The sequence below is a fragment of the Canis aureus genome, chromosome 19 (genome assembly GCF_053574225.1).
Source record: "Canis aureus isolate CA01 chromosome 19, VMU_Caureus_v.1.0, whole genome shotgun sequence".
NCBI classification, from domain to species: domain Eukaryota; kingdom Metazoa; phylum Chordata; class Mammalia; order Carnivora; family Canidae; genus Canis; species Canis aureus.
Genome location: NC_135629.1, coordinates 50419850 through 50554277, shown reverse-complemented (window position 1 = coordinate 50554277; position 134428 = coordinate 50419850). Strand labels below are relative to the sequence as shown.

Sequence of the window (134428 nt, the reverse complement as noted above, 5' to 3'; positions counted from 1 at the left end):
TACTGAGAGGCAGAGGCCGCAGCACTACCCCGCACCCTCCCGGGTACCGGGCTGCGCGGCCTGGACACTGCAAGAGACCCGCCCCCCTGACCAGCACTAGCGGCCGGGCCGCAGGCGCCGGGGCCCCCCATTAGCGTCTCGGCTTGAGCTCCCTGGCACCAGCCCACCGCTCCGGGAGGAGCCCCCGCGAGCCGGGGGTGGGGAGCTCGCCGATGCGGCCTGTGTTGCAAGGCCGAGGCCTCGGTTTCCCCTGCAAGGACAAAGGCGGCCACTCCGGCGGGCGGAAACAAAGGCTGCAGCGCTAAGGTCTGGACCCGGCCGGAGCCGCTCCGGGGCGGGGGCGGGGGCTTCCCAGAGCCCGGTGCCCTCTAGGTGTCCATACCTGCGTGGGCAAGGGCGGCGCGCACGGGCTGGCAGACGCGCGAACACACGTTCTCAGCGCCGAGCGCGCCCTGGGCCTGGGTGTCTTTTATGCGCGGCCCGAACCATGACGCAGAGGGCGAGGGGGGGTGGGCGGACGAGCGGAGCGGTCGGGTCCACTGCAACCGCGGGGGGGTGGGGAACCAGGCCGGCCGGGTCCACGCGCCCGAAAGCGGCGGGAGGAGTCGGGGAACGCGGGCCCCGACCACTACCACCGCTGGCGGGGGGTGACGCGGCCACCGCATCCCCCGCGAGGAGCTCCTCCTCGGAGCGCGCCCGGGTCGGTTGGAGTCCGGCATGGCCCGGAGCCCGGCGGACTTACTGCTGCCGCCTCTGATTCTCCTGCTTCTGGGGACCCCTGCTAGGGTCTCCCCCAACTACAATTACTTCGGCGAGAAGAGCGAAGGCGACCTCTGGGAGGAGCTGCGGCTGCAGCATCAGGAGAAAGGTAACCGCACGCTGCGGGGGTGATGGTGCGGAAAGGTGCCCTATTGCCCCACTTTGCCAGCTGGCTGCAAACAGACCCTCCTCCAGGGACTTCAGATCTCTCCCCGTCTGCACACTGGCTGGCCCCCTTGGGCTGGTTACTTTTCTCCGAGGCTCAGTTTTCTTACCTGTAAGTTGAAATAGAGACTGACTTTACACCGCTTACAGGGGCAGAGGGGGATATGGGTAGTCAATAAATCCAGAACCAGACACATCCATAAACTCATGGATGAGCGCTAGGAAGTATAGGGATAGAGGAAGAAAGGGGCGGGTAAATGTCTCAAGTCGGAAAAGGCCTGACGGAGCAGATCGGTAACCAATGCAGCAGGAATCCAGCAAAAGCGAAAAATACAAAGATTGAGGGAGAAGAGTGTGCCAGGGAATGGGAACAGCAAGTGCCAAAGCCAAGAGGCCAGGCGGAGGGAAAGAAAGAGGCCAGTGTTGTCTTGGGAAGGCATGAAGTGTTAGGACTTTGTGAGCTGCAGAGTTGGGATAAGACCAGTTTCCTAGGGGCATAGGGAGGAGTCCATAAAAGAACATTGTAAAAGAGCCTCTGATAAGCACTCAGAAGGTTGGAGCTGCTTGAAAAGTGGTCATTATAGTTGTTTTTGTATTACCTGCTAGCACATCACCAGAGACTTTCAGTACCTTCATTATATTATGCCAATTATGTCACTTAATTTACCACCTGGCATCCCTGCTGGTTAGGTGGCACTATGCCTACTGAACAGGCCCATTATCACCACCCCCCCAAGACAGGAGTCAGCTTCAGATGGTGGGCACCAAAGGTGTTGTATCACACTCCCAACTGGACAGGCTGGCACAGGTGGGAAGTGTCAGTTTGCAATTCCTCTGGGCAACACACCAGATGTATCAGCTCAAGGGGTGGCTTGCTTTCTATAGGTCTCAGTTTCCCCACCTGGGAATAATGGGAAAATTAAATTAGATCATCTATGGTGGAGTGCTTGGCACAGACGCAGAGCCCAGCAAACAGGAGATGTTGTTGTTAGTGTATTTATCTGCCTCTCTTCCTAGAGGAGGGCATGGCGGGGGTAGGTTCCCCCCTACCTGGCCCTCTATCCCTAGACTTGGAGGACTCGATCCTTGGCCCCTGGGGGAAGTGGCGCTGTTTCTGCGACCTGGGCAAGCAGGAGCGCAGCCGCGAGGTCCTGGGCACGGCGCCGGGTCCGGTGTTCATGGACCGCGAGAATCTGGTGCAGGTGCGGCCCTGCAGGCAACGGGATTGTTCATCCTGCAAACCAACGGATTGCGACTGGAGGCCCTGAACCCGGGTGAGAGACTAACGCAGAGGAGGCGGGGCCAGGGCAGGTGGTCTAGTCCGGGGTTGGGAGTCCTCAGGGCCTGCGATGAGGCGAGAGAAAAGGCGGGGGGTGGGGGGGGCAGGAGAGCCTTTAGGGATGAGGCTTAAAGATGGTGGGGAAAGGTGAGCTGAGTCAGGAGCCGTGAGCCCCACTGATACCTGGGGAGAAAGGAAGAAAGCTAGTCATGGGCCGGGAGGGGGGAATCAGAGATGGAGGAACTGTGACCCTGAGGAAGGGACATGAGCCTGAGGAGGGTCAAGGACCTATAGGGTGACGATGTGAGCCCCTTTGAGACTCGAGAACTGGGGGACATGAACCCTCAACTGGGGGTAATGGCCCTGCCTTGTGGGCTCAGACTCTCAGCAGAAGCCTATTGAGATCTGGGATCACAGTTGGGAGGGGGTGGGTGGAGGAGGCCTAGCCCCAGTTAGAGAGAGGTTAGGAAGCCGGGAAAGGGAGGGCGAGAGTCTGGGTGAGGTACCGAGAGAGAGGGAGCTGGACAGCAAATCTGAAGGCCTGAGCCCAGTGGAAGTAGGAATACCTGGTCCGGAGGGCTTAGCCTGTGTGGAATGGCAGGGACAGGGACCAGAGCCAGCATCCAGATCGGGGACCGGGACCCAGTGATGTGGGCACTGGCGGTAGTCTGGCAGTATAGTGATATTTGACCTTCTAGGCCCTGGCTGGGCCTCGGCCTCCGAGGCCTGCGTCAGTTTCCCACTTTTATTTCCCTATCTCCTAGCAGCCCCGACGGGCGGGGCGTCAGGGACTCCGGGGCGGAGCCTGGAAGGCGACCCCGCCCACCCCGTTCCCCCGAAGGAGCTCGGCGGTCGGCCTTGGGAACTACAATTCCCAGGAAGCCGCGCGGCAGGAGTTTCGGTGGCGGCTGCGGAAACGTCAACGGTGGCCGGAGCGTCGGGGGCGTGTCCCGGGCACCGATTGGTCGGGAGCCAGAGCCGCTTCGGGGCCCGCGGAAAACGCGCGCCTAGAACCGCTCCTGTAGACCTGGTTCTTGCGGTCGGTGGCGGCGGCAGAGACGGCATGGATTTCAGCGAGCTGGACAGAGACAACACGGGCCGCTGTCGCCTGAGCTCGCCTGTGCCCGCGGTGTGCCGCCAGGAGCCCTGCGTCCTGGGCGTCGATGAAGCGGGCCGGGGCCCGGTGCTGGGTGCGCCCCCAGGGCTGGGCTGGGGGAGGGGCGTGATTAGGGGAATGCACGTTGCACTGGAACGCAAGCCGGGATTGTACCCTACCCGGGGAGGGGGGTGATGGTGGTAATGGCACCGAAAAAAGCGGTGATGATGGAATAAGGATAGCGGTTTTCACGGGCTCACTGGTTGGACACTCGCTTCTCCAGGCCCCATGGTCTACGCCATCTGTTATTGCCCCCTGTCCCGCCTGGGAGATCTGGAAGCCCTGAAAGTGGCAGGTGAGCCCGAGGTGTGACCCTGGGGAGGTGGTTCCTGGGTGTGTGCAGGAGCGGGTGCAAACTGGAGGGGGAGAACAGCTGGGAGAACCAGTCGCACCCCTTCTCTCCCAACCCTCCTCCCAGACTCAAAGACCCTATCGGAGAGCGAGCGGGACAGGCTCTTTGTGAAAATGGAGAAGGACAGGGACTTTGTGGGCTGGGCATTGGACGTGCTGTCTCCAAACCTCATCTCTACGAGCATGCTTGGGCGGTGAGGGGCCTCTGGGAGGGGCCGGGTGGAGGGGCAGCCAGCGTGGCCTGGAAGGGATCGGTGTAGGGACCGGAACTGACTAGGTTTTGTCTCCCATTGCAGGGTCAAGTACAACCTGAACTCCCTATCCCATGATACAGCCACTGGGCTGGTGCAGTATGCCTTGGACCAGGGTGTGAAAGTTGCACAGGTGAGCTGTTGGATTGTCCACATTTGATCACTTCAGGATAAAATGGGAGTATATAAGTACAGTGGGTGATTCAGAGTCAGACATAACTGAGTTATCTCAGGAATATATATTGCTGTCTTTTGACTTTCTACTATTTTTCCTACCCAAAATGTGTGCCCCATATAGGATCAAGGAGGAGCCCCCAGCTCCACTCTCTTTTAATTTACCTCTGTATCTTTTTTTTTTTTTTTTTTTTTTAGGATTTCATTTATTTATTCATGAGAGACACAGAGAGAGAGAGGGAGAAACATAGGCAGAGGGAGAAGCAGGCTTCCTGTGAGAAGCCTGATGTAGGACTCGATCCCAGGACCCTTGGATCACAACCTGAGCCAAAGGCAGACACTCAACCACTGAGCCACCCAGGTGACCTGATTTATCTCTCTGTATCTTAAAGGCTCGGAATCCAGAACAAATCTATATCTGTTCCCTGTCTGCAGCCTCTGTCCTAGCCCAGGGTACTCTTCTCTCCTGGATTCCCCCCCATCCTCCTCCCACTTTGAGGCCTGTCCTTTATAGTCTGCTCCTGTGAAGCAGATAGTCACGTTTTGAAACATAGATCTCAACATTTAATTTTTTGATCCCAGTAACAAATCTGGAAAGTTCAGTGTCAAGTGGAAGAGAGTGAGATTGAATTACCAGAAGGAAATAAAAGTTGGCATTGTATCCAGTACTCTGCGGCAAAGAACAGGCCGTTTTGAGAGAATAACAAGGATAAATACGCTTGAGATAGGGAACATAACAAGGGAGACCTTGTTGAGGAGATGGCTGAAGTCCAGGACTGGAATATGGAGCCCACAATGCAGTATTAGGACAGACAGACAAGGGCCCTGCCCTCTAGGGTTTGGTGACCAAGTCAGGAGGCACAGATGGTAGCTGGTAAGCAGATAATAAAGGTGATTTCTGAGGGTAACAGCAATGGAGATCACTGACTTGATCTCTCTATTCCAGCTATGAGGCCTCCCTGTTACTGTCTAGCATACTTGACATGGTCCCACCTCAGGGCCTTTGCACTAGCTGTTCTTTCTGGCTAGAATCCTCTTCACATGGCATCTTCACATGGCTCCTTCTCTTACCTTTTTCAGGCCTTTATTCAAATGTTACCACCTTGAAGTGACCATCCCCGAATCTCTCCTACCACTATATAAAATGATACCCCCCCAGCATGCCTGGCTGGCTCAGTCGTTAGAGCATGGTACTCTTGATCTCAGGGTCAAGAGTTTAAGCACCACATTGGACATAGAGCATACTTAAAAAAATAAGTAGGGCAGCCTGCGTGGCTCAGCGGTTTAGTGCCACCTTTGGCCCAGGTTGTGATCCTGGAGTCCCGGGATCGAGTCCCACATCAGGCTCCCTGCCTGGAGCCTGCTTCTCCCTCTGCCTGTGTCTCTCATGAATAAATAAATAAAATCTTAAAAAAAAAAAGTAGATAAGAAATAAAATGATAATCCCTCCCAACTCTCCCCTGTCCTTTATTATTTATCCTGTTTCTTGTCTGTGGCACTTACCAGGGTATCCACTCCATGAAGACAGAGGTTTTTTTGTCTTGCATTTGCTTCTATAATTCCTGGCATCTGCTGTAGCTGTGGTATGCAGTAGGTGCTCAGTAAGTGTGGAATAGCTTCAGCTTGATCAGGGACAGCCTCTTTTGGAGGGGACTTTTCTTTTCCTTTTTTTTAAGTAATCTCTGCACCCAGTGTGGGGCTCAAATTCATGACGTGAAGATCAAGAGTTGCACACTCTGCCGACTGAGCCAGCCAGGTGCCCCTGGAGGGGACTTTTAAACTGAGATTGCCCGGGATGCCTGAGTGGCTTAGCAGTTGAGCGTCTGCCTTTGGCTCCAGGTGTGATCCCGGGATCCAGGATCGAGTCCTGAGTCCCACATTGGGCTCCCTATGGGGAGCCTGCTTCTCCCTCTGCCTATGTCTCTGTCTCTCTGTGTCTCTCATAAATAAATAAATAAGTCTTTAAAAAAATAATAAAATAAACTGAGATGCCTGGGAAAGGTTCAGTCTGGCCTTGAGCTGAGAAGAGTATTCCAGACACAGGAGCAGCAGGTGTAAATGCGGTAAGGCTGGATCACTGACAGTTATTTTCCCAGACATTTGTTGAATGAATACCTTTCTGTCACCACGGCAGGTATTTGTGGACACTGTGGGGCTGCCAGAGACCTACCAAGAGCGGTTGCAGCAGCGCTTTCCTGGCATTGAGGTGACGGTCAAGGCCAAGGCGGATGCCCTCTACCCTGTGGTCAGCGCTGCCAGTATCTGTGCCAAGGTTAGGCTCCTTCTGGCCATGGCCAGCTCCTCGCATCCCCCTGCACATGTGGCAGGCGTGCCTGCTTCAGGAGAGGGAGATCCTAAGTTTTTATCTTGCCCACAGGTGGCCCGTGACCAGGCTGTAAAGAGCTGGCACTTTGTGGAAAAGCTGCAGGACCTGGATGCCGATTATGGCTCCGGTTACCCCAATGGTGAGCAGACTGGAGCCTCCTTGAGACAGTGATATTGGCAATAACGCCAACAAGGGAGGCCTGAGTGCACTTCTACAGTTTTCTTCATTGTGCTCATCCTGCTCCGCGATGGAAGAGCCTGAGGCTCAGACGGGGGAGCCACTTGTTTATGGTCAGCATGTGGCAAAGCTGGATTCCAGTGGGCAGGCTCTCTCCTCCCTTCTCTCTCCATCTCTGCTGTGCCCCATTGAGGGCCTGACATCCTTGGTGGGCATCTGTCTATTAAGGGGAAAGGGGTGGTGGTGAGGGGTGTCCGCTCATGTCCAGTAGCCCCAGCTTAAATCTGTTGTTTTTCTTTTTCTTTTTCTTTTTCTTTTTTTTTTTTTTTTTTTTTTAAGATTTTATCATTTATTTGACAGACAGGAAGAGAGAGAGCACAAGCCGGGGGTGGGGGGTAGCAGAGGGAGAGGGAGAAGTAGGCTACCATGTGGGGCTCGATCCTAGGAACCTGAGATCATGACCTGAGTTGAAGGCAGTTGCTTAACCAACTGAGCCACCCAGGCGCCCCGAATCTATTGTTTTCTTCCCATTTATGAGGCTCACTCTCTTTGTCTGTGTGGTAGATGATCGTGTGCCCGCCCCCTGCCATGAGTCTATTTCAAAATTCAGTGGCTGGGTTCAAGGAGCCCTGTAGTCCTTCTGAGGCCCAAGGGAGGGATGGGCAGTTGGGTAGGGAGACACAGCAAGTCTGTGATTGGAACTTAGGTGAGGCCAAAGTAAGGAAACCAGGTCCAAGCCAAAGACAGTTTGGGTCGCATTCCGTGCTTATTGGGGGCCTGGTATGTGCCATGCAAGTCTGTGCCCTGGGGATATAGCCATGAGCAAGACAAAGAAGGACCTCCTTGTCCCTGCTGAGCTCCTAGTTTTGTGGAGATGGCGGGTATTACCACCATGATTCACAGATGCTCATTTAATGACTGTTGTCCTTGAGGGGGTGAAAGGATGTCTCAGGGACAGTCTCCCCAAACTACCTTGAGCACATCAGGTGGAGTTGGGAAGCTGCCTGCACAAGGGTTCTGAGGCAGGAATGGGTCCCAGACAGTGGGAGGTGCCTCAGGGGTACTCTGGAGGCCAAGATGAGGTAGTGGTGCCTCCGATGCCAGGCCAAGGAACTTGGACCGTGTGGCAGGGCTCAGGGGCCATCACCACTGCCCACCCCACCTTTCCTGTCCCTCAGATCCCAAGACAAAAGCGTGGTTGAGGAAGCACGTGGAGCCTGTGTTTGGCTTCCCCCAGTTTGTCCGTTTCAGCTGGCGCACGGCCCAGAGCATCCTGGAGAAGGAGGCAGAAGGTGTTATATGGTGGGTGTCCTGGGGGTGCCATGAAGAATGAGAGACGGAGGCCGGGGCTCAGTCCTCCCTGGGACTCCCCCCAGCCCCTGGCCTCCTCCCGACACTCCGAAGTGATCAGTATCCCCACCTCTCTCTCTCCCACAGGGAGGACTCGCTGACAGGGGATCAGGAGGGACCTGGGAGGATCATGTCCTATTTCAGCAAAGGCCCTCGAACCCACCCCCGCCTCCCCCACCGGTACTTCCAAGAGCGAGGCCTGGAGTCAGCCACCATTCTCTAGGAGCCAGCCTGTTCTCCCTTTATGTGCCTCCCTCACCCTGCACTGCTTCTCCCCCACCCCCCAATTTGTGATTAAAATTGTTTAAGGAAAGCTAAGCATTTGGTTGTACTTTGGGGTGGAAGCTCGTTGGGAGTGTGCTCTGTAGCTCTACCCAGCTACAGACTTTTGGAACCTAAACAAGATGGGCCCTCCCTGGCTGATTTATTTTATTTTTAAATTTTTATTTATTTATTTTTTAAAGATTTTATGTATTCATGAGAGACAGGCAGAGACCTAGATAGATGGAGCAGGCACCCCCATGGGGAACCTGCTACAGGACTCTATCCCAGGACCCCAGGATCATAACCTGAGCCAAAGGCAGATGCTCAACCACTGAGCCACTCAGGTGTCCTTTTTTATTTTTATTTTCATTTTATTTAATTTATTCTTTAAAGATTTGTTGGGCAGCCCCAGTAGCCCAGTGGTTTGGTGCTGCCTTTGGGGGGGTGTGATCCTGGAGACCTGGGATCGGGTCCCGCATCAGGCTCCCTGCGTGGAGCCTGCTTCTCCCTCTGCCTGTGTCTCTGCCTCTCTCTCTCTCTCTCTCTCTCTCTCTCTCTGTCTCTCTCTGTGCCTCACGAATAAATAGATAATCTTTTAACAAATAAAGATTTGTTTGTTTTAGAGAGAGAGAGAGAGCACACATGCAGGTTCAAAATAAGGGCAGAGAGAATCTGAAGGAGACTTCTGCTCTGAGCATGGAGCCCAACCGGGGCTCGAGGTCACAACTCTGAGATCCCAACCTGAGCCAAAAACCAAGAATCAGACGTTTAGCCAACTGTGACACCCAGGTGCCCCTATTTTATTTTATTTTTTTCAATGCATAATATACTTGTAGGATGCAGAATTAGGAGGGAGCACCCTGCCTCCAGATTGCTGGTGGGCTTACCAAGGTGTCTCAGTCTGTTCAGGCTGCCCTAACAAAATACCACAGACAGGGTGGTTTATAAACAACAGACATTTATTACCATTCTGGAGGCCAGAAGTCCAAGATCACGGTGGTCAGATTCTGGTGAGGACCGTTTTCCAGGTTGTGGACTGCCAACTTCTCACTGTGTCCTCCCACGGCATAAGGGGCAAGGAACCTGTGTGAGGTCGCTTTTATAAGAGCACTAATCCCCTTCTTGACCTAATCACCCCTTAACACCATTATCTGTGGGAATTAGGATATCAACATGAATTTTGGGGGAACACAGACATTCAGGCCACAGCAGGTACCTTTTAGATCCTTCTGGGAATTGCCTGGCATGTTACAAATATACATGTGGATGCTTTCCTGAGGTTTGTTTTTGTTTTACAAATGGAAACAAAAAAAAACAAATGGAAACAGACTACCCTAGACAGTGCACATTCTTACTCTTCACCACATCTTGGAGGTAATTCCCAATGAATGCCTAAAGACCTTCCTCATTCCCATTCTAGCTTCAGAGTCCTCAGTGCAAATGTCCTGTGGTTTATTTAATGCTGCTTTTTTTTTTTTTTTTAAGATTTTTATTTATTCATGAGAGACACACAGAGAGAGGCAGAGACATAGGCAGAGGAAGAAGCAGGCTTTCTGCGGGGAGCCCAATGCAGGACTCGATCCTAGGACTCTGGGATCACGACCTGAGCCGAAGGCAGATGCTCAACCACTGAGCCACCCAGATGCCCCTACTTAATGCTTCTTAAGAGGCATTGAGTTATTGCCCGGCTTGCCATTAAATATTAAACGTGTAGGATGCCTGGGTACCTCAGTGGTTGAGCATCTGCCTTTGGATCAGGACATGATCCTGGAGACCCGGGATCGAGTCCCACATTGGGCTCCCTGCATGGAGCCTGTTTCTCCCTCTACCCGTGTCTCTGCCCCTCTCTCTCTGTGTCTCTCATGAATAAATAAAATGTTTTTAAAAATAAATATTAAACGTGTACAGCGGAAAATGACCGGGGTATGCCATCATTTCTCATGCAGTTTTGTCTGTAGGATAAATCCCCAGAGGTAAGCTTGCTGGGTGAGAGGATCTATGTGGCTTGTAATTTGGAGAGATATTTTCAAAATCCTCTCTGTGAAGACATGAACTCGTCCCACCAGCGGTGTAAGTAAGCACTTATTTCCCGCACAGCCTTGCCAGTAGCAGGACAGGTTTATTTCAGTCCGTGAGAAGTTTGGAAGCTTACACTCAACCTACACTGTGGCTCAACAACATCAAGGACACTCTTTTTTTTTTTTTCCTAAGATTTTTCTTGTTTTATTTGAGAGAGATCACACGTGGAGGGGAGGGACAGAAAGACAAGAGAAAGAATCTCAAGCAGATGCCTCACTGAGCACAGTGCCTGACTTACGTGGGGCTTGATCCCATGACCCTGAGATCATCACCTGAGCCAAAATAGAGTTGGATGCTTAACCACCCGAGCCTCCCAGGTGCCCCAAAGACACCATTTTAAAAATTCATCTATTTTGCCATTTTGGTGGGGTTTTTCTGCCTCTCATGGTCCTACTATGGCTGCCACAGTTACAGATATCACATCTCAATCTCCAAAGGCCTCATCCCCCAGCAGCTGCCCTGTCACTTCCTGGCTGAAAGTAGGACAAGTCTATGCCCAAAGCAATTCCTTAGTAGGGGAATGGAATATCTGGGATAAAAAGTTAAGAACTGGTACCTGGGGGTAGGAAGACATCCAGTACCCAGCCCTCCCACCTCATTCCCTCACCCTGACTCTTCCTTGACTTGAGCAGTGGCAATTTCATGGAAAGAAGAAAGGGGATGGTTTTTAACTTCTTAGTAAATGTTCTGATGGGAAAAGCCCAGGACATTATGGGAATATTATTTATGGAGCATGTATTGGTTAGGGCTACATAACAAAGTACCACAGACTGGGTGGCTTAGACAACAAGTTTATTTTCTCAGTTCTGGAAGCTAGAAGTCCAAAATGAAGGTGTTGGCAGTGTTGATTTCTCCTTAGTTTGCAGATGGCCATCTTCTTCTTGTGTTTTACCAGGTAGTCCCTTTGTGTGTGTCTGTCCTAATCTCTCTCTTTTTATTTTTTTTTATTTTATTTTTTTTTAATTTTTATTTATTCATGATAGGCACACAGTGAGAGAGAGAGAGAGGCAGAGACACAAGCAGAGGGAGAAGCAGGCTCCATGCACCGGGAGCCTGACGTGGGATTCGATCCCGGATCTCCAGGATCGCGCCCTGGGCCAAAGGCAGGCGCCAAACCGCTGCGCCACCCAGGGATCCCAATCTCTCTCATTTTAAAATTTATTAAAGAGAAAGAGCATCCATGAGCAGTGGGGAGGGGTAAAGGGACAGGGAGAAGCAAGCTCCCCACCAAGCAGGGAGCCCCGCGCAGGGCTCGATCCCAGGGCTCCGGGATCATGACGTGAGCCGAAGGCAGATGCTTAACTGACTGAGCCACACAGGCACCCCTAATCTCTTAAGGATTCCAGTCATTGGATTATGACTCACCCATATGACCTTAGTTTACTTTAATTACCTCTTGGAAGACCCTATCCAAATGTAGTCACAGCCTGGGGCACTGGGGTTAGGACTTCAACATGTATTTGGGGGGATCCCTGGGTGGCGCAGCGGTTTAGCGCCTGCCTTTGGCCCAGGGCGCGATCCTGGAGACCCGGAATCGAATCCCACGTCGGGCTCCCGGTGCATGGAGCCTGCTTCTCCCTCTGCCTGTGTCTCTGCCCCTCTCTCTCTCTCTGTGTGACTATCATAAATAAATGAAAAAAAAATTAAAAAAAAAAACATGTATTTGGGGAGTGGAATACAATTTAGTGCATAACCGAATACCTCCACATAGGTTCTGTGCTGGGGACCAGGAAGCCAGTGCTGACCCAGCTACAAAAGGTCTCTGAGTACCCACTGAGGTCCAGGGGACCTCAGGAGTGCACCATGGGGATCCCAGCTCTGCTCTGGGGCTCACAGAGCCTGAGAAGCTCAATGGCTGAGATCTGAGGGGTGGGACAGAACAGGAGGGAGAAGAGGGTTCCTGGCAGTGGGAGCATTTAGTGCGGATACCCAGAGATGAGAATATCTGCTTTGGTGTTTGGTTTTTTAAAGATTTTATTTATTTATTCATGAGAGACACAGAGAGAGGCAGAGACACAGGCAGAGGGAGAAGCAGGCTCCATATAGGGAGCTCGATGTGGGACTCGATCCTGGGATTCCGGAATCAGGTCCTGAGCTGAAGACAAATGCTCAACCGCTGAGCCACCAGGCGTCCCGGAAGATCTGCTTTGAGAAGGCTGGAGAGTAGGGATGGTGAAGGCAGACCTTGGGGAGGAGCTGGGGCCTCCCCATTTTTCCACCCTTGGGGTACCTTCTTTTCAAGCCTCAGCCTCTGGTTATCATTGTAGTTACGAAACGTTTACACATCCAGATTCCATTAGTAATCTTGCCCTGTCCTTTTCTCTGCTATAAATTTGTAAATTTATGTTATAAATTTTGGATTTATTTTTTTCTCTCGAACTAGAATTATAGTTTATCTTGAATGTATAGGCCCCCTTGACTGCTCATGGAATTTGCCTGGACAAGATAAAGAGAAACTATCCCCCGTAAGTAGAAGTTAGTGGGCACCCTAAGGGTGTAATTTGCAAATGTTACTTTTTTTTTTAAGATTTTTTTTTTTTTTTTTTTTTATTGGGACATCTGAGTGGCTCAGCAGTTAAGCTTCGGTCTGCCTTTGGCCAAGGGCGTGATCCTGGAGTCCTGGGATCGAGTCCCATATCGGGCTCCCTGCGTGGAGCCTGCTTCTCCCTCTGCCTGTGTGTGTGTGTCTCTCTCTATGTCTCTCATGAATAAAGAAATAACATCTTTAAAAAATAGATCTTTGAATCCCCAGTTTTTCAAATAGAGATCCCCAGATCAGCAGCATCAAGCTCATCTGTTAGAAATGTAGGGTCTGGGGGCACCTGAGCGGCTCAGTTGTTAAGTGTCTGACTCTTCATTTCTTTTCTTTCTTTCTTTCTTCTTTCTTTCTTTCTTTCTTTCTTTCTTTTTTTAAAATTTTTATTTATTTATGATAGTCACACACACAGAGAGAGAGAGAGAGAGAGGCAGAGACACAGACAGAGGGAGAAGCAGGCTCCATGCACCAGGAGCCTGACGTGGGACTTGATCCCAGGATTCCAGGATCATGCCCTGGGCCAAAGGTAGGCGCCAAACCGCTGAGCCACCCAGGGATATTTCTTTCTTTCTTTCTTTCTTTCTTTCTTTCTTTCTTTCTTTCTTTCTTTCTTTCTTTCTTTCTTTCTTTCTTTCTTTTTTTCTTTTCTTTCTTTCTTTCTTTCTTTCTTCCTTCCTTCCTTCCTTCCTTCCTTCCTTCCTTCCTTCCTTCCTTCCTTTTCTTTCTTTTCTTTCTCTTTCAAGACAGAGAGGCAGAGACATAGGCAGAGGGAGAAGCAGGCTCTCTGCAGGAGCCCAATGTGAGACTCTATCCCGGACCCTGGGATCAGGCCCTGAGTCAAAGGCAGACACTCAACCGCTGAGCCACCCAGGGATTCCTGACTCTTGATTTCGACTCAGGTCATTATGTAAGGATAGTGAGATTGAGTCCTGCCTGCGTTGGGCTCCACCCTGAGCATGGAGTCTGTTTGGGATTCTTTCTCTCCCTCTCCTTCTGCTCCTCCCTGTTCACGCTCTCTCTCTAAATAGATCTTTTTTAAAGACTTAAAAATAAATAAAATGAAATTAACAATAACCCGTTTCTGGAAGATTACCATGTGGGTTATTCTTCTGGTTCTCTTTCACCCATCTCTGCCCACCTTCTGCTTCCTGTCCTGATGTCCTCACTGGTCTTCCTTATCTCCAGTCTCACCCTCTCCCTGTCCTACTGGCAGCGTCAGACAAGAGTCTTAGTCTGATGGGTCTTCTTGTGTGTAAACCTTCCGTGGCTTTCACCTTATCATCAGGGCCTTGTGTTCAAGGCCTTATGTGTAACAGTATATATAACTGTGACAATGATAATGGATAATGTCTATGTTTATTGAGGGTTAATTATGTCCCAGGCATTTTCTAAGTATTTTATTTGGCATCCCTCTCATTAGGAGTTGGAGTCTAATGCTTCTCCTTGAATATGAGCTGGCTCTAGTGACACAACATCAGTGAATAGAGAGTGGAGGCAACACTGCTTTCTAACACCAGAGAGAAAGAGAGGAGACTGCTTTAACCTGACTGTCTTGGAACACTTGCCCTTGGAGCCCAGATGCCATCCTGTGAGGAAGCCCAAGCCAGAGGGACATGCCATGTGTAGCAATTCTGTCAGCAGCCAGGCAAGAGTCAGTGCCAACCACCAGATGTATGAATGAAGAAGACTTTAGGGTGATTCCAGACCCAGCCAGTGTTTGTAACCGAACCCAGAAAGAATAATGATTGTTGTTTTATAGCATTAAGTTTGGAGTTGCTACAAGCTATGTATAATCAGAACAACTTGCATTCGCTCATTTAATTCTCCCAACAATCCTAGGAGAGGAACACTTATCCCCATTTTTTTTTTAAAGATTTTATTTATTTATTCATGATAGTCACAGAGAGAGAGAGAGAGGCTCAGAGACACAGGCAGAGGGAGAAGCAGGCTCCGTGCACCGGGAGCCCGACGTGGGATTCGATCCCGGGTCTCCAGGATCGCGCCCTGGGCCAAAGGCAGGCGCCAAACCGCTGCGCCACCCAGGGATCCCTTATCCCCATTTTATAGATAAAGAGACTCAGAATGACTGGGAAACAGGGATCCCTGGGTGGCGCAGTGGTTTAGCGCCTGCCTTTGGCCCAGGGCACGATCCTGGAGACCCGGGATCGAATCCCACGTCGGGTTCCCGGTGCATGGAGCCTGCTTCTCCCTCTGCCTGTGTCTCTGCCTCTCTCCGTCTCTCTCTGACTATCATAAATAAATAAAAATTAAAAAAAAATAAAATAAATGCCATCATCTTTAAAAAAAAAAAAAAAAAAAAGAATGACTGGGAAACATCCCCAGTCCTTGTGGTTCGGATGGAACTGACCCCATCCTGAGCCTTCAGGCACAAGCCCATAACCCATGTCAGGCCATTGAGAGTGTAGCATCCCTCTGGGCACAGTGATTGGTTTGGTGATGGGCTTTCATGAGGAGACAGGATCATTGAGTGCCAGCACTGGAAAACTTTGACAGAGAAATAGGACCATTTTAACTACTGGAATCATGTAGTTGCTGGTCCATCTTTCCTGTTGTGAGGAGATCCTGGCTGAAAATAGCCAAGAAAAAGATACAGATAGATTCCTAACATCACTTAAGGAACTAGATATAGCCATTCCTGAAGCTTATCACTGTTGGCTAAACATACTTTGAACTGAGTTTGTCTCGGGGATCCCTGGGTGGTTCAGTGGTTTAGCACCTGCCTTCAGCCCAGGGCATGATCTTGGAATCCTGGGATCGAGTCCCACATCAGGCTCCCTGCATGGAGCCTGCTTCTCCCTCTGCCTGTGTCTCTGCCCCTCTCTGTCTCTGTGTCTCATGAATAAATAAAATCTTAAAAAAAAAAGAACCGAGTTTGTCTCTTGAAGCTGAAAGAGGTCTATCTGCCACTTCCCCAGAGAGGCACCTCTCATACTATTCCATCTTCCCTGAGGGCAGAGAATGGGCCTGATCTATCTCAGCAGTCTGGGCACAGGACACATCCATCAATCTTGTTCTATTGAACAAAACTAAAAGGCATATTGCTCTTTGTTATTGGTGAGGAAACAGGCTGTCCTAAGGCTTTTGGATAGGAGGAGGATCAGGAGTAGCACTTAACATCCCAAATTTTAAATCTGAGTCAAGTCCTTTGTCTTAGGTGGAGGACTGGGATTTGGAAGAAAGGGAGGAAGGAATGAAGTGTGAGTTATGCCAGCCACTGTTGGGTGCTTAATCAGAGGGGAGGGCCATGAAGGTTGTCTTGAAGTCTGTACAAGTGAAGGGGCTTCCTGGTGGGCCTGGTGGACATAGTAGGGGGGGCATACCTCTTCCCTTTGTCAACCCCTCTTCTGGACCCCTTTTCAGTTCTGACACCTGGATACTCCAAGTTGTGAAAGTGCTCAGAATATAGGCTGTCATTTACATGCTAGTGTGCATCATTTGCTAACTCTGGGACCTGACGATTTGAAGTGACACACTGATCTCTTTCTGGCAGCTATCTTTGCCCCCTATTGCCCCAAGAAGCAGGTACATCACAGTGCTCTAGTTGGCGACTTTATTCAGAGGGGGAGAGGGAGAGATGAGCTAGAGTTGGATTATTTCTCTAATCACCTGGAGAAGAGCTAGTCCCTGGGACTCCAGGGAGGAGGGACAGGACTCTGGAAACTAGAAGGCAGAGCGGGAGAATGGTGAAGCTCCGGGTGTCTAGAGGGACGGGGTCTGGGGAAGGGATGAATCTCGCACTCAAGACCTGGCGCCCCCTAAGGGCCGCTGCCGCTTCCACTGCCGCTCCCGCTGCCGGGAGCATCCAGGATCCAGGTGCGTGAGCGGCGGGAACGCGGGAAGGTGACTTCCTGGGCCTTCAGTTCCTGTCTGGACCCCGGCAGTACCGAGATGGAAATGTTGAGGCAGTGATCGGCGCCAGGAGCGGCCACTGGTAGGGCGTAGCCCAGAACCGAGCGGCAAAGGTCCGCCCCGTCAGCGAAGGTCTGGGAGAGGGAGTGGAGTTAGGGCCGGAGTGGATAGAGTCCTGATGGGGGGCGGGGGGGAGGGCGTGGCCTTCGGGCGGTGTAGGCGGGGGAGTGTTCAGGGGCGTGGCCTTGGAAAAGGAAAATCTTGGCTTGGTTTGCAAGTAGAGCCGCTGTCGAGGGGTGGGCAGTGACCCTCTTTGGGTCCTCCTGGGAGTGTGAGGGCGAGGGCATAACAGAAGAGTCCTGAGAGGGCGAGTTTTTTTACTAGGTCCCAAGGTTGGGATGGGGGAGGGCTAGATTAAGGCTGGGGTTTTAGGTGAGGTGATTCGGGCTTCTGGGTCTTCCGGGGTGGGGGTGTGGGACTGTGGACGAGCCTAGAGCAGAGACGGTCCCTTGGGGAGGACAAATCCAGCCTCAATGGGCCCTAGGGAGTGTCCACACGTATCCCATTACGGAGTTTGGGCTGCGGAAGGGGGAAGGGTGGGAGCAGGGGCCTTGGGAGTGCCAGTCCGGACTCTGGGGCCTAGGCGGGTTAAGGCAGGACATAATAAGGGGAGGTCCCAGTCTCTGACCTGCACCTTCTTGTCTCAAGCTCACCTGCTCGTAGGTAGTGCAGCGAGGCTCACAGCCCCTCTTTTCTAGGAGTGGGAGCCAAGTCGGACCGCAGGTAATATCACTTTCACACGTGGCAAACCTGCGGATGGTGTGTAGAGAGGAGGGGGTAAAGTCTCCGCGGTCGCATTCTAGTGGGTTTCCTGCCTTCCAGTCTTCCCTCCGTGTACGTCCCGCCCCCTGATCCAGGTCTCGCCTCTTAGGACCACGCCCCCCACGGACGCCATCCTCCAGATCTCACCCTGCCCTATATTCTCCACACATATCCAGGGCCCTGTCACAGCTGGCCTCATCCCTGCAGACTTCAGACCATCTAATTCAGGCCAGCCCCTTACATTCCCCATCCTTTTAGCTTCTCTTTTCAAACAGGAGGCCCCGCCCCTTAAAAGCCTGGTCCACTACAGGCCCCGCCCCTTCCCACCTGGCCTCCAAACACTGGGCCTCATCTTCAGATTTTGGCCTTGTTGGAGGCAGGCCTGGCCCCTTCACACACCAAGACGAGCGAGCTGCCCATCTCGCTTTTGGTCCCGCGCAAACCATAGGACACACCCCCTTTTGCCCCGCCTTCCCTACCAGATGTCGCAGAGCTCTGAACAGAGCGGCTGCGCCTGGCGTATCCCCAGTAACAACAGGCGGAAGCGATTGTGGAGGGCGACTTGGAGGTGTCCCAGAAAGGATTCGCACCTGAACATTGGGAAAAATAACTCGTTTGAGTCAGGATGCGCCGGGGCTGTGGCCCCTGGCAGGGGCAACTGGAGCAAAGGACACAAGGAAACCCTGGCGGGTACTGTACTCACCCGGGGCTCGGCTTCCCACAGTGTTCTGAGACCATCCCAGGGCCCGATGCCTCTGGTGTGTCCATCTCTGGGGGACAACAGGACCATGGGGAAGGGGACTCCTGTGAGTTGGGGGTCTTGGATCCTCAGGTAGGATTGGGGAACCAAGGCCTGAGCCCCCTAAACAGGGGAGTCCCCGGCTACATCAGTGCCACCCAAACATAAAACTTAAATAAAAATACTTCTCTTGGGACACAAATGCAATTTCTAGTAATAATAATAATAATAAATCATAATCAGCTTATTGTTTATGTCCCTAATAATGGTATAAGTTTTCATATGCTTACATACACCCCTCTACAATACCCCTATGAGGTAGGTCTATTATTTTTCTCCCTTTTTAATGGTCTACATGAAGCCCAGAGAGGTTAAGTGACTTGCTCAGAGTCACACAGCTATGAAGTGGCAGAGTTGGAATTTGAACCCAGGTAGTCTGACTCCAGACTCTGCGCACTCTACCATTCTTTAGCACTAGTCCTGCCTGCTCACCTTCCCCGCCTGTGCCTCACCCTAAGCCGCTCTCATAAGGAAATCCTAGTATTGCTATGATGAAGTGGAGTTTCTTGGGTGTTGGGGGTTAGGTAGGGTCTGGAGTGCTCACCTGCAAGGTGCAGCTGGCCTGTGCCAAGATCTGCCGCCAGCCTATGGTGTCTTCGGGACAAAGCTGGGAGTGGGCGGCTCCCTCCACAGGCACCCAGCAGGATCCATACCAGGGTCAGTCCCAGGGCCCAGGCCAGGGCCCTGGGTTGAGTGTGGCCCCTGTTGGCCATGTCCACCTGAGACAAGAGTTAGATTGGGAATGGGGTGAGTTTTGGCTGTCCCTTTCTGAGAGCTAAGGGTAGTACCCTCCTAATGCCTACCCAGGAGACAGTGCCAGGGAGAGCAGAGATCAAGCAGTTGATGGGGGAGGCAATGACCAAGGATCTTCAAATTGCAGGGAACCATCAAGTCCTGCCTCTGACCCAGGGGCCCCTTCTCCCCCATCAGACTCATGTCCCCTCCATCTCTTTAGGCCCAAGGGCCCCCTCCTCTAGCTGGACCATGGTTCCCCTCCCCCTCATGCCCAGGAGGATCTCCCACCTGGTTGGCTCAGGTGATCCCCTCTGTCTTCAGAACTAAAGGGACTCCCCAGCTCTCTCAATCTCCGTCTTCTGTCCAGTAATTCCTCCCTCTCTTCTGCCCAGTCTCCTCCCTCCTTCTTGATCCCTGCTGGCCCCTCTCATGGTCACCTTCTCTCGGCCCACAATCGGCTTAGGGGCTGCCACCAGGGCTGGGCCTTTGGAGCCAAGCTTGGCGGTGGCAGGACTCCAGTTTTGCCGCTGTGGTCCAAAAACCACAGGCTAGGAGAAGCTGAGGGTCTGTGGAGACAAGACAATTCCCTCCCCTCCTCTGCCCCCTCTGATCACTTCTCACCTTTAACTGGACCGGGGTCTAGGGAGCTGCTGAGACACCTCAGAGTCAAGTCCAGGAAAGAGCGGCAGCCAAAGGGGGTGTGGTTTGATGCAGAGGAGGAGTTTCCTTCCGTCACACGCCCTGCTCCAGCTGACCAAAGGCCAATGGACCTGGGACTGCTGTGTATATATATACTTGTTTGGCCTTTATGTTGAGATTATGGCTTAAACTCTCTGTGTGTGTGTTAGTTGAGAGTGTGTATGGCTGTGTGTGTGTGTGTAGTGTATGTTTGTTGTGTGAAGGTATAGTATGTGTGTCTCTTGGTCGAGTGTGTGTGTGTGTGTGTGTGTTCAAAATCTGGGTGTATATGTCCCAATCCCCATGTATCCAATTGATTAAGATATAATAAATTTGAAGGAGGGGGATGTAGAATCAGGATGCTGTCCTGTGAGAATGCTGTGGATAAAGTCAGGGGATATAGGCTGTTGACCATGATAGGCGACCATTAATGAACAAGAGGGTGTTCACATGTGTGGGGAGGGTGCATGTCTGCATCTGAAATGTGTGTGTGTTCTTCTGCAGTTTCCGTGAATGTGAGTTTCTTGCAAGCATTTCCTCAATTCGTCCATTCATTCAACAAACATTTATGGGGCACCTATAGTGCTCTAGGTTCTGGGGATGCAGTAGTGATCAAAAAATGAAAATCTCAACCACACAGAGTGGACATTCTAGTGGGAGAGTCTGGTGAGAAGAACAGTGCTGCAGTAGGTATGTGAGTGTATGTGTGTGTCCACGTGTTGTGTTGGGAGAATATTGTGTTTGTATGTTGGGTAAGAGTTTGTATGTAGGGATGCCTGGGTGGTTCAGCAGTTGAGCATCTACCTTTGGCTCAGGGCGGGATTCTGGGGTCCTGGGATCCCACATCAGGCTTCCTGCATGGAGCCTGCTTCTCCCTCTACCTGTGTCTCTGCCTCTCTCTCTCTCTCTCTCTGTGTCTCTCATTAATAAATAAATAAAATCTTAAAAAAAGAGTTTGTATGTAGCTGAATTTCCCTTGGTTTTGGTATTATGTGTGTGTGTGATTATGTCTGTTGAGTGTTTGTACATGTTGTTTTGTGTGTGTCTTCATTTGCTGAGTGTATGTCTATGTTTTCTAATTTTGTGTTTGCATATGTATGTGTTTGCAGAATGTGAGTTTATGTGTATATGTGTGTGTGTGTCTGTGTTTGCTGATTTCGTGTTTGTATTATGTGTTTTTATAGGATTCAGTGTGTGTTTGCTAAGTGTATATTTGCAAACGTGTATATGTGTTTGTGTGTGAGTCTGTTTGCTGAGGATGTGTATTTGTGTGTATTTTAGAGGAGTACATATTTGCAGAATGCGTGACTATGTGTATGTGAGTTTGTTTCCTTTTTTAAAGATTTTATTTATTCATTCATGAGAGACACACAGAGAGAGAGGCAGAGACACAGGCAGAGGGAGAAGCAGGCTCCATGCAGAGAGCCCGAAGTGGAACTCAATCCCGTGACTCCAGGTCCACGCCCTGGGCCGAAGGCAGGCGCCAAATCGCTGAGCCACACAGGGATCCCCTGTGAGTCCGTTTCCTGAGGATGTATTGGTATGTTGTGTTTGTATATTTGCAGTGTGTGTGCCTGTGCTTGTAGTGTGTGCATATGTGTTTTTGTGAGCAGTGGCAACTACCACAAATATCCCTCCCTACTCAGACTGATGAAGAGTTTTTGTCTGCCATTTTCACTACGGAACTCCCAGATCTCAAAACACAACTTAGTACACAGCAGGTGCTCTGTGCGTGTTGAGTAAATTAACAAAATCAGGAGGCCCTGTGTCCTGGCCCCTTGGGGGACACCCACTGATGTCCTATTGGCTTCAACAACCAAGACTTAGTGTACCTAGCCTTCCCCTAGTCCATTTCGAGGTAGTCCAGGGTGCTCGTGTGTCAGATCTGTCCGGTTTTTGGGCTGTGCCTTCCGCCAACCCTTCCCCTCCCCTGACCTCACCCCCCAACCCTGCCCTCGGAATTCAGCACCGCGGACAGGAGCGCGTAAGATCAGCACCACGGAGAGCTCCCGCGACCGCCGGTTTTAGAAGGGGCGACAAGAGCGGAGTCCGGGCCTTTGGCAGAGAAGTTGGAAGAACAGACTCAGAGGGATGGCAAACAAACATGCCGATAAACAGAGACAGAGAGAAACAGTGAGATAGCGCAGGCAAAGCCGCGGAGACGAGGAAACAAGTGTCTGGGGAACACCTGGACCTAGACCTCGCCGTCGCCCTCATTGGCCAGCAGGGGTCGCTCCAGCCCAGTGACCGCGCCCTCCAGGGCTTTCCTGGCCAGCTGGAGGCAGAGACCCTTGGGAAGCCCTCTCCCCACCCTGTCCTCCGTCGCCTAGACTTGGAGTAGGGAGGTCGCCGATGCTTTCCACACCAACTCTGGGAAGCATGGTCGGCTTGGTCTCAGCTGTAGGAACACTGCAGGGGGGTATGTGTGAAAATCGCTTCAGCTGCCCCCCTCCCAAACTACCAGCTAATCTCTCCTATAAATACAGTCTGGCCTGGCCTGGCTACTTAATCCTGATGGGGGGGGGGTCGTTAGAGGGGTTGCAGGGTTCTCCGAAGAGGCTCTGGTTGGGAAGGGGGGCGGTATATGCATGGAAAATGTTTTTCTGTGGGAGCATCTCCCGTGAGGATGGGTGTCCGTAATGCAAATGTCAGTATGTAAGAATGCATCTCCTTAGGATGTGGGGGTCTCATGGGTGGAAACAATTTCCCACAGAGAATATTTTAGGGGGATCTTCCACTGGGGGCATCTTCACCAGGCTTCCCACGTGAAATGTCACCCGTGGAGGTTTTTCTCTTCGGAAGTGTCTCTTCTTGGGGGTGGCAGGGGGCTTTTGAGAGGAAGCGTTACCTCTCAGAGATCATCTGTTTTAGGAATGATTTACAGGGTGAAGGGGGAGTTTCTGATTGCAGAGGGCCTCCCGGTGGAGACTATCCAACCCGTGGGAATGTGTCTCCCTGAGGGGTGTCGCTGCAGGAAGGGGGGGGATATCCGCATAAGGAATTTATCTTAGCAAGAATGTCTCCCTTGGGTGTTTCTGGGGTTGGAGGTCTACCCATGGGCATGTCTCTTCTCCCCTGGGGTGTCTCTCCTTACAGGGGTCTCTCCGTAGCGTGGCTCCCACGGGGGCAGAGGGAAGCTCCTCCCCGGCTTGCCCCCTCCCACCCCGCGGCTAGGGCAGCCTTGGCCGAGGCAGGGCTTGGGCGCCCCGACGCAGTGACGGCGCCGGGTCCGCCCCACTTTGCTCCGCCCCCGCCACCCCCCACCCCCCCACCCGCCGCCGCCGCCGCCGCCGCCGCCGCCGCCGCCGCCGCGGTCCCCGCGGCTTCTCACTCCCTCCCTCTTCCCTCCTCCCGCCGCCGCCGCCGCCGCCACCTCCCTCCTCCCTCCCCGGGGCCGAAGCCGCCGCCGCCATGGACGATTCGGGCCTGATCCGCCGCCGGAGGCTGCAGGTACGCGGCGGCCCCGGTCCCGGGTGGCGGGGAAGGGGTCGGCGCCCTGAGGAGGGGCCCGGCAGGGGGCGGGAGAACTTGCGCCCGGGCCGGCCAGGGCGCCCCCTCCCACGGCCTCGGGACGCTACCGGAGGGGAACGCGGTAGCCGCGCGTCCCGCCGCGCTGGCGACCCCGCCCCTCAGGCGCCGCCCGGGGATCCAGGGAGCTGACGGAGGGGGTGCCGCCTAGCGCTCTCCCTCGAGGATCGCCGAGGGGCACCTGGCCCGCCGGAGGGGGAGGGGGCTGGGACCGAAGTCATCGCCCTGGCGCGGAGCCAGGCTGGGGGTGAGGGGGCGCAGAGCAAAGTTATTGCCCCAGGGCTCGCGCCCCTCGGGGCCGCCGGCGCCGCAGAGGCCGTAAACATGTTTATGCTGCAGCCTCGCCCCTCACCACCCCAGGAACCCCTTTCTGAGGCGTGAGCAGCCCCTGCGACCTCCAGGCTTCTGCCCGGCCACCAGGATTCTTCCTACTGCCCTAATTGGACAGACACCCTAGACAGCCTCCCTCCTCACTCTTCGTTCCCCCTCCTTTCACTACCCGCCCCCCCCCCCCCCCCCCCCGCCAGATCCTCAAGTCCAGCCCAGCTTGTGGGTGGGCGGGAGCGATTTTTAGCTCCTTGCAGCCTTAGAAGATACTGGTCTCCAGGCTGCGCAGGCGCGGGAGTGAGTCCACTGCACAGAGTGGGACACTGAGGATTGTGGAGTGTGGGGAAATCCAGGCATCAGGAACTCCCGCTTTCAATATGGGTGGGGATTCTGAAGCTGAGAAGGGTCCTCTTCTACTATCTTCCTCGTGCGCTTCTAAGGGTTAAGGTGAAGGTCCCATGTTGCTCCTAAACTGGTCCCAGGAAACTAGTCAAAGCTTCACCCCAAGGCCTGCCTGGGGTCTGGTCTTTGTGAGGCTACTTGGAGCCCAGGCCCACCATACACAATCTGGAGGAGTTTAGATAAAGCCTAGATGGCCCCAGACTCAGGCTACATGCCTAGCCTGGTATTTGGAAAAAGAAGGGGAGGATTCAAGCCCTCACTCAGGGCCTCGTTCATTTCAGGACTCCTCTAACCCACACTATCCCTGAGGTTGGAGACCAAGGTGAGCTGATCAGTCATTGCAGCAGGAAATATTGGAGTCAGATGATAGGAAGGACTTCCCAGGTAATCTGGATGATGTTGGAGCCAGACCTGGGCTGGAAAGCTAATTTGCTTTCAGACACAACACAGATGGCTCCATCTAAGTGCCTTGGGCTCTCGAAATCTTCCCCAAAGTTCCACCCCATCTTAGTGCTGGGGTGGGACAAGGGGTTCTGAGAAAAGGGAAGGAGCAGCGGCAAAGCCTGAGCAGGTGCTGAAGCAGCCAGACTGGGTCCGCGCCGTCGGGTCCCCGAGAAAAGGGTGGGAAGGGGCGGGGCCTACAAGGGGGTGTGTTCCCGCCCTCCGGGACGGCGCCGATTCCCATTGGCTCAGCGCCACGCGGGCCTTCAGTCTCTTGCTCAAGACCCCGCCCCAGCCTGGGATCCTCCCACTCACCCACCCTTCCTTCCTGAGGCGTCCTCTGGGCCAGGCTACCCCGCCGGAGTCCTGCCCCCTACCTCTTCCCTTCTGGCAGAGTTAACCACTTCGCTGCCTTGGATGTAGTCACACACTGATGCAACCCCTTAGGGAGCTATCCCACAGCCGTGGAGCGCCCGAGGGCCCCCAACTGTGTGGCAGCTGGGATCGTATATATGAACAGCATCCCGAGTCCGAAAGCTCTGTCCACAGCGCCGTCCATCAATCCTGGAGCCGCTCTGCAGTTAGTGACGGAGGTGGTGTCTGTTTACTCTGACGCCGAGGATCCAAGTCCTCTACTGCTCCAGTCTGTCCTTTTCTTAGACTCTAGAATGTTTAGGGGCGCTAGCGAATGGGGCTAGGTTTGAAGACTTCTCCGGGAGGTGTTTAAAGGTCTCCAAAGGGCTCACCCTCGAAGGCTGAGTATACCCGGATCTGGAATCCTGGGCTCCGTGGGCGGGAAATCCAGGTCTGGATTTCGCTTGGGCCGTTGCGGTCGTCCAGCCCAGTCGGCTGGTTCCCGCTGATGCTCATTCAAACTGATCCTGCAAAAACAGTGAGAAAACCTGGAATGGATTCCCGGTCACCTGCGGCTCAGGAGGGCAGGGCTGCGGTCTGGACTGTGTTCTCTTTCACCCCAACCATAGTGTACATGGGAGTGGGAGTTCCCTTTGGCCCATCCTCTGTCATGCAGCGTGTCCATTTACAACAACTCCTGTTCCTATGGCCTAATATTTATTGAGTGTTGACTATGTACCAGGCATCATGCTAAGGTGCTAGGCACCTGAATCATCTCACAGAATCCTTTAGGAATAATGGACTGTTGTAAGGTTATTGGCCAAGGTTATAAGAGGCAACGCTGGGATTTGAACCGAGGGCTTTCTGCTTTCAGAGATCCTAGAAAGGATCTTAAACGCTCCGCATTTTCCCCTGGTTGGAGTCCCCACCAAAAGGCTTTTGAAACCCTCACTAGAATCTTTCCGTCTGCAGCCCCACCCAAACTCCTTTATTCACTTTGGTCTGTGGACACAGAACTGACTGGGAGGTGGTACTTCCTCTCCCCACTGTTCTCACGACTTCCATAACTTCTGATCCCCTTAGTGGCTTCCTGAATGCTTGACAAACAGAACATAACCTTCTTCTGGTGTGGACATATAATGTTGATATTTATCAATTATTATCATCACCATGGTCAAAAAGACCACTTGGCCATCGTCTAATTCCCATTTCCAATTTTGGTTTTGAGCCACCCTAACTACCCTGCCCCCAACACCGAATCTGGTTGGGGTTTGGGTAGAATCCTTGCGATGTGGAGTCATTCATTCATTCATTCATTCAGCCTCTCATGCTTGAGCATAGCACGTTGATTCCTGTCTCCAGACCTTTGCAGTTCCCTCTACAGATCCTTCCATGGTGGGCTCTTATTTTTTCAACGACTGTCTTAAAAGTCACCTTCCCGGGAGCAGTCCTCTGAGCATCCTGTCCTTCTCTTACCCATTTTCCATCACATCACCTTAATTTTATTAATGACACTTATGAATGCCTAAAATTATCTCGTTCACTTCTATATTAATCTTGTTTATTGTCTGCTTCCCTTCTCTAAATGTTAGTCCCAAAAGGGAAGGAATTTTTCTCTCATTCACTGCTGTATCCCCAGTGCCTAGCACAGGGCCTGGCATACAAGAGGTGCTCAAGAAACATTGTTTCAAAGAGGCTCTTGTTTCATTTGTACAAATGCACATTGAAATGTCAACTCAGGAGTCCTATAGGGGACTCTGTACGGGTCTGGGGTTGGGAGAGAAATCACCCTGGTACCCTCTCTCTCAAAGATCCCAGCCCTCCCGGCATAACGAGAAGGGTGCAGCTGAGGATGCTTATGACGGGTTTGTCCCACCCAACTTTTGCTCCTCCAGGGGTGAGAGGGCTTGCAGACAGCAGCTGTTGGTCCACGCTGACCTCTATCCTTTCGCCCCTTTGCCTTCCAGAAGGATTTGCCTCTGCCCCGGAAAAGCAGCAGGTGAGCCTTGGGGGAGAGATGAGCAGGGCTGGCCGTCCCTTCTCGAGCCAGGGTAGGGGCGCCAGGGGCACGCGCGGGCGGGGCCTGGCGCGCTGGTGCACAGCAGCGCCCCCTCCCGGCGGGCGGCAGTGGCACGGCCCTCCCTTCCCCCGCCCTCCCCTGCCCGCTGCGGCTCCAGCCTCCGCCCCGCGCGCTCGCTCCCCGCGCTGCCGCCGCCACTGCCGCACCTGCCACCATGTCGCCGCCGCCGGGTCATGTCTGACTCTCTCTGGACCGCGCTTTCCAATTTCTCGATGCCCTCCTTCCCTGGCGGCAGTATGTTCCGCCGCACCAAGAGGTAGAACCCCATCCCTGAGACCCTGACCCGGCCCTCCCCACTTAAGCCGCCCCTCTGGCCGCTGCCGCAGGGCGGGGCCCGGGATGCTGCACCCGGTCCAGCTGCGCCAGAGGTGTCCGTGCTGAGCCCTTCTGCGGGGGATGGGGTTGCACTGGGGACCGTGTGGGCCGAGACTGGGGGCACTGGACGCCGGAGAGGACCGCCACAGGGAGGGGGGGAGGAGGCTGCGCCGGGTGGGGGGTTGCGGCGTCTTTGTCTGCTGGCGCTGCGGGCTCCGGCAACCCAGTGGGGGTAGGGGAAGAAGGGGAGGGTGGGGGACTTTGCACCCTCGGAACAATAGCCGCAGCCTGGCCTCCCCCCGCCCCCATGCCGCGTGTTTCTGGCCTCGCTAATATGCTCAGTCACTGTGGTGGGGGGTGAGGGGAATGGAGGGGCTGGGGGCTCCCTCTTCAGAAGCTGGGATCCTGAGGGGCAGAAGGATAGGGGGGCTTTATCATAGCACAAACTACCCCCACCAAGCACACAGCCTCATACGGAAAATAGTGACACACAGCGTCACGTAGGACATGATGTCACACACATACACACACTACAGCCCCAGTGGCCCAGATACACCCTGAAGCCATCACGCATACAGTGGCCATAGGTCCGAGTCATGCCCAGACACACAGGGGCACCCCCAGCGACACACACAGACAGGTACAGTGTTGTGTGCCTCCAGTAAGATGTCACATGCATGGTGATACACACACACACACACACACACACACACACACGATTCTGGCATCCAAGATGCACACAGACACATGTATGGCAATGACATCCATCTACCTAACAATGTCACAGCACATGATAGCATCTAAGCGTTTCACATGCGGTGTTACATGGATGACAGAATAAATGACACAGGAAATCTTGCAGAGATGGAGAGACACACTATCCCACGTTATCACATGGAAGACTCATCTAGGGAATGTCACACATGGTGGCAGGTTCAAACATGCTCAGTATCACAGGGTGTGAAACTCATACACAGTAGATGACACACGTGGATACACATGGTGAATGTCACACACACACACGCACAAGGGCAGTATATCGCATAGACTTAGAATGCCGCACAAAGACATGGACACCTGTAGCAGAAATCATGCACGCACATGGTACAGCACACAGTGGCATATCTAGTCATGGACAAGTGACATTACACACTGTGTCACACAGACACACAGAAGTAAAGGTTGTATCATAAGATAAATCCAACTCAGGGCTGAGCTCACACACATCCCAGTGTGTGCCACATGTGGATACACACAGAATGTCATGCAGAGCCCCCCAAACACACACATACATTCAGTATCTCAGTAGTGTCACATAGACAGCATGTCTATTATTTTATGACTGAAACTGTGCCCACATGGTCACACATGCTGAGATCTCTATCACCTCCTCCTCCGAGCAATCCTCTGGGGGCACCTCCAAGCACACACAGATAGGAGACAGGTGGAGATCTGAGACGGGAAGGTGGCTGGTTGGGTTCACAAACTCACTGGACTGTGGCCTGGCCTGGTCCCCTTGCCTCGCCTTCCCCGCAGCTGCCGCACCAGTAACCGGAAAAGCCTCATCCTGACCAGCACTTCGCCCACGCTGCCGCGACCCCACTCCCCACTGCCTGGACACCTGGGTGAGACAGGTGGTGGGTGTGGCCCAGACTAGAGGAGGTGTGGCCACGGGTCGGGGGCGTGACCACAGGTGAGGGGCGGGGCCAAGGCGAGGGGTGTGTCCATGCCGCAGGAGCCTGGACAGAGGAGGACCTGGATTGGGCAAAGGGCTGGACCATCCTTGTGTGGCGGTGGTCAGTCGGCTGAGGGACTGGCATCGGTGGGCGGAGGCCCAGGGGAGCTAGATTGAAAAGAGGATAAGGCCGAAGGGAGGAACCATACCTGAGAAGCGGGGCCATCTCTGATGAGGACAGAATCGGCCTGGATGGGGGCTGGGCTGACGCGGTAACCAAAACATCTTGGGGGAGGGGCGGTGTGCACAGCTACGGGGGCGTGGTCCACTCCTACGTGGGTGTGACTAGACTAAAGAGGGGAGGAGTTGCTGTTCGCCACCTGCTTTGAGGATTGGAAGGCCAGGTGGGATTGCCCCCACCCCAAGCCTTAAGATGCCCCTCTTTCTGCCACAGGTAGCAGTCCCCTGGACAGCCCCCGCAACTTCTCCCCCAACACCCCCGCCCACTTCTCGTTTGCCTCCTCCCGAAGGTGAGTCCCTCTCCCCAGGGCCCTAGAACCCTGGCTGGCCGGTGCCCACCCGCCGTCTTGGCCGCCATCTGCTCCCCTCCTAATTGCACCTGAGCCGGGCCGGAGGGACCCGCAGAGTGCCCCGACGCCGCAGCGGGAATAAGCGCCGGGCCTCGGGGGCGGGTCTGTGGGAAGGCGCGGCCACCGCCCGTCCGGAATCGGAGGAGTGGGACTTCCTTTGCGGTGGAGCGAAAGCGCCTGCGCGCTGAGCCCAGGGTCTCAGTCTCCCTAGCCTCTAGTTCCAGGCCGGGCGTTTCCATAGCAACAGTTCTGGGAGCGGAGATGGGGTGCGCAAGCGCAGCCTGCACGATGCCCACCGAGGGACTCTTGGTCTCCAAGGGGAAGGGCACCTAGGGCTGTTTCTCGAGGGCCCAAGTGGAGGAATCTCAGGTTTACCTACGGGGGTCTTTGGGGGTGTCTGGAGGTGTCTTTAATGAATTTTCTTGGGGCCTTTGGCGAAATTGGGGGAGACAGAGAGATTCCTCCAGTGTGTTTTGGAGAAACTTCTGGGAGTCACCAAGATGTTTGGGCGGGTTTCTTTTTCTTTGAACTTTACTCATTCTAAAAACGTTGCCTGAACACGTGCTTTGATCTGGGAGCTGAGTATAAGGGGGTGAATGACACTGTCTCTGTCTTCGGAGTTGAATTGGGGTGGCACGCCAAAAAAAAAAAAAAAAAAAAACCCTGGATCACCGCAAAGGCTGGTGAAGGCTGTCGTGTGGGACTCACACAGGACTGTGGGGACAGAGGATGACTCCCTGGAGTGGGTGGGGAAAGACCCCCCTTTGGCTGTGGAATTCAGCTGAGGACAATAGAGAGCTAGAAAATGGCTCTGAGATGGGACCTGATGCGGTCACCTGGGGTGGGAGGCACTGCCTGGAGGGAGGGATGAGGGACGAGTCTAGTGCACGGAAGTGTGTATCCCTGTGATGTGCAACCCGTGTGCTAATGTGGATGTGTGAGTTTGTGAGACTGTGAAAAGATGAGGCAGCCTGTGCCTACACTCGTGTCCATGGGGGTGTGCATCAGTGTGCAAGTGTGACCGTGTGTGTGTACCTGCACATTTGTAAATGTGTGTGAGTATGTGAGGGAGCGTGCCCTCCCACAAATGTCTCCATGTGAGTGTGCAATCTGGTGGGAGTGTGAATGAATGTGTGGCTGTGTGGGAGTTCGAATGTGTGACTGCATGCATGAGGGTTCTTGAATGTGTCTGTGTGAATGCAGAAGTGTAGAATGTGTGTGAGGGAGTGTGTGTCTTTGTGTCAGAGTGTGAGTACTGAGTCTCTAAGTGTATGTTTATACGTGAGTGCACATCTGGTTTTGCATGTGTGATTGGGTGTTAGTGTAGGGAAGTGTGATATTTAGGTCCATGTATGTGACAGTGAATGTGTGTTTGTGTTGAGGAGTCGTGTGTGAATGTGTGTGACTGCCAGTTTGTGAACTTGACTATACTAGTCTCAATAACACTAGTGGGTGTGGCCTTGAGAGTGATCATGTCTATGTGAGTGTGAATGTGCCAACCTGGAATGTGTGTCAGCATGTGTGTATGTGTGTGTTTGAGGGAGGGGCCTTTCTCCTCTGAGAAGACTCAAGTAGTATCACTCAGAGCTTTCTCATGGGGGGCAACTATTGGGATTCCTCTGGACTGACTTCCCTGAGTGGGCTTTCTCTGGTCCACCTTGGGGTTCACTTTGGAGGCTTGTTTGGTGTGGGGATGACAGGAGAGGAGGATCATCACAAGGAGCAGAGGAGACTGATCTTTGCTCTAGGTCCCTGGTGCCTGGCTGGAAGACTTCCTTTTTACCCCCTTGGCTCTGAGAGCCTTTTGGAATCTAAGAGCACAGATATATCCCCCATCCCCTACCCTTGTGGTGGCCAGTGGGTTGTATCACACCCTGAGGAGTGGGAGGACCAGTGGGGCCTAGCAGCCTCTGAGCATCTTGGCTGGGTTCCAGGGCGGATGGACGCCGTTGGTCTCTGGCTTCGCTTCCTTCATCTGGCTATGGCACGAACACACCCAGCTCCACCGTCTCGGTGAGTTGGCAGGTGGGCGAGTGGGTGGGAGCTGCAGGGGGACCCTCCCACCTGAAGGCCCACAACCCAGGCCAGTAGTTGAGCTGGCCTTAAGGAGAGTTTGGGGTTTCTCTTGTTTTCCAAGGTGTCACTCATCCATCTATTGGCATTACAGGTCCCCTCAAAAGCCCTGTTCTCCACCCTCAACATATCTTCTTGGGGGTGCTTCTCATCAGTGACTTATTTTACAGATAAAGATATGAAGGCTCATGTGTTGAGCTACTTGCCCAAGGGTCTCAGCTGGCCAAGGTCAGCATGCCCTTCATCCAGGGCACATTTACTCCACCACTGCAATACCCAAAGTCTCTCTCTCTCCACCTGCCCTTTTTCTACCTGTGTCTCTGGTTCACTCATCACCCATCCATTGGTATGCTCAGCAGATATTTATGTGACTGTCATATGGTGGGTGGGCTCTATCAGCTGGGCCAGAATCCAAGGATTGATGAGGCTCTCATGAGGGGATACAGACCAGTAAGAATACATTTATAACATAGGGCAGGTGGAGCTGTTATGGGAATAGCACCAGGTGAGGTGATAGTAGTATAGGCAGGACCTGATTCAGTTTGGGGGTGGGTGGTCAAGGAAGGCTACCTGGAAGAGGTGGAATTGAAGCCATGACAAAAGATCAGCAGGAGTTTGGTGAAAGAAGGAAAAGAAGGGTGTTTTAGAAAGGGGATGAGGGAACAGCATGTGCAAACTCCCAGAGGCAATAGAGAACTTGTTGAATTTGGGAAGTTGAAAATAGCTCTGTCTCTCTCTCTTTTTTAAATAGCTTTGAGTGGCTGGAGCTTTGAGTTGGAAGTGGAGGAACGAGGGTGAGGCAGGCAGTGCCTTTGCTCATACTGGGGCTTCTCAGCCAGGACAGGAAAGTGGATCTTATTCTAAATGTGGTGGGAAGCCATACAGAAGCTTTTTTGCTTTATATCAAATTAAGTTAAAAATTCCAGTTTGAACTATTTGAAATTGTGGTTCTGTAGATCATAGGTTATGTGCATTGAAAAAATCAGTTTAATAGATACTGATGGGGTGGGGAATGAGTGATGTAATGTTTCAAAAGGTCCTTCTGCTTGAAGAATCAAGTGGATATCCTTGTTTCCCCCCTCCGATATCTGTAGGTCTGTGTTTATGCATGCCAGGCCCCGACTAGGGACCCAGCAGAGTCCAGATACTTCCCTCAGGAGCAGACAGCAATAAAAATTAGTAATAAAGATACAGTAATTCAGGAGATAAATACAGCAAGAAGACATAAGATAGGGCAGGGATAGGGAGTGATGGATGTGTGTTCAGAGGGATGAGGGTCACCCAGAGGGGTGGCATTTAAGCAAAAGTGTGAAGGAGTGATCTGTGCTAGATATGCTCTGGACAGAGGAAGCAGTCAGTGCAAAGGCCCTGAGGCAGGGTGTGCCTTGCCTTGAACAGGCTTGTTCAAAGACCCTCAAGGAGGGATGCCTGGGTGGCTCAAAGGTTGAGTATTTGCCTTTGCCTCAAGACTTAGGATCGAGTCCTGCATTGGGCTCCCTGTGAGGAGCCTGCTTCTCCCTTGGCCTATGTCTCTGCATCTCTTGTCTCTCATGAATAAATAAATAAAATCTTTAAAAAAAAAAAAAAGACCATCAAGGAGAACTGTGCAGCTGGAGCAGAGTAAATGATAGGGAGAGTGAGAGGAGGTGATGGCAGGGAGACAGGACCAGATGTTGCAGGATGTTGTGGGTCTTGGGAAGGACTTCAGTGTCCACCCCGAGTAAGGTGGAAGCCATGGAGGGTTCTGAGCAGAGGAGGGATGTGACTTGACGCAGGTTTTAACAGGTTCCCACTGGCCACATCTATGTGAGCGTCACAGTTCTCATCCGTGTCTGTCCCTGTCCCCCTGTCTGTCTCCAGGAGTCCCAACCTGGACCCTGGGATCCAAGGATCATAGACCAGGTCCTGATCCCGACCATGCCCAGTGGCCCATCCGCCCCAGGAGTCCCAGCCCAGGGTCGCGACATGTGGGGGGACCGCGGTGGCTCTGACCCCGGCCCCGCTCCTCCCCCCAGTCTTCCTGCTCCTCCCAGGAGCGCCTGCACCAGCTGCCCTACCAGCCCACCGTGGATGAGCTCCACTTCCTCTCCAAACACTTCGGCAGCACCGAGAGCATCACTGACGAGGATGGTGGCCGCCGCTCTCCCGCCGTGCGGCCTCGCTCGCGGAGCCTCAGGTGGGCAGAAACCCAAGCTGATGATGGGCGGGGGGGGGGCTGTGTACTGCGAGACCCCTGTCCGCGGGATTAAATGGGTTGCAACACGTTGGGTGAGGTTTTACCGGGGTTGGGGGGGATGAGGAGATGCGATGCCTGGCTGCTTTCGGAGGCAGGGGGCCGGACGGGATGGGCTTCTCTCCCCGCAGTCCCGGGCGCTCCCCCTCTTCCTACGACAACGAGATCGTGATGATGAACCATGTCTACAAGGAGAGGTTCCCGAAGGTGAGGCGGGGCGGGGGGCGGCCGCTGGGAGGCCGGGCGGCGGGAGCCCTCGCTCGCCTTAGCTCCGCGCGCCCCCTGGTGGCCGGCGTGCGCAGCGCAGGCTCCTGGCGGCCACGGCCCCCGGGCGCAGCCCCGCGCCGGCACCCCCGCCCCGCCTCTGTCCCTCCCGCAGGCCACCGCGCAGATGGAGGAGAAGCTGCGCGACTTCGCCCGCGCCTACGAACCTGACAGCGTGCTGCCGCTGGCCGACGGCGTGCTCAGCTTCATCCACCACCAGATCATCGAGCTGGCCCGGGACTGCCTGACCAAGTCCCGCGATGGGCTCATCACCACCGTCTACTTCTACGAACTGCAGGAGAACCTGGAGAAGCTGCTGCAGGACGTGAGTGCACGGGGAGGCTGGCCTCACCCACCCCACCTCCGTGTAGACGGCGCCTGCCGCGTGCCAGGCGCTGGTGCGGAGCTGGGATTTCAGGGGTGGGCAAGAAAGACGTGGTCCCCAAGAGAAGGCCGTGGTCCTCGTCTAGGTCTGATGGGGGCGGCAGGGATTTAACCACCCTCCCCTCCTTCAGGCCTTTCCTCCAATGTCACCTTCTCAGGGGGGGGCCTCTAGAATTCCTTATTTAAAATGTCAACCTCTGCTCAAACTCCCCACCCTTCACACCATCCCTCACGTGGTATATTTTTGTTGATCTTATTTCTTGTGTCACTTGCTCAAATGTCAGCCCCACAGGTGGATGATGAGGTTGTCTGTTTGCTCACTGTTGCATCGCTGGTGTCTGGCACGGTGTCCAGCACACAGTAGGTGATCAATAAATTTTGGTTAAATGGATGAGTGAATGAAAGTAAACAAGATAATGTTCCCATTCAATTCAATGATAATGGACAGCATTTATTAAGGGGCGAAAGATTTATACGATCTGAAGAGAAACCAGAGTATTGGACAGCATTTATTAACCCACTACTGTGTGCTGGGGCACTGACAACCTAGCAGTGAACAAACCAGAGAAATATTCCTGCTCTCTTGGGGCTGATTTTTTTTTTCTCTCACTCTCTCTCTTTTTTAAATATTTTATTTATTTATTTGAGAAAGAGAGAGAAAAAAAGAGAGAGAAAGAGAGAGAGAGCACAAGGGAGAGAGTGGAGGGAAGGGCACAGGGAGAGGGCAAGAGAGAATCTGAAGCAGACTCCCAGCTGAGAAGGGAGCCCCAAGCTGGGCTCGATCTCAGGACTCAGAGATAGATCGTGCCCTGAACCGAAATCAGGAGTCCACGGCTTAACCAACTGAGTCACTCAGGTGCCCCTCTTTTTTTTTTTTTTTTAATTGCATTTATTGGGCAGCCCCTGTAGCATCTGTCTTCTGCTCAGGGCCTGATCCTGGAGATCTGGGATCGAGTCCCACGTCGGGCTCCCCATGGAGCCTGCTTCTGCCTCTGCCTATGTCTCTGCCTCTCTCTGTGTGTGTGCCTCATGAATAAATAAATAAACTATTTTTAAAAAATAAAAATAAATTATATTTATCTATTTTAGGGAGAGAGTAGGGGGAGGAGCAGAGGGAGAGGGACAAGCCAACTCTTCACTCTCCCCATCATTTACTCTGCTCCAGCTGCACAGTCCTCCTTGACGGTCTCTCTCTCTCTCTTTTTTTTTTAAGATTTAATTTATTTATTCATGAGAGACACAGAGATGCAGAGACATAGGCCAAGGAGAAGCAGGCTCTTCGCAGGGAGATCATGACATGAACCAAAATGAAATCAAGAGTCCAATGCTTAACTGACTAAGCCATTGAGGTGCCCCCTTGGGGCTGATATTCCTTTAAAAAAAAAGATTTTATTGGGGATCCCTGGGTGGCTCAATGGTTTGGCGCCTGCCTTTGGCCCAGGGCGTTATCCTGGAGTCCCCGGATCAAGGCCCACGTTGGGCTCCGGCATGGAGCCTGCTTCTCCCTCTGCCTGTGTCTCTGCCTCTCTCTCTCTCTCTCTCATTCTCTCATGAATAAATAAATAAATAAATAAATAAATAAATCAATAAATCTTAAAAAAAGATTTTATTTATTTATTTATTTATTTTAGATTTTAGATTTTATTTATTTATTTTATATTTTATATTTTATTTATTTATTTATTCACGAGAGACACAGACAGAGAGAGAGGCAGAGACATAGGCAGTGAGAGAAGCAGGCTCCATGCAGGGAGCCCAATGTGGGACTCGATCCCGGGACTCCAGGATCACACCCTGGGCTGAAGGCAGACACTCAACCACTGAACCACCCAGACATCCCAAAGATTTTATTTATTTATTAGAGAGAGAGCATGAACTGGGAGAAGGGCAGAGGGAGAAGCAGACTCCTGCTGAGCAGGGACCCTCCCAACATGGGGCTCCATCCCAGAACCCTGAGATCATAATCTGAGCTGAAGACAGATGCTGAACTAACTGAGTCATCCAGGTGCCCCTGGGGCTGATATTTCAATGTGGGAGTTGGATAGGAAACAGGGAAACAGACAAATCAAAGAATTCCATGATTTCATCTGATGCTTAGGGCTGTGAAGCAAATAGAACAGGGCAATCAGACCGAGGGTCAGGGGCTTCCCTGTAATGCCCAGGAGGCCTCCCCGGAAGAGGTGACATTAAAATTGGGACAAAAATAATGAGGAAGTGAAAGGTATGAGAAACGCTGGGGGGAATGTGTGCCGAGCAGGGTGCACAGCCTGAGGTGAGAAGGGAGTCTGGGAAATTCCAGGAGCACGGAAGCCAAGTGACTGCTGTCATGAGGAAATGAAATCAGATATGGGCACAAGGACCAGAAATGGAGCTTTGGTCTATGGGCTTCCACTCAGACCTGAAGGGCAGTACATTGGTGTCATTATGGGTTTTAGCATCAAATCTGGTTTGAGTCTGGATTCTTTCCCGAGGTTCATAGGAGTTGAGGGCACAGACTTCAAATGGCCTAGATTCATATTTAGCTCATCACTTATTTCCTCTGCAGCCTTTGCCAAGTCACTTAACCTCTCTGTGCCTCATTCTTTCTGCTATAAAAAGGGAATGTGCTCATTCATTAATTCCACAAATATTACTTAAGCACCTATTCTGGGGCTGATCTAGAAGCTGGAGAATTACCTGGAAATAAAACAAACAAAATCTCTGCCCTCAGGAAGCTGACATTCTAATAGGAAGAGTCAGAAGATAAATAGTAGGCATCAGTTTGGCACTAGGAGGAGGCAAGTGATTTTTTTCTCCCCTCAGAACATTAATTATTGAAAAATTTGAAAAGTAGGTATATTAAAACTTAACATTATTTCAAATATTTTATTTTTTTAAGAGGAAGGAAAGCTTTGTGTTTTTTTTTAAGATTTTATTCATTTATTCATGAGAGACACAGAGAGGCAGAGACACAGACAGAAGGAGAAGCAGGCTCCATGCAGGGAGCCAGATGCGGCACTTGATCCCAGTAATCTGCTGAGCCACCCGGGCTGCCCTGGATCCTATTTTTATTTAAAATTTGTTATTTTGGGGATCCCTGGGTGGCACAGTGGTTTGGCGCCTGCCTTTGGCCCAGGGCGCGATCCTGGAGACCCGGGATCGAATCCCACGTCGGGCTCCCGGTGCATGGAGCCTGCTTCTCCCTCTGCCTGTGTCTCTGCCTCTCTCTCTCTCTCTGTGTGACTATCATAAATAAATAAAGAAAAAAATATTTAAAAAAAATAAAATTTGTTATTTTGCTTATCATAGATCTTTTGCATTATTTTTTCAAATACTGCATCATGGTTTTTTTTTAGATTCATTTATTTATTATTATTCATTTATTTATTTATTATTTATTTTTAGACTCATTATTTATTAATTAATAAATTTTTATTATTTATTTAATTCATTCATTTATTCATTTATTTATTCATTTATTTGTTATTTAGATTCATATTATTTATTTATATATTTATTATTTTTTAGATTCATTTATTATTTATTCATTATTCATTTATAATGAATATTTATTCATTATTTATTCTCTGTCTAGAGACAGAGAGACCACGAGCATGCGGGGGCAGAGGGGCAAAGGGAGAGAATCCTCAAGCAGACTCCCAGTGAGGGTGTAGCAGGACATGGGGCTCTATCTCAAGACCCATGAGATTGGGACCTGAGCCCAAAAGCCCAAACCAAGAGTCCCAAGCTCAACTGACTGAGCCTCCCAGGCGCCCCCATTATCATTATTTTTACCACGTTGCTGGGGCCTCAGTTTTCTCACCTGTAAAATGCAACAGCAGCAGCAGTGTGCACCCGGTGGGTCGGGAGAGGGGCCTGGCTGAAGCAGGCCGGGTGAACCCCCCTCACTGCGTCCGCCCCCCCAGGCCTATGAGCGCTCCGAGAGCATGGAGGTAGCCTTCGTCACCCAGCTGGTCAAGAAGCTGCTCATCATCATCTCGCGCCCCGCGAGGCTGCTGGAGTGCCTGGTGAGGGCCCGGGCCTGGGCGGGGAGGGGGTGTGGGGGTGTGGGGGTGTGGGGGTGTTGGAGCCCGCTGCCAGCCCGCCCCTGCCCTGCCTCAGGAATTCAACCCCGAGGAGTTTTACCACTTGCTGGAGGCGGCGGAGGGCCACGCCAAGGAAGGTCACCTTGTCAAGACCGACATCCCGCGCTACATCATCCGCCAGCTGGGCCTCACCCGGGACCCCTTCCCAGGTGCTGGCCGGTGGGCGCCGGGGGCTGTGGCTGCACCCGCCGGGTCCCCAGCCTCTGCTCACTCTCCGTCCCTTCCTAGACGTGGTGCACCTGGAAGAGCAGGACAGCGGGGGCTCCAACACGCCCGAGCAGGACGACCTCTCCGAGGTAAGGCCCCCCGGTCCCGCCGAGGGCTCACCTCCTGAGGGCTCTCTGCCCTCAGTTTGGGTGGATCTCTTGGTCCCTGCTCCAAGCCTCAGTTTCCCCATCTGTGAAATGGGTCGATAATAACAGCTGTTCCTCCATCGGCTTTTTTTTTTTTTTTTAATTTATTTTTATTTTATGATAGTCACAGAGAGAGAGAGAGAGGCAGAGACACAGGCAGAGGGAGAAGCAGGCTCCATGCACCGGGAGCCCGATGTGGGGATTCGATCCCGGGTCTCCAGGATCGCGCCCTGGGCCAAAGGCAGGCGCCAAACCGCTGCGCCACCCAGGGATCCCGGCTTTTTTTTTTTTTTCATGGTGAAATACGCATAAGACACACCCATGCACACATGGTACAGAAAACATACCATTAAAATTTTTTTAAAAAGATTTTATTTATTTATTCATGAGAGAGACAGAGAGACAGAGAGAGAGAGAGAGAGAGGCAGAGACACAGGCAGAGGGAGAAGCAGGCTCCATGCAGGGAGCCCGACGTGGGACTGGATCCCCAGACCCAGGATCACACCCTGAGCAGAGGGCAGATGCTCAACCACTGAGCCACGCAGGTGTCCCCATTTTAACCATTTTAAAATTAAAAAACTCACTGGGTTTTAATACATTTACAGTGTTGGGCGGCTATCACCTCTATCTAGTTCTGGAACATTTTCATTACCCCCCCAAAAAACCATGTACCCATTAGGCAGGTACTCCTCACTCACCCTCCCCTCCCCAGCCCCTGGCAACCACTAATCTGCATTCTGACTCTATAGATCTGTCAATTCTGGTTATTTTATATAAATTTCATATTTCACGTAAATGTATATTTTATATACATTTCTGGGTATTTCATATAAATTCACTTTTACTCTGTGGCCTTTTTTGTCTGGCATAACATTTTCAAGGTTCATCCATGTTAAAAAAAAAAAAAAAAGGTACATCCATGTTGTAACACAGATCAGTACTTTGTTCATTTTTATGGCTGAATAATAATATTCCACTGTAGGCATCCACCATATTTGTGCATTGTCCATTGATAGACATTTGGGTTGTTTTTACCTTTTGGCCATTGTATGAATAGTGCTGCTTTGAACATTTGTGTACAAGTGTTTGGACAGCTGTTCCAGTTCTTTTGAGTATATACTCAGGAGCAAAATTGCTGGTCGTATGGTAATTGTGGGGAGCCCTGCATGGGTTTTGAGTAGGTTGGATGTCTCTCTGTGTTAATAGCTCAGCACAGTGAAAATTGCCGTAATCCCACCTCTTAGGCCAGCCACACTTTGACAGATGTTCCCCATGTCTAGTACTGGCCACTCACGTGTTTTTTTTTTTTAAATTTGAAGCAAAATATAGAACAGAGAAGATTACAGAGAAGATTTTGACTCAAAATCTGGGTTTGAGCCTTCTCTTGAAAAACCAGAGGTTCTGTTAACACCATCATAGAACCAGCTGGCAGTAAGTGGGGGCTGCTCTATGATAAGGGGTACCTGCCTCCCAGTCATCCATGCCCCCACCTGGCCTGCCTGGCCCCTGAAGGCATTTGAATTTGTAACCTTTGTTTCAAATTGTATCTATGAATTCTCACACCTATACACACACATCTTTCCTCTCTCTCTCTCTCTCTCTCTGTATATATATATATATTTTTTTTTTTTTTTTAAAAGAATCTCACTACCCATGCCATTTGTTTAATTTTTTGAATAGGTAATGGAATGACATCACTCAAAACTCTAAAAACTCTAAAAAGGTATTTATCTTTAATTGTTATTTATAGGATTCTACGTATGCCATTCAATCAAACTTGTTAATTGAGTGATTCAAATCTTCCATCTCCCTATTCTTTTTTCTATTTTTTTTGCCTGATTAATCTGATAGTTTCTGAGAAATATGTGTAAAATCCTTGTTTCGAGCAGTTTCTTCCTGTAGTTCTATCATTTTTTGTGCCAGATGTTTTTAGGCTACATTCAGAGGAGCATACAAATTTAGTATATCACACATTTTTGTGTGATATTTATGGAATGAATCTCTTCATCCTAAAGAAAAAGAAACATAATTTTCAAAAAAGGTATACAGTGAAATATCCTATCCCCATTTTGTCCCCCACTGGCCTATATCCCCCCAAATATTATTAGTCTATGTGCTACTGAGCACCTCCCCAGGTATGATTAGATAGCTCCATTTTGCCACAAAAACATACAGTACATATTGTTCCTTGCTCCCCCCTCCTTAATAAAATATTTTGGAGGCCCTTTTGAATCAATGTACTGAGAAATGCCTCATTCTTTTTAACAGTGACACGATATCCCTTCATACAGATGCTGCTCATGTGTTTATTAAACCAATTTCCTATGGATGAACATATGGATTGTTTCCAATCTTGCAATAAGCAAGATATGCATGCATCATTTTTCACATGCATATCTATGGCATCAATTAAAAATGCAATTACTGGATCAAAGGGAACATGCATTTGTAATTATTTTATATGCCAAAGTACCTTCCATGAGGATTGTACCAATAGCGGGATATAGAAGTACCTGTTCCTCCACAGGTTTACCCTTTTGGATTTTTTTGCCAATTTGCTAGGTGAAAAATTGTATCTTGAGGTAGTCTTAATTTGCCCTTCTGCCACTATATATAAGTTTCAGCATCTTTTCATATGGTTAAGAGCTCTAATTGTAATCCAAATATCTTGCCTATATCTTTTCTTCGTTTGTTAGGCATTTTGTTATTGATTTCTGGAAGCTCTTTATACATTAAGGTGATTATTTTGTAGGCTTCTTTCCTAATGGAAAAAAGTTAGGAATATGGCTTCAGAGTCAGACAGTATGGGTTCAAGTCCTGACTTTGGTACTCCCTCACTGTGGCACTTGGATGAAGGTTCCATCCACCCCCCCTCCCTGTCCTTCTGATTCCTCCTATGTAAATGGAATAAGAAGAATAGCAATCTTATGATGATGGTGGTGGTGGTCTCCATTTTTCCCTATAGGGCCGCAGCACCAAGGCTAAAAAACCACCTGGAGAGAATGACTTTGAGACCATCAAGCTCATAAGCAATGGTGCCTACGGGTGAGCCACCCGGGGCTCTGGCGGGGGGAGGGTGGCGGAGGCCGGGTGTCTCGGAGGTGATGGCCGGTCCTCGCTCTCTCCCCCTGCAGTGCTGTCTACCTTGTGCGGCACCGCGATACAAGACAGCGCTTTGCAATGAAGAAGATCAACAAACAGAACCTGATATTGCGGAACCAGATCCAGCAGGCCTTTGTGGAGCGTGATATACTCACTTTTGCTGAGAACCCCTTTGTGGTTGGCATGTTCTGCTCCTTTGAGACCCGGCGCCACCTCTGCATGGTCATGGAATACGTGGAAGGTGTGGCTGCCTGCAGGACTGCAGGGAAGATGGGGGATGCATGCAGGTCATGGTTGCTCAGTGGCCTGAGCCCTAGTCACCATATTGCCTATCCACCTGTATGTTTATCTGCCTATTTAATAATCCAGTCATTGATTATCTATCACATTTGTTTATAATCTACCCATCTGTTGGTTTATCTATTTTCATTTCATTTAATGTAGGTACATCTTCCCTCCATCTGTTCATTTGCTAATCTATCAGTTTTTCCATCCATCCATCCATCCATCCATGTACCATCTCTCCATTCATCCACTCTTTCCATCCATCCATCCACCCACCCATCTATCCATCCATCCATCCATCCACCCACCCACTCATCTATCCATTCATCCATCCATCCATCCATCCATCCATCCACTCATCTATCCATCCATCCACTCACCCATCCTATCCATTCATCCACCCACCCATCTACCCATCCACTCACCTATCCACCCACTCTCCACCCAACCATCATCCATCCTTCCATCTATCCATCCATCCAATAATTTAATTATCCATCTCTTTGTCGATCTACATATCTGTTATCCATCTTTTTTTAATATTTATTTATTCATAGAGATGCAGAGAGAGAGAGAGAGAGGCAGAGACACAGGCAGAGGGAGAAGCAGGCTCCATGCAGGGAGCCGGATGTGGGACTCGATCCCGGGACTCCAGGATCATGCCCTGGGCTGCAGGCGGTGCTAAACCGCTGCGCCACCGGGGCTGCCCTCTGTTATCCATCTTAAAACATTAATAGACTTCATTTTTTAAAGATTTTATTTATTTATTCATAGAGACACAGAGAGAGAGAGAGAGGCAGAGACACAGGCAGAGGGAGAAGCAGGCTCCATGCAGCGAGCCTGATGTGGGACTCGATCCTGGGTCTCCAGGATCACACCCCGGGCTGCAGGCGGCACTAAACCCCTGCGCCACTGGGGCTGCCCTAGACTTCATTTTTTAGAGTATTTTAGATTTACTGAAAAATTGACTGGACACATTGAGTTCCCACAGATGCTCTTTCCTCACAGTTTATTCTTTTATTTATTTATTTATTTATTTATTTATTTATTTATTTATTTATTTATTTATTCATGAGAGACACACAGAGAGAGAGGCAGAGACACAGGCAGAGGGAGAAGCAGCTCCATGCACGGGGAGCCCGACGTGGGATTTGATCCCGGGTCTCCAGGATCACGCCCTGGGCCAAAGGCAGGCGCTAAACCGCTGCGCCACCCAGGGATCTCCTCACAGTTTATTCTTTACATGTTGTGTTCATGTGGCACATTTGTTATAATTGAACCAATATGGATACATGATTATTATTATTTTTTAAATATTTTATTTATTTATTCATGAGAGACACACAGAGAGAGAGGCAGAGACACAGGCATAGGGAGAAGCAGGCTCCATGCAGGGAGCCCGATGTGGGACTCGATCCCAGTACTCCAGGATCACACCCTGGGCTGAAGGCAGACGCTCAACTGCTGAGCCACCCAGGTATCCCTGGATACATGAATATTATTATTTTTTAAGATTTTATTTATTTATTCATGAGAAACAAAGAGAGAGAGGCAGAGACATAGGCAAAGGGAGAAGCAGTCTCCATGCAGGGAGCTCGACGTGGGACCTGATCCCGGGACTCCAGCATCACACCCTGGGCTGAAGGCAGGCGTTAAACCACTGAGCCACCCAGGGATCCCCTGAATACATAATTATTAACTGAAGTCCCTATAGTAGGGTTAGTTGTTTACCTTGCACATCTATTTTCATCTATTCATCTTTTTATATATCTAGCCATGCAGTTACCCATCCATTTATTCACCCATTTACTCGTCACTTATCCATCCATCAGTATCTATGTATCTATTTATTAACTCATCATCTATCCATCTATTTACTATCCATATTTTTATTCCTCCATCTACAACTATTCTAGCAGCCTCTCATCCTATTTTGCTATCTCTTTATTTTTTAAAAAAATATTTTATTTATTTGAGAGAGACAGAGACAGAGATAGCAACTGCAATAGTACAGGTAGAGAGGAGAGGGAGAAGCAGGCTCTCCACTGAGCAGGGAGCCCAACAGGGGCTCCATTTTAGGACTCTGGGATCATGACTCACTGGCTACCTCCTTCCATTTGTCCACAATTTATCCATCAGTTTATCCATGTAGCTATTTACTATCTATCCATGCAGCCACCAATGTATATTTTTTTCATCTGTTTATCCACTCATCCATGCTTATAATCACCTAAATACTAATTCTATCTATTGCTCCAGTTACACATATTGTGGTTATTAAGAGATGCATTGTCTTTTTTTTTTTTTTTTAAGAGATGCATTGTCTTATGGAGTCACACTATGCTGCCCCAAGCCTTTAGTCAACCACCTGTTCACTCAACAGATGTCCCCTTGTGGTTTTCCTCATGCCACATGCTGTGCTAGGCCCTGGTGACACAGTTGGGACCCAGACAGACACTCCTCTCCCTCGTGGAGGTTACATTGTGGTCTGTGTAGCCAGACAATAAACAAGCCAGAGGAGACCAGGTGATTTCACATATAAGGATGGCATCGGGGACCATAAGGAAGAGGAAATCCAAGCACAAAGTCTCTTAAGTGAGAAGGTGTCTGGATTTGGAGGAGCAATGAAGAGGCCAAGAAAGCTGGAGCCAAGTGAACAAGCCAAAGGGAGAGTAGGGGGAGATAAGGATGAAGAGGTGATGGGGTTGAGCATGCAGAGCCTTGCAGAACCCTGAATGGCATTGGATTTCACTCCAGGTGCAACAGACATCATCTATAAGATTTTAAGCAGAGCTGATATGATCTGGTTTATGTTTGAGAATATCCATTTAGCTGCTGCAGTGAGGGCAGAAGCAAGGAGACCAATATGGAGGTGATGGTGCAAGTTTTAAGTCATATACTTTCTGAGTGTGGCCCAGCCCTAAAGTCTCATTTGGAAGTGAATTCAGCTTGGTTCTCATCATAAGTGTGTGTCAGGATTCCCTAGGGTTGTGACCAAATGCAGATTCCTGAGCCCCACCCTTGTGGAGTCTGATTTGTCAGTTCCTGACACAGAGATAAGTCTGGCTCAGGCAGGAAGGAAGGAAGAAAGAAAGAAAGAAAGAAAGAAAGAAAGAAAGAAAGAAAGAAAGAAAGAAAGAATTTATTTATTTGAAAGATTTGATTTAAAAAAAATCATGTCACTTTCAGGAATGGCTGTATCTGGGTGCTCAAACCATGTCACCAGGAATCTCTTCATCTCTTGACTCTGCTCTTGCATGTGTGGACTTCCTTCTAGACAGGCCCTGGTATAGCAGAGTTGCCACCCAGGAATCCCAGTTTATGTCCTATGAGTTTAGCAATATTTGTGAAAATAGAAGGGACAGTCTGAGGGCTGGTTCACTGAAGCGACTTGGGTTACACGCTAACCTAGAGTCTGCACCTGGAAGAAAATCTGGCCCTTGTAAGAGAAGTTAGGAATAGACTTAGGAGACTAAAATAGGAATGCTGTTTACAGTAAACTTAGTAGGGGCCAGGAGTCTACATTTTAAGGCCCGAGGCCCTCAAGAGTCACACTCCAGGAGATCAAGACTCATGCTCCTAGACTCAGTCAATAAGCAGGCAGGCTTTTTATTCTCTTCTTTTTTTTTTTTTTTTTTTTTTTTTTTTTAAATTTTTATTTATTTATGATAGTCACAGAGAGAGAGAGGCAGAGTGTACACAGGCAGAGGGAGAAGCAGGCTCCATGCACCGGGAGCCCGACGTGGGATTCGATCCCGGGTCTCCAGGATCGCGCCCTGGGCCAAAGGCAGGCGCCAAACCGCTGCACCACCCAGGGATCCCTATTCTCTTCTTTTTTAAAAAGATTGTATTTATTTGAGAGAGAACCTGATGGGGGCAGGGGAGGGGTGGAGGAAGAGGGAGAAGCAGACTCCCCACTGAGTAGGGAGCCTGACGACATGGGGTGCATTCCCAGGACCTCTGAGATCATGACCTAACCCACAGGCAGACACTTAACCTACTGAGCCACCCACACACCTCCAGGCTTTTATTCTGACCAGATCTCACCTCCACCATCAACTCCTCACCATCTGACTCAACCTCTCTCTGAGCCTCAGTCTCCTCATGTATGAAATTGGCTGATCAGATTAACTTTGGAGCTGACTAAGAGGAAGAGAGAAGCCTGGTAGAGAGCACTCTGCATGTGACCTGGGGAGGGGAGGCGCCTCTCTGAGCCTCAGTTTTCCTTAGCTGTAAAATGGGAACAACGTGAGGTGAGGACCTGGTGCGTGTTGAGTGCTCAGCTCCAGGCTGAGGGTGCCTCCGTCTTCACGTGGGCCAACTCCTTCCCCCACAGGGGGGGACTGTGCCACCCTGCTGAAGAACATCGGGGCACTGCCTGTGGAGATGGCCCGCATGTACTTCGCTGAGACCGTGCTGGCACTGGAGTACTTGCACAACTATGGCATCGTGCACCGGGACCTCAAGCCTGACAAGTGAGCCTTTCCCATCACTTCCTTCCTGCCCCTCGGGAAGCCCTGGCATGAAAGGACCAGGAGTGAAGTGGACACAGGCATCACTTCTGAGACCCGCCCCCTCCCCATTGCAGCCTACTCATCACCTCTATGGGGCACATCAAGCTCACGGATTTTGGCCTCTCCAAGATGGGGCTTATGAGCCTCACGACCAACCTGTACGAGGGCCACATTGAGAAGGACGCCCGGGAATTCCTGGACAAACAGGTGTGTGTGCGGGCATGGGGTTCACCGTGGGTGGAGTGACCCCACAGAACTGTGGGGCCCAGGGCCTGGTGGGGGGCTCGGCTCTCCCTCGAGGCCCCTCCCGCGGCCAGGGCGCAGGCTGACGGCCTGCCCCCAGGTGTGTGGGACCCCAGAGTACATCGCACCCGAGGTCATCCTGCGCCAGGGATACGGCAAGCCGGTGGACTGGTGGGCCATGGGCATCATTCTTTATGAGTTCCTGGTGGGCTGCGTACCCTTCTTTGGAGACACGCCCGAAGAACTCTTTGGACAGGTCATCAGCGGTGCGTGCCTCTGTGGGGGGCAGGCGGGTGGCATGGGTACATGGGCCAGGCCAAGGCCTGTGGACTCCAAAAGCGACCCCCAGCTCTGCCTTTTCTGCAGATGACATCCTGTGGCCAGAAGGGGACGAGGCCCTGCCCACGGACGCCCAGCTCCTGATATCCAGCCTCCTGCAGACCAACCCCCTGGTCCGGCTGGGGGCAGGTAAGGGGTCTGCCTTTCAGAGAAACTAAGGAACTGGGGGTCATGGCTGGAGAGTAGGACTCCAAGCCCAAGTGGTCTGGGGCTCTCTCTGCTGGACTGGGCGGTCTCTGGAATTCTCTCCCCTGGCCCCTCCCCCCCTCCCTCCCCAGGTGGTGCCTTTGAGGTGAAGCAGCACAGTTTCTTTCGAGACCTGGACTGGACAGGACTGCTGAGGCAGAAGGCCGAGTTCATCCCCCACCTGGAGTCCGAGGATGACACGAGCTACTTCGACAGTGAGCAGGGCCGGGGGGTGGGATCCGGTGAGAGGGGCCCTGGGACCCCAGCTGGTCAGGGGACCTCCTGGAGGGGGCGTGACTGCTCGGAGGCGTGGCTGGCATAGAGGCGGGGCTCAGCCTGAGAAGCCGGGAAGAAACCGGGTTGGGGTAGGCACCCCGCCTGGACTGGGGTGAGTCCTTAGGTTGGGCCGCAGGGTGCTAGGACCCAGAACGAGCGCCAGCACGCGGTGGGGCGGGGCTGCGGGGGGCAGAGTCCGGGTTGCCACTGCCACAGGTGGGATCTGGAGGGGAGGCTTCTCCGGCAGCCTCGGAGGGTGGAGCTGCGACCCAGCCTGGGGGAGGGGCGGAATCGGACCGAGGATGGGCCAGGGGCCTGGCGGGGGCCTGCAGCCGGGCTGGAACGCGGGTTCGGTGGGGGTGTGATCTGAGGAGCGGACCCTTGCCTGCGGTTATGGCCCTCCCTCCAATCCTCAGCCCGCTCGGACAGGTATCATCACGTGAACTCCTATGATGAGGATGACACGACGGAAGAGGAGCCCGTGGAAATCCGCCAGTTCTCCTCTTGCTCCCCGCGCTTCAGCAAGGTGGGCCAAGGCTGGGCCAGGGGTGCGGTGAGACCGGGGGGCGGGGCCTGGGCGGAGGCGGGGCTGAGGAGACAGGGGAGCCGGGTCCCAGGCCCGAGGTGTCAAGCCGGGGAATTACCGAGGGGGCAAGAGATCTGGGCGTGAGAAGCCCTGCTGGGGAGGCAGCATGGGGGTCTTGGGACTGGCCGTGGCAAGGAGTTGCATCTGACGGGAACCTGGACGGATGTGCCAAGGAGGCCCGCGGTGGGGCGGGGCCGGTCCTGGCGGGAAAGAGCAGCGGGGCCGGGGCGAGCTTGGAAGGCTGGGCAAGATCTCGCTTTGAGGAACAGCGCGTAAGGGGGTTCAGAGCCTAGTCTGGGCGAGAATAGACGTAAGTGGGTGAAGCAAGGAGAGCATATTCTCGAGGGCCTGGGCAGGGCAGGGCCTCACTGGAGTGGGGCGGGAGTTGAAGAATGTAGGTGGTCGGGGTGCTTCTCAGAATCGGGCGGGGCCCGGCCTTGGGGGCGGGGCGTAGTATGGGCGGGTCCAGCAGCGGGAAGCGGATTGGTTCGGGAGCGAAGGCGGGAACTGGGCCGGGCTTGCCTCCCACCGCCCGCCGGTTCAGGTGTACAGCAGCATGGAGCAACTGTCGCAGCACGAGCCCAAGACCCCGGTGGCGGTGGCGGCAGCGGGGGCCAGCAAGCGGGAGCCGAGCGCTAAGGGCCCAGACGAGAAGGCGGCTGGCAAGCGGGAGGGCCTGGGCGGCCTGACCCTGCGGGAGAAGACCTGGAGAGGGGGCTCCCCGGAGATGTGAGCGGGGGACTGGACTGGGTTTGGGGGCGGGACCCGAAAGGGCGTGTCTCTGACCACTACCCCTTCGTGCAGCAAGCGTTTCTCGGCTTCCGAAGCCAGCTTCCTGGAGGGGGAGGCCAGTCCCCCGCTGGGCGCGCGCCGCCGTTTTTCTGCGCTGCTGGAACCGAGCCGCTTCAGCGCCCCCCAAGAGGATGAGGACGAGGCCCGGTTGCGCCGGCCTCCCCGGCCCAGCTCTGACCCCCCAGGCTCCCTGGAAGCGCGGGGCTCCAAAGAGGCAGCTCAAGGGGATGGCACCCCCAGCGCTGGGGACGCTGAGGCCGGTGAGTGCCCTCTCCTGCCGCCTTCCCCAATTACCCAGTGGCCGGATAGTGAGCATTTGTTTCAGTGAGCCTCGTGTTATTTGTGCAAGCTCTCACCCACTCTTCGCACTCCAGCCTGGGGATTCTCATCAACATGAGGAACACCCCATATTCCATGCTCAGTCAACAAATGTATATGAGGACGCCTCTGTATCAGGGGCTGTGCTAGATGGATATGTTACCTGCTTTCGTGAAACTCACAAGAGAGAAGTGGGAAGAGCATTCCAGGTAGAGGGAACAGCATGCAGGAATTCTGTGACCTTGGACTGACTCCTAACCCACTTTCTCTGTTGCAGCTGACCGCCCACGCCCAGGTGACCTCTGTCCACCCTCGAAGGACGGGGACTCATCAGGCCCGAGGGCCACCAATGACCTGGTTTTGCGCCGGGCGCGGCACCAGCAGCTGTCAGGAGACCCTGCTGTAGAGAAGAGACCTTCTAGAACGGGGGGCAAAGTCATCAAGTCGGCTTCCGCCACTGCTTTGTCTGTCATGATTCCTGCAGGTGATGCTGGGTTCCACATAGCAGGGGAGGGGCTGTCTCCATCTCTGCGGGAATCAGGAGCAGATACAGGGAGAGATGGGTCTCTGGCGCCTATCTCTGACCATGATTCTGTGTCTGCAGTGGACCCCCATGGAAGCTCACCTCTGGCCAGCCCCATGTCCCCACGATCTCTCTCCTCTAACCCATCCTCACGGGACTCCTCGCCCAGCCGGGACTACTCACCGGCTGTCAGTGGGCTCCGCTCCCCCATTACCATTCAACGCTCTGGCAAGAAGTATGGCTTCACATTGCGTGCCATTCGGGTCTACATGGGTGACTCGGACGTCTACAGTGTTCATCACATTGTCTGGGTGAGTACACATGCTTGGAGTCTCTGTCCCAAGGTGAGGGGTGGGTGGGGAGAAAGAAACACACACACACAGACGCATGCCCCCCCACACACACCCCAGTGATGAGGGACTGCTCAAACTGTAGAACCAGGACCTGGATAAGAGTCCTCTGTGACCTGTGTGCTCACTTCCCTTTCTGAGCCGCAGTTTCTTCATTTGTAAAATGGGGAGAATGATCATTATTTCATAAGGTGCTATGAGGATTGCTGTGCATGCAGAGCTAGGCATCTGGCACATAAGCTCAAGGAGCTTTCTTTGTTACCAATCCTGTGACCCTACCCCTGTGGGGTGTCTTGTCCCCAGCACGTGGAAGAGGGGGGCCCAGCTCAGGAGGCTGGGCTGTGTGCTGGTGACCTCATCACCCACGTGAACGGGGAGCCTGTGCATGGCATGGTGCATCCTGAGGTCGTGGAGCTGATCCTTAAGGTGAGTGCAAGGGAGGCAGCATCCTGCAGGGAGAGCCAGGGAGGGCTGGAGAGATTCTGGGGAACTGAAACAGCTGGAGCAGCCTTCAGCAGAGCATTTCTCCCCTATCTTCCCCTAGAGTGGCAATAAGGTAGCGGTGACTACAACGCCCTTTGAAAATACCTCCATTCGCATTGGCCCCGCCCGGCGCAGCAGCTACAAAGCCAAAATGGCCAGGAGGAACAAGCGGCCCTCTGCCAAGGAGGGTCAGGAGAGGTGAGTGGGGCCAAATGCAGCTGGCAGGTCTATCAATAGCAGGCTGAGGGAACATTTGCGTTTTCGTGTTGTTGTTTGAGCAGTGGGCGGGGCTAAGGTGGGAGGTGGTGAGGACCTGAGAAGGGAAGCGCCCAGGAAGAGTGGCCGGCCGGACCATCGAGCAAAAACAAGAGGACAGGAAGAGAAGGGCTGGGAAAGCGGGCGAAGCCCGGAAAGGAAACTGCCAGGTTTCTAGGCAGGGAGAAAAACCTTGTAGGGGTGTCTTGGGAGGTGGCCAGGGCCAGCATTTGTCAATTAAAGAGGGTGCTGTCCAGGAGAGCTGGTTCTGACCTGTTGGATATATTTAGATGTCTGGGAGAGCTACGAGAAGTGATTCCTACGTGAAATGAGCACGCTAGACAAGACTGGGCCAATTGAAATAATTTCTTCCCTTAGAAGTAGGAGGAGCTAGGAGAGATGGGTGGGGCCACGAGTGTGTGGTGTTTTGTTCAGAGGGTTTGGCGGTTTGGCCTGGATAAGTCGTTGAGTGGGGATTTGAGTGAGAGGAGCCAGACAAGACTGAGTCATGTGAATTTCTTCCAGCTCTGTTAGGCCCGTTGCAGCTGGGGAGGGCGGGGCTAGACGGGTGGGCGGGGCCAGAAGTGGTTGGGTTGGTGCCAATGGGTGTTTTTCTGGCTTCGGGTGGGAGAGGCCAGAAGGGAACTGGGGGCCTGATGTGGGAGGAGCCAGATGGGACCAGAGTTTAGGAGAATTCTTTCAGTTTTGATCTGAGGGTTGCAGCTGGAGAGGGAGGGGCCAGGTGGGGTGGGCGGCCCCCAGGGGCGACCTGCGGCCCTAAAGTGGGAGAAGCCAGGAGTTCTGGAACTTGGTGAAGGGTAGGTGGCCCCCTCTTTGTCCCCCAGCAAGAAGCGCAGCTCCCTCTTCCGCAAGATCACAAAGCAGTCAAACCTGCTGCACACTAGCCGCTCGCTGTCGTCGCTGAACCGGTCGCTGTCGTCCAGCGACAGCCTCCCGGGCTCGCCCACGCACGGGCTGCCTGCACGCTCGCCTACCCACAGCTACCGCTCCACGCCCGACTCCGCCTACCTAGGTACGCTCTGCGCCTGCGCGCGGCGGGCCGAGCGGCGCAGGGTGGCGGGGCTGTGCCCTGGCTGTGCCCGCAGCGCGCGACAGCCCCTCTCGCTCACCCGCAGGCGCCTCCTCCCAGAGCAGCTCGCCGGCCTCCAGCACGCCCAACTCGCCAGCGTCGTCGGCGTCGCACCACATCCGGCCCAGCACGCTGCACGGCCTGTCGCCGAAATTGCACCGCCAGTACCGCTCTGCGCGCTGCAAGTCGGCCGGCAACATCCCCCTGTCGCCACTGGCACACACGCCGTCCCCGACACAGGCGTCGCCACCGCCGCTGCCAGGCCACACGGTGGGCAGCTCACACACGACGCAGAGCTTCCCTGCGAAGCTGCACTCGTCACCGCCCGTGGTGCGCCCGCGCCCCAAGAGTGCCGAGCCCCCGCGCTCGCCTCTCCTCAAACGCGTGCAGTCGGCAGAGAAGCTGGGAGCCTCGCTGGGCGCCGACAAGAAGGGCGCACTGCGCAAACACAGCCTCGAGGTGGGCCACCCGGATTTCCGCAAGGACTTCCACGGCGAGCTGGCGCTGCATAGCCTCGCCGAGTCTGACGGCGAGACGCCTCCCGTCGAGGGTCCTGGCACACCTAGGCAGGTTGCCGTCCGTCGCCTGGGCCGCCAAGAGTCACCCCTGAGCTTGGGTGCCGATCCGCTGCTGCCCGAGGGCTCCCCCAGGCCGTCGGTGTCCAGTAAAGAGAAGGAGTCTCCGGGTGGGGCCGATGCCTGCACCCCACCCCGTGTGACGACCCCCGGGGGCCGGACCCTGGAGCGGGACGCCAGCGGCATAAGGCACCAGAGCGTGCAGACAGAGGATGGAGCGGGTGGGGTGGCCAGGGCCGTGGCAAAGGCTGCGCTGAGCCCAGTGCAGGAACACGAGACCGGCAGGCGCAGCAGCTCGGGTGAGGCAGGCACACCCCCGGTGCCAATTGTCGTAGAGCCTGTGCGTCCCGGGGCCAAGGCCGGGACCCCCCAGCCTCTTGGTGCAGACTCCAAAGGGTTGCAGGAATCCACATCTCTGGCGCCTCCTGTACCTGAGGTTCCCCGGGGTCGGGAGTGCTGGGTGCTGGAGGTGGTAGAGGAGCGGACCACGCTGAGCGGGCCTCGCTCCAAGCCCACCTCCCCCAAACTCTCTCCAGAACCCCAGACCCCCTCCCCAGCCCCCACAAGGAATGCGCCCAGCACTGCAGGGCTCCCAACCCCACCTACTTCCCTCTTGGTCCCAGCTACCAAGGCTGAGGTGGGGCCGACCTCCCGGTGCCCTGCTGAAGCTATACCCCCAGCAGGCCTGACCAAAAAAGGTGCACCCTGCCCCACACCTCCAGGCCCATAGCCAAGGGGGCCGCTGGCCCTGCTCTGTACAGCCACCTGTATACATATGTACACATATAAATAAAGTGTGTCTGTGCTGTGTGAGCTTTCTGGGGCTCACCCCACCTCCCCTGGCGGGGCAAGACATCCTGTTTCTGCCCCCTTGCCTGTGTGCGTCTTGAAGGGTGAAGCTCCAGGCCTGATTACCATAGAGAGAGGAGGTGGGTCTTGGGTGGACCATTCCTTGTGGTCCCACTTTGGGTCTTGCTTACACACCAGCTGTCCCCAGAGCTTCAGAGAGAGAAGAAGGGCTGCAGTGTTGTCTGGAGTCCCAGTGTCCACTTGAAGAAAAAAGGTTAACAGCCCCATCCACCAATTTCCTTTTATTTCTCAACAGTCCTGAGTCAGGTGTCATGATTCTCATTTTGCAGGTGAGTAGACTGAGTCACAGGTTAAGGCACATAATTAGGGTCACACAGACGTTAAACTGGGGTTCAAGCTGAAGTCCCAATTGGTGTCTGAGCCTTAGCTCTTATATGCTCTGCTGGATTTCCTGGAGAGAAGTTCTGTTCTCCCCACAGGGCTTCCAGGCCTTCACCAGAGGCTGGAAGGCCTTCCAGAGAGCTGGCAGCTGGGCACATAATGTGCCCCCACCCCGGTGCTCCTCTCCAAGGTTCCGATTCATGTCACCCACACAGGCCCAGGGCCCTTCTGGGGCTACACACCACTTGGAGTGGTCTTCTCTGGCACTGAAGGCTGGCCCAGCTGGCCCAGGGAAGGCTATCTGGGTCACGTCCAGCACATGCTGGACCCTGGAGCAGTTGGAGGGTAGGATGCCATGAGAGTTTTGCCAGAATTGGACCTGCAGGTTACTGCCAAGGGCTTCTGCCAACCAGCCAGAGTACAGGTCTGTGGAGGATGGAAAAAGGGCATGAGCAGGGTCAGGGTCATTGCTAGGGCCATTTCCCCCTTTCTGAGTTCAGTTTCCTCAGTTGTCAATTCCTAAAAACACAGGGAATGACAACATGAATAACCCTTACCAAATGCTTTATATGCCTCACTTCATTCATAACAATTCTTTAATGTAGATATCAGTATCCCCATTTCTCAGATGGGTTAAACTGAGGCTCTGGTTAAATCACACATCATAGAGCCAGAAACTAATATGTGAACCCAGGTCTGTTGGTTGTCTACCTGTCATTTGACTGTAGCTTTCAAAAAAATCCTAGTCCCTCTTCCTGACCTGCCCTTAGCCATGGACACACCAGACATCCCCTCTGCAGAAAAAGAACTTTGCAACCGTCAATTTCCAGACTCACCATCTCCAAATTTTCCATATTTGGCAAAGCTCTGGAAGGTGTCCCCTGCCTTGGATGTGAGGGTTACACTGCTGTTCCAAGGGCTGTGGAGAACATGATGGCCCTTGACCACGTCCTTCAGGTAGGGGACTTTCTGGGCGAAGTCTGCATCTAGCTTGTGGTCATACACTAGGGGGTAGGTGTAGGTCAGCTGCCGGCCTAGAGGGCAAGGGTGGAGAAAATCAGCGACTATTCCACATTCTGGCCCCAGGGAATCAGGGATTCACTTTCCCTCCCTGTCCACACTCACCAATCTTCCAGAACTGAGCAAGAGGAAAAGATACACAGAGCAGGGTTTGCCCATAGGTGTGGGCGTTAGAAGGCCAGCTGTATGCCCCAGAGGAGGCGGGTGCAGGGAACTGTGGAACGCTGTGGACCAGCCAGAAGCCCCCTTCTTGGTCCAGGAGCAGCACGCCTGAACCAGAAGACAGGGATCAGGAGGGCTGATCAAAGCATTCCGACAGGCACACACGCCACCAAGAACACCCTTCCTTTGCCCCGGGGCTGGGGGTGGGGGTGGGGGGCTGGAGGAGGCATGAGCAGTGTTAAAACCACTGTTGAGCTCAGTTTCTGCAGCTGTCAATTCTCACAGTCAAGAAGAAAATGTTTTTGTTTGTTTGTTTTGAAAAGCAATGTTAATATAAAATGAGGAAGCAGACGTCCAGAGTCCGACAGACCACCCAGCACTCCATCCCCGGGCAGGTCAGGGGTTAGCTGGGAAAGATGCATAGGAACCCCGGAGCCCCAATCCAGAACTCACCCTTTGTGTGCCCCCGGATGGCGACGAAGTCCTGGGACCCACTGGATTTAGGTGGCTGGTCATTGTATAGCAGGAAGGCGAGCTGGGGGGAGATGGACGGGGCAACTTGAAATCCCCCCCCCCTCCGGGCTGGGCCCTAGAGTCTCATCCCGGGTTCAGCCCTGGCGCCCCTTCACCTGGCTGGCGTTCTGGTACAGTGGCAGCAGGCTGCGGCCGACCGCCCCCGCCGAGCTGTTGATGGACCCCGCGCCGTCCCGCCAGCCCCCTGAGTCCTTATCCATGTACTTGTATCGCAGTCCTCTCTGCGCCGCATCCCCGGGCCCGCTCTGGGCTGGCAGTTTGTAGACGACGAACCTGGAAGAAATGGAGGGAGGGGAACAGAGGGAACCCCAGGCTTCACCCAGTCGCGCAGCATCCCCAGGCCGACCCCGGGGGATGGTGGCCGCATGCGCACTCACCAGTCCACAGGCTGCCCCGAGTCCCCGTAGCAGGTCAGGGTCCTTACAGGGACCCACAGCAGCGCGGCCAGGAGCAGCGGGCTCAGCGTGGCCATGGCGCTTGGGTCGAGGAATCCGTGTTGGGACCCTGGGGCGCCAGGTCACGAGCTGGGCCGGGCCGGTCCCTAAGCGACTTTCACTTCCCTAAACGGGCATGGGAACCCGAGCCGGGACCTCACGAGGATGCAGAGTCCGCCCGCGAGACTAGAAAGTTGAGATTTGAAAGTTAATTTGGGGCGCCCCCCGGGGCGGGGCTTCCTTTCTGACCGTCAATCCCCTCAGGGAACGCCTCCCGCTTGCGTCGATATACCCCACCGGCCGGGCCGGCCCTGGCCACGCCCACTTGACCACGCCCACTGCGGTCACGTTGCTTTCCCCTGTCCCGCCTCCGACTCCTTTCTCAGCCAATCACATTTCACATCCCTCCGCTAGGCCCCGCCTCCGTCTCGCTCCGCTCGCTCGGCTATAGTCAAACCACTCTTCCGCCAGAGCTCCTCTCTTCGGGCTCGTGGGTCAAATGTGAATTTGGATTTTTTCCTTTCCTGCCTTACAGCCTGAGGCTCAACTCTTGTGCTCTTTGCTTTTCATGCCGCATGTTTTCCTGAGGCCTCCTGAGCTAATCAAGGGAGCATTTTGGATCACGTCAGGGTGGAGGGTGCTAGGGCTCTGAGGGCCCCGGGTGAGGACTCTTACACCGGGGGAGATGGTTCCGGTGAATGCACCTGGGGTTCAAGACAGGAGACAAGGGCTAGGTGTGATGGGGAGGGGCATCAAAGCCTGCAGTGCTAAGAGGAGTAGCTGAAGTTTAGATGAGGGTGTGAAGGTGTGTACGGCTCCCAACCTTACCCCCGAGGGTAAAGCTTCCTCCCATCTTCCAGCACCCAAAACCCACAAAACCAGGCCAACGCTGAACCTTTATCTGGGAGAGGCATTGGTATAGGACCCATAACCATTCACAACAGATCCAGCCACTATGCAGAACTTCATTAATCACGGTGTGAAAACCCCTTTCTAGGCCAAGGGTCTCTGGGAAACCTCACCCCACAACCACTCCCACTGCCCAGGGCCTCTTGTAAGCTGGTCTGAGGGTCCAGCTCTCTGAGAGTCTGTCCCTCTGTCCAAAATGTCTGAGTGTCCAAATGACTCCGTTTATTTGGAGGTCTGTCTCGCTGTGTCTGTGTGGCCACTGGATGTCTCTGTGTAGCTCCCCGTGGCTGAAGACGTGTGGGAGCTTCAAGTGTCTCTATGGGCCAGTCCTTGATCTTTGGGTGGATCTATGGGACCATGAATCCGGGAGAGGGTCCATCCAAGGGAACACCACCCTGTGTGGATCTGCTTTTGTTCCATCCCCAATCCCCAGGAAGAGTCCAAGTGTTGGGGCAGCGCTCAAAGATGACGCTTCATGTGCAAGGCCAGGTGATCGGAGCGTGAAAAAGCGCGCGGGCAGAGCTGGCAGCGGAAGGGGCGCTGTCCTGTGTGCTTCCTGTAGTGGCGGGTCAGTTCGTCTGAGCGTGCGAACCTCCAGCCACAGCCGTCCCATGTGCAGGCATAGGGCTTCTCCCCTGTGGGTTGGGGGGTGACAAACAAGCTGTGAGCCACTGTCCGCCCCACCCCTCCCCTGTGCTGCCTCTGCATCTGGCCACACTGCTTTACTCAGCCTTGGTCTGTACTAGGATGAGGCAAGTGAGGCACCTAGCGCTCAAAATGTAGGGAGGCGCTCACTCTCAGGGGAGGGCTCTGATTCGCACCCACTCCGGCCTCTGCGATCCCAACCCTTCTGTACCTGCATTTGGCGCCAAACCCGTTCTCAGTTCCTGGACCCAAGTCCTGTCCCCTACACCACTGGCCTCATTTTCTGTGCCCTATTACCCTGCCCCTGAGTCCTAAAGCCATCCCCACCTTCATCCTTTGACTCTGGCTCCCTGTGTTCCAGCGCCTGCCTTGTACCAGAGGACCCTCCAGCTGCTGCCCAATTCTGCCTCCCACCCCCCCTTGGCCCTGTCCCCGGTGATTGTTCTCTCTCCCGGCTACTCCTGGCCTCTCCCCCTGCGCTTCTGCACTGGAGTGTACACATGGCCCTTGCCATCTGTGCTGGGCCTACCCTCCGTGGGGACTCCTAAACTTAGGCCTGACCCTTCCTCCTCCTCCTCGCCTCTATTCCACAGGATCCTTGGGACCCGGCTTCTCCTAGGCCCACCCTCCTTTCCCAGCTATTCCCTCTATCCTCTTGGACCCGCCGCCCTATCTGGGCTCCAGAAACTGGCTCTGGCCCCGCCTCCCCTCTTGAGTGCTGCCACGCCCCCTACGGCCTGGCTCCGCCTCCCCGGCAAGCAACTCAACGCTTTACACTCCAGGCTCCTAACTCCGTCTCTGCAAGCCCAGGACCCGAACCCTCTGTCTTTGGCTCCACCTCTGGCATTCCAAGCCTTTCCCCTCTCCGCGGCCCGTCCCCTTTGTCACTTGCCAGGCTTTCTGCTCTTTGGCCCTTGCCCTGCCCAGATCTCACCCGTCGGCTCCCGGAGACGCTCCTCAGATTCCCCAGGTTGTCTCCGTGCTACCCCCGCCCCGCCTCCCTCAATGCTGCCTGCTGCCGAGGTCCCAGGCCGGCTCCGAGCATCCTCTGCCCCGCCCACTTGCTCGGGTTTTTCTGCTCCTGAGGCCCATTCCCCGGCCCGGTCCTCGCGCCCTCACCTGTGTGCGTGCGCAGATGAGCCTTCAGGTGTGAGCTCTTGGTGTAGCTCTTCCCACAGCCCGGGTGCGTGCAAGTGTGTGCCGCCTGCCTCTTGCGCGCCCACGATCGCCGGCTGCGTTTAGACGGTGCGGCGTCCGCGACCCCTCCTGGGTCTCCTGCGGTCCCCCGGAGTCCCGAACCCGCCGTCCCGGGTCCCAGACAACTCAGGAAAGAGGGGGGTGATGTGGGGCCGGGCGCAGGCGCTGGGAGCCCGCGGAAGAGCTGGAAGTGCCCTTGGTACTGCGGCACCGGGTACAGCGGTGGGTACCCGGGCAGCAGCCCGTAGGGGGCGCCCGGCGCCGTGGGCACCGAAAGCCCGGTCCGCGAGAAGTAGCTGCCGGAGGACCCCGCACCTGGCCCCGGGTACACGGGCTGCAGCGGCAATGGCTTGGGCTCGGGGGCTGGGCCCAGGGCTGAGCCCACGAAGGCGTCCGGGACCGGGGCTCTAGGGGCCGGCCGCGCCCAGCCCGGGTGCTCCTCGGGACCTAAGAGCCCAGCCACCAGCCCCGGGCCGCCCACGTACGGGCAGGGAGTCTCGGGCGCTGGTGGCGGCGGCAGCGGCGGCGGCGGGAACTGCACCCCCGAGCACTCGCCTGGCGCCAAAGCGCAGGTTTGGGGCGCGCCGCCCGGCTCGGGACACGGGAAGTTGGTGAGCAGGAGATCCAGATCCCAGGCGGTGGCCGAGTCCCTCTCGTCGTCTTCGTCCTCCCCGGGCGCGTCCTGCGACTCTGGCCTCACGTGGAGGGGCAGCCCGGTGGGATCAGGGGGACCCGGACCCAAGTCCTGCACCTCCTCAGAGCGCCACCACTGGGGAAGGAGCGGTGGCGTGAGGCTTCGGTGGACACCGAGGTACCCCGTCCAGAGTTGGGGGGTGCTGGATGCCCTGATGGGGGCAGGCTGGCCAGAGGCTCTGGAAAGGGGTCCTGCTTGCTTGTCTGTCCCCTTGCCTTACAATGCACACTCCCCCCAGCACCCCCAAGTCCAGGGCCAGAGGCCGATGGGTCTGGCTGGAGACCCAAGATAAGACTAACATTATCTGGAGCCACACTCAGGCATGGGGGAAGGGGTGGCAGAGCTAGGCATGGAAGGCTGGGGGGGGGGGGCGCTCAGCTTTGCCTCAGTTTCCCTCCAGACTCTCCCTCTTCTTCCCTGTCACCCCCAAAAAGTAATTCCCAAGAGTGATTCCTGGATTTGCTGTTTCTCCCTGGTAACCGGGGTTGTCTCACTGTGGACTGCTGCAGGGTTCAGCTTCAAACCTCAGGTTTTTAATTTTTCTTTTCTTTTTTAAAGTAGGCTCTATGGCCCAAATGGGGCTTGAACTCACGACCCTAAGATCAAGAGTTGCATGTCCTACCCACTGAGCCAGCCAGGTGCCCCTCCAAGCCTCAGTTTTATATGACAGAAGTAGGTCCTTAGACCAGGTTCAGACCCCTGGCCTGGCCTGAGGACCCCCAGCCTTAAGATGCAGAGTAAGATGAGGACTAGACCCCCCCCCAAGCTCTACCCACAGCCCAGGACCCCAGCCAGCCCACCTACACCCCGCCTGGCCCCACCTTGAGAAAGTCTTCCTGTGTGTCCGGGAAGGGGCCCAGGGTGGTCAGCGTGCTGATGGAGGGCAAGGCGGTCTCAGCTGTGGCCATGGCTGGCTGGTGCCCACCCTGGGCCTCAGACCTCCTCTCCCTCCGTGGCCTCGTGGGCTCTGAGACACCAATGGCCCCTCAGAGGGCTCCTCTCTGCTCTCAGCTGATTGGCTGCAGCCCCTGATAAGAGGCAGGCAAGGCGGGGGGTCACCATTTTTGGGGAAGAGACCTCATCTCAGCCTGTTTAGGGGCTGGGCTTTAAGGACTGACCCTGTATCTAAAGCCAAGTCAGATGTTCAGGGGCTGGGGGTTCAGAGGTTGAGGGTTCAGGTGTTGGGTAAAGTGAGGTACTGAGTCCCCACAGAAAGAGAAACTTGGGGCCTACTCTTAGTTACCTTTCTGTAGAAGGGGCGACAGACAGAATGGGGGTCCTGGGAAGGGGTTTTGATACCCCCTTTCCTGTGACCGGGGCCCTGTAGCTCTCCCCCTCCCCAATAAACAGCAGCAACCATGCTGATGGCGGGGCTTGGCATGAAGTCCCTGCCAAGCCAAGCATTATCAGACACCCCAGATGTTGTAAGCTGCTATCAGGTGGAGGCCCAGAACAGCCAAAGCTCTGTTCCCGATGAGTGGGAGGGTTGGGGGCTGGGGCTTCATGTTAGGTTGGTTTGAAATTGCCTGGGTTGTGAGTTCTCAGGGTCTGAGCTTAGCGCTGGGAGGAGCCCCTCCCAATCAGGCACTGCTGTCTGCCACGGCCCCTCTGGGTGAGGCTTGTGTGGAGCTGGAGGCTGCCGTGACCACAGTTGCTCTGGTGTGATGGGGCTGGAGCAGGGGAAGTGACCCCCTCTCCTGGGTGAAATTGCATGGTTGGATCAGGCCACAGGAAGTACATGATGATGTGCAGGAGACCCTCCCCAACCCCTGCTCTGGGCCTGGCTGCTGTTTGACTTCTGTTCCCCATGGGGGAGGAATCCAAGGTTCTACACCAGGGACCATTGTTTTACCGTGGGAGCCTGGGTGGATGATACGGACACATATCATACATACATAGTTCACAGTCATATCCACACACAACAGGCAGTTACATAGTAACACGGATTCCTGGCCCCTGAGTCACACAGACCATATAGTCCCTGCACATGAAATTGTGTATCTATATAATATAGACCACGCACAGACACACAACTTCCAGGCACAAAGACACAGCTATCCACTACATTGGTTACACAATGACATAGTCACACAATCTCTCAGACATAGAATTCATAATCACACAGACAGGTACTGACAGCATCACACACTGTCACATAAACGCACACAATCACATTGACGTGATTTAGCCACAACCGAACAGACACACAGAGACACTTGGATATGTTGTCACTAAACTATAGAAGATGCAGTTACACAACTCCCATGAAACACAGATGTTGCCACCACACACAAAAGCATGAAACACAGCAGCACACAGCTGCTCACAAACGCACAATGATGTAGTAATGCACACAGCTATACATATACATCAGACTCAACCATATATGGCACCACATAAAACCTACAACCCTACATATTCACACCACCTGTTACTGTCACAGTTTGTAATTAGTCATGACTGCACAGCTACCAATGCCCAATCATTGGGACCACATCCAGTTAAAGACAGACAACCATTGCCAACATGGAATCAAACACTCCAATAGTGAAAAGCACACAATGCTGCCCAGACATAGACACATCACCACAGATGCACAATCAGAATTGGTGCCTCACAAATGCATCACACAAAAAAAGGCAAAATATTATCATGTGCCACAAAGGGAGGGGGTAGCAAGTAATATAAAAGCCAGCTCAATGCACCCACTAAGATGGCCATATGTAGAGAAATTGGAACCCTGTAAGCTCCTGGTGGGAAAGTAAAATGCAGCTACTGTGGAAAAGTTTGATGATTCTTCAAAAAGTTAAACAAAAAATTTGGACAAGAGTTACCATATGACCCCTCCCACCCACTCCTAGGTATATACCCTAAAGAATTGAAAACAGGTATTCAGGGCAGCCCTGGTGGCTTAGTGGTTTAGTGCCACCTTCAGCCCGGGCGTGATCCTGGAGACCCAGGATCGAGTCCCACGGCAGGCTCCATGCAGGGAGCCTCTGCCTCTCTCTCTCATGAATAGACAAATAAACTCTCTTAAAAAAAGAAAAGAAAACAGGTATTCAAACAAATACTTGTATGCTGAGTTCACAGCAGCATTAGTTACAGTAGTCAAGAGGTAGAAACAATCCAAATGTCCATGAACAAATGAATGGATAAACAAAATGTGGTCCATCCATACAGTGAAATATTATTCAGCCAGGAAAAGGAATGAAGCTTTAAATACATAATCACGTGGGTGAACCTCAAAAACATGCTATGTGAAATAAGCCAATCATAAGACATCATACATATGATTCTAGTTAATATCCAGGCAAATCCACCAGACGAAAGGATTAGTGGTTTCCAGGAGCAGTGGGAGGAAGAATGAGGAGTGACTGCTAATTGGTACAAGGTCTCCTTTTTGGGTGATGGAAATGTTCTGGAACTAGATAGAGGAAGTGGTGGCACAACATTGTGTATGTGCTAAATGCCACTGAATTGTTCACTTTAAAATGATTCATTTATGTTATGTGAATTTTGCCTCAATAAAACAATACGCTGGAATTAGTGGGTTCCTGGAGAGGAAAGCAGAGTCTCCCTTGGGAAGAGATCTCCTTGGTTTAGGATGAGGCATTAAACAGGCATTTGTGGCTCTAAAATGTGAGGCACGAAGATAAAGGTCCAGACAGAGGCAGGGCATGCGGCTGGGACACGTGCCCCCTAAGAGCATGTGGCCAGGAGGGATGATAGACTTCCCAGGGAGGCAAGGCCTGAACCTCAGTTTGGGTTTCCTGATGGACATCACCCTCTGACACCCACAGCAGCTTCAGGGTAGGGAACTTTGGGGAAAGGAAGAGGAGAGGGGAGGGGAGAGCCCACTGGCTGCAGGAGGAGGGAGGCGACCAGAAGAATGAGAGCCACGCATAATCAGGGACATTTCAGGGAGGTAATGGGCTCCCTGATGTGTGAGGAGGAGGGTTCAAACTGTTTTATTTGGACATCCAGAAAGTAGGAAGGTCTAGAGACACCCAGTCCTCAGGCACTTGAGGGTATGCAGGCCAGTGATCACCTTTAGACACAATCCCACTGTTACTCCCATCATACTCATTCAGAGATGGTGTGAGGTAGAGCATGACACACATACAATTAGCCAGAATGTTGATGTGGGAAGACGTGTTCCTGGTGGGCAGGGAGGGTCTGGCTTGGGAACCAGGAGGCCTGGATCCTAATACAGATCCCCGCTCTGCACTTGGCCTACTGTAACCTTGAGCGAGATCATTCTGCTTTCTGGGCCTTACTTACCCCACCTGGAAAAAGGCCATGTCATGGCAGAAATAGGCCTTTTAGATACAGAGATGGTCAGGCACAGTGCACCCAGATTCAAATGCACATCACACAAACGCTCATCAAAGTGACCTAGGTGAGCCTAGCCACTCACTCAGGCATATGTTCATGTCACATTCACAGTCACCACAGGTTCACATAGATCAAATCACACTGACACGTGTAGGTACACAATCTCACAGACATACACACAAATATTGGTCAAGTTGTCACAAAAATAATAGGCACACCTAGGGAGAAAACTATCAGAACACAGAATTAGGGGCACCTTGGTGGCTCAGTGGTTGAGCCTCTGCCTCTGGCTCAGGTCGTGAGCCCAGGATCCTGGGATGGAGTCCCACATCAGGCTCCCCGCAGGGAGCCTGCTTCTCTCTCTGCCTATGTCTCTGCTTCTCTCTGTGTGTCTCTCATGAATAAATTAATAAATCTTAAAAAAAAAAACAAAGAAACAAAAAAGAACACAGAATCATACATACAGACACACGATCACACGGAATACCATTACACAGGCTTACAACCACACAGACAAGAAACCACAAAGACATTCAGGCACACAGCCACTGCCACAGTTGCAGTGGCACACGACCACCCACAGTCAACCGCCCCACAAAGTCATAGGCACACCCACATACAGATACATAGTCAGATACAATCACACACATAGATGCAAGAAGCACAGCCCAAGCAAATCACTCCCAAGTCACACACACCGTGGCTACACGTGCTTCCTGGGACAGGCTGGCAGAGGTGGGGCTGAGATCGCCCCCAGGAGCCCGCCTGCCCCCTACCTCCCGGCCCCTCACAGCACCCAGTAGGGGAGACATCAAGGTCTGGACTCCTGGCTTCCAGGACTCATTTTTCTTGTGCCTCAGTTTCCTCATTTTACTGCAGAATTCCCCCCCTTGCACACGCCCCCTGCAACGGACCAATCAAGAGTGGGCCGAGCCCCCTGCTAGGGCCAATCCGAATGGGAACACAGCCGGCCAATTGGCTTGGCGCGCTCGCCTTCCGCCCCTTCCCTGCTCTGCTTCTTAAAGCAGCTAACAGGCCTTGGCCCGGGCGCTGCCGTCTCCACCGGCGAGGCTGCCGTGGCCCTTTTAAAAGGCAGAGCCGTGGAGGAGTCGGTCCTAGCACACGCCAATGAGAAGCCCCATTCGGCATCCGCCCCTCCCACCCCCAGAGGTCAAAAGATTTTGCCAGTTGCACCGTGGACTGTACCGTGAGCCTGGAGGCGCCAGGTTAGCACCTGCGAGAGGGGCGAGTGGGGTCGGGGGCCGGGCGGTGGCAGCCACTCCGCTGACGCCCCTGCTCCTCCAGGTTGGCCGTGGTTGCTCCGCTTGCCCGCCCGCTGCCCACATGGCCCTGAGAAGAGTCCCCGAGCGGCTGCTGAGCCGTGGACCAGGCCTGAGCTTCCTGCGCGGGTGGGGCTCGGCGGCGGCGCAGACTGGTTAGTGCCCGGTCGGGGGCAGGGTGGGGAGGGTGGAATTGGAGGTTCGGGGGCTTTTCCGGGATGACTTTCCCATCCTGTGTTTGCAGAAAAGGGCGGGAAGACACTGAACCGAGCGACTAAGGGTAAGGACCCTCCTTGCGTCGGGTGTCTGCGGCCCTTGTCCAACTGTCTGTCTCCCCGGGGTGGGCTCTGTCCCGGAATCCGAGGGCTGCCCTGGAGGGAGGCAGGGCGTGGCTAGGGCCGAGGCGGTGAGTTTCCCGGAGATAAGCTCACATCCACCAGGAGCCAGGTGGAGCCGGGAGCGGGGCTGAGGATTCCAGAAGAGGAGGGTGCGGTGGTAGGGTGGCCGGGCCCAGTTAAGCCTCCTCCCACTCTCTGCTCTGCGTCCCAGCCTCGCGTCCTGAATTTGACTGGAGGGACCCGCTGGTACTGGAGGAGCAGCTGACAGCGGATGAGATCCTCATCAGGGACACCTTCCGCACCTACTGCCAGGAGCGCCTCATGCCCCGAATCCTGCTGGCTAATCGCAACGAAGGTGCTCATGCCAGTGGGCGGATGCTCCCACCCTGCGCACCAGCTCTGCCTGCTTTAGCTGAGCCCCTGGCCCCCTCTGTCCCTGGGGTGGGGTTCCAGGGGGGGCAGGGCTGGGCCTGAGTTTGGGCATCCATCTTTTGCAGTTTTTCACCGGGAGATCATCTCAGAGATGGGGGAGCTTGGTGTGCTGGGCCCCACCATCAAAGGTAGGGACAGGTTTGTCTCCACACTCTGCAGCCCCCACTGTGGCCTGGAAAGCCCCCTCTCATCCCTGAGCTTGAGTTTCCCAGTCTGCAAAGCGAGGCTGTTATTCCTCCATCTGAGAGTGGCTGTGAGGACAAATTCATAAACCCACAAACTAGGGCCAGCTTGGTGTCCCCTCCCTGGGCACCCCTACGTAGCTTTGTCTCTTGGGCCCCAGGAATCACACTGGTCCAAGCTGGGCAGGGCTTTGTCTCCCATTTCTCCATCTTCCTTCTCCCTCCCCATCACCAGGGTATGGCTGTGCTGGAGTCTCATCTGTGGCCTATGGGCTCCTAGCCCGAGAGCTGGAGCGAGTGGATAGCGGCTATAGGTCAGCAATGAGCGTCCAGTCTTCCCTCGTCATGCACCCCATCTACGCCTATGGCAGCAAGGAGCAGCAGCAGAAGTATCTGCCCCGGCTGGGTGAGCAGTTGCCACGGAGTCTGGTGGAAGGAAGATCGTGTCAGGGGTCTGGAACTTAGGAATGGGACTGTCCCCAGTGCCTGCAGACCTTCTGTCCCTACCTGAAAGATACCCAATGGCTACCCAGATCCCCTGCCAGACCATGGGCCTCACCCCTGCATCTGATCCTGACTGTCCCCTCCTAGGTCTGCCTAGACTCTGCCCACTTCTTACCACCATCATCTCACTCCTGAGTTGCTTTCTGTGCTGCCCCTTCCTAGCCCAAAGTTTAAAGTCTTAATTTCCTGATGGTCCACAAGACCCCACATGAGTAGCCTGGCCTCTGCTGACCATTCCACCTCATCTATGGCCATTCTCTTGACTGCTCCTCCTTAGCAATCAAGAATTCTCCGAAAGTACCACTGTGCCTTTGCACATCTCTACCTCGCTGGGAGCACTCTTCTCCACTCTTCCTCCTCCTGCTTAGCTCCTTTTCACTGCCTTCAAGACAGATTATCTCTTTCCTGACTCCTACTCTCCCCATTGTGGCATTGTTACTGTGGCCTGGGGGGGGGGGGGGGTGGCTGTTCCCACATACCACCATCACCTGAGAGTGCCATGAGGGCAGAGTTGGGTCTGCCTTTGGCCTGGCTCAGTGGAGAAGCTGACAATTTTGAGGGGATGGGTGAGGGACAGGCAGTCTTGTGACCCTGTATTGTTCCTGCAGCCAAAGGGGAGCTCCTGGGCTGCTTCGGGCTCACAGAGCCCAACCATGGGAGTGACCCTGGCAGCATGGAGACCAGAGCCCGCCACAACCCATCCAACAGGAGCTACACCCTCAATGGGACCAAGACTTGGTGAGGGGCCTGGTGTCTCAAGCAGGTGGGCAGGGGCAAGGGGGAGGTGGCCAGACCCTCACTGTCTGTCCCTCCCCCAGGATCACCAATGCACCTGTGGCCGACCTGTTTGTAGTATGGGCCCGGTGTGAAGATCGCTCCATTCGGGGCTTCTTGCTGGAGAAGGGGATGCGGGGCCTCTCAGCCCCCAAGATTGAGGGCAAGTTCTCCTTGCGTGCCTCATCCACAGGGATGATTGTCATGGACGGTGTGGAGGTGCCGGAGGAGAATGTGCTGCCTGACGTATCTGGTCTGGCGGTGAGCAGCAGCCACCTTGGGAACTGGTATCACTCACCAGCTGGTTCAACTTTCTAGGGCAGGGACCATGCTGGGGGCCCAGCTGGGAAACAGACACAGTCCCTGTGCTTGCAGAGCCCACACACGAATGATTCTGAGAGGTCCTGTTTGGCTCACTGATGTTTGGAAATTGCCCCTTTTTGGTGACCATTTTGCTCATACTGGCTCTGCCAAGGACACATACGGGCCTGAGCCAATTTAATTCTTTGATGCATGTACATCTTTGTCTCCTTACATCATCCCCTAGATCTTAGCATCTAGCTCAGATCCTGGGCTGGGTAAAACTGTATATGCATGAGCTTTGGTGCCAGGACTGTGTGTGGTTGAAACGGCTGCCCCGAATCCCTCTGTTTAAACTGACTTCATGTCTGGGGAAGGGGGTTTCCTTTATGTAGGTTAGTTCTGCATGGGGCCTCTCAGCTTCCAGCTGGGGCTGAGGCCTCTCTCTCAACTTTACAGGGGCCCTTTGGCTGCCTGAACAATGCCCGGTTTGGCATCGCTTGGGGTGTGCTTGGAGCTGCTGAATTCTGCTTGCACACGGCCCGGCAGTACAGTCTGGATAGGTATGTGGGGCTGCCATGAGCCAGGTGTGGGGGCAGCATGGGCTCCATCCCTTACCCCTACCAGTGACTCCTCATCCCCTGTCTACCAGACTTAAATTCCACACTGGGTGAAATGGCCTGGGAAGTTCTTCTGAACACTGAGGGCCTGAGTGCTCAGTGACATTGGTAACACTGAGCAGTAACAGGGCCAGGGTGAACTCGGTGAGGGCCCAGTCAGCCTAGGAAGGCCTCCAGGACTGGGGAGTGAACATCCCCACACTTACCCTGAACTTGCCCACCTAGGATCCAGTTTGGTGCCCCACTGGCCAGGAACCAGCTGATTCAGAAGAAGCTGGCAGACATGCTCACTGAGATCACACTGGGCCTTCATGCCTGCCTACAGCTTGGCCGCTTAAAGGATCAAGACAAGTAAGGGTTGTGTGTTGGGGGAGCAGGACGTAGGCAGCAAGGACATGGTGGTGGCTGTCCCTGGGGACCAGGAGAGGAGGGTCTTTTGTGCCTGGTGGGCCCTGGGGACCTATGCCTTCTTTCCCTCTTGGCCTCGATGGGACAGGACTGCTTGCTTATCCCTTACTGGGAGCTCAGTGTCTGCTGCTAGGACTAGAACTTGGGGAATCATCTCTCCTGGCTGGGTTTGCCCGGGGCTTAGGGATGCCTGGGGTCAGTTCTTTGTGTGAGCCCATACTTGTTACATGCCTGTGCCACTCCCAGGGCCACTCCAGAAATGGTCTCCCTGCTGAAGAGGAATAACTGTGGGAAGGCCCTGGATATCGCCCGCCAGGCCCGAGACATACTGGGGGGGAATGGGATTTCTGATGAGTATCATGTGATCCGGCACGCCATGAACCTGGAGGCTGTGAACACCTATGAAGGTAGGGGCTGGGTCTCTGGGGGGAGGAGTGTCACAGTGGCCTCACTGTCTAAAGAAGAAGGGTGGGGACAGCAGGACTGAATCCTCCCAGCTGTCATCACTGGTGACCTGGGGCAAGTCCTACCCTGTGTTCTTCATCTGGAGTGGCTCACACAGGGACTGTGGAAGTGAAATGCTCTCAGCCCTTTCCCCCATGGTGCTCAGGTGGAGGGGTACTTCCTAGACTGTTTTATGACCTCCTCGGGCATCCCCAGAATGGGGCACAATGCCTAGTGAGCTGGTGGATGCTAGGAAGCAAGAGCGCAGCTACACACAGGAATCACCACTCCATTTTATGTTAAGAGAAAAAAGACAAATCATTGTCAGGCTGTAGTGCCTACATCTGGCAACTGGATATAATCGCATTGGACCTAGAACACCTTTCCCTGTGGGAAGAGACATGGAAAAAGATTATTTGAAAAAAAGTACAATCTAGTATCAGCCAGGCAGAGATGTATAAAGGTACAAGTGCTCATCTTGAGAAGAAAGTGGGACCAGGTTGGGCCTGAAGGCAAGTGTAGCTCCCTGGGCAAAGACAGTGAAGTAGCTTCTGTGTGCTATTCTAGATGGACATTCCAGAAACAGCAAAAGGGAAGGTTGGGGTTGGGGTGATCCTACAGGTGTGGGGATGACCCTGAGGACAAGCAGAGCCTTTAGGGAGTTTTATGCAGGGGAGGGATGGGGTCAGATTTGCACTTTAGGAAGTAAACGTAATTGTTATGTAATTCTCCATAAAAGGGAAGCAGTAACCTTTGCCTTCCACCCTGTTAAGCTTAGGAAGAGCAAATGAGAACACTGATGGCTCTAAAATGTTACCCAGACTTGACAGCATGGGATGTGGTATGTGGGGTGGTGGCTTTAGGATGGGGAGATCAGCTGGGACAAGCAATTTATCTGATGTCTGTGTTCCCATTCCCTCTCTTAGGTAAGAAAGGGCCTGACATATCTCCACAGAGCTCATCAGCTTTCTCAGCCTCTGTGTGAAAGAAGCATGAACGGGTTGAAAATTAAACATTTAACCAACTGTGCAGGGTGGGGTGGAGTGAATTTGCCAAGTATGGGGAACACCAAAGCTGGGCCCATGGCCAGGGCTGGACTTGCTGAAGTTTTGGGTCTAGCACAAGGACTTTTTTTTCCCCCCGAGATGCATTATAGAACTGTGAAAAACAATTTTCTCAGTGTGGCCTGAACGGTGGCCTCTGAGCCTTCTCTTGGTTGCTGTTACTAAGAGGGGCCTCTCCCAGTAGCTGTCAGCAGTCGCCATCTTTGTGGGTCTGATCTTCCAAAGTAGTAGCCTAGGGGGAAGAGGGACATGAAAATTGACTTTAAAGGGAAGTTGTGAGCTGTTCTGACTTCAGACCATCTCTGTATTTATCTTGTCCAGGCACTCATGACATTCATGCTCTGATCCTTGGAAGGGCAATCACAGGGATCCAGGCGTTCACGGCCAGCAAGTGAGCATACTTCACCCAGGAGCCCAGATGGTCTCAAGCTCATTCCCAGGGAAATGCTGTGCTCTGAGCTTACTCAGGGAGGTGGCAGATGGAGCCAATTTTTATAGTGGGAAGTGAGAGACACTGATTCTTAATTATCAAAATTTTCCCTTTGAAGTCATTCAAATGTGTTCCTTAAAAAGAAGATGGGACTCTCTGTACCAAGTTCCTCAACCCACTTTTAACCATGGACGGGAATGGATTCCACTTATCTTGGAACAGAAGCTTCTCTTGATGGGGGGGGGGGGGCAGGAAGAGGGAAGGAGAGTGACGTGGAAGCAACCTCTGGTGTCTGAGCAAATCCCCCCGACACCAAGAGTTCACTGTGTGCCCTCTGACCCTTCCATCCCGAGGGTAAGTGCCTTATGCTGGATGTTAGAGCAAAATGAGAGTGAAAGAGAGAATAAAGTCTGTATGTCTGACCTCAAGGTGTTGGGGCACATTTAATTGTAACCACCCAAAAGGTCATTTCCGTCACAGGAAAAATGTGGGGACTGTGAGGTGATTGGGCGTATGGCAGGGATTTCCCCACAAGTGGTCTGGCCTGGGTTGGAGTCTTGGGCTCTGCTCCAATAACCCTGGTCAGACACTGACCAGGGCTCAGGCCTGTAGACAGAGGGGCCCTTGTCCTTTCTGTCACCACAGGGCTGACCACACAGTGGTAGGAAATAACAACTATCTAGCTCCTCAGCTCAGACACACCACCTCAGAGGGAGCCCAGGACCACGGGTGAGATGTCAAGAGCATCAAGGGTTTTGCAGTGATAGTGGCCCCTATGGGGTTTAGGCTGGGCACGGTGCTAACATCCTTGGTTTGTGTGGACATTTACTTTCATCTTAGCCACCATGCCTCACCTTCCTCAGGTGGCACCTGCATGCATGAGTTTAGTCATACCTCTGGCTGGATGCACAGATCTTTGTACACTGTCTCCACGGTGTGGCACACTTGTTTGAGCTCTGTTTCCAAATGGCTGATCTTTGCCATTTTCTGAGTGAACTCTTGGAGCTTGTCTTGAATGATCTTGTTATGGTGATTATAAATCTGATACATCCTCTCCTCTAGCTTCTCTGTCAGGTCTGAAACCTTTTAAAGAATAAAGCAAGTTCTTAGAAAATCAAACAAGAGGTATCATAAGATATTTGTTTTAAGTGGCTAATATTTCTGCAATTTATTTTATAAAAATGGTAAGAACAATGCCAGTGACTGGAAGTGAAACTGCCTATATATTCAGTTTTTTTTAAAGGAAGATGCAAAATTATGTATGTGGTACAGGCTCAAACAGGAAGAAAATATGCAATGGAAACTGTAAGAAAACATGTGACAAAGTAGCTGCTGGATAGTGAGATCATAGGAATGTTTTCTATTTTTTCTGCTATGTTATATTCTTCTCTACTTTCTAAATTTTCTATTATGTACCAGGGTATGTGCTGGTAGGGATGGGAGGAGGGAAAAGGGAAAAAAAAGTCAGCCTGTCATTGAGAGATGCATGACATGTGTCTCCCATGTGACCAACAAGCTGTCCCACTCACAGGACTCGGTGCATTCTGAAGAAGCATCAAGGATGATCATTAGTGTTGGACCTGAACATCACATCAGACTTTGTTAGACTCTTAAGGCCCAGCCATGTCAAGGGAACCCTAATCTCCCATCACAAACCATTCCACTTTTTTTTTTTCAAGATTTTTAAGTAATCTCTACACCCCACACGAGGCTCAAACTTACAACCCTGAGATCAAGAGTTGCATGCTCTACTAGGTGAGCCAGCCAGGCGCCCCCAAAACAATTCAACTTCTGAAGGACAAATGGGTGTGACAATGTAGGCTGTGCCTTGGCCCCTACTCCATTGGCCATTAGCCTTGGCATGAAATAAGAGGGCTAGGCTGCAGGTGCAGATGGACCTTCGTTCCTCCTCCTGGCTCCTTCATTTGGGCAAATCATTTCCAAACCTTACTCTACCATCTATAAAATGGGCCTGATCTCTGGGCAGGATTGCTGTAAGGGGGAAATGAGGTACTGCTTGCAGGTTGCTTAGCATCAGGCCTAGAATCTGAAAGACACTCAGCAGCAGCTTCATTCCTTCCCCTCTCACCCTTTACACAGGACTCCTTCCCCTGCCTTTGCAGTGTATGGGAGAATCTGTCACCTTGATCTTGAGGCTGTCCCTGAAGTTGGTCATGAGTGCGTGGTCTTTCTGCCTGCTCTCGTTGATGTTTTCAATCAGTTCCTGGGCCCTCTTCTTCAGGATGTCGATGCTTGAGTCCAGAGAGGAAAAGCAGGATCCTGACTTCCCTTCTATCATCATCAGCTGGCGGTTGGCACTGGAGGTGGCGATAGAGGGGCTAGAAACCTGACTTCTGAAAGTACAGGAAACTGAGGTCAACACCAAACTCTCCTGAGAGTGCTGACCTGAATTAGCTCTATGGTGGGAGGGGAGCCAGTGTTGTGTGTCTCCTGTGGGTGATGCTTGCTTATTTCATTCACACACTGAGAGGCAGGGACAGCAACCCCATTTTGCAACTGGGGAAACAGATCCAGGAGTGCAAACAAAATCCACCTAAGGTTCCAGAACAGAGGGATCTGCTGGACTCCAAAGCCCACTGTCATTTTTATTACACCAAGTTGCTGCCTTGAAATGAATGTCAGTTATACTATTTAGTTTATCAACAACTATAGATTGGGGCAAAGATTGTAAACAACTAGAGGGATTCTGCATAGAGATTCCTTTGTTGAGACCTGTAAGTTTTCACTCTGGTTTAAAAACAAGTGGAAGGAGATCGCTGGGTGGCTCAGCTGTTTAGCGCCTGCCTTTGGCCCTGGGTGTGATCCTGGAGTCCTGAGATCGAGTTCTGCATTGGGTTCCCTGCGTGGAGCCTGCTTCTCCCTCTGCCTGTGTCTCTGACTCTCTCTCTCTCTGTGTCTCTCCTGAATAAATAAAAACTTTAAAAATTTTTCAAAAAAAACAAAAAAACAAAAAAAACAAGTGGAGGGGTGCCTGGCTGCCTCAGTTGGTAGAGCATGTGACTCTTGATCTTGGGGTCTTGAGTTCAAAACACACATTAGGTGTAGAGACTACTTTAAATAAATAAATAAATAAATAAATAAATAAATAAATAAATAAATAAATATTTGAAAACAAAGAAGTAGAAATTATGCATAATGCGTTATGAATGAAGTTTATGCAAAGAAAAAGTTGCAATCTGATTAGCAGACCCTTTGGTGTTTAAAATTAAGATAAAATGTTTAAGGTATGTTTTTTTTTTCTTCCTTCCTTCCTTCTTTCTCTCTCTTTCTTTCTTTTCTGTATCTTGCTTTATCTGATCTGTAAACACTTTCCATCTGTCAGGCTCCATGCTAACTTGCACAGGTTGTCTTGCTGCAACCTCTTGACCATGTTTTGGGGTTGGTCCACTCATCATCTTTACCTACCTTGTAGCTGAGGATGCAGGATCAGTGTGTCACTCTGAGGGTCACTGGCTGGGGTCCAGCAGAGCTGGGTGTGGCACCCAGCTGGCCTGACTCCCCAACCCATGTCCTGCTGCCCCTGGGTCCTGTTTCTTCCCCTCTGAGCTCCTTCTAGCTCTTAATGGCTGAGACTCAGAGGTGCCAACAGCGTGGTTCCTGAACTCACCAGTTCACAAGCAACCATAAAGTTGGCCAAGACCACACAAGCCAGGCACTGATTACTTAGAAAATTACATTTTGATTTTTGGATGCTTTTTCCATAAAACTATTTTTCTTGGTGGTTTCCTGACTGCCCAAGTTCTTCCCTTTGGCTCAGGATACAAGCACAGTAAAACCCCTGAGCACAAGAGCCTGGGTGGCCAGAGCTCTCACCAGCACGAAAGCTCTCAGGCCCAAGACTTCAACTGTGTCCTGGTCCTTAACTATTCCTTGCCAGATTGCTTTTTGGCTCTGTGGCTCTGTGCCTGCTCTCTGACTTGACCTGTGAGACCTAGCCCAGACCAATGCCTCCTTTGAGAAGCTGTCCACAATCCTGTGCCTATCACTGCATGTGCTTGTCACAGCTCACATCCCTATCTCCCCAGAGGGCTGTGTCCTATTTATCTCCGAATTCACAGCACTCACCACATAGTAAATTTTCTATTGTTCGTTGAATGAATGAAGGACACCTTCTATCTGATCTATCCCTCCCTCCTCTGGCTTCATACAAAGTATGCAAGTCCATCAGTCTCCAAGGCAAGATACGTGAGGTCAATGCATTTATCAAGTTGGGAAAGTATTCTCTGAGGCAGATAATCTATAGCAAAGACTTACATCAGCTAGAAAAGAATAGACCAACTAAAGTCTTCCTGAGTATTCTTGTAAAAAGACATTTTACTGCAGGACAATGGTTTACTAAGGAGTTTATGGCCTCTTAAGCTTGCAATTACTGCTTTCCTACAGGGAAGTGAGGCAGAAGGAGATTAATTCAGACCTGGGACACACTGATGTTTTATTTTTTCCTTTTTTTTTCTTAAGATTTTATTTTTAAATAATCTCTAAATGCAATGTGAAGCTTGAACTCACAACCCCAAGATCAAGAGTTACATGCTGTACTGACTGAGCCAGCCAGACCCCCACAGACTGACAGTTTAACACTCAGACTTTTGTAATGTTTGGATGCAAGCGAAAAACACAAAGTGGATAGCTCTTAAAAAGATAGCCATGCTTCATGATGATAATGAAACTTGCAGAGGTTCAAGAAAACCTGGTGTTTCACTTCCCTGAGATTGCAAGCACTGACAGCCCTCATGTTCAGCCTAAACTGGGGTTCTATTACTTCAGTCTCCATCTAAGAGCATCAGCCGCTCTTCCCTTCACCACTGTATCATACTCACACCAAAACCTTACCCTGGCTCTCCATAACCAAGTGGTGTATCTTTTCTCAAACTCAGGAGTTTGAATGATACTGGAGGAAATAACCTGTGAACAGGGTCACTGCAGAGTCTTGCTCTCTAGCCTCTGGGGAGTCCTCAGGGTCACTGGGCATCCTATCTGTGCTCTGGTCACCTCCCTCTCACATGCCTATCAGCCATTCCAAACCTTCATAATTCTCCTGTCCCTGACCCCACACTTGCCTCCCCTCACCCTGAGCATATACAGAAAGAGCAGACCAATTCCCCTGACTACTGTTCCTCATAAATGGATCCACAACCATCATTCCTCTTTCCAAATTCCCAGCTTGGCAGGCAGGAAAAAGGTCCCATGCCTCTACAGGGCTCCCAATCCTCCCCCCCTGTACCTCGCCCTCTTCTTATACTTTTGACCTTTCCCTTGGGCTAGCCCTTTCTGGGGCATGTCATCCCCAGTTTTACTTTTTTTTTTTTAAGATTTTATTTATTTATTCATGAAAGACACACAGAGAGAGGGGCAGAGACACAGACAGAGGGAGAAGCAGGCTCCATGCAGAGAGCCCAATGTGGGACTTGATCCGGGGTCTCCAGGATCACCCCCTGGGCTGAAGGTGGTGCCAAACCACTGAGCCACCCAGGCTGCCCCCCAGTTTTACATTTTATTTTTTTTTTCCAGTTTTACATTTTAAAACAACACACATATACATCCCTCCCCTCATACACCCTTCAGTCAGCCTCCTTCTTTCCTCCCCTTCACAGCCATGTAGCTCTTCTAGAAAGAGTTGCTGACACTTTCTGAGATATTTTCCCACCTCTCACTCTTCTCAGCCCCCCAGTTCCTATCCCAGTTCTCAAATGAAGTGTCTCCTGCCAGGGTCCCAAATGGCACCCAGCAGATACCTCATACTGTAATTCCCTTGAGCTGGCTGTGGTGTTACTGACCATCCTTCCCTGCCATTCTCAACACTTGGTGTCCCCAGGCCCTGTTGTCGGCCTCATTCTCTTCTCTTCACACCATCCGTTCAGAACCTTGCTCTGAAGCCAGGACCCCCAAGCCTCCTCCCTGCTGCCCTTTCCTGCTAACCCCCCACCCACCACCTTACAATGGACAACCTGTTATTCCCTAAAGGAATCCTTGTAGCCAGAATGCCCCAGCAATCCTTTTCCCTTCCTATATACTGCCTCTTCTAGAAAGTCTTCCCTGGCTGCATTATTTGCACATGGTACCTACAGCGTCAGTGTCTGCACCTCAGCCTCCCCCTGTAGTCTCTGGGAGGACTGGACCGTGTGTCACTCATCTTCATGTCCGTAATACCTATGCCTCATGACAGGAGTAATAAAGGGGTGTGGGATAAATGGATGGATGACTAGCGAGGGCATTCATTACCATCCACCTTCTACAACCCCCCAGGTTTATCCTCAACCCACACCTGTCTCCTGAGCTCCCAACAATGTATCTATTTTCCAGGCCCTCTCCACTTGGCTGTCCCAGAGGCCATCTCAAACTACAAATTTGCATACCGACATTGCCATCCTCCTTCTCCTTCTGTGAATGACACCAAAAGCCACCTGGTTTCCGTGCCAGAAACTTAAGTCAGCCTAGAGTCAGCTTTTCTCCGCAACTCCACATCCTGTCAAAAAAATCCTCCCTTCCACCTCCTTGATCTCTCCCAAACCTATCATCTTCTCTCCATCTAATCATTTCTAACTCTCCACCTATCATTTCTCACCTGGTCTCTAGGGACTTTCTAAATTGCAATCTGATGTCCTACTCCTGCTTGACAGCTTGAGAGCCCCCACCTACCACAGGATCGAGAAAATTCCCTAGCACTGAGCACAAGGCCTTCCAGGGTCCTGGCTGCTACCTTCCCTTTCCATCCCCTACTCCGAGCAATTTGGAACCTTCCACAACTTCACCAAACCCATCAGCCTTTGCCTGAAATGGCTTTCCCTTCCTGCAACTTCACCATTCGGAGTGTATGCTGGTGCAGGCCCACAGCACCTGCGCTTACTAATCACAACACTGCCCAGGTTTACACGCATTGGTTCCTTCCAAGACATGGCGCCTGCTTGGGGTAGAGGGGGGTAGTTACGGATGGCAGTCTGCACAACCCAAAGGCAGCATAAATATTCACTGAATACCTAAAGGGAGACACCGGGGTGGCTCAGCAGTTGAGCGTCTGCCTCTGGCTCAGGGCGTGATCCTGGAGTCCCGGGATCGAGTCCCACAACAGGCTTCCAGCATGAAGCCTGCTTCTTTCTCTGCCTATGTCTCTGCCTCTCTCTCTGTCTCTCATGAATAAATAAAATCTTTAAAACAAATAAAAAAATAAATGAATACCTAAAGGAACGAACTTCTTCCAGAGCTGCGTGTAACATCCCCGCTCACAAACCTTGTCCCCACAGTTGCCTTGTCCCGACAGTGTAAGGGTCTGAGATTAAAATCAATGATAAAAACAGGTGCTTCTTTTTATGTAATTGCTCACAACCTGCTTGAGCTGCTAACAATTCTAAGTTGCTCCTTTCTCAGGCTCCAGGGATGAGGCTGGAATGGTCTTCATGGCAGCTATGCAAATAGTGAAAAATCACTTGAATTCATCTCATTCAAATTTTGTTGTGGGACAAAGGCCTGCATCAGATGTCTGCAGAGAGCTTCTTGATTTTTTCCAACCTCTCCTTTGGGGATTTACTTCTTTCCATTTCATTTTTCTTAATACTCAGCAGCTGCATATTCATCAGGATGCTAATGAATCATAGGCTTCCCTGGGCCTGCATTCACCAATTAACTTTAATAAACAAAATGCATGGTGTCCTCTTCACTGGTTTCCCCCATTCCCAGGCCTGCTTCTATTGCCCAACCCTGGATGGAGGCCAGCGAATGGAAGTGGGCCCAACAAAGCAGGCTGGGTGTGCATGGCCTCACAGAGGGGTCGGACAGGGGGGATCTGGGGTGGGGGCTGTGAACACTTCACCCGGCTCATCTATTATAGTCTGTCCTTCTAAGAAGTCCCTAATTCGGCTGCAAGGATTAGGACATAGTTTCTGAGCAGGGCCCACGCTGGCAGGGGGCCCGGGAACGGTGAGGAAATGGGTCTAAGTGAAGAGACCATCTGTTCGCTCCAGGTAAAGCTGTGATTGGCAGGCGTATGAGCCAGAGCCCCCCGCTGGTGGGGCCCTCCCTCCATGGCCTCTAACAGATATACAAGTAAACAATCCGCCAGCCACTTATGACCACCGCAGGCGGCAGTCCCAGGAGGGGAGACAAGCTAATCAAACATTCAAGAAGGAACACAACAGAATCACTGGTGCTTGGGCAAAATGAGGTTTTGCTGAAGTACAGCCAGGAAGGGGGAAGGTCTGAATCAAAGCTACCGAGCCTGTTCTTCACCCTCTGCTTTTCTTTCCTGAAATGTGTTCACATTTTAATCATGTCACTGAGTGTCTGCTGCTGGATCTATTAATTGGCCCTTGCACTGGTTCTAATCCATCTGTTTTTTTCAGCCCAAAGCTCTTGTGGAACTCCTTGAAGTCTTTGATACGCAATTGTCTATGTCTCTTTGCCACTTAGATCCAGGTCTAAACATGCTATTTGTAGGAAGATGTTATCAAACAAATGGCTCCAGTCATTTCCTTCTTTTTTCTGGTCTCCAATTGATAGCACACACCTAGAAACCACTCCACCTTGTAGCCTGCTTTATAACTGAGGAATCCGGAGGTAAGGAGAAGCTGGCTTTATATGTAGAGTCCTTAGGGCCTTGTCCTGAGCATGGCCTTGTCTCACTCCTTCCGCAGGTGAGCTCATTCACCCCACAGTTGTCACTGAATCAGTGACTCCTACAGTACCATCTCCAGCCCCTTGTCCCACCCAGAGTTCCAGATCAGCAAGTCCAACTGTATTCTGGATGTGTTCATGCGCATGTCCCCAGTTACCTCAAGCTCAATAAGGGCAAAATGGAACTTGTGTTCTTGCCTCTGCCACGGAAACCACTATCTGCTGGAAACCAGTCCAAAGTGGGGAGAAAGAGGTGTGCTAGTAAACATTTAGCAAGTGGCTCTCCGTGGGGGAGGGAAAAAAAGGCCTGATTTGTAGTGTTTGCCAATTTCCATAGTGCCGACTCTCACTATGGGCAATTTCAAGCTACTAACATAAAATCGCTAAATGCTATGTTGGGAAGAGATGTGGGAGCTGGGAGGAGCTGGCCCCAGTACAACACAGCATGGGTATCCCTGCTGCCAATCACAATGCCTGATACACTGGCCTTTTCACTGTTTGGTAGCACACTAGCAGGGAGAGATCCTCAGTTCATCCCCTTTCTCAGCCTCACTAAACACTCCCCCCTAACCCCCATAAGAGTTTCCCTCCATCTGCCCTGCTAGATGCGACCCCCACAGAAACCTCCCACCCGATCCCCCAAATCCACTCATGCCCCCTCCCTTCCATTCTCCACAAAGCAGCCAGTGTCTTTTAAAAACAGAAACCAGAACATGGCACTTCACTGACACAGTGATTCCCCTCCTATGTATCTACACAAGAGAAATGAAAATATATATCCACACCAAAATGCATACATGGATATTCACAGCAGCATTATTCACAAGAACCAAAAAGCAGAAACAACTCAAATGTCCATCAACCAATGAATGGATAAGTAAAACATGATGGGTCCATAATATAGAATATTACTCAGCCACATAGAGAAATGGAGTTCTGATACATTACAGCATGGATAAATTGTGAAGACATTATTCCGTGGACGAAGCCAGTCACAAAGTACCATGTAAGTGGGGCAGCCCAGGTGGCTCAGCGGTTTAGTGCTGCCTTCTGCCCGGGGTGTGATCCTGGAGACCTGGGATCGAGTCCCGTGTCGGGCTCCCTGCATGGAGCCTGCTTCTGCCTCTGCCTGTATCTCTGCCTGTCTCTGTGTCTCTCATGAATAAACAAAGGACCATGGAAGTGTATGATTCTGCTTATATGAAATGTCCAGCAGAAACAAATCCATAGAGACAGAAAGTAGTGGTTACTAGGGTCTGAGGAAGTTGCAGAACCCGGTGGATAATGGTTAGAGATATAAGGTTTCTTTTCAGGGAGATCAAAGTGTTATAAGGCCGATAGCATTGATGGCTGCATGGCTGTGTGCATGTACTAAAAACAATTGAATTGTACATTTTAGGGATGCCTGGGTGGCTCAGTGGTTGAGCACCTGCCCTGGGCCCAGGGCATGATCCTGGAGTCCCTGGATCGGGTCCCACATCGGGCTCCCTGCATGGAGCCTGCTTCTCTCTCTGCCTGTGTCTCTGCCTCTTTCTCTGTGTGTCTCTCATGAATAAATAAATAAAATATTAAAAAAAATAATTGTACATTTTGGTTGGTGAACTATATAGTATGTGAATTATATTTCAAGCTATTTTCAAAAAATCCTCCGAATAAAGTCTGCGGCTGACAAAATGACCATGATCTCGCCTCTGCCCAGCCATCCAGTGCTCCTCTTGTGCTCATACCCATACCCAGCCACACTGGTCTGCCTTCAGCTCCCTGAACACCACAGGGGCTTCGCATAACTTCTTCTCAGCTCCTTCTCCCACCCCACTCAACATCCATTCTCCCTTACCTTTTGATTCAGCATTGCTTCTTCAAGGCTGCTGTCTCTGGCACCCCATTCAGGGCTGGCTGCCTTGGGGTGTTTTCCCAACACCCCAAATTCTTCTGTGTCAGTACTTGTTCAGTACTTGCCTCTCGGTCTGATGGAACCACCGGGAGGGTATGTATGAGAGCATGTGTCTGGTGGACTCAGGACCTCCCCCTGCTGCCAATCACAGTGCTTGATATGCTGACCTTATTACTGTTTTGTGGGCATACCAAGCTTATTCATACCTCAGAGACTTCCACTCTTCCTGGAAAATCTGGGTCCCCCTCCCCTGAGGCCTCCTGGTTGGTACTTTTCATGTGATCTCCTTAGAAATTTTCTCTAGGGCAGCCCTGGTGGCTCAGAGGTTTAGTGCCGCCTTCGGCCCAGGGCCTGATCCTGGAGACCTGGGATCGAGTCCTTCATTGGGCTCCGTGCATGGAGTCTGCTTCTCCCTCTGCCTCTCTCTCTCCCTCTCTGTGTCTCTCACGAATAAATAAATAAAATCTTAAAAAAAAAAAGAAAGAAATTTTCTCTAAACTCCCTATCACTCTAGATGCTTCTTACTCTGTTTTTTTTTTTAACAGCAATTACCACCAGTTGAAATAACATTATTTTATTGTTATGATTATTGTCTCTCTCTCTCTCCCTCTTTTTTTTTTTTTTTTAGAAAATCAGCTGGGCAACAGACCCAGAATAACCAATACAATATTGAAGTAGAAGAACAAAGTTGGAGGACTGATGAGCCTTAGCCTCAAGACTTACTATTAAGCTGCAGTGATCTAAATAGTGTGGCCCTGGTAAAAGAATAGATAATAGATAAGTGGAACAGAATAGAGAGCCTAGAAATAAAGCCACACATATGTAGTCAACAGATCTCTGACAAAAGACCAAAGAAAATTCAATGGAGAAAGTAGTCTTTTCAACAAGTGACACTTAAATGACTGGACAGCCATGAGCAAAAAACGAGACATGGACCTCATATTTTCACACAAAATACAGCACATACCTAAATGTCAAACACAAAGCTATCAAACTCCTGGAAGATATCACAGGGAAAAAAATCTAGAGGAACGTTTTAGATATAATATCAGCAGAAAAAAAACGGTAAGTTGGACTTCATTAAAATTAAAAACTTCTGCTCTGCAAAAAGGAACTGTTAATAGAATGAAAAGATAAGCTACAAACTGGGAGGAAATCTTTGTGAAACACATGCCTGATAAAGGACAAGTATCTAAAATATACAAAGAACTCTTAAAAACAATAAGGGAACAATCGACCTGATTAAAGAAGAGGCAAAAGATCTGCACCTCCCCGCAAAAGACTTATGAATGACAAGCATATGAAAAGATGTTTAACTTCATATCTCTTTAGGAAAATGCAAATGAACACAACAATGAGATACGACCACACACTTATTTAAATGGTGAAAATCCAAAAACTGACAACACCAAGTGCTGGCAAGGATGTGGAGCAACAGAAACACCCTTTCCTTGATGATGGGAATGTAAAATGGCATAGCCACCTTGGAAGACAGTTTGGCAGTCTCTTACAAAACAAAATATATTTTTATCATATTCGTCAAGCCATAGCACTCCTTGGAATTTAGCCAAAGGGAATTGAAAACTTAACTCCACACAAAGACCTGCACATGAATGTTTATAGCGGCTTTATTCAGAATTCCCAAAACTTGGAAGCAATCAAGATATCCTTAAGTAGGTGAATAGATAAACTGTGGGACATCCAGTCAATGATGTATAATTCAGCACTAAAAAGAAAGGAGCAATCAAGCCATGAAAAGATACAGAGGAACCTTAAGTGCATACTGCTGCTAAGTGAAAGAAAGCTTCAAGAGAGTAGAACTTCTGATTTGTTCACTTCTGCATGCTCAGCATCAGTGTCTGGCCAAAGCAGATCCTCAAAAAATATTTGCTGAATAAATACATGTTCAAGACAAAAACATTTTTTGTCACCCTTGATGCTGCTCTTTCAACTCCAAAAACTAATCCATAAGCAATTTATGTCAGTTCTATCTTCTTAAACATACCCAGAATCTGACTTCTCATGATCTCAACAGATCCATCATAGGCCAAACTGGAGTCATCTTGCACCTGGATGATTCCAATTGCCTCCTCACTGGTCTCCCAGCTTCTACTCTTGCCCTCAATAATCTATACTCTACATGAAAGCCAGAGAGAGGCTTTTAATACCTTAGCCCAGAGGACTTCAAACTTCTATAAAGGGCCAGAGAGTAAATTTTCAGCTTTGTAAGGTTCTGTTGTCTCTGCTGCAAAAAACTTGACTCTGCAGAAGCAGCCATAGACAAGCATGGCTGTGTTCCAACAAAACTTTATTAACAATAGTCCTTGCCATGTCACTCTATTCCAAACCTGTCCATGGGTAATTAACACCCAAAGTCCCATTAACCTGTCTGACTGCATCTCTTCCTATCTCCCTCTTAGGCTCCTCCAACACAGTCCTCCTCACAGCCTCTGCAGGTACTGTTCCTCTGCCTAGAGCATAGTTCTGCCTACCATCATGGTTCCCTCGTCACCTCCTCCATGAAGGCTTTCCTGACCCTCTGCTCTAAACTGGCACTCTCTTGGGGCACCTGGGTGGCTCAGCGATTGGCGGCTGCCTTGGACTCAGGTCACAATCCTGTGGTCCTGGGATTGAGTCTCACATCAGGCTCTCCACAGGGAGCCTGATTCTCCCTCTGCCTCTGTCTCTCGTGAATAAAAAAACAAAACCTTAAAAATAAACCTCAAATCTTTAAAAATAAAGAAACTGGCACTCTCTCCTTATTCGGCCCCCCACCCCCACAGTATTATCATCTCCGGACTACTAGATGCTCCCAAGTTTACCAGCTGTCTTGTCCTCTCACTACTCCATCCCAACACTTGGAACCATGCCAGGCATGTGGTAGACGCCCGACCAGTAGGCGGAGCAAATGCACGCAGAGTGGACGCTGGCAGGGTCTCGTGGAAGAATCGGGTGAACAAGAAGGACTGGGGGTCTGTGTGCACCGTGGGCCCGAGTGCTTCCTCACCTAGCTGGCCCTCGACCAGCTTCTTCTTCGCGGCTCTCCTCGCCCTGCGGCTGCTCCTTGCTCTCCCCCAGCAGCTGTGGCTCCTGGTCCTTGCACTCTACGTGAGGCATGTCCACCTGTGAGCACAACCAGCGCTTGAGAGGCCAGAGGAGGGAGGGCGAGAAGGGGTCCCTCCTCCTGCCTCTTCGACCCCGGGCACCTCCGTTTGCCCCTGCGGATGGCTGGGGACCCCCAGGAGAGGTGCGCGGGGCTGGGATGGGCACCACGAGGTCGGGGGCGTGCGTGGGGCGGCCCTGCGCCTGGAGCGCCCGAGGACATTGGCCGGGAGACCTGGAGGGGATGGAGTGAGGGGAGTGGCGCTGGGCTAACTGGTGTGTGCCTCGGCTCGAGTCCTTCCAGGAAGGGGAAGAGGTAGGAGAAAAAGAAGGAAAGGAAAGAGTGCGGCGCGTGGGTATCTGAGTCTTTCTCTACCCTGCGCCTGCCACGCGCCATGCGTCAGGGTCTGTCCTTCCGGCCTGGGCTGTCAGCGTGTCAGCCACACAGTCCCGTCAGTCAGGGCCTGGTCAGTCAGTCAGTCAGGAAATCGGGGCCCGGCCTAGCGAGGGGTGGCCCTGATGGCAGGAGACAAGCGGCCCGGTTCGGGTCCGCCTGGGAAGTCCGAGATCGCGGCAGTTCCCCGTCAGTCCGCCCGCCGCCCGCGCGAAGGGAAGCCAGCGCCGCGTACTCCCTGTCGCTCCATTCTGTCTTCCCGCCTTCTCCTTCGAGCCCTCTGCGCACGCGCCGACCCCGCCCCCTGGCTCGCCCCGCCCCGCGCACGTGCGGCATCACGCGCTCTTGGTTCCGCCTCTTTTTGAGAACTTGCGCGCGCCGCGTGGCGGAGTCGACCGTTAACCGGCGGTTGGGCTGTCCCAGGGGCTGCGCGCGCAGCCAGCGCCGCCCGGAGGAGGGGGTGGTCTGTGTGCGTGCATCCCCCTTGTGGGAGGATTCCGGGCCCTACTCAGGTGGAGGGAAGCGATTGGCCGCTGCGTTTATTCTTAGGTTTAGATTATCTTCGCTGCCCCAAGAAATCTTTGCAAAGAAAAATCCTGACCGTTCCTGTTCTTGATTATGACCTATTGTCCTCAGTGAAAAAGTTTTTGCAGTATCATCTTGAATCAGTTACCTGTGCACTCTAGCACTGGAATCTCCTTAAAAACATGATGGGTTTGGCCTTTACGGAGTTGGGCCCATGTCCCTTACTACTACTACTAATAGCAATATTACCTTAATGGTGACAACTATAACAATTGGCACCCGAGGAGCCAGAGTGGGAGAAAATACTGCTAAACATATTTCTGAGCACTTCTAGCCAGCATCTGCAAAGAACGCAATAAGACAACCCAACTTAAAAATTGGCAAAAGATTTGAATAGGCATGTGCAAAGGTCCTGAGGTGGGTGCAAACTCCGTGTACTTGAGGAGCAGCCAGGCCTGGGAGGGAGGGAGAACAAGGATTGGGGGAGGCTATGGGTGAAGGATCAATGTTGGGCAGGGACTGGGCTGGGAGCCAAAGCAAGGGGGTTTGGCTTTTGCTCCGATTCACTGGTAAGGAGGTAGAGCTGCTCTCTGGGACACGTGTCAATGTCTATGTGGGAGAGGCAGCAGGAAGCCTGTGCAGGACTCTTGTCACCTGTCACAATGACTAGGGCACACACATCTTGACACCTACATTCTGGAGAATGTGGTTTGAAATCTGGTCGCTTGGGATGCCTGGGTGGCTCAGCGGTTGAACGTCTGCATTCGGCTCAGGGTGTGATGCCAGGATCTGGGATCGGTCCCACATCGGGCTCCTTGCAGGAAGCCTACTTCTCCCTCTGCCTGTGCCTCTGCCTCTCATGAATAAATAAATAAAATCTTAAAAAAAAAAAAAAAAAGGAATCTGGTCTCTTACCAACCAGAGACCTGGGGGCAGGGCATAAAACTTCCACTCAGTCTCAAAATCCATTTTTGCCTGTAAAATTTATTGCCTGTAACTGAGGCAATAAAATCTAAACTGGAACACAATGAGTTTAGTAAACAGCAGCTAACATTAGTATCTTGTGGCAAAGCCACAACGTAAGCAAAATGTACCTTCCTGCAGTACCAGGTTTGGAGATTGGAGTAGATAACTCCAATCTCCAATCAAAAATTTCAAAAGATTTACTGTTAAGGACACACACATGCACACACACACTGAAAAGAAACAAAAGCAACACAATATGCAGGACGTTTTTTTTTATAGTGCAGGGTTTGTAGAACTTCTGAAAATAAGCAAAATCAAGCCTGTCTTGTTAAAGGAACATATATAGCAGCAAAAATTTAAAAACACAGGAGAAAGAGAAACACCAAATTCAAGAGGGAGCAATCTTAGCAAGGTGCTGGCAAAAGGAACTAGGACAAGCCCATAGGGTCTTCAGAACATTAGTCACAGATCTAAAATGCATAAGATCCAAAACAAATATAGTCAACGTTCAGATTTGATCAAACTGGGGGCAGACTCCTAGGCGCTTGATGTATTAGGCTTTATATTTTATGCTATACACTCTTCTTACCCACCCACCTTCACTTTTCTGGGGTTTTATCCCTCCTTCCATTTCTGGAACTTACCTGTTTATGGCCCCCATGCACTCCCTTCCCCCTGGGAGCTCCCAAGGGCAGGGACCTGAGTCAGCTTTGCCTATTGCTGAGTCTTTAGCTCATGATACTACTGGCACTCAGGAGGTGCACTGTTGTTGCATGAGTATTTTTCTGTATGTCTTAATTATTTAATTTGAAACAAAGAAAAAAAAAAAAGCTGACCGGGTAGCCCTTGGGAGATTGGTGACCATACACCCTGGGACCAGAAAAGCCTACAGCCTCAGCTGCCAACTGTGCTGGCTGTTAACGGTGGTCTCGTGGTTCCAGAAAACTGTTCACGTTTCCAAGAGCGCGCTGACCTTGAAGACATGAGGGGAGCAACACGGAGACTGAGATTTACTTTAAAATATTTCCACAGACACAGGGATCTTGCTCACACTGTTCAATGTGGGTTCGTGAAGCTCTATCCTACTCATCTCCCTCCTCTGAGCTCCTGTGAAATCCTTAGGAGATCATTAAAAAAAAAAAAAAAAAAAAGCAGCTTTTTAGGGGGAGGATGGAGAGATGAATTGGTGGAGTACCAAGGACTTTTCTGGGAGTGAAAATGCTGTCCGAACCCAGGGGATGAACAAGGAGCATGAACCACAACACAAACCATGAATCGTGGGTGATCAGGATGTGTCTATGTACTTCATTCATTGTAAGAAATGCACCCCTTTGGTGGGGCTGTTGGTAGTGAGGAGGCTGTGCGTGTGTGGGGGCAGAAGGTAGATGAAAAAGTCCTCTACTTTCCACTCAATTTTGCTGTGAACCAGAAACTGCTTAAAAAGGGGGGGGAGGGGCAGCTTTAAAGAAACGCTTTAAAAAAGTACAAACACCTATCTAAAGCTGCCCCCCAGTCACCCCACCATGCCTGGCTCCCAGGGTGAATCATGGCACTTGTCTTGGCCTTCCCCTCCTATATGCCCCTTCCACAGGGGTGGGGGACTTCTGTTCTATTCACCTAGAGGAGAGCCTGGCACCACCAGGTGATGGGTAAATGCTTAATGGAGCTAGCCTTCCCCAGGTGGATCTGGCTCAGGTAAGCCAGGTGCTTCCGAGGACCCAAGTCCCCCAACCCACCATTCCTCACACCCAGGGCTCTAGCACTCCTCCACCCCTAAGGAAAGGCACCATATGAGGACAAATGCCCACTTTATTAGCCAGCAGCTGGCCTGCAGGGCTCCCACCTTCATAGATCAAGCCTGCTACCTGCTCCCTTGCCCCTGGGACCTTGGGGCAGGTGGGGAAGAGGAGATACCAGGAACAGGGGTGGGGGGATGGCCTCACGGAGGCCTTATAAATACAAGGGGGTCACTGGTAGGGATGTAAGGGGGCTGGACAGCTGGGGCCCAGGGAAGGCAGGTATCCAGAGTGGCCCATGTCATGCGGCGCCCTGTGTCCGTGGGGGCCCCGGTTCAGCATCCAGGCGGCACAGGGGACTGTCGTACACCATCTGGAGGTTCACCTTGTGGCCCACAAGCTCCCGGATATTGTTGATGCCATATTTGATCATTGTCGGGCTTGCAGTGGGGAGGGAAGAAAATAGTTTTGATGCTATGTCAGGTCACGGTCTCCTCTGATCAACCAAGCCATCTCTGATGGTTCCCACCTCCTTAAAAGCCCAAGTTATTCAAAGGGCTCAGAAGGCCCCGAATGATCTATCCTGTCACTTCCCCACCCTCATTCTCCTCCCATTCTACTTATTCACTCTCTCCAGCCACGCTGGCCCCCTCAATGTTCTCCAAATATAGCACACACATTCCTGCCTCAGGGCCTTTGCACTGGCTATTCCTGCTGCCTGGAACACCCTTCCCCAGATAGGCCCCCAGCTTACCCCTTCATCTACCTCCAGTCTTTGCTCAGATGCTACATCCTCCTGGAAGCTTTCCCGGACAATCCTGTCTCAGCCCTCCCTGCTGTGTTTCTATAGCACCTACTGGCTTCAGACACACTCTAAATTTTACTTGTCCAATTTACTTATTTATCTTGCTAATTACCATCTTTCTCACTGCGCTATAACCCTAGCTTCGCAGAGGCACAGATGTGTGCTGTCATACTCCTAGCATGACACATAGCAGACGCTCACTAAAGGCTTTTCAAATGAAGAACAGATGGAATGGTGTGAAGGTCTGTAGGCCCCCGTGCCCAGCAAGTCACCTGAGTGGCAGCCAGACACTCTAAGTTTGGGCACTCACCGCTCCAGGGAGAGGCCCCAAGCAATGACTGACACATTTTCCGGGAGCCCCATGGGCAACAGCATCTCGGGGCGGAAGAGCCCAGAATTCCCGACTTCTACCCACTTCTTCAGACCTATAGGGGTGGTAGAAGGTAGGACAGAGATGTGTGGATGATGCTGGGTCTGGCAGTGATCTGGGGGGGTGGGCCTGGCAGTGACAGGGACCCAGGCTGAGCTGTGGGAAGGCTGACACACCCCTCCCCACCCCATTACCAGGTTCCACCCTGACCTTGGTGGTAGCTGAACACCTCCATGCTGGGCTCCGTGTAGGGGTTGTAGGCCGGCTTGAAGCGCAGCTGGGTGATACCTGGGCAGGGGAGGCAGGGGGGCAAGCAGAGGAGTGGAGGATAAGCCTGGCAGCAGGGCCTCTTGCCGTGGCTCCACTAGACCGTCCACCGCAGCCTGCCTGCCTACCCAGCTTGGTGAAGAACTCCCGCAGGATGCCCATGAGGTGGCCCAGGGTGAGGCCATGGTCGGCCACAACGCCCTCAATCTGGTGGAACTCAGCCAGGTGTGTGGCGTCTAGGGTCTCATTTCGGAACACGCGATCAATGGAGAAGTACTTGGCTGGTGTGAAGGGCTTCTGGGGGTGACAGGTAGGCCAGGCCTGGGAGGTCAGAAGGTCGTTGGGACAGCCCCCTGCCTCCCCCACCGCCCAGGCTGAGCTGCACCTTCTGGGCCAAGCGGTAGAGAGCACGGGCGCTGGCAGACGTGGTGTGCGTGCGCAGTATGTTTTTCCGGGCCTCTTCCAGCTTCCAGTTGTATTTGTACCTTTAGAAGGACACATGGGAAGTCAGCGTTGTCGCCTTCAGACCCCCAAACTTCTTTCCCCTGATACCCCAAAAAGTCCTGGTCCTGCCTCACCCCTGTGAGCCGTAGCCACCCTGAGAGTGAGTCCGCTTGACCCGATGGACGTAGTCCATTGGGAGCTGCAGGGCCTCCGCTGGATCTGGGCAGGACAGAGTATAATCGTGTCAGTCAAGGAGCATTTCTCAAACAGCCACTGTACAGAGGACAAACAGCTACATGTGTCGCTCCCACTCTTAACACCCACAGCAGCCAGAGGGTGCCTAGGAACACCCAAGTCCATCACAACCCTCCATCCATGTCCCAGGGGTGGGAACAAAGCCCTCCCTTTGGCTACACTGTCCTGTCGCCTCTCATTCCTAACTGATCACTCCCTCCAGTCACAGGGCCTCCCACCTGATCTGTGAGCAATACCAGGCACATTCCAGCCTCAGGGCCTTTGCACTGGCCATTCTCTCCTGGAACTTTCATTCTCAGATAAGGTTTTCTCCCTCACCTCCTTTGGCCTTTAAACAAAGGCTTGGTTTTAAATCCACAGGCCCTTCCCCCTTCACACCAGTTTCTACTGTGTCTACTGCCACCTTGCATTACTGCATTTGTCTAGCACTCAGGATTTAATATACATCTATCCACCAGGACACAGGTCTCACCAGGGCAAAGACTTCATGTTTCATTCATGGCTGTAACCTAGATGTTTAACAAAGACCTTGGCCCACAGGAGGGCATTAGCAACCATTTGTTGTGAGAACGTGCAAATTTTTTTTTTTTTTTTAAGATTTTATTTTTTAAGATTTATTCATGAGAGACACAGAAAGAGAGGCAGAGACATAGGCAGAGGGAGAAGCGGGCTCCCTGCAGGGAGCCCGATATGGGACTTGATCCCAGGATTCCAGAATCATGCCCTGGGCTGAAGGCAGACGCTCAACTGCTGAGCCACCCAGGCATCCCTTAGAATGGGCAAGTTCTTAGGATCCCTTTCCAGAAACATAATTTTGGTGCACCTGAAAAGCTTGACATCAAATCCCAGCTCTACTATGTATAAGCTGTGTGACTCTGAGCCTCAGTTTCATCCACTGTAAAAGAGAGCTAACAGCACTACTTCCTACAGTTTGCAGAATTAGAACAGAGATTAGAGTGTATGGGAGGCACCTGGGTGGCTCAGTGGTTAAATGTCTGCCTATAGCCCAGAGCATGATCCTGGAGTCCTGGGATCGAGTCCGCATTGGGTTCCCTTTGGGGAGCCTGCTTGTCCCTCTGCCTATGTCTCTGCCCCTCTCTCTCTGTCTCTCATGAATAAATAAAATCTTAAAAGAAACAAAAAAAGAACAGAGTATACAGTGAGTACTTATTAAGTTTTGGGCGCTGTGACAATGACGACAGCAATGCCATTGTTGCTCCTAGCCAGGTAACAGGCACCCACTGGCCTCCCCTGCCTTCCTGCAGTGGAGAATTGGGGGACTGGATGCAGTTGGGGGTGGGGAAAAAACGACTGTGGAAAATCATTCAGTTTCAGACAGAACTAAACATTGTGAAATTAAGAAAGAAAAAAATTGGGAAACAAGCTTCAAGACTAGGGATGAGGGACTTTTAGAACTCAAGGTGACAAGGGCATGTCATCTTCTTTTTTTTTAAAGATTTTTTAATTTATTTATTCATGAGAAACACACACAGAGAGAGAGAGAGAGAGAGGGGGGGGGGGCAGGCAGAGACACAGGCAGAGGGAGAAGCAGGCTCCATGCAGGGAGCCTGATGTGGGACTCGATCCGGGGTCTCCAGGATCACACCCTGGGCTGAAGGCAGAGCTAAACCGCTGAGCCACCCAGGCTGCCCTGACAAGGGCATGTCAAAGTGGCCTCTGTGAGGTGACCCCCGTCAGCCAAGGTTTGATGCTGGAGCCAGCCTTGAAGATCTGGGAGAAGGCGGTTCTCAGCAGAGAACTGCCTGGAAGCTCGGGCAAGGGCCATGAAGTGGGCAGGCAGGATGTGGGAGGAGGTGACAGAGGTCAAGAGGACCTGTTCACACCAGCCCAGTCAGCCACACCTAGGATAGAATTTATTCCGTAAAACGAATAAGCCTCTCCAAAAAGTTCTGCCCAGGCCTGGCACCTCTGGTGGCGCGGCCAGTTCCACCCACCTCGGAGGAAGAAGGTGTCGTGTTGATCACGGGCCGGGTGCTGCTGGGGCTGGAAAAGTGCATCAAAGTTCCAGAAGGAGCTCTCAATGAAGTTGTCAGTCGGCATCTCTGTGAATCTGGAGGGAGATGCAGCCTGACTGTTCTGCCTGTGCCCAGTGGCTGGGTCGGCCCCACCCCCTGGCCCTGTGCTCACCCCATCTCCAGAAAGATCTGCCGGAACTGCGTGCGGACCTTGAGCAGAGGATGCAGGTGGCCGCTGTCTGGGAGGACGCCACGGGCCAAGAAGTTGTATGGCTTGAAGGGCCGGTCCCGCCAGGAGCCGCTGTTGGGGGATGCAGGGTGCATGGGCCCGGTGAAGGCTCCCCTCCCTCCCTGACCTGACCCAGTTCCTGGGGCCACCCCCTACCTGGAGATCATCTCTGGGCTCAGCTCTGTCTCCTGCTTGGAGATGTTGGTGCTAAAAGTACTGCCTTTGCTCACCCAGTAGGTCTTCAGGGTCCTGTGGTCAGAGAGGAGAAGGGCACTGTCACTTCCTTCAAGAAGTTTCCTGCAATATATCTGATGCCGACCCCAATACCAGCCACCAAGTCCCTCTGCTTTATTTTCTTCCTGACATTCATCATCACCTGAAATCCTCTTATTTAGCCCACACCTACATCCTTCTGTCGCTCACTTACTCATTCAACAAGTACCTAATAAGAATCTACTATGTGCCAGGGTCTGTTCAAAGTACTAAACATATATACATACATACATACTAAGAATAACAGGTAAACTCTTGAGGGTTTATTCCGTGCTGGGCTCTATTCCACTGAAATCATCCCACTGTCTTATGAAAAAGAGGTCGTTTTACAGATAAGGAAACTGAGGCCCAGAAAGATCAGGTGACTTGGCCAAGGTCACAAAACTAATAAGGACCAAAGCCATGACCTGGACAGGGCAGCCTTCCTCCAGTCTGTATCCTCAAAACTGCTATGCCACTAAGTTATCAGTCAAAGGGTATATCAGCCCTGTGAGAGCAAAGCCCCTGGCTTGTCCAGGTCCCAGCATTCAATCAATTTCAGACACTGACATCAGAGCCATAAAGGAAACAAACATGGCATCCGATATGCAGAGTATAAGTAAGGAGCTTTTGGGGCGCCTGGGTGGCTCAGTTGGTTGAATGTCTGCCTTTGGCTTGGGTCATGATCCCAGTGCTCTGGTATTGAGCCCTATGTCAGGCTCTCTGCTCAGCGGGGAGTGTGCTTCTCCCTCTGCCCTTCCCCTACTCAAGTTTGCTCGCTTGCTCTCTCTGAAATAAATAAATCTTAAAAAAATAAGTGAGCAGCTTTTATGGAACTCAAAGGGAGAAAGGGGTGCGAGGATGGCCTCTTTAAGGTGACACACAGGGATGTCTGGGTGGCTTAGTCGGTGAAGCATCCACCTTCCACTCAGGTCATGATCCCAGAGTCATGAGATCGAGCCCCACTTTGGGCTCCCTGCTCAACAGGAAGTCAGCCTTTCCCACTCTGTCTGCCTCTCCCTCAGCTTATGCTCTCTCTCATGTGTACTTGCTCTCCCTCTCAAATAAATAAAATCGTAATAAATAAATAAATAGACACAGGCAGAGGTTTGATGCCCAAGCCTGGCTTAAGGGAAGACAGCTCTCGGCAGAAGTCATGGCATGAGCAAAGGCCCTGCAGTGGCATGAGCCTGGCATGAGTACATGGTAAAGCAGTGCTGGGGGAACACTGATAGCATTGTGGCCCAGTATGGGCAGGATGACTCCGTCCACCACACCCTAGGACCACTTGGGTGATGCGGGATGGAATGGGGGCGGGGCATCCACTCACACTTCAGTTAGCAGCTTCCTCTTCCTGAGCTCACTCCTTTCCTTCTCACCCAGCTTCTCAGCCTGCCCACCTTGGACCAGCTGGAGCCGCCGTTGCACCTCGTCCTCCACACTGTCCACCTGCCGTGATGAAGGGTGTAATAGGCTGTGAGGGCCAATGGCCCACCTGCTTGCCTGCCCCCCTGCAGGCAGGGACTCACCACTCGGAACACCCGGGGCCCATCAGCTGCACTCTTGTCCACGCGGATCCACTTGTTGGACATGGCCTTGCTGAAGCCCACCTTGCCGCTGGGAAGTCGCTGGGGGAGCAAGACCACAGTGAGCAGAGCATGAGGGCCACCTCAACCCGTCACTTCCCATGCCTTGCCCTTAGGACCTTACCATGAGCTCGCTCTGGGCCAGGCCCTCCCGGGGGATGCTGTGAAACACCCGCGCCTCATGGCTGCCCTCCCGGGCTATCTCCTCGCCCTCGGCGGTAAGCTCCCAGCGCTTGGTGGAACGCAGCTCAGCCTCAATGATCTGCAGGGAAATGGGGAAGGGAAGACCCACAGAGACAGGGTTCAGAGCCAGGAATGCCCTCTCTACAGCACTCCGGTTGCACGGTACCTGAAGCCAGCTTCACATCTGAGCTGCACCACTTCCCAGCTGAGTGAGCACCCCCTGCTGAATCTCAGTTTCCCTTCTGTGACACCAGGATAACAACACAGATGGCTCACATCTCCCAGGGTGAGGTAAGGTACTAAGAATGGTTCCTAACAGAAAATAAGTTCTTCCTATTGCTTTTGAATCTGAGAAAGATTTTTGAGATCCCAGGTGAACTGATTCATCTCCACCTTTAATGTGTTTGCATCTTAGTGCCCAGAGTGTCAGAAAAGGGCCCCCGGGTCCACATTACACACAGGAACACAAAGTTCCATGATGAGGATGGGTTTAGGCCATGCACAGAGGAGCAAGGCTGGGTGGGGCCCACAGGGCTTAGCTCCCTATTCATTCTAATTCCCAGCTCTGCTCTTCAGTCCCTGTATGACCTCAGGAAAGTTGCTTAACTTCCTTGAGCAAGTTTTCTTATCCCAGAGAGAAAGCTGCGATGGGCTCTACCCCCAGGAAGCTTTCATGAATAATTATTAAATTAACATATGGAAAAGACGTAGGATGTTTAGCAGTACCTACCAAATACTGTGTGCATTCTACCAACTATTACCATCATCGTCATTATTACTATCACTGTCATTAGACTGAACCACAATAAACAGCCACTGTTAAACCTACTGTGACCAACCCAAGTCAATTTCACAGGAATCCAGGTGCTATCACGCCACATAGGATCCCCTCTCTGCATTGATGACCTCAGGCTCTGCAGCCTGAAAGCTTAATTTAAAATCCAGGTTTGCCTGCTCCTTCCAGTGACACTGATCCAGTTACTGACCAGTGCTCAGAAGATGTCCTGTCTGCAAAATGGAGATATCAGTGCTACCATCGTGGGATAATGACAAAGACTAAATGCTACATAAAGCTGAGACCAAAGTGGGGCACGGAACATGAGCTGATGAATATGCAGCCCAGTTAGGTTTTCTGATTCGTAGGCTTGAGAATCCAGCCTCCTGGGTCGCCCACAGGCCTCTGATAATCATTCTTCTATGGCTCCATCACCTTTCACTCGTCTAAGTCAAAAAGGCTGCGCTTCATTCTTGCTTCCCCTGACTTGCCATGAATCTCCTTTCATTCCCTCTCTTGAATCTTCTCCATTCCACCTGCCTCCCTACAACAGACACCATGCCCTCTACCTTGGGCATGTGCCTACCTCACCACCAGTCCTGTCCCTGTCAATCCTTTGCCAGAGGGACACAGACAGGACACATATCTGACTGGCTCCAGCTCCTGCCATGACTTTCCATGAGATCGAGACCTACGAGGCCTTGCAAATTTTGCCTCTACTAATGCCTTTCAACACCTGTTTCCCCTTTCTGCCATTGATCCCTGAAGCTTTCTTCCTCAATGCAGAGGCCCGACTCAGCTGTCACCTCCTCCAGGACGTTCTCCTTGATTCCCATGCCTGGGCCAGCTGTCACCTCTGGATTCCCTGTATTTCCTTCATCACTCTAAGGGTCACCTGAGTATCTCCCTCGTTAGACCCTAACCTCTGTGAGGACGATGACCACCGTCTTCCTTGTCCACCATCGTGCCTTCCCCCATGCCTACTATATCTCAATGGACATCTACTGAGTGCAGAACGTCAGTGCTCCTGGGCTCTTACTTGTTCTAGACTCCCTGCCTGCCCACCCTAGGCTGGACTACCGAAGGATTCTTCAGCAGGCAGGGCCTTCTGGGCAAGGGGACGGCAAGCGCAAGAGCGAGGAGGCCCAGCATCACGGGGCCCGACTCACCTCGCCCAGCGCTTGCAGGCTCTTCACGGCGCCCACCACCGCCTGGTGGTCCACGCCCAGCTCAGCCGCCAGCTCTGCGCTGTCCAAGCCGCCATCCGCCGCCTCCAGCTGCCGAAGCAGCACCTCTGCCACCGGCCCATCCGCCATGGCTCCTCCGAGCGTGTGCGCCTTATCCCGCCTGGGGCCTGAACAACCGGAACCGGAACCGGCGCCGGGGGTGCGCCGCCATCTTGAGCGTGGCCGACCTGTGGCCAGGCTCAGGGCGCCGCCATATTCAGTGTGGCGATTGAAACTTAGAGGGTAGGAGAAGCTCAGCGCCCGCCTCCGCCCCAGCTAAACTAGTGGTGTCTGGTTGACCAGAGAACCCTAACTGAAGACCTCAAGGACAGAATCACAGCGTTGTTTTAGGTTTCATACAACCCCACTTCCAGCAGGTGGTGTGACCTTGGACTTCTCTCTCTTTGAGCCTCAGAGCCCTCTGCCCTAGGATTCGCTCTTGGCCTGCGGGAGGGCTGTAGGTGGTGGGCTCCAGAGATAGTCATTCCGCTGAGATCAAGACGACTTTTAATTAAAAAAACAAAAAAACGACTTTCAAGTTTTTAAAGGGAGGCTAGGTAGGGACCATCCCTATTTATAAAGGGGAGAGGAACTCATTTAATAGTAGTTATAGGCAAGATAGCTAACCTGTATGGACATCTCACATTTTCCACCCAGGTACTTCAGGTGTGTTATTTCATGTTCCCATACTTTGATGTAGATATTAATATAATCCCTCTTTCACAGATGTGAAAATGGAGACTTAGAGGGTGATATGACTTCCTCACAGTGGGTAGAGATGGTGTTAGAAACTACAAACACCCTAAATCCCACCCCAATCCCTGCATGTTTTTCTGAGAAGGTCAATGTCAGGGTAGTAATGAATGCCCTAATCAGTTCTGGCCTATAGAAATATAATGGAAGACACAAATCTAATTTCAAGTGTTCTAGTGGCAATGTGAAAAACAAAATGGATGAAATTAATTCGAAGAATTTGGGGATCCCTGGGTGGCTCAGCGGTTTAGCGCCTGCCTTTGGCCCAAGGCATGGTCCTGGAGTCCCAGGATCGAGTCCCACACTGGGCTCCCCACATGGAGCCTGTGTCTCCGTCTGCCTGTGTCTCTGCCTCTGTCTCTCTCTATGTCTATCATGAATAAATAAAATCTTAAAAAAAAAATTGCCAAACCTAGTATGTCCAAATTATCATTTCAGTACTTTTTTTTTTTAAGATTTTATTTATTCATGAGAGACACAGAGAGAGAGGCAGAGACATATGCAGAGGGAGAGACATACGCAGAGGCTCCATGCAGGAAACCCAACGTGGGACCCCATCCTGGAACTCTAGGATCACACCCTGAGCAGAAGGCGGATGCTCAACTGCTGGCATCCCTATTTCAATACTTATTATAAAATTGCTAATGGAGGGATCCCTGGGTGGCGCAGCGGTTTAGCACCTGCCTTTGGCCCAGGGTGCGATCCTGGAGACCCGGGATCGAATCCCACGTCGGGCTCCCGGTGCATGGAGCCTGCTTCTCCCTCTGCCTATGTCTCTGCCTCTCTCTCTCTCTCTGTGTGTGACTATCATAAATAAATGGAAAAAAAAATGTAAAAGATCATTAAAAAAATTGCTAATGGAATACTTTGTTCTTTTTTCATAGTAAGTCTCAAAATCTGTTGTGTTTTACACTTATGGCACATCTCAATTGAGACCAGCTACCTTTCGTCAATAGTCACAGGTGGCCAGTGGAGATTAGAGGAAACAGTGCAAGTAGATTCTAATCCCATTTATGCTACTCAGCCAAGTCGCTTAATCTTTCTGTGCCTGTTTCCTTGCCTGGATAGAGATGATATAAATTCAGGTTATTGTGAGATTTAAGCGAAATACTGCCCACACATGTATGTGTACTTGCTAATACTAAATTGAGTATGGACCATGTGACAAGCACTATTGTAAGCAGAACATCTTTACTCATTTAACCATCATAATTATTATGTGAGGCTGGAAAATGGGGTTACTAACATCACCCAATCCTGACCCCATAGTGAGGTCCTAACAAAAATTCAGGATGTGTCCCTCAAAGTCCCTTCTTAGCTTTGAAGCACTTTCCTCGTTTTTTGTTTAATTGCTCCAATTTCCTTCTTTCTCTCACACAGCAGGTTTTAAGCCTGTTCTGTGCCAAGTGCTTCAAGAGACACTGAGGGATGAAGTGAATAAGGTAGTCACAGGGTCTACCCTCAAGCAGGAAGCACCAAGCTCATGCATGCATGACATATGGTGGAAGGGAGGGAAGGTGGGAGGGTCAGTGGCAGGCTTGGAGTGATCACCCCAGATTGGCTCCTCATGCAGGTTGAGTGATACTGGATACTGCCTGGGGCAGAACCCCAACTTCTCCAAGACTCCTCATTCTTCTCTTTTCTGAGTCTCCACCACTATCAGGGAAGCACGCCTTCCCTGCTTTTTTGCCAGGATTCCACCCCCTTCCCCAGTCCACTTCCAAGTTCCCAGGTCCAGGGCCTGTTTGCTTAGTTTGGGAAACCCCCAGAGCGCCTTCCTGCTTCCTGCAGCTTGGGGGGAGGGACATGGTGTCAGTCACGTGCCTCTGGCTTCTGAGCCTCTAGACTCAGGGGTCCTGCCCATCTCCCTCGGACCTTATCTTCCCCACCATCTGTCTCATTTTTTTCTTTTTTAACGGAACCCCCCTCCTCTCCTCTTTAGCCGTTTAATTGCAAAAGTCAGGCCGTTTGTGGGAGACCACAGGCAGCGACCCCTTTACCGGCTGAGGGAAGGTTTAAAGGAGAGGCTGCAATCAGACAAACAACGCTACCAAACTCTAGGAGCCACAGCCTATAGTCACATCTTTGTCTTCTAGGTTTCCTTTCTTCTGTCCCAGGACAACCCTAACAGTTTTGAAAGCGGCTCTGTAGAACGGCACCTAGCCAAGGATGCTCCTCCTAGCCTCTTCGGGGCTCCTGTGATTTCAGAGGCTAAGTGACTCGTCCCAGTCACTCAACAGCAGTCTGACAGGCTGTCAGGGCACTAGGGACCACTAGGGGCCAGAGAGGAGAGAGCTGGCACTGAACTCTCTGGCCTGCAAGGCTGTGGCTCTGGAGTGAAATGAAGATCCAGAGCCCCAGCCCCTGAATTCTGGTGCCTTCTGTCCCATCCTGGCCTGGGGCGGGGGAGGGCGAGATCGAGAGCGAGCGTGTGGGAATAGGGGCTCCCCAGCTGCAGAGTAGAAAGTGGTTAGGAAAACCTGGCCCACACCTCCTCGCAGAGGGGATAAAAGAGGGCGAGCTGGAGCGGGGTCCAGGTCCTGCGAGGTGACACGGGCACTGGCGCGCGTTCTTTAAACGCCCAGACCAGGAGCTAAGCGCGCGGGCAAGGGCGGGGTTGGGTCGAGGTCTGGTCACATGACCTGGGCAGAGGGGCTCGAGGCCCCCACCACACCGGTGGGCGGCCCCCACAACGCGTGGTCGACCTTCATTGGCCAGCTGTGTAGCCAATAGAAATCGGCCATCTGGGAACCCTGCGTTCCGAGGCACAGCCTAACATGCTCAGACGACAGCGGTCCAATGGAAAGTCAGGGTCGTGGCCGCAGACCAATGATAAGGTGCGGAGGGCGGGACAAGAGGCCGGGCCAGGTTGGTTTGAGGGGCGGTAGGGTATAAAAACGCGCGGCCGGCGGTAGCGTCCGTCCCTACTGCAGAGCCGCCGCCGGAGGAGAGGTTTAAAGGGCCCGCGCGCCGCCGCCCCCTCGCCCCGCCATGCTGCTACCCGTACCGCTGCTGCTCGGCCTCGTCGGCCTGGCCGCTGCCGAACCCGCCATCTACTTCAAGGAGCAGTTTCTGGACGGAGGTAAGGCCTGGTCCGGTCTCGAGGCCGCCCCGACGACGAGGGCGGCCCCTCAGCCTAGATCTGCGTTGTCCCCTGTAATTACTGCTTAGAGGACCAATACGGTGGCCTCCAGGGACCAGAGCCGCAGGCGATCCTTCCTTCCATGTCCCTGGGGAGCGTCGAGGGTACAGCGGACTCCCGCGGCGGGAGTTAGGGTTCGCCGGAGGAGCCCTTAAGTCATCGAAGATGTCAAACTAGAGGTTGGGGTGGGGTCAGTCAGGGGATATCTCCTTTCCAGTCTTCAGCAACTTGAGGCCATTGGCAGATAGCTATTCGTGGGGAGAGGTCAGTACGGCCGCACTGACCTGCCCCTTTGATCCCCTAGACGGGTGGACCGACCGCTGGATCGAATCCAAACACAAGTCAGATTTTGGTAAATTTGTTCTCAGTTCCGGCAAGTTCTACGGTGACCAGGAGAAGGATAAAGGTAAGAGCCTGGGACGGGTGGATGTTGGGATTCAGGAGGACTTCCTGGAGGAAGCCGTGCATGTCACACAGCGTGGGTATCCCCATGAGCAGGGCATGGGGAGGAAGGGGCAGTCTTCTTTGACTCCAATGCTTAGGGTCCCTGGAGCTTGGGGCTGAGCCATGACCTCACTATGGTCTCCTGCTAGGGCTGCAGACAAGCCAGGATGCCCGCTTTTACGCTTTGTCGGCCAGATTTGAGCCCTTCAGCAACAAAGGCCAGACACTGGTGGTGCAGTTCACCGTAAAACATGAGCAAAACATCGACTGTGGGGGCGGCTACGTGAAGCTATTTCCAGATGGTTTGGACCAGACGGACATGCACGGAGACTCTGAGTACAACATCATGTTTGGTGAGGGACCCCGCCCTGGCGCTGACCTTTGATTAGTTGGAAGGAGACCTAAATCTGGGTTCCTTAAGGGCCACCACAGGTAGTGTTGAGAACATGGGAAGATACTTGTGTAGTTAAGGCTTGTCTTTGCGAGGAAGGCTGAGGACATTGCATTGTTACTATTGGTCTGAAACTTGCAGTTCACGGGATTTTCTGTAGCTATTTCCAGTGAGGGCATTAAATTCCAGAGGTGATATTTTGTTCTTTCTGTTTTTCCTTTTTAAAAGGCTCCACTTTCAGCTCCTTAGAACCAGTCAGGGTATGATTCTTGTCCTGTAACCCTTTACAGATCTGCATTTAAGAACCAAGCCTTCTTTTGTAAAGGTTGGGAGCTTTACAGTGGTGGGCAGTTTCTTGCTCTAACTAAACCCACTTTTTACCTAGGCCCGGATATCTGTGGCCCCGGCACCAAGAAGGTTCATGTCATCTTCAACTACAAGGGCAAGAACGTCCTGATCAACAAGGACATTCGTTGCAAGGTGTGACTGGGGGTGGTGACAAGTGGCTGATAGGGAAGCCTCAGAGGCCAAGCCTGATGGGCGGGGCCATTCATCTCCCACCCTCTTCAGGATGATGAATTCACACACCTGTATACGCTGATTGTGCGGCCGGATAACACCTATGAGGTGAAGATTGACAACAGCCAGGTGGAGTCAGGCTCCTTGGAGGATGATTGGGACTTCCTGCCTCCCAAGAAGATAAAGGATCCCGATGCTTCAAAGCCTGAAGACTGGGACGAGCGGGCCAAGATTGATGACCCCACAGACTCCAAGCCTGAGGTTGGTGCTTGGGCAGAAGCTCCCCATGTGGAAGGTGTAGAGGACAGCTGGGTTGACTGACCTTTTTGTGTTCCCTCAGGACTGGGACAAGCCTGAGCACATTCCTGACCCTGATGCTAAAAAGCCAGAGGACTGGGATGAAGAGATGGATGGAGAGTGGGAACCACCTGTAATTCAGAACCCTGAGTACAAGGTGAGCTTGGAGCTCTGAGCAGGGTGGGAGCGCACAGTGGGGAGCACACTGACCTCCACTCAACCACTGGTTCCCTTCCCCTTCTGCAGGGCGAGTGGAAGCCCCGGCAGATTGACAACCCAGATTACAAGGGCACTTGGATCCACCCAGAGATCGACAACCCTGAGTACTCTCCTGATAGCAACATCTATGCCTATGAAAATTTTGCTGTTCTGGGCTTAGATCTCTGGCAGGTGAGACACAGAAGGGATTCATGGAGCACTTCAAATGTTGAGAGTCACTAAGGAGGAAAGGGATGATAAATGTTCAACCCCAGGCAGCTCTGAGCCAAAACTGGTGCTTTTCTTGAATAATATTCTGGTCTGTCTTTATGGAGTTCTCACAGCACCCAATTTGAGGTTCAGCTTACGTGCCAGATACCTTTCTAAGTTCCTTTATGCAAACAAACTTTTTAACTGCCTTCAACAGTTAGAAGTTGGTTAGATACCCCTGGCACTATTTTTCTAATGAGATTATCTGTCTGACTTAGTTGGTAGAACATGCAACAGGCATGAGTTCTCACAGGCATGAGTTCAAGCCCCACGTTGGGAGTAGAGTTTACTGGAAAAAAAAAAAAAGTAAATAATAAATGTGACTACTAGAAAAAAATGGTTCCTCTGAAATGAAATGTTTTAAAATTTTGTCAGTTTTATTCACTAGTAAACAATCTGTGTCTGGAATGGTGTCTGGCATGTAGTAGGTACCAGAAAAACATTTGAACAAGATATTGAGAGATCCTGTTTTACAGATGTAGAAATCAAAGGGCATTGTGTAGTTGTCATGGGAACATGGAGGGGGTGGGGCTTGTCCAAGGCCAGGGACATTAGTGTCCACCCTGACCACCCTCCATCCACTCTCCTGTCCTCCAGGTCAAGTCTGGCACTATCTTTGACAACTTCCTCATCACCAACGACGAGGCGTATGCAGAGGAGTTTGGAAATGAGACCTGGGGTGTCACGAAGGTGGGACCAGGGTCTGGTCCTGGGCTTGGGAGTGGGCAGGTCTGGTGGCGGGGGGCCGGGCCCTGAGCTGTGTGGTTTCTGTGCAGGCGGCAGAGAAGCAGATGAAGGACAAGCAGGATGAGGAGCAGAGGCTAAAGGAGGAGGAGGAGGACAAGAAGCGCAAGGAAGAAGAGGAGGCAGACAAGGAAGATGAGGAAGACAAGGACGAGGATGAGGAGGACGAGGATGACAAGGAGGAAGAGGAAGAGGATGATGCTGCCGCTGGCCAGGCCAAGGACGAGCTGTAGGGGCTACACTGCTGCCTCTAGGGCTGGACTGAGGCCTGAGCGCTCCCGCCGCAGAGCCGGCTGCGCCAAATAATGTCTCTATGAGACTGGAGAACTTTCATTTTTTTCCAGGCGGGTTCTGATTTGGGGTGGATTTTGGTTTTGTTTCCTCCCTTTTTTTTTTTTTTTTTTTTAAAAAAAAACGTGTTTTGTCTTTGATTCTCCTTTAGTCCTTGTTCCTGATCCTCATCTTTCTTGATTGACATCTTTGCCTTCCTCTGTCCCCTTCTTTCCTCCAATCCCTTAGTTCTCCTCCAACCTGAGGGGGCAGGGGGAGTGTGGAAGAGAAGCCCCAGGCCTAAGATTCCATCCACTCACCTTCCTGGATCCCAGAGGGGGGGGCAGGAGAAGAGGGTGGCATCCCCAGCACTGAGGAAGAACAGGGCTCCTAGGGCCTGAGCTCTGATCCCCACCTACCACCTCCCTTTCTTCCCTGCTCCCAGGACTGGGCCACTTCTGGGTGGGGCAGCGGGTTCCAGCTCGGCTCACACTGAGAATGTAAGAACTACAAACAAAGTTTCTATTAAATTAAGTTTTGTGTCTTCCTCCTGTGTCTCCTTCTGGGGGAGGTGACTCTCGAGTAAGGCTCATTTTCCAGTGGCTAAAGTGTTGGTTGAATGTCCCCCTAAGGCTACAGGGTCTGTTGTTTACCCCCACAACCTCAAACCAGTGGGAGAAGAGTGTGTTCTAAGCGCCTTTACAAAGACTCCAGATATTACTCATTGAGTCTTCATGCCAAACTGAGCTTTGTTTTTAGTTTGCCCCATTCAGTTTGATGAGGCTAAGCTCCAAAATGTAAGGGGTAGGGCAGAGCTATGAACTCACACCATAGCACCATTTCATGAGATCTATTTTACACTCAACCGTATATACTTCCTTTTTTTTTTTTTTTTTTTTAACCGTATATACTTCTTGACTGTTAAAAGAGCAAGACTAGGATGATTGGACTATTTTAAACAAGTATTCTTTTTTTTTTTTTAAACAAGTATTCTTAATACCAGTCAGGGTTAATTAAGTTACTCCTTTTATAATCAAGAATATAGGTTCAGATATGGTAGATCTAGCATGTTGGTAATCCTTGAATTCTTGGAAAGAGATGGCCTCAAGGAAGGTGCAGAGATGACAGGCCAACAAGGTCTAGGTTCTCTAGAGCCCATCTCTTTTGGGGTCTACTATGGCTGCCACTGAAGTCCAGCAGGTGGCCTGGAGCTTATGTCCCTTGTTGCAGGAGAGAGACAAGAAGCCCTCAACAGCCTGGCCTACTATGGTGGGAACTTCTAGGCCCTGCCTGCTGTGAAGGGAAAAACAGCAGGACCTGGTTACAGTTGGGCAATGGGTGAGGTGTCCGGTAACTCCCTGGTGCAGGGCGTACGTTGAGTGAGAAACTAAAGAGTTTTGGAGGCAGGTAATGGTCAGTTCAGGATGGAAGGGCCTCCACCCAGTAACTGGGAGAGAACTCTGCCTTGCCACCATCCAGTCCCCCAAAGCACCATCATCACCTTCAGCCAACTAATCCTTCATTTTTTAAACTAATTGTTGGTGACCTTTTGAGTGTTTTTTCCCAGTCCCGAGTAAGGGTTCCTTTGAGGGTAGCCACACTAGAACAAAAGTCATTTGGGAGACAAAAAAAGCCTTTGTACAAGAAATACAAGTGTCTACAACAAGTAGATGAAAAATTTTGTTCGATGTAATCAACAAACTCAAGATCATGAAAGTGGGGGACGTTGGAGCCATTTTGTGGCCGTCTGACGTCACCGCTAGCGGGCATGGCGTCACTCTCAGGGAGCCACGTGACGTATATGCGTGCTGAATGAGAAGCTGCCTCCGGGAGCCGAGTTTACTCTGCGCATGCCTGGCCAAAAGCCTCTCGCGCATGCCCACCAAAGCTAAGGGGGGGCGGAGGTCACGTGCTCTGGTGGTCGGCGCGCGCACCTCCTGCCCCGGAAGCGGTCGGCTCGCGGCGCGGCTGGGCGCTAAGATGGCGGCGGCGTGAGTTGCATGTTGTGTGAGGATCCCGGGGCCGCCGCGTCGCTCGGGCCCCGCCATGGCCGTCACCATCACGCTCAAAACGCTGCAGCAGCAGACCTTCAAAATCCGCATGGAGCCTGACGAGACGGTGGGAGCTGGACCGGAGCCCGGGGGCGGGAACGACGGGTGCCGGGGGATGGGGTGGGGGCGGGGAGGACGGGATCCCGACTGGAGGGGCGGGGAGGACAGCGCGGGCAGGGCTCTGCCCACCCGTCCCAGCCTGCCTGTCTTTCCCGAACCTCCCTGTGGTTCTGGGCCCAGCCCCCGGCGACTTGTGCTGATGGCGCTCAAGGGCCGGTCTCCAGACTAGGCCCCACCCCCGGGGCACCCATCAGGCCCGGCTCCAATGTCAGCGCCCTCGCGGGTCGCGGGAGCCGAAGGCTCAGATTCCCGGCCCGGCCACGCTCTCCGGGACCGGGCCTCCGAGTTCCCAGCTTTGCAGGCGTCTCCTCGGGACGTTGGTGGCCACATTTGGGAGTGGTGACGCCAGTGACGATGATAATGATAATAAACGGCCTGACTTTTCAGTGGTCTGTGTTGGCGGTTCTTTACCAGCAGCGGAGCAATTTTGTGTTATCTTACTAAAGTTGCAAAACAGACATCATTTGAGCACTCTTGACTCACTCCGTTTTACAGATGTGGGAATTTAGAAATAAGAGGATTTTGCTACGGTCACATAAAGCAAGTAATGGCAGACGGGTTTCAAATTTGGTTTTGTCTCATGTGAGAGCCCGTGGTCTAAACATTGCACTGCGTTTTTAGCTGAAAAGAGGTTTAGGACGCATCAGACATTGAATGTGTGTTTGGCGCTTTGCACAACTACCTCATGGAGACATTGAACTCTACGTTTTGTAGAAAAGGAAACACTCATATTTTTTGATCACGCCAACTGTTTGACTTTGGGCAAGCTACTTAATCTCCCTGTGCCTGTTTCCTCAAATATAAAACTGGGGTAATGATATCTACTTCATGCAGTAGTGAAGCTTTAAAAGCGGTATGTACACACTTATGTTAGTGCTGTCCGTATAAGATGTTTTTGGCAAACACAGCACTGTCAGCAGTGTGGAATGAGGAATCTCGTTTCCTCTTTGTTTTACTTTTCATCACATTTTACGTTATCTGAGGTTATATTTTTTTTCACTTTTCTCGCATTAGTGTTATCTTCACAGACGCAGGGAATTATGTTGAGTTTTGTTCCTTTCTATGTTATGTGCTCAATTCCTAGAACAGCACCTGGCGTGTAATAAGTGTTAGGTAAATACTTCGTTGAATAGTGGGATCTGGCATGCTTTACTATGAAGCTTAGCTTCTCTGCCATTGAGGTCTGCAGTCCCTTCCCCTGCCCGTCCCCCCATCAAGAAAGAGTCTTGAGGTTTGCAATGAGTGTTCCTCTCCTTCCAGGTGAAGGTGCTAAAGGAGAAAATAGAAGCTGAGAAGGGTCGTGATGCCTTCCCTGTGGCTGGACAGAAACTCATCTATGCTGGCAAGATCCTGAGCGATGACGTGCCCATCAGGGACTATCGCATTGATGAGAAGAATTTCGTGGTCGTTATGGTGACCAAGGTGGGTAAAGTGTGCTGGCTGGGAGGGTGAGAGAATTAGCTGGGGATCTGACAAAGAGCCTGTGTGCCCAGGAGAGATTAGCTATGAATAGGGCGGGGCTGAGACGGGATGGGATGTTGGGGCTAGATAGGGATATTGATGCCTGCTCCTTTTTCTGGGTGTCACAGGCCAAAACTAGCCCAGGCACCTCAGTACCCCCAGAGGCCTCACCCACTGCTGCCCCGGAGTCCTCCACATCCTTCCCTCCGGCCCCTGCCTCAGGCATGTCCCATCCCCCACCTACTGCCAGAGAGGACAAGAGCCCATCGGAGGAATCAGTCCCCACGACATCCCCGGAGTCCGTGTCAGGGTAAGGCCAGGGAGCAGAAGCCCCAGCTTGGGCCCTGTCTTCCCAGCACATTTTGACACATACATGTTTCCACATACCTGGGGGAGGGCAAGCCGCCAGAAGCCAGGGTCCGATTTCTCTCTCTTGAATTTGCAGCTCTGTTCCTTCTTCAGGTAGCAGCGGGCGAGAGGAAGATGCGGCATCCACACTAGGTGGGTGGGTGGTCCCTGGGGCAGAAGCAGTTGGGTGCCCCAGCCAGCTGTGGGGCCTTGTGTGGGTGTGGGGGGCCTGGGAACTGCCCTTCTCCCTCCTTGGTGACCCAGACCTTGCTGCTCCCTCCACAGTGACTGGTTCTGAGTATGAGACGATGCTGACAGAGATCATGTCCATGGGCTATGAGAGGGAGCGGGTCGTGGCCGCCCTGAGAGCCAGCTACAACAACCCCCACCGAGCCGTGGAGTATCTACTCACGGTGAGGTGGGGCTGCTGCCTCCTGGGGAGGCCTCAAGGGAGTACATGGGCTTACATGCTGTAATGGGTGGTCAGAGAGGCAAAACTTTGTCCTCAGAAGACTTTGGGTTGTGATTCCCACCGGGAAAGTCTTCCTGCAAGAGCCTGGGCATGAATGGTGGGGTGGGCCTGTGGAGGGCAGGGCCAAGGCTTCACCTGTCTTCTGCCAGGGCTGAACATGCAGAAGGGAGGCAGTGGGCAGTCTATGCGTTAGAACTAAATAGGACCCCTGACAGGGAATTCCTGGGAGTCCCGAGCCAGAACATGGTTCTGTCCAGGAGAGCCAGGTGTCGGAGCAGCCAGCCACAGAAGGAGGTGAGTGAATTGGGAGATGTACATGTGGGGTGTCTGCTGAGTGAATTGGGAGATGTACATGTGGGGTGTCTGCTGTCAAGGCATCTGACTCCCTGCCCCCAAGCTTCTGGGAGTCCAGTGTGGTGTCTGACTACACACCTTTCTCCTGCCAGCAGGAGAGAACCCCCTGGAGTTCCTGCGGGACCAGCCCCAGTTCCAGAATATGCGGCAGGTGATTCAGCAGAACCCGGCACTACTGCCTGCCCTGCTCCAGCAGCTGGGCCAAGAGAATCCTCAGCTTTTGCAGGTGCGGCCCTGGGGGTAGAGGAAGCCAGGGCGGGCACCACCTCTACTCCCCTCTGGGTACCACAGCCTCAGAGAGCTAGTCTGGCCTAGCGTGGTATGTAGGAGCCCCACTGTATTTGGAAAACAGACTAACAACTCCCTGATGCTCCATACAATCTAATGATCTGCCTGGTTTCATGTAATTTTCTCAAACACCTTGTGAGGAATGGGTGCTGTTGTCATCATCTCTCACAGAGGAAGTTGCCAGAGGTCTGGAGCATTCTGGCAGTTGGCATAGTGTGTGTCTGCTTTCAGCTTCTGGGTCCTTTGCTCTACCTTCTGGGTCTTTTTGCCCTGTCTTAGCCTCCATGGGATTACCCATAAGCACTACCCAAGATCATTGTGTCCCAGTTGGCTCTGGGACTCCTGTGCTCAGCAAGGCATCATCCTGCCCCTGAAGGTTCCTGTGCAGAGGGGCAGTGGCCCTTCCGTGTGACAGGGTTTATTAGATCCTCTGTAAAGGCATGACTCTCCTGCTTTAGGGCCTGTCGTCTGCCGCTGTTCTTCACTTCTCAGTCTCTTGTTGGCTCCTCCTCCTTACGTTCTCAGGTGTGACAGCACACAGGCTGAACACCTTTATTTTTCATTTCTTTTTAGTGTTCCCTGCATATCATCTTGAGTGATGATGTTCCCCCCAGATTGACGTAACTGACCCAAACCTCCAAATCCATGGCTGACTTGACGGACCTGTGAAAATGCTTTCTAGAGGTCTAAGATTTCAGAGCTGATCCTCTTCCCAGGCCTCCCCATGCCTACAAAGACCAGCCTGGGGTTGCTTGAGCCACAGGCCCTATGCCCCTGCTGGGGTCATCCATCACCTATCTTGCCAGAACCTCTCAGCCCAGCCCTGCATTCAACCTCCGTGGCTGCCACCTCTTCTCCCACCCGGTTCCCTGGCAGCCGGTACCCAGGCCTTGGCTTCTGCACACCTGCCATGGTCCATTTTCCACCAGGAGCCAGATTCCTGAAAAAACATGTTTTGCTGTGAAGTTAAAGTCAGATGTACATAAAAATAGAGTTGTAGAGAGTTTTAGAAGCCCCAGGTATGCAACACCCACGAGTTAGTCTTTTTAAAATGTACGTGGATCTCGTCTTTCTCTATTTAACCATCACCGTGGTGTCCCATTATACTAGAAGGCACTAGAGAAAGGTGTGGTCTTGGCCTTCCTTTCCTTTTTGTTCCCCTTCTGTTGCTTGTTTACTTTGTTCCTGACACACAGATCTTCTGTTTCTGGGATTTGTCAGGTGCATTTCTGTCTCCAGGCCTTTGCCCTTACTGTTCTATCTGGAGGAAACTTCCTATCCTACAGATCACAGGTCCATCTTTTCCTGGCCTGCAGTGTTTTTTCTAGTCCAGTTCTTTGCCTACTATATGCCATGCCCACTATTTACATTTTAAATAATTACCTATTTGTTTCTTTATAATAGCCTGTGTTCCCTATGCCAGAATCTCAGTTCCACCAGGATAGGGCCTGTATCCACTATGATGTTGCTGTTTGGTTAGACTAGGCACCCTCTGAATATTTGCTGAAAGAAAAAGCGGCTGGGATACAGACCTGGCAGGGGTGGATGGGCACCAAGGGCTGTGGGTCACAGTCCCCTCCCCTTTGTCTCCCACAGCAAATTAGTCGGCACCAGGAGCAGTTCATCCAGATGCTGAATGAGCCCCCCGGGGAGCTGGCAGACATCTCAGATGTGGAGGGGGAGCTGGGCGCCATAGGGGAGGAGGCTCCACAGATGAACTACATCCAGGTGACACCACAGGAGAAAGAAGCTATAGAGAGGGTAAGAGGTCTGGCTGCGGGGTGTCCTCCCTGGTGGGCAGGGCCCCCAGCCCCTGCTTATACCTACCCATCTTCCCACAGTTGAAGGCCCTGGGCTTCCCAGAGAGCCTGGTGATCCAGGCCTACTTCGCTTGTGAAAAAAACGAGAACTTGGCTGCCAACTTCCTCCTGAGTCAGAACTTTGATGACGAGTGATGCAGGGAGGCCAGGCCGCCCCCCCCCCCCACAATCTCCCCACCCCTCAATTCCACAAAAGTTTTATAAAAGAAAAAATATATATATATTCATGTTTATTTAAGAAGTGGAAAAAAAATCAAAAACCTTAAAAAAAAAACCAATTTCCCACCCTCCTAAAGTGGCCCCCATTCCCATCTTGGCCTGAGAAGACCCAGGCCAGACAGCTGTCCCCCATCCCCCGCCCCAGCCCTGCCTGCTCTAAGAAACTGGCAGGACTGGAGGCGACAGATGGGCCCCTCTTGGCCTCTGTCCCAGCTCCCTGCAGCCAGATGGAGAGGCGGCTGCTTGCTTCCCCCTCCCCCTGAAGAGCCCCGGAGACCTCCCCCCCTTCTTCCAGGGTGAGGGGAAGCTGGAGCCCCAAACTTTGATCCTCCATTGAAGTGGCCTGACCTTTCCATTTGGGGTGAGCACTCAGAGGCCCAAGGACCCCCTCTCCAGTCTGGCCTTGGGCTCTGGCCTGCATCCCTTTGCTGGGGAGGAGGCGGCCTGGTTTAGTTCTGCCTGGGGAGGGGTAACAACAGAGCTGCTCTGGAGGTCGAGGCCACCCCCCACCCTAGGACAGAACTGTGTCTCTGATAAAGGTTTTGAAGTGAATAAAGTTTTAAAAGCCAGTCCGGTGGTGTGTGCCTACTGGGGCTTCCTGTTCCAGCTCGTCTGGGTCTGGGGGCTAGTTGGGCACAGGTGATATGGCAGTGCTGAGAGGGGGCAGAGTGGTCCGTCGGCCTCTGCAGTTTGGGGCTCCCAGTGTCTCACACCCCCCTCTGAGGCTGTCTCATTCCCAGGCAGTGGGCCCCAGCCTAGCCTTGGAAGGGCTGCTTCTCCCTGCCCCCCGCCATCACCACCACAGTCTGTTTTGGCTACACTTCCCCCCCTAGTAATTGGCTAATTACTGGAGATTAATGTTGGTAAACAGAAGCCTTCTTCTCTTCTGCCATCTGCTCCTGCATTATTTTCCCCCACCGCAACCCCTTTTCTTCCCCTGAAGCCCCAGTTAGCATGGCCTAGAGTCCCCAAGGAGGACTGGGGAAGCCAAGCCCAGAAGGGTGGGGGGCTCCTGGCCACAGGTGTTGGGGCGCTGAGGAAGGGGCATGATGAGAGAGGACACAGAATTCTCCAGGGCTGGGGCCATCAGGTGGCAGGTTTTATTGGGAAAGGCTAGCTCAGGAGCTGGGTGCTGCAGAGTCTTGGGCCATAGCAGTGGCCAGTGCCGCAGCTCGTGCCTCCTTCTTCTGTCTTTGTTTCTCCTCCTTGAGGCGTTTGCGCTGCTGCTTCTCCAGGTCCTGCAGCAGCTCCTGGAAGCGGGCACTCCTTGGGTCCACGTGGTAGCCCAGGCGCTCCTGGGCCTCGGCCTGCAGTCGGGCCCGCCTCTCCTTGTCTGCCTGTTCCTTCTCCCTGCGCTCCTGCTGCTGCCGCCGCCAGTTCTCAATCATCTGTGGCATCTTGGCCATGCGCTCTGCAATGAGCTGCTCCCTGCAGGGGAGGGTAGAGTGGTGAAGATAGCAAGAGCCAGCCAGAAGAGGAGCACCCATCCAACCACAGCCCACCCCTAGTCTGCCCACATTCTGATTCCTCTAACTCAGATGAAAAACTGGGAAGGCTTCCGGGGGTCGTTAAAACTGTCAGGAAAAGTCCTTGACAAGCGAAGTAACAGGCAGGAGAGGTGGATTAACTTGTGTATGACCCTGAGCACAAGAGCACTAAACCCCTCAGGGGAGACCTCAAGTCAACTCAGTGTTTCACTGAGCTGTCTACTGAGCCATCCCAGAGCTACACACCATATGGCGTTTCCCACAGCACACTCTCATCCTGCAGACATCGCTGAGCACCTCCTGTATGCCAGGCCCAGTTGTAAAGGCAAGAAATGGATTGGATCTTTCCTTCCAGTTCTGTGAGTTTGTAGGTGCCAGTCACAGTCCCCATTTTGAGGATTAGAAACATGAAGCTGAAAGATCTAAAGCCCCACAGCAGGGTTATCCAGCTGGGATGGGACAGAGACTGAGGTTCACATTCTAGCTCCACTGTTCATTGATGGGGTGACTAGACATATGACTCCAAACTTCCAGGCCTCAGTTTCTCATCTCTAAAATGAGGGTGATGCTCTCGTACTCCTACAGCTATTACGAGGACAAGAACAATGAAAACCAGGAGGGCACTTGGCCTGCTCCCTCCCGAAGTGGCAGCATCCCGACTTTCTTTCCTAGTCTTGAGTTCTTTCAAGCCCAATGCTTAAGACCTGTCTCCAAGTCCAACCTCTGCATTGATTCCAGGCCCCATCACTTCCCATTCGTCCCCCGCCACACTGACCTTAGCATATTCCTACCTCAGGGCCTTTGCACCAGCTGTTCCTGCTACCAGGAACACTCTCCCTAAGATCTCCCCACCGCTATGTCTGGTCAAGTCCCTAAGGATCGAGTTCTTAAGAGAGTTTCTAGGTCTCACAAGCCAGAGTCGCTCTGCAGCACACATATTTTCCACCCAATTTTATCTTCCTAATGGTTCACTGTTGCCATCTGAAATTATCTTGTTCTCTGCTATGTGCTCAGCACCTGGGAAAGCCTTGCACACAGGAGGGCCTCCGCCCACAGCCCCGCGCCTGCCCGACCGCACACACCTGGCCTGACGCTTCTGCTCCGCCGCCAGCTGCTGCACCCGCAGCGACTCCTGCATGGCCGCGAGGCTCGGGCACCATTCGCGCTCCTCAGCTTCCAGCTCGCGCAGCTGCTCCCGCGACGGCCACAGAGAACCGGGGGCCACCCCGGAGGCGGCGCCGTGCCGCGCGAACTGCTTGGCCGCATAGCGCGGCCCCAGCTGCCAGCGCGGGGTCAGCGGGTCGTCCGGGTCTGGCCACCAGGGCCCTGGCAAGCGGCGTGGGGGCGGCGGCGCCCGGTAATCACGGGAGCCGCGGCCCAGGTTCGCCGGCAGCCCTAGCAGGCAGCGCGCCCGCCGCACGGGCGCCGCCATCTTGGCTGTGCGGGGTCCTCGCGGGCCGGCCGGGCTGGCCACCGCACTGCCTGCGCGCGAGGTCCGATGGCCGCCGGGGCGGAGCGAGGGGCGTCCTGTGCCCCAGCCCCAGGCAGGGGAGAGAAGGGGGTAATATATTTTTATACATCTCAAACATACATTTTTTTATACATCTCATCTCTTATTTATTTTAAATAAAATTTAAAATTTTATTTTAGTAGCTATTTCTTAAAATTATACCAAATTTTACTTTTATACATTTAAAGTAGCATTTGATTTCTTTCAAAATTTAAATGTCTAAATTTCAAACTACTTAAAAATTTAAATATTGCTTCAGTTTGAATTTCAATCTACATATTACTTTATATTTTAACTAGAGTCTTTTTAAGATGTTCGTTAAAATATTTAAATTCCATTTTAAATACTCGAATATTGTTCATACATAACATTAGATATTTATTTTTATGCTTTATTTTGTGCTTTTAAATTTGATTTTGAAGGGACGCCTGGGTGGCTCAGGGATCGAGTCTCACATCACTCTCCCTACCTGGAACCTGCTTCTCCCTCTGCCTGTGTCTCTGCGTCTCTGTCTCATGAATAAATAAAATATTAAAAAAAATTTTTTTTAAGATCTCAAGATTTTCATTTTAAAGAATTATTTAAAGCCTCACCAAGACAATTATTTTAAATATTTAAATTTATACTTTAAAATATTTAAAGTATGATTAAGATATTTCTGTAGAAATTTTATTTTAAATTTTATTGTAAACATCTTGTTGCTTTGTGCCTTTTAATTTTTAAACATTTATTTGAGAGAGTGAAAGAACACAAGCAGGGGGAGTGGCAGAGGGCAAGGGAGAAGTAGGTTCCCTGAAAGCAGGGCTCAATCCCAGGACCTCCAGATCATAACCTGAGCCAAAGGCAGATGCTCACCCACTGAGCCACCCAGGCGCCCCTAATTTAATTATTCATATTTAAAAATATTTAAAATATTTAACCATGGGGTAGCAATTAAACAGTGTTTTTTGAAAACAGGATTTCTGCCTTAAAAAGAAAGGAAATTCGGGGACACCTGGGTGGCTCAGCGGTTGAGCACCTGCCTTTGGCTCAGGACATGATCCCAGGGTCCTGGGATCAAGTCCCATATCGGGCTCCCTGCGTGGAGCCTGCTTCTCCCTCTGCCTATGTCTCTGTGTCTCTCATTAATAAATAAATAAAATCTTAAAAAAAAAAAAAAAAAAGGGAAGGAAGGAAGTTCTGTCTCATGATACAACACGGATGAACCTGGAAGACATTACGATGAGTGAAATAAGCCAGTCACAAGAGGACGTATTTTATGTGATTCTGCTTATATGAGGTCTTTGGAATAGCCAAATTCATAGAGACAGAGAGTAGAATGGTGGTTGGCAGGGACAGAAGAGACAAAGAATGGGAGTTAGCGTTTAATGGGGATAGAGTATCTGTGTGAGAAGATGAAAAAGTTCTGGAGATGGATGGTGATAATGGTCGGACAACAATGTGAATGTGCTTAATAGCACTGAGCAATACACTTGAAAATTACCAAAACGATATGTTTTATGTTCTGTATATTTTATCTCACACCCACAGATGAATTGTGAACTAGGAAGCCTGGAGAAAAATGTTTATAATTTATAGTCGCACCATATATATATCATTTATGTCCATCCCAAACTGGAAACAGCTGGCACCCCAAGTCCATTCACAGCAGAATGGAGACCTGTTTTGATGTTTCAACAAACAGAATGCTACACAGGAATGCAAGGGCAGAAATTACAGCTGGGTGTGACCTCAACATGGGTGATTCTCAGGGACATCATTTGCAAGAAAGGAAGCAGGACCCAAGTGGTTCCTGTGCATAAGGGAATGTTTTTCATTGTGTAAAGTTTACACAAATTGTTCTTTTTATGTAAAGTAGAAAAATCCTGGTGTCATTATGGATGCACACCTTTAGGGGTAAACGGTAAAAGCAAGGCAGCCATCATTCTGGAAACCAAGATGGGACACTTCTGGTGGGGATGAGGGCGCGTCCAGATGTGGCGGGGGGGAAGAGGGTCACTCGGTAACAGGTCACTGAGCTGGACATTCCCGTTCTGTTTGCTCTTCTCCAAGTGGACTGTATTTAATGTTATTTCTTGATCTGGGCTACGGTGGTGCCTGAGTTAAAATTATTCTGTAAGCTGTGTATGTGTGGGCTGCATACTTCCCTGTAGATTTATTATATTTTGTAAGTGAAAAAAATAAAAATACAAGCAACAAAAAAGACTACAGTGAGCAGTCGTACAACCACCTGTCTCCCATGCCCTCCACCCCCGCCAGAGCTCCTCCCCCCACTTGTGTTAGGTTCTTATGTATCCTAGAGCATTGCTTTAGACATTGTCATTTACAGTGTTAATGAATTATTTTGCAAGGGCAGATGAGTACAGTCACATATGTCATCACCCAGAGTTAACAGATATTAACACGTTGACTAGATTGCTTCAGATCGTTTCTTTAAATGGAAGTATAGTTGACATAACAATATTCTATTAGTTTCAGGTGTTCAACGTAGTGATTTAACAATTACATACATTGCAAAATGCTCACCACTATAAGTGTAGTCACCATCTGTCACCATACAATGTTGTTACAATATTATTGACTATGTTCCCTATGCTGTTACTTGTCATCCCTCTAACTTTATTTTATAAAGTTTGTACATCTTAACCCCCTTCACCTATTTTACCCATCCTTCCACTCCCCCTCCCCTCAGGTACCCACCTTCAGATCTTTTATTTTATTTATTTTTTAAACTCCTTTTATTTATTTATTTGTTAAAGATTTTATTTATTTATTAATGAGAGACACACAGAGAGAGAGAGAGAGAGAGGCAGAGACACAGGCAGAGGGAGAGGCAGGCCCCATGCAGGGGCCTGATGTGGGACTCGAACCCCGGGACTCCAGGATCAGGCCCTGGGCCAAAGGCAGGTCCTGAACTGCTGAGCCACCCAGGGATCCCCCTTTTTTAACTCCTTTTAATAAGACTTGCCCTCTACTATGAAAGCCTCCAATGATGAGTAAGGCCTCCACGTACAAATGCCACCCCTTCCCTCCCCACCCTTCTCAGGAGTAACAATTATTTGGAAATTAACTTATTCTTCCAGGACCAAACTTGATGTATTTGCTGCTTACCTGGAGTCTTGAAAACAATATGCAACATATATTTTTATTTTTTTAAAAGATTTTATTTATTTATTCATGAGAGACACAGAGAGAGAGACAGAGACACAGGCAGAGGGAGAAGTAGGCTCCATGCTGGGAGCCCGATGTGGGACCCGATCCCAGGATCTGGGATCACGCCCTGAGCCAAAGGCAGATGTTCAACCGCTGAGCCACCCAGGCGTCCTGCAACATATATTTTTAAACGGTTTAATGGTATTTGGAAAGTATTGGTTTGCAACTTTTCTCCCTCAACTTCACACTTTCCAGGTGTTTCCACGTGCATCCCTGGAGATTTACTGTACATGTTGGGTAGCTGTTTTTCACACTATGGGTCATGGGACCCATTATTGACTCAGGAAGTCAATGAGGTGGGTTACAACTAGCATTTATTTATTTTCAGGTTTACAAGAAGGGAAGAATCGTTCATAGAAAACTTTTTATTTCAAAAATTGTTTATTTAAAAACTTGTGACAGGGGCACCTGGGTGACTCAGTGGTTGAGCGTCTGCCTTTGGCTCAGGTCATGATCCCGGGGTCCCGGGATTGAGTCCTGCATCGGGCTCCCGGCATGGATCCTGCTTCTCTCTCTGCCTATGTCTCTGCCTCTGTCTGTGTTTATCTCATGAATAAATAAATAAAATAAAATCTTTAAAAAATATATCAGGTTGCATCACATGTAGTAAGGATAAGTATCTTTTGGTAAAACCTTTATTTCTATCACATATACATGGACGTATATACTGGTGTTCCAGTTGCAAATGATGCAACAAACCTTGCCCAAACAACTACTTTGATTATGCTCATAGAGTGTGTAAATCAAGAATTTGATTATCAGGCACCTGGGTGGCTCAGTGGTTGAGCGTCTGCCTTTGGCTCAGGTTGTGATCCTGGGGTTCTGGGATTGAGTCCCACATTGGGCCCTCCCCACAGAGAGCCTGCTTCTCCCTCTGCCTATGTCTCTGCCTCTGTGTGTGTGTGTGTGTGTGTGTGTGTGTCTCATGAATAAATAAATAAAATCTTAAAAAAAAAAAAAAGATTTTGGTTATCAACAATAGCCAAACTCTGGAAAGAGCCCAAATGTCCATGGACAGATGAATGGATAAAGAAGATGTGGTGTATGTATATACAATAGAATATTACTTAGTCACCAAAAAGAGTGAAATCTTGACATTTGCAATGATGTGGATAGAACTAGAGGCTATTATGCTAAGCAAAATAAGTTCGAGAAAGACAAATATATGATTTCACTCATATGTGGAATTGAAGAAACAAAACAGATGAACATATGGGAAGGGGGAAAAGAGAGAGAGGGAAACAAACCATAAGAGACTCTTGACTATAGAGAACAAATTGAAGGTCAATGGAGGGTCGATGAGCCAGATGGGTGGTGGGTATTAAGGAGGGCACTTGTGATGAGCTCTGGGTGTTGTATGTAAGTGATGAACCACTGAATTCTACTCCTGAGCCAATATTGCACTGTATGCTAACTAGAATTTACACAAAATTTTGCAAAAAGAAAAAAAAAATATTTTGAGTAGGGCATGGTGGAGATGGCTTGTCTCTGCTTCATGCTTTCTGCAGCCTCAGCTGGGAAGAATTTGAAGTTGAATGAATTGATGCCTGGCTACCAGAATCATCAGAAGGCCTCTCCCTTCATTCATGTCTCATCATTGATGCTGGCTGAAGTCTCAGCTGGGCTATTGGCCGAATATCCTCTACCAAGTGCTTTTTTCGGTGTGAGCCAATTTGAGCTTCCTCACAACATGGTAGCTGGGTCCCACCTGCAGGGGGCTAAAGTGCATGATGTTTTTATGATGGAATCTCAGGAGTCACATGACATCATTTCTGCTCTATTCTATTGGTGGAGCCAATCATAAAATTGTCTAGGTTCAAGGGGGAGGGGTCAAAGATTGTCAGGCAAGCAAAGGATTTTCCAGGTCATGTACAAAGAATTGTATGTAGAACATGTGGGCTTGGGCCTATTGTGGAGGTGTCTTTGGAAAGTACCTCTAGTTCACAATAAAAAGTGTATTTCTCACTGCATTTTGTTGTAAAAAAATAGTTAAAAACAGTTTTCAGAAAATCTCTGCTCAGTATTGTTCGTGGTATGAATAGGCTATAATTATTCCAGCAGGCTGCTTTTTAAAAAAGATTTTATTTATTTATTCATCAGAGACACACAGAGAGAGACAGAGACATAAGCAGGGGGATAAGCAGGCCTTCTCCATGCAGGGAGCCTGATGCGGGACTTGATCTTAGAACCCCAGTATCACACCCTGAGGTGAAGACAGATGCTCAACCACCTGGCCACCCAGGCGCCCCCAGCAGGCTGTTTTGATGAACATTTGGTTCCAATTTTTGATTGCAGAAATAATGCTGTAGTGAGCCTTCCTATTGGTGTCCCCATGTGCCCATGGGAAGGTTTCCCTGGTGTGCCCCCCAAATACAAATCTTTCCCCAAAGTTTGCTGAGAGACACATGGCCAGTGTGGTTGAAGTCTAAGTGAATGAAGGGATAGAGGGAGGAGGTGCATTGAAGAGTGATAGGCAGAGAGGCCAGCCATGTATGCTTTATAGGCATGGTGAGGCGCTGGGTTTTATTCCAAGGGCAATGGGGAGCCATGGGACGTCTTTGAGCAGAGAAGAGATGGATATGATTTATGGTTCTCCTCTGGCTGCTGAGAGGACAAGACATTGAGTGGGGCAACATGTGGAAACAGGAAGAACCATTAGGAGGTAGAAGGAGGCACATGGTCCCTGACCTGCCCTGGCCTCAGGGCTTTTGCATTACCTTTGCTGTTATGATGCCTAAAACTATCTTCCAGGATCTTTTTTTTTTTTTTAATTTTTATTTATTTGTGATAGTCACAGAGAGAGAGAGAGAATGAGGCAGAGACACAGGCAGAGGGAGAAGCAGGCTCCATGCACCGGGAGCCCGACGTGGGATTCGATCCCGGGTCTCCAGGATCGCGCCCTGGGCCAAAGGCAGGCGCCAAACCGCTGCGCCACCCAGGGATCCCTCTTCCAGGATCTTTATATGGCAGGCTCTTTCTTGTCATTCATGTTTAACTCTGCAGTCACCTCCTCTACTTTTTGAAACTTTGAAGAGATTGGTAATGAAGTAGAGCTGGTCCTTGACCTCAAACAGCTCACAGTCTTTTGGGTGAGACACACAGATAATTTTAATGGAGGTGAAAGAAGTAAGTTCCCGCACTGGGGCTGATGCACAGCCAGATGTGGGATATCTGAGCCACCGTTTCCTACCAGGCCAGGAAATTTGGGATCCACTCTAAGAAACACCAGTTTAGAAGTTAGAACTTTGATGTCAAAGTTTCAGCCACTGGCCAGGGCTCTGCACATAGCGGGGCCAAATGGAACTGGGGTGGGGTGGGGGTGGGGGGTGGGGGGTGGGGGGGTGCAGAAGGGGAGACTTCTGAGGGTAGGTAAATTTTTTTTATTAAGATTTATTTATTTATGATAGACATAGAGAGAGAGAGAGGCAGAGACACAGGAGGAGGGAGAAGCAGGCTCCATGCCAGGAGCCCGACGCGGGACTCGATCCCGGGACTCCAGGATCGCGCCCTGGGCCAAAGGCAGGTGCTAAACCGCTGAGCCACCCAGGGATCCCCCGGGTAGGTAAATTTTAAGTAAAATTTCCACAGCATAAAATTAATCTTTTTTTTCAAAGATTGTATTTATTCATGAGAGATGCAGAGAGAGGCAGAGACATAGGCAGAGGGAGAAGCAGGCTCCCTGGGGGGACCCTGATGTGGGATCGGGTCAGGATCCTAGGATCATGATCAGAAGCAAAGGCAGATGCTCAACCACTGAGCCACCCAGGAGCCCCACATTAATCATTTTAAAGGGAACAATCGAGGGGCGCCTGAGTGGTTCAGTGAGCATCTGACTCTTGGTTTTGGCTGAGGTCTGATCTCAGGGTCGTGAGATGGAGCCCCCTCTCCCACCTCGGGCTCTGTGTTCAGGGTGGAGTTGGCTTGAGATTCCTTCTCTCTCCCTCTGCCTCTCCCACTCATTCTCCCCCCTCCCCCAAATAAATAAAGTGAACAATCCGCGGATGCCTGAGTAGCAGAGTCTGTTAAGCATGTGATTCTTGGTTTCATGATCTTAGGGTTGTGAGAGAGACACACGAGTTGGTTTCTCCCTCTGCCTGTGTCTCTGCCTCTCTGTCTCTCTGTGTGTGTGTCTCATGAATAAATAAATAAAATCTTAAAAAAAAAAGGTGGGTGGGGGAATCCCTGGGTGGCTCAGCAGTTTAGCACCTGCCTTCAGCCCAGGGTGTGATCCTGGAGTCCCGGATTGAGTCCCACCTCAGGCTCCCTGCATGGAGCCTGCTTCTCCCTCTGCCTGTGTTTCTGCCTCTCCCTCTCTCTGTGTCTCTCATGAATAAATAAATAAAATCTTAAAAAAAAAAAAAAGAGAGAGACACGAGTTGGGCTCTATGTTCAGTGGGGAGTCTGCTTGGGATTCTTTCTCCCTCTCCCACCCCTTCTGCACCCCACCCCATGCTTCCTCTCTCTCTCTCAAATAAATAAATCTTTAAAAAATAAAGTGAACAATCCAGTGGCATTTAGAACATTTACAGTGTTGTGTAACCAGCACCTCTATCTAGCTTCAGAGCATTTCCATCACCCTAAAAGGAAATTCCATACCCATGAACAGTCACCCTCTTTCTCCCCCTCCCATCAGTTCCTGGCAACCAGTAATCTACTTTCTGTCTCTATATGGATTTGCCTAAATATGGACATTTCATATAAATGGAGTCATTTGTGACCATTTGTGTTTGAATTCTTTTACTTAGCATATTTTCGAGGTTCATCCATATTGTAAGATATCTCAGTCCTTGTTGGACTGAGTTGTGGCTCCTCAAAATTCATACGTTAGAGTGCAAACTCCCAGTATCTCAGAATGGGGCCATATTTAGAAATAAGGTCTCTAAAAAAGTAATTAAAATGAGGTCAGTAGGGTGGGCCCTAATCTAGTATGCCGGTGTCCTTATAAAAGGAAGAAATTCGGATACAGACTCACATGGGAGGAGGATCATGTGAAGATACAGGGAGAAGATGGTCTTCCACAAGCAAAGGAGAGAGTCCTCAGGAAAAAAAAAAAAAAGACAGAAAAAAACAACACTAACAAGAGTGACCCCTTGATCTCAGATTCCTAGCTTCCAGAACTGTAAGAAAATTAATTTCTGTTAAGCCTCCTAGTCTGGGGTCTCTGTTATGGCAGCCCAAGCAAATTAATATGTAATTAATTATTTTTTACAGCTGAATGATTTTCCATTGTGGATTTTTTTTTTTTTTTGTAGTAACAAGATGGAAAAAAAAAATGCCCTCAAATAGAGGGCTGGTTATTTAAAGTACTGAATACCTACATGATGGAATACTATGCGGGTGTTAAAAAAGAATAAAAGTAAAAAAAAAAAAAAAGAATAAAAGTGTTCTTGGGGCACCTGGGTAGCTCAGTTGGTTAAGTGTCTGCCTTCGGCTTAGCTCATGATTTTAGGGTCCTCCGACTGAGCCCCACATTGGGCTCCCTGCTCATCGAGGCGTCTCCCTCTCCCTCTGATCTTTCCTCTTCTGCGTGTGCTTTCTCTCTCTCTCTCTCTCTTAAAAAAAAAAAAAGAATAAAGGTACTCTATAGATTATGGTTCTCAAAGTTTGGTTCTCAAGATTGTGGTTCTCAGATTATGGTTCTCAGCATCATCACCACCTGGGAACTTGTTAGAAATGCAGGTTCTGGGCAGCCCAGTGGCACGGTGGTTTAGTGCCGCCTTCATTCCAGGGCGTGATCCTGGAGACCCGGGATCGAGTCCCACGTCAGGCTTCCTGCATGGAGCCTGCTTCTCCCTCTGCCTGTGTCTCTGCCTCTCTGTGTGGCTCTCATGAATAAATAAATAAAATCTGTTAAAAAAATGCAGGTTCTGAGGCTCTGTCCCGAAAATCAGATACTCTATCTACAGTGAGCTTTCCAGGAGACACTGATGCATTGCTGAAGTGTGAGAGCCACCGTTGTATAGACCATCCTAGGGGTTTACAGCAGCCCCAAGGTGGTTTTTAAAAACACCAAGGTCTAGATCCCATTTCCAGAGATTCCACTGTAATTGATCTAGAGCAGGGTCTGGGAATGGATTACCCGATTAGAAATAACTCTGATCGGCAGCCAGGAATGTGAACGGCTGATTCGGAGCTAACTCTCAGAAAGAGGAAGTGCAAACATTCAGATGGAGAAGAGTCACGATCCAGATTGTTCCTTGCAGTATTGATTGTGATGATAAAAAATTGGGTGATGGGGCAGCCCCGGTGGCTCAGCGGTTTAGTGCCGCCTTCAGCCCAGGGTATAATCCTGGAGACCCGGGATCGAGTCCCACGTCGGGCTACCTGCATGGAGCCTGCTTCTCCCTCTGCCTGTGTCTCTGCCTCTCTGTGTGGCTCTCATGAATAAATGGATAAAATCTTTTTAAAAAATGGATGATGGAGAAATAAATTTGAGGTATACATGTGCAGTGGAATACTATTTATTCATAAGAGACACAGAGAGGCAGAGACATATACAGAGGGAGAAGCAGGCTCCATTCTGGAAGCCCAATGTGGGACTCGATCCCAGGACTCCGGGATCACACCCCATGCTCAACCACTGAGCCACCCAGGCGCCCCATATCTGTACTTATTTAAATGCCTGAAATAGTTTGCTTAAAAAGCAGGGGCAAGACCAATGGTATAGATTGCTTTCACTGGTACTTGTTTTCTTTTGTTTTGATGCTTAAAACAATTTTTTTTAAGTAGACTCCACACCCAGCATGGAACCACACATGGGTCTTGAACTGAAGACCCTGAGATCAAGACCTGAGCTGAGATCAGGAGTGGAAGCCTAAAGGGGCACCTGGGTGGCTCAGTGGTTGAGCATCTGCCTTTGGCTCAAGTCATGATTCCCAGGGTCCTGAGATGGGAGTTTTGCACTGGGCTCCCTGCCTGTGTCTCTCCTGAATAAATCAATAAATCTTAAAAAAAAAAAAAAAGAAAGGAAAATTTAGTTTTTCTTGGATATCTTTCCACATAAAAACGGCTTCCTTAGCTCTGTACCACTGTGTAGTATTATGGGATTATGCCTTGTGAGTCTGGAGAACAACCAGGCAGCTCCGGGTGGCTGGAGAAAGGGGGAGAGGGTGGGGAAGCAGACAGTGGGGTAGTGGTGATAGGAGTGGATACCTGTGGGCTGCAGTGAGGACCTTGGCTGTTACCGCGAATGAGGTGGGAGCCCTGGAAGGTTCTGAGCAGAGGAAAGAAGTGCCTGGACACCAGTGTCCATGGGCGCCTTCTGGCTGCTGTAGAACAGGGAACAGACTTGGGAGGAGGCAGCAGGAACTGGAACACCAGGGTGGAGGGACCGTGTTGGTTCAAGTGGGACATAATGGCTGTGTCTGGGTAAGGGATCGAGAGAGGAGTGAGAAGTGGAAGGATTCTAGATAGATTTTCTTTTCTTTCTTTTCTTTTCTTTCTCTTTTCTCTTCTTTTCTCTTCTTTTTTTCTTTTCTTTTCTTTTTTCTTTTCTGATTTTTTTTCAAATTTTTATTTATTTATGATAGTCACACACACACACACAGAGAGAGAGAGAGAGAGAGAGAGGCAGAGACAGGCAGAGGGAGAAGCAGGCTCCATGCATCGGGAGCCCAACATGGGATTTGATCTCGGGTCTCCAGGATCCCGCCCTGGGTCAAAGGCAGGCGCCAAACCGCTGCGCCACCCGGGGATCCCTTCTTTTCTGATTTTATTTATTCATGAGACACACACAGACAGGCAGAGACACAGGCAGAGGGAGAAGCAGGCTCCTTGCCGGACTCGATCCCAGGATCCCAAGATCCTAGGATCCTAGGATCACGACCTGAGCCAAAGACGCTCAATCATTGAGCCACTCAGGTGCCCCGCTAGGTAGATTCTGAAGCAGCCGGATTTGCTGTCGTATCAGATCTGGGAGGGGGGCCAGTCAGAGAAAGAGAGGGGTCAGCGGTGCTCCAAAGTTGGGGGCCTTAGCACCTGGCAGGACCTGCCCTCAGGTGGGTCTAGAGGACAGCGAGGGGGCGGGTTGCGGGACGCTCAGGGTCTGGGAGGTAGCCGGGTGGGAGGCAAGCACCCTAGTACCTCCAGGTGGGGCGTCCAGAAGTCGGGTGTTCTGGGCGCCGCCGCCGCGCAGTCCCGAGAGCCGCCGCCAGAGGGCGAGGGCGTCCCGTCGCCGTCCGCAGCTCCGCGGGGCGCGGGAAGGACCCGGCCTGCCGCTTCTCACGACCCCGCGGCCGGCAGCTCCTCGCCTGGGTGCGAAATGGGGCCCACGGAGGTGCCAGGGCCCGGCCCGGACCCCCCCATGCGTCCCGGGGCTCCAAAGCCTGGGATGCGGCTCCCACCTGCTTTATGTGTTTCTGGCACTCCAGCCTCCACCCCCCACTAGGCTGTTCCCACCACCTCCACCACCACCCTCAGGGGTCTGCAAAAATGTCACCTCCTCAGGGAGGCCTTCTCTGACCACCCCGGGGGCAGAAGCCCCCGCCCTGACACCTGTAGGGCACAAACTACTTAAATAACTTCTTAACACTGAAGGCTCTGAAATCATCTTGCCTGCTTTCGGCACCACGATGTCAAATCCGGCGAGGCCCGTGTCTGTCTTGCCGCCCCCCTCTCCCGTGTCTCCAGGGATCAGAATGCCCGGCCTCTAATATGCACTAAAGGAAAAAACAGCTACAATGATGTTTATGGTAGTTTACTCGTGGTTCCACTGGGTATCAGCCTCTATTCCAAGCTGCTTACATGAATCATCTCTGGGGCCCTCAGAGCCACCCGACCAGGTAGGGGGTGTTAACGCATCACATATATCCCCATAACAGAAGAGGAAGCTGAGGCCCAGAGTGGTTACGGGAGTTGCCAGAGGTTGCACAGCTAGAGAGTCCCACCCTTGCAGCTGAAACCCTACCAGCCTGGCTGCAACATCTGGTCTTGCCAACTGGATGGATGGTGCCCCAGACCTGGAAAGAAGCCCCTCGGAGCCTCCAGGCATTGTGCCCCTGAGCCCCTGTTTCCAGATGTGCCTTTCCCGGTCCCCGCAGCCCACACACCCACAGACCCAGCCCCTGATCCCTGCCAGGCTGGGGGGAGGGGTGGGAACCCAGCAGGCCTCAGTTTATTTTCCTCCCCACTGTGGTGGGTTTGCAGAAGTGCCTCCCCAGCTGCCCAGGTTGGGGGCAAGTCATTAAAAGCGGGTCCGAAGGGCTGAGACTCCACTCACCAGACAGCAGGGTTGACTGCCCAGGACCCTGAGCCCAGCCCCGGACTGAATGACAGGCGGACGGATGTTCCTCGGCCAGCTGACCGCTCTCCTGAGCCTGCTCTGTGGGGCCCAGCTGCACGCAGGCTCTGGGACACTGGGACTCCTGGGTCCCCCATCTCAGCTCTGGGCTGCCACCAATCAGACCCAGGCTCTGGGTCGAGGGCTCCCAGGCTCCCAGGTACAATCCTCTGCCCTCAGCAGCTGGAAGGCCTTCTTGGGACTGCAGAAAACCAGGTGGCTGGGGAGAGGTCGCCTGCACCGAGGGCAGGAGGTGGCACCCACCGTGTCTCTGCCGCTGGACCTGCAGGAAGTGGTTCAGGAGATGTGCAGGGCTGTGCCCTTCACTCAGGTGAGGGGTGGGGGAAGGAGGGTGGAGTTCCAGCATGGGCAGAGAGCCCAGACTGTGGTCCTGCACAGATCTGGGGTCAGTCTCCTATCTTCCATCTAAATAACTCCTATTCTCGGTTTCCTGTCTTATAAAATGGGGCATAAGCTTCTCCTACCTGACCATACAGTTACTTCCATCCTGGTCTCTCACCCAAGTCTATTTTCCCATTTAATGGCCAGAAGGCACCTGTGAATACCTGAGTCACATTCCCTCCCTCTTCCCCTCAGAACCCTCCATGGTTCCCACTGCACTCAGCAAAAGCCATGTCTTTCCCGAGGCCCACAAGGCCCTGCACTCTCTACTTGTCACCTCCCTGACCTCGCCTCCTCCTCCTTTCCCCCTCACCCATTTCACTCCTGCCACACCAGACACCTGGCTTTTTATCCAGATACACCAATGTCACATTTACCTCAGGGCCTCTGCACTGGCTGTTCCCTTTTGCCTCTACCATTCCCTCTGACTCCCCAGCATTCTGTGGCTCCTTCTCTCACCTCCTTCAGGTTTTTACTCAAATATCACTTAGAAATGCAGCACCTTTCACCCTGTTCCCCTTTTCTGCTTTATTTCTCGCTGTAGAACGCATCATCACCTAACATATAAAACTGATTTTGTGATTGCATTTATCATGTCTCCCTCACTAGGATCTCTTCTCCACCAGGGCAGGGATTTTTATGCCCTATTCACTTCTATAGCCCCATCCATCCCCAGGCCTGTGAGCAGAGCTAGGCCTACACTCAGGGTTTCTTGAATGAATAAATGAATGTATAAATAATAGTATCTGCCTCCTAAGGGTTATTGGGCAGTCAAATGAGACAGGTATGTTTATGGGCATTCAGTCAGTGCCCCATAAGAGCCGTGCGAACTCATGGTGTGTGTTTAGAGCCCCGGCTTTGGTGCCAGGTGTACCTAGCTTCAAAATCAGCCTTACCTGATGATTTCTGTGTGATCCAGGGGAAATGGATTCCCTTCTCTGAGCCTCACTTCCTATCTTTGAAAAACAGACTTAACGATAGATGTGATTTCATGCACAGTGTTTGGAACCATGCCCTTCAAGGCGTCAGCTCCCCAGGCCTCCTGGCTTATTATTCATTCAGCAAATTTTTGCTGAGTCCAGGTGATGCGGTGGTGATTGCATGGCCTTGGACCAGTTCCCTGGCCCTGAATCCTGCCCCCATTGGCCTGTACAGCCATGCACACTGCACACAGCAGAGGGAAACCCTGGCCTGGGGTCCAGCTGTATGCCCTGGGGTGACAGAAAGACATTCTAAGGGTTAGCAGCCCCTTCAGCAGCTGTGTGGCTTTAGGTGAGGGGTGGCTCTGAGCCTCCGTTTCCTCATCTGTAAATAAGGATCATAATGTTTCAGCTTGTAGCATTGTGGGAGGAGTGAGTTCATCTAAGGTGAGCAGCACGGGCCCAGCATGGTGTTAGAGCTCAGCAAGTGTTGGCTTTTGTTCTGATGTGCCTCAGAGGTTATGGCCATAAACAAGGCAGAGAGAGTCCCCGTCTCCAAGTAGCTTGTATTCTAGGAGAGAACAACAGAAAAGAGACAGAACTAGAAATTACTAGGAGTCCGTGAAGAAAGGGATTGGCTGGCTGAGATAGAGACCACCAGGGGGTGACATATCCCTTGGGGGTGCTTCTGAGAAAGGATGAGTTGGGATAAGCTCAGGGAAAGGTAGAGGGAGGAGTGGTCCAGGTCCAGGGCTCAGCAGGGGCAACAGGTCAGAAGTGGGCTTGCAAGTTTGGTGCCTTGGAGGAGCAAGGAAGAGAGTGGGGTGGTTAGGGCAGGGTGACCGAGGGGAGGAGGGTTGACAATGGGGGCAGGACAGGGCTGCAGGAATGCAGGGTTTAAACAGAGAAGGGCCATGATCTAGGGGTGAGTTGATAGAGCCACTTAGTTGGAAGGGATCATAGGAGGAACTTTTATTGAACACTAACTGTGTGCTAGGCAAGGGGCTAAGGGTTTTCTGTTTAATGCCCCCAGGCCCCTGTAATACCGCCCCTTCCTGCAATCCCTCATCCCTAGAGGTGGTAGCAGATTCCTATCGATGCCAGTCCCCGGGCGACCTCATCATTGTCTCCTGCTTGGGAGAAGCAGCCCTTCCCTATATTAATCCTCTCTGTTGAAAGGGCTAGATTGGTTTCTCTTCTTCCTGGTTGAACTTGCATGATTTTACAGCTGAGGAAACAGGACCAGAGAGGTTGAGTAGCTTGCTCCGAGTCACACAGCCAGCAGATGGCAGTTGGGATTTGAACGCCAGGGTGGAAGTAGATGGGAGATGATTCTCACCATTCTGGTCCCATAATCCACTGCCCTTGACCCATCTTCCTGCCCCAGGTGCTATCTCAGCCCGGCTGCACGGCAGTTCACCTCCGCAATCACCTCTGCTTTGGCCACTGCTCCTCCCTCTACATCCCCAGCTTGGACCCTGCCCCACTCGTCCTCTGCAACAGCTGTGTGCCCACTCGCCAGCGCTGGACACCTGTGGTCCTGTGGTGTCGGGCGAGCAGCCCAGCCTCCCGTCGAAGGATGAAGATGTCTACTGTGCTGGTTGAAGGGTGTCAGTGCAGCCCGAAGGCATGATCTGAGCTTGATGGATGGACACATCTTGGAGAGATGTGGGGCGGGGGGACATGTGCCCAGAAAGACACCAGCCTGGATCACGAGCACTGGGTCAAGAGACCAGGGACACAGGGACAGCCAGACAGGGCTCCAGAGTCCTTGCCCTGCTCCCGGGGACAGCACACGCATGCCTAGCTGTGAGGGTGGACCACTCATAATCATAGCACACACTTATGGAGCGCTCAGTTTGCCAGGCCCTGTACTAAGCATCTGACACGCACTATCTCATGTCACCCTCAGAGTGGCTCAGTGAGATAGATGTTAGTATCATCCCATTTCGCAGAGAAGGAAACTGAGGCTCTAAGAGGCAAAGTCACTCGCTCAGGTCACACAGCGATCTGGCACTTGAATCTTAGGCAATGTGGCAACTGATTTTAACCACCAGGCTGGACCCCCTCTCATAGAATGAAAGACACACTCCTAGATGCAGGGAGGACAGATCGTCACACACAGACCAGGAGACACAGTGATGATCTCCGTCCTAGGGACCCCAAGGAACCAAGGCAGGGAGGCCCACATAGCTGCTGGGGACAACGTGGGCTCCCCAAATCAGGGGCAGGACCCGTGTGATCTCAGCGGCCCCTCCTGCCTCGCACCCTTAAGTCTCCACACAGTGTGGCATTAAACAGGAACCATAAAGGTTGGCCAAACCCAGTGGTGTATGTGTGTGTGTGTATGTTCCTCCAACTGGGGTTCCCTGGGAGCGGGTGCCTGTTTTGGGGTGTGGGCATCAGGGGTGTTCCTTCCTTAGCTGGGCACAGGGTCTGCAGCACATGAGGGCAGCCTGGCTTTGGGCGGCTGGAACCAGGGCCCTAGCAGATGGGCCCGTCTGGCACAGACGCAGGGACATGTGGCGCTGTCAGGGTTGCCTCCAAATGCCCCCCGGAGCGCGGGGCGGGGTGGGGGGTGGCCAGGCCCCTCTCAGCCTTCTTCCTGCCTCAGGAAGGAAGGCCCCAGGTGAGGGGAGCAGAAGGAGGGGACCCGAGGAAACAGATGGGCCAGCAGGGCGTGGGAGCCTATGACCTCTGACCCTACAGGCCTGCACAGAGGGGTGGGAACAGGCCAGGCAGCCAGCTCCCAAGGCCCCGCTCCAAGGGCCCTGGGTGGGGGAGGGTCATGAGAGGCCCACAGGGGGCGCACTCTCCCTCCTCCCTCCAGGGTTCTGTGCCAAACCCCAGGCAGAGTCCGAGTGGGCAGCTCAGACCTGGCACCATGGGCACCCCTCTCTCTGGCAGGCACGAGGAGCCTGTTTCTCCCCGTGCCCCCCCCCCCCCCGTTCAGCTGTGCCCACCTCCTGCCAGCCGGGGAGCCAGCTGGGAACCTTGGTGCCAGGGGGCCCCCGGAGTCCCTGCCCCCTCCTGGGCAGTGCCAGCCGGCCCCCACCCCCGCCCCCCAGGCCCAGTAATGGGTGGGTAATGAGTGCTGGGGGAGCGGGGGAGGGGCAAGGGATGCAGGTGCCACAGGCTCTGGCACGGGGGCCGCTAATCAGGTTTGCCAACGCCATCTGTCACCGCGCGAGCATCTGGGGCTCAAGGTGACCCTGTCACCCTCAGTTACAATTATGAGTTTGGCATCTGTATTAAAGCCCGCCAGCCGGCCAGGCAGGGGAGGGCTGGGGTGGGCACGGGGGTGCACGGCAAGCCCTGTCCCGGGGGTCCTGTTCCCAGGGGCTGCATAGCTGCCAAGGCACGGGGCTTCTCCATGCTTGGGGGAGTTTGTGTGTGTATGTGTGCGTGTGTGCGCATGTGTGTACGCCTGTGCCAGCCTCCACAATTCTGTGAGTGTGTCTGGATGCAGGGCACAGAACCCAGGGTGTCCTGGGTTTTTGTGTGTCTCTGGGTATGGTGGCTGTGTGTCTGAGCTTGGTGGGAGAGGGGGTGGCTCTGAGACTGCATGGGTGCAGAAAGGAACATGGGTCCGTGTGCTGGGAGAGGACAGTATGGCAGTTCCAGGTTTCTTTAGGTGATGTTGTGTTGCCGGGTTGTAAGTGTGTGCGTGTGTGCGTGCGTGTGATTGTACATGTGCATCTGCAGTGTGTGGCGCTGTTCATGTGATGGTCACAGGCTATATGTTTTGGGGTGTGGGTCTGTAAGATCCTTTTGAAGTGTGTACATGTAAACACACAGGGGCAGTGGCTGGGCGAGGCTCTGTGTGGTCACCGAAGGGCTCATCTTCTGTCCTTCAGCTTGTTCCTGCCCTCACCAACCCCTGCTGCCCGGGGTCGAATGTGGGAGGCTTCCAGAAGGTAGGGGGCTGACTCTGAGGAAGGCGCTGGGCTCTAGGTTCTTGATCTGAATTCTACATCGTTGTTTTTAGATTCTGGAAGATAGGATGTCTAGGTCCTGGCATTTGAATTTTAAATTCTGAAACCGGAGTTCTGGGATCTGGATTCTAGATCTTGGTATCTGGGATTCTAGATTCAGATTCTGGCTTCCGAGAGCTGATTCTAAATTCTGGGATCTGAATTTCAAGGTCTGAATTCTGGGTCCGGGTTCTCGCTTCTGGACCTTGGCTTTGGGTCTCTCCAAGCTCCTGCTAAGCTGGGCCTGTCCTCTCTGCCCTTCTATTCAGGCTGGGCCAAGGGGCCTCCCACCATCTCGCCACGTGATGGGTGCAGAGACCACACATGGCCACCAGGGGACACCCTTGGTCCAGGTTTGGGCCAAATTGACCCAGACATCCAGGAGGTAGGGGAACACCCTGGCCTGGCTTGACCCAGCCCTTTGAGGCAGAGCGAGGTTGGGCTTCACTTGGTTCCCTTCCCTTCCCAAAGTCTACTGATGACAGATGTCTGTATGTCATACATGGAGAAGTGGACCCTGCAGCCCCAGGGACCCCCAATCTGGACCAGGGGGGCAGGAAGCGGTCAATGGGACAGACCAGGGGAAAGGCACATGTGGGTCAGAGAAGATGTCACTGAATGTAGGGAGACATGTGTGGATGAGACAGAGAATTCTGTGTTTGGGGTGGGTACATATGACACTGTTCCCTGGAGCGTGAGCCTGTGTGGTGATGTGTGTCCATGTGTGACCAGGACCACATGTCTGGCAGAGTCCTTCCGAGATGGTGCATCTGTGGGGCTCTATCTGTAACTGTCGTGATGCTGTGGGGTAGGAGTCCCTGTCATGGGTGTGCCTGACTGTAACCACGACTGTCTCCGGATGTCTGTGGATGTGTATCCGTAGATATCACAGTGTCCCTGAAGTTGTCTCAGAGTGCCTGGACAGTGTCCCCAAGGACTGGATCTCTGTATCGATGGTGTCTTGTAACCCGGGTGTGAAGATGTGTAGGGCAGAGGTTTGGTGCTGAGAGTGTCAAGCAGGGGGAGGCAAGGCATGGAAAGAAAAATAAGCAAAGGGGAGTGGAGAAGGGACTGAGGTGGGTGGGCCCCGAGACCCTGGGAGCACTCCCTTCATTTCCATCCTGGGTCTCCTGGCCCTCCGTCTGGCTGGGTCTGCTCCCACCTCTCAGCGTCTCCAACTTTGTCTGGGGTCCTGCTCCTCTGCCTCCTCCCGTTGCCAGGCGCGGGCCGGGCACCGCGGGGCTCCGTTCCCAGCCTCCGTCTTCCATCTCGACCCCCGGCTCTGCCTCTCCTTGGGCCTCCTCCTCTGTCCGTCTTTCCTCGCTTGTGCATTTCTCTCCATCTCGCAGGTCTCTGCCATCTCCGTCTCCAGAGCTGTCTCTCCCCCTTGTCTTCGAAGCCTCCTCTCTCCCACCTGCAGCCCTGTGCGTCTCCCCACCTCTTGTCTCTCCCCGCCTCCCATCTCTCCCCATCTCTGTCTTTCTCCGCCCCGTCCCCGGTCTCTGCCGGCCCGGGTGGGTCCGGGTGGGTCCCGGACAGCCTGGCCCGGGCGCCGCGACGAACAATGCCCCATTCACGCGGCCCGTCGGCGCCATGGCAACGCGCCCGCCCCGCCCTCCCCGCGCGCGGGCCGCGCGTGCCAAGAGGATGCCATGGTTACGTCAGGCGCGTGCCCGCCCCGCGCGCCGCCGCCCCGCGCGCTCCTGAGGGGGCCGGGCCAGCAGGGGGCGCCCGGCCGCAGCCTCTGCCTGGAGTCCGGTGGGACCGTCCTTCCCGGGGCCTTCAGGGACTCGGTGCCTCAGTTTCCCGTTCTGTAAACCGGCAGGGATGGGCAGAGTGAGATTGTGGTGGGAGCGTGCGAGCGTGTGTGTGTGTGTGTGTGTGTGTGTGTATGTGTGTGTGAGAGAGAGACAGAGGAGAGAGAGCGCAAGAGAAAGTGAGAGAGACAGAGACGTTCATGAAGTCGCTCTTTGGGGGTGGTTGTGTGTCGGTGAGTTTGCATTTGAGAGTCGGTGGAGCTCTATGTGCGAACGTGTGGGTCCATGTTTGCACCCTTATGTAGGTATTTGATGGGAAGTAGCTTGTAGTTTGGAGGTATTCGTACACGCGTGTGTGTGTGTGTGTTTTCATGCCTGTGTGTGATACTATGTAGTTTGTGTGTGATGGTAGATCTGTGTTTGTGGTTATGTGACAGTGTTTGTGTACCTCTCTTTCCATGTTGTGTGTGTGTGTGTGTGTTGCGTCTGTGGTTTGGGTGTGATTATGTGTTTGTGGTTGTGAGTTCATGTGATCGTGTGCCTGTCTTTACATGTGATGGTGGTGGATGGCTGTGTTGTTGGGTGTGGTTTTAAGTTTGTAGGACTGTCGTTTGTGTGTCTGGGGGTCCATGTTCACAGATTCGCGTGTGTTTGTGTGCAGAACCGGGGGTGGGCTCTGAGGACTGCTGGGGCTGGGCTGAGCCCCTCCTCACCTGAAGGCCTCCTGGCACAGAAGGGGGTGCCCAGCTGCCTGGGACCTGCGGCTCCCCACAGGTTCAAGAGAGCCCCAGCTGATGAATATTCATGAGTTGGGGGGGCTGGCACCCACTGCCTACAGCTGCGAGTCCATTAGCCCCCTGGCTCTCTGCACACTGACTGCAGCGGGCGGCGGGGGGGTGGTGTCAGAGTGGGCCTGTCCCTGTCTCCACGACTTGGGAGGCTGGGGGGTATCCTAGTGACTATTGTGGGGGCCATGCAGAACGCTTGGCTGCTTGTTGGGACAGCTAAGGGGCTGTCTCAATGTTGTGACAGGCACTGGGGAGAGCGACTGTTGTGTGACAGGATGTTCTTGTAACAGTGGTGGCGGCTGTCATCCACGGTTTCTTTGTAGCTCTGTCCAGGGATTCTGGGTGTTGTGTGGCGGTGTGAGATGTGTGCCTGTCACCTGCAATGGTGCAGCCTTGAGTGTATGTCTTCAGAGTGTCTTTGAACACTTTTGCCGTGGCCCATACCTGCTGGCTGCCTGCTCTGTGACACCATGACAGTGAGGGGATTGTTGTTGTGTTGTTGGAGTGACTGGTTCGGCTCAAACATTGACTGAGGGACAGCTGTGTGCCACAGCCTGGGGATGAAGTGATCAGATCTGCTTCCCCTCCTTGTGACCAAGGGGGGCGGTGACTCCGTGTGGCCACGTGGCTCCCGCAGCTG

The 134428-nt window shown here is 52.0% G+C and overlaps 14 protein-coding genes and 1 long non-coding RNA gene across 35 annotated transcripts in view; 7 read left to right on the top strand and 8 right to left on the bottom strand.

Annotated features, from left to right (window-relative positions):
* PRDX2 (peroxiredoxin 2) overlaps nt 1-1173 on the bottom strand; it is a 3916-nt gene extending 2743 nt beyond the window's left edge. Inside the window, exon 1 of one of the 2 annotated variants that reach the window (XM_077859771.1) lies at nt 1035-1173. In XM_077859771.1, coding sequence (XP_077715897.1) covers nt 1035-1133 — 99 coding nt within the window. In that variant the 5' untranslated portion in view covers nt 1134-1173. Of the gene's footprint in view, nt 1-382; nt 542-1034 lie in introns of those variants that run through there. The other variant, XM_077859772.1, reaches the window with a different exon arrangement.
* Nucleotides 554-3111, top strand: THSD8 (thrombospondin type 1 domain containing 8). 2 transcript variants are annotated; one of them, XM_077859774.1, is made up of 3 exons: nt 554-868; nt 1993-2198; nt 2968-3108. In XM_077859774.1, the coding sequence occupies exons 1-2, from the start codon at nt 718-720 to the stop codon at nt 2190-2192; spliced, it is 351 nt and encodes a 116-aa protein (XP_077715900.1). In that variant the 5' UTR covers nt 554-717; the 3' UTR covers nt 2193-2198; nt 2968-3108. The 2 variants fall into 2 exon arrangements, with proteins under 2 accessions (XP_077715900.1, XP_077715899.1); XM_077859773.1 differs by having other exon boundaries at nt 555-868; nt 2971-3111.
* A 148-nt stretch (nt 3112-3259) lies between these two features.
* Nucleotides 3260-8306, top strand: RNASEH2A (ribonuclease H2 subunit A). The gene is made up of 8 exons (XM_077859770.1): nt 3260-3393; nt 3583-3654; nt 3778-3904; nt 4007-4094; nt 6270-6407; nt 6513-6600; nt 7817-7940; nt 8076-8306. Exons 1-8 carry the CDS (start codon nt 3267-3269, stop codon nt 8209-8211), a joined length of 900 nt encoding a protein of 299 aa, XP_077715896.1. The 5' UTR covers nt 3260-3266; the 3' UTR covers nt 8212-8306.
* An 8118-nt stretch (nt 8307-16424) lies between these two features.
* RTBDN (retbindin) lies at nt 16425-29683 on the bottom strand. Of its 4 annotated transcripts, XM_077859767.1 has the most exons (8): nt 29513-29683; nt 29103-29243; nt 25216-25350; nt 18903-19077; nt 18263-18329; nt 18039-18149; nt 17451-17547; nt 16425-16871 (listed from the first exon to the last, which is right to left on the bottom strand). In XM_077859767.1, the coding sequence occupies exons 4-8, from the start codon at nt 19069-19071 to the stop codon at nt 16644-16646; spliced, it is 672 nt and encodes a 223-aa protein (XP_077715893.1). In that variant the 5' UTR covers nt 19072-19077; nt 25216-25350; nt 29103-29243; nt 29513-29683; the 3' UTR covers nt 16425-16643. The 4 variants fall into 4 exon arrangements, with proteins under 4 accessions (XP_077715893.1, XP_077715892.1, XP_077715895.1 ...); XM_077859766.1 differs by lacking the exons at nt 25216-25350; nt 29103-29243; nt 29513-29683 and adding an exon at nt 28710-28836; XM_077859769.1 differs by lacking the exons at nt 25216-25350; nt 29103-29243; nt 29513-29683 and adding an exon at nt 24847-25205.
* MAST1 (microtubule associated serine/threonine kinase 1) lies at nt 23098-53605 on the top strand. Of its 3 annotated transcripts, none has more exons than XM_077859762.1 (27): nt 23098-23221; nt 26791-26822; nt 28755-28843; nt 29348-29423; nt 31418-31496; nt 33572-33732; nt 33921-33996; nt 34169-34378; nt 38343-38444; nt 38539-38671; nt 38751-38818; nt 41841-41920; nt 42010-42218; nt 46599-46737; nt 46851-46983; nt 47120-47285; nt 47386-47487; nt 47637-47759; nt 48237-48346; nt 48951-49135; nt 49211-49458; nt 49794-50000; nt 50121-50350; nt 50693-50815; nt 50934-51070; nt 51973-52160; nt 52264-53605. In XM_077859762.1, the coding sequence occupies exons 1-27, from the start codon at nt 23183-23185 to the stop codon at nt 53520-53522; spliced, it is 4704 nt and encodes a 1567-aa protein (XP_077715888.1). In that variant the 5' UTR covers nt 23098-23182; the 3' UTR covers nt 53523-53605. The 3 variants fall into 3 exon arrangements, with proteins under 3 accessions (XP_077715888.1, XP_077715889.1, XP_077715887.1); XM_077859763.1 differs by having other exon boundaries at nt 23168-23221; nt 26794-26822; XM_077859761.1 differs by lacking the exons at nt 23098-23221; nt 26791-26822 and adding an exon at nt 27000-27159.
* Nucleotides 53606-53868: 263 nt separating this feature from the next.
* On the bottom strand, nt 53869-56434 carry DNASE2 (deoxyribonuclease 2, lysosomal). Its single transcript, XM_077859765.1, is given in 7 exon segments — nt 53869-54070; nt 54072-54409; nt 54820-55017; nt 55109-55273; nt 55619-55700; nt 55795-55972; nt 56077-56434. Coding segments are annotated over 7 exon segments (1101 nt in total). The 5' UTR covers nt 56172-56434; the 3' UTR covers nt 53869-54025.
* A 644-nt stretch (nt 56435-57078) lies between these two features.
* Nucleotides 57079-60607, bottom strand: KLF1 (KLF transcription factor 1). Its single transcript, XM_077859764.1, has 3 exons — nt 60400-60607; nt 58807-59653; nt 57079-57677 (listed from the first exon to the last, which is right to left on the bottom strand). The coding sequence occupies exons 1-3, from the start codon at nt 60484-60486 to the stop codon at nt 57502-57504; spliced, it is 1110 nt and encodes a 369-aa protein (XP_077715890.1). The 5' UTR covers nt 60487-60607; the 3' UTR covers nt 57079-57501.
* A 4380-nt stretch (nt 60608-64987) lies between these two features.
* On the top strand, nt 64988-71111 carry GCDH (glutaryl-CoA dehydrogenase). Its single transcript, XM_077859753.1, has 12 exons — nt 64988-65139; nt 65219-65348; nt 65438-65473; nt 65743-65886; nt 66029-66091; nt 66381-66551; nt 67258-67387; nt 67468-67684; nt 68183-68286; nt 68569-68694; nt 68998-69158; nt 70581-71111. The coding sequence occupies exons 2-12, from the start codon at nt 65258-65260 to the stop codon at nt 70652-70654; spliced, it is 1317 nt and encodes a 438-aa protein (XP_077715879.1). The 5' UTR covers nt 64988-65139; nt 65219-65257; the 3' UTR covers nt 70655-71111.
* On the bottom strand, nt 69477-87837 carry SYCE2 (synaptonemal complex central element protein 2). Of its 6 annotated transcripts, none has more exons than XM_077859757.1 (5): nt 86840-87837; nt 84216-84331; nt 72833-73043; nt 71584-71772; nt 69477-70491 (listed from the first exon to the last, which is right to left on the bottom strand). In XM_077859757.1, the coding sequence occupies exons 2-5, from the start codon at nt 84323-84325 to the stop codon at nt 70447-70449; spliced, it is 555 nt and encodes a 184-aa protein (XP_077715883.1). In that variant the 5' UTR covers nt 84326-84331; nt 86840-87837; the 3' UTR covers nt 69477-70446. The 6 variants fall into 6 exon arrangements, with proteins under 6 accessions (XP_077715883.1, XP_077715886.1, XP_077715882.1 ...); XM_077859760.1 differs by having other exon boundaries at nt 72833-73007; XM_077859756.1 differs by lacking the exon at nt 86840-87837 and adding an exon at nt 84940-85013.
* Nucleotides 87838-87986: 149 nt separating this feature from the next.
* Nucleotides 87987-96432, bottom strand: FARSA (phenylalanyl-tRNA synthetase subunit alpha). The gene is made up of 13 exons (XM_077859752.1): nt 96243-96432; nt 94240-94377; nt 94059-94157; nt 93860-93978; nt 92434-92526; nt 92221-92349; nt 92028-92143; nt 89952-90036; nt 89759-89858; nt 89502-89670; nt 89317-89394; nt 89047-89161; nt 87987-88371 (listed from the first exon to the last, which is right to left on the bottom strand). The coding sequence occupies exons 1-13, from the start codon at nt 96387-96389 to the stop codon at nt 88233-88235; spliced, it is 1527 nt and encodes a 508-aa protein (XP_077715878.1). The 5' UTR covers nt 96390-96432; the 3' UTR covers nt 87987-88232.
* Nucleotides 96433-99961: 3529 nt separating this feature from the next.
* CALR (calreticulin) lies at nt 99962-103874 on the top strand. The gene is made up of 9 exons (XM_077859754.1): nt 99962-100134; nt 100499-100600; nt 100788-100991; nt 101415-101509; nt 101600-101809; nt 101889-102002; nt 102092-102235; nt 102911-103003; nt 103090-103874. Exons 1-9 carry the CDS (start codon nt 100044-100046, stop codon nt 103288-103290), a joined length of 1254 nt encoding a protein of 417 aa, XP_077715880.1. The 5' UTR covers nt 99962-100043; the 3' UTR covers nt 103291-103874.
* Nucleotides 103875-105262: 1388 nt separating this feature from the next.
* Nucleotides 105263-111029, top strand: RAD23A (RAD23 nucleotide excision repair protein A). Of its 2 annotated transcripts, none has more exons than XM_077859749.1 (9): nt 105263-105445; nt 106759-106920; nt 107088-107269; nt 107405-107460; nt 107593-107720; nt 107995-108073; nt 108226-108359; nt 110018-110182; nt 110263-111029. In XM_077859749.1, the coding sequence occupies exons 1-9, from the start codon at nt 105374-105376 to the stop codon at nt 110374-110376; spliced, it is 1092 nt and encodes a 363-aa protein (XP_077715875.1). In that variant the 5' UTR covers nt 105263-105373; the 3' UTR covers nt 110377-111029. The 2 variants fall into 2 exon arrangements, with proteins under 2 accessions (XP_077715875.1, XP_077715876.1); XM_077859750.1 differs by having other exon boundaries at nt 105264-105445; nt 108229-108359.
* Nucleotides 111030-111527: 498 nt separating this feature from the next.
* GADD45GIP1 (GADD45G interacting protein 1) lies at nt 111528-113410 on the bottom strand. Its single transcript, XM_077859751.1, has 2 exons — nt 113030-113410; nt 111528-111888 (listed from the first exon to the last, which is right to left on the bottom strand). The coding sequence occupies exons 1-2, from the start codon at nt 113377-113379 to the stop codon at nt 111579-111581; spliced, it is 660 nt and encodes a 219-aa protein (XP_077715877.1). The 5' UTR covers nt 113380-113410; the 3' UTR covers nt 111528-111578.
* Nucleotides 113411-116644: 3234 nt separating this feature from the next.
* On the bottom strand, nt 116645-132805 carry LOC144290472 (uncharacterized). Of its 8 annotated transcripts, none has more exons than XR_013358104.1 (6): nt 132406-132804; nt 127246-127840; nt 125888-126230; nt 123823-125327; nt 121643-121706; nt 116645-116781 (listed from the first exon to the last, which is right to left on the bottom strand). It is a non-coding gene; the product is annotated as an uncharacterized LOC144290472 (long non-coding RNA). The 8 variants fall into 8 exon arrangements; XR_013358102.1 differs by lacking the exon at nt 116645-116781 and adding an exon at nt 121016-121549; XR_013358103.1 differs by lacking the exon at nt 116645-116781 and having other exon boundaries at nt 121017-121706; nt 123823-124581; nt 124753-125327.
* On the top strand, nt 125952-129656 carry DAND5 (DAN domain BMP antagonist family member 5). The gene is made up of 2 exons (XM_077859748.1): nt 125952-126278; nt 128657-129656. Exons 1-2 carry the CDS (start codon nt 125952-125954, stop codon nt 128900-128902), a joined length of 573 nt encoding a protein of 190 aa, XP_077715874.1. The 3' UTR covers nt 128903-129656.
* Nucleotides 132806-134428: the final 1623 nt, after the last annotated feature.

Bases quoted from the DNA above. Each gene is read 5' to 3' on its own strand.
- MAST1 (XM_077859761.1), top strand. From the start codon at position 27,077: ATGTCTGACTCTCTCTGGACCGCGCTTTCCAATTTCTCGATGCCCTCC. The intron at 27,160-28,754 runs GTAGAACCCCAT...CCTTCCCCGCAG, and splicing joins ATGTTCCGCCGCACCAAGAG to CTGCCGCACCAGTAACCGGA. The intron at 51,071-51,972 runs GTGAGTGGGGCC...TTTGTCCCCCAG, and splicing joins GCCAAGGAGGGTCAGGAGAG to CAAGAAGCGCAGCTCCCTCT.
- RNASEH2A (XM_077859770.1), top strand. From the start codon at position 3,267: ATGGATTTCAGCGAGCTGGACAGAGACAACACGGGCCGCTGTCGCCTG. The intron at 6,408-6,512 runs GTTAGGCTCCTT...TCTTGCCCACAG, and splicing joins CTGCCAGTATCTGTGCCAAG to GTGGCCCGTGACCAGGCTGT. The intron at 7,941-8,075 runs GTGGGTGTCCTG...TCTCTCCCACAG, and splicing joins GAGGCAGAAGGTGTTATATG to GGAGGACTCGCTGACAGGGG.
- RTBDN (XM_077859766.1), bottom strand. From the start codon at position 28,784: ATGAGGCTTTTCCGGTTACTGGTGCGGCAGCTGCGGGGAAGGCGAGGC. The intron at 18,150-18,262 runs GTGAGTACAGTA...CCCAATGTTCAG, and splicing joins TGTGGGAAGCCGAGCCCCGG to GTGCGAATCCTTTCTGGGAC. The intron at 16,872-17,450 runs GTGAGCTTGAGA...TCCCTCTCCCAG, and splicing joins GCTGCACTACCTACGAGCAG to ACCTTCGCTGACGGGGCGGA.
- KLF1 (XM_077859764.1), bottom strand. From the start codon at position 60,486: ATGGCCACAGCTGAGACCGCCTTGCCCTCCATCAGCACGCTGACCACC. The intron at 59,654-60,399 runs GTGGGGCCAGGC...CTCCTTCCCCAG, and splicing joins CACAGGAAGACTTTCTCAAG to TGGTGGCGCTCTGAGGAGGT. The intron at 57,678-58,806 runs GTGAGGGCGCGA...CCCAACCCACAG, and splicing joins TCATCTGCGCACGCACACAG to GGGAGAAGCCCTATGCCTGC.
- THSD8 (XM_077859773.1), top strand. From the start codon at position 718: ATGGCCCGGAGCCCGGCGGACTTACTGCTGCCGCCTCTGATTCTCCTG. The intron at 869-1,992 runs GTAACCGCACGC...CTCTATCCCTAG, and splicing joins GCTGCAGCATCAGGAGAAAG to ACTTGGAGGACTCGATCCTT.
- CALR (XM_077859754.1), top strand. From the start codon at position 100,044: ATGCTGCTACCCGTACCGCTGCTGCTCGGCCTCGTCGGCCTGGCCGCT. The intron at 101,510-101,599 runs GTGTGACTGGGG...CACCCTCTTCAG, and splicing joins ACAAGGACATTCGTTGCAAG to GATGATGAATTCACACACCT. The intron at 102,236-102,910 runs GTGAGACACAGA...CCTGTCCTCCAG, and splicing joins TGGGCTTAGATCTCTGGCAG to GTCAAGTCTGGCACTATCTT.
- FARSA (XM_077859752.1), bottom strand. From the start codon at position 96,389: ATGGCGGATGGGCCGGTGGCAGAGGTGCTGCTTCGGCAGCTGGAGGCG. The intron at 94,378-96,242 runs GTGAGTCGGGCC...ATTTCCCTGCAG, and splicing joins GCCTGCAAGCGCTGGGCGAG to ATCATTGAGGCTGAGCTGCG. The intron at 89,859-89,951 runs GTGAGGCAGGAC...GTCCTTCTAAAG, and splicing joins GGTGGCTACGGCTCACAGGG to GTACAAATACAACTGGAAGC.
- SYCE2 (XM_077859755.1), bottom strand. From the start codon at position 84,707: ATGGCGCGTGGCAGGCGCAGG. The intron at 73,044-84,215 runs GTGAGGAAGCAC...CTGTACTTTCAG, and splicing joins GCTGGTCGAGGGCCAGCTAG to AAGTCAGGTTTCTAGCCCCT. The intron at 70,492-71,583 runs GTATGACTAAAC...TCTTCCCCCTAG, and splicing joins ATCTGTGCATCCAGCCAGAG to GCTACTACTTTGGAAGATCA.
- RAD23A (XM_077859749.1), top strand. From the start codon at position 105,374: ATGGCCGTCACCATCACGCTCAAAACGCTGCAGCAGCAGACCTTCAAA. The intron at 105,446-106,758 runs GTGGGAGCTGGA...CTCTCCTTCCAG, and splicing joins GCATGGAGCCTGACGAGACG to GTGAAGGTGCTAAAGGAGAA. The intron at 108,074-108,225 runs GTGAGTGAATTG...TTCTCCTGCCAG, and splicing joins GCAGCCAGCCACAGAAGGAG to CAGGAGAGAACCCCCTGGAG.
- GADD45GIP1 (XM_077859751.1), bottom strand. From the start codon at position 113,379: ATGGCGGCGCCCGTGCGGCGGGCGCGCTGCCTGCTAGGGCTGCCGGCG. The intron at 111,889-113,029 runs GTGTGTGCGGTC...CCTCCCCTGCAG, and splicing joins GAGCAGAAGCGTCAGGCCAG to GGAGCAGCTCATTGCAGAGC.
- DAND5 (XM_077859748.1), top strand. From the start codon at position 125,952: ATGTTCCTCGGCCAGCTGACCGCTCTCCTGAGCCTGCTCTGTGGGGCC. The intron at 126,279-128,656 runs GTGAGGGGTGGG...TTCCTGCCCCAG, and splicing joins GGGCTGTGCCCTTCACTCAG to GTGCTATCTCAGCCCGGCTG.
- GCDH (XM_077859753.1), top strand. From the start codon at position 65,258: ATGGCCCTGAGAAGAGTCCCCGAGCGGCTGCTGAGCCGTGGACCAGGC. The intron at 65,349-65,437 runs GTTAGTGCCCGG...CTGTGTTTGCAG, and splicing joins CTCGGCGGCGGCGCAGACTG to AAAAGGGCGGGAAGACACTG. The intron at 66,092-66,380 runs GTAGGGACAGGT...CCCCATCACCAG, and splicing joins GCTGGGCCCCACCATCAAAG to GGTATGGCTGTGCTGGAGTC.